This window comes from Miniopterus natalensis, chromosome 1 (assembly GCF_054644295.1).
Source record: "Miniopterus natalensis isolate mMinNat1 chromosome 1, mMinNat1.hap1, whole genome shotgun sequence".
Taxonomy (NCBI): Eukaryota; Metazoa; Chordata; class Mammalia; order Chiroptera; family Miniopteridae; genus Miniopterus; species Miniopterus natalensis.
Window position 1 is genome coordinate 160,560,528 of NC_142081.1, and position 144,179 is coordinate 160,704,706.

Consider the following 144,179-nt stretch of genomic DNA (forward strand, 5'->3'; position numbering starts at 1 on the left):
GAAAGGGAATGGCAGGGCTGCTCCCCAGGGGGAGAGCGTGCGCGGGGTCCTCTGTCTTGAGGCTTTCTCTCTCTCTTGTGGGCAGGAATCAGAATATTCATCTGTTTTCTAGGTGTGCTCCTTCAGGGTGGTGGTCTCCACTGATTGGTCAGTGTCGGGACAAGGACAAGTGGTCGTTAGTTCCTGCAGCTGGTCCTGGTGTCGCCCACCTGGTTTTGCGGCTTTTCTGGGCCTAGAGCTGAAATACAGCTGAGGCCTGCATGTTGTCTCTAGGGAGGTGACCTTCTGTATCTGCTATGAATTGCTCTGCCAATTTGTTCAGCTGTCTGTCTCAGTTTCCCTATTCCACTTGTCTGGCTTACTGGCCTGGCTCAGTATGAGTGGACCATGGCGACTGGGTTACATAGTGTTAGAATCAGGCAATTCCTTTTCTCCGTGTATTTTCTTCAAGTTACAATCATCTCTAAATATTTTTCAGGAGTGATTTAATGGTCTGTGGAGATAATCCCATCTTAAGATAACTTATATCTTGTTTTTTGTTTTATTTTCTCCGGCTTTTCTATTCTATTTCTATGAGTCATGGCATCCCTGCAGCAGAATTGTGGTACAAACACATTGTGATACAAGTATTTTTCTTTTTTCCAATTAACAGTACATTGGTGTGTATGCACATTTGTGTGTGTGCCCGCGCATCTGTGTGTGTGTGAGAAAAACCTATCAGATGTATTAGTTAGCCTGTGCTCTAAAACATAAATAAGAAAATTTAGTGGCTTAACACAACCATTGATGCAACTCATAGTTCTGTGGGTTGGCACTTTGGACTGGGCTCAGTTCTGCTGTTCTCAGCTGGACTCATTTATGGGCCTTCAGCCACTGCAGGTTAGCTTAGTGGCTCTGCTGTTAGTTGGGGTGATGGGGCAACTGGGCCAAGTTCTCATCACCCCACAAGCTAACCAGACTTGTTGATACAGTGGTTCAGGGTTCTCAGAGCAACAAGAGCCCCGGTATACAATTGATTTTCAAGCCTCTGCTTCTATCACTTGGTATTGACCCAAAGCAAGTCACATGGCCAAGCCCAGAACCAGTGGAGAAAAGTCCTTCCAAGGGATACAGGGAGGTGTCAACAAATCAGAGCCATTACTGCAGTCAATCCAGCATCCACTTCAATGCCCTAAAAGAAGTCACTAAACAAGAAAAATATCTATTTTTTAGGAGCCTTTCTACCCTGGACATGAAGTCATCAATTTCTGCTGGCCTAGGAGAAATTGCTAATGACAATCGTGAATGTTGAAAATACTAAATATAAACTAAATCCTCATGTTGTATATATAGTGAGCAGCTATCTATGGCATTACAAGACTAGAAAAATCAAGAAAAGTTTGTACTTAGAACTTGATAAAAGTGTTCTTTCAAATCAGAAAAAGTATAATCTGTATTTATTTACTCAGCACACATTTATTAAGCCACCATTATTTGTTCATGAATCAATGTTTCTTAAGCCTCTCTCATGGGCCTGGCATTGTTCTAGGCACTGAGAACAGAACAGAGAACTGAGAAGTCAAGGTGGCTCTTCTATTATGTGTCAGTGAGAGGAGGTGTAAAATAAATAGATCATCCAAAACAATATACATTCAATAATAAACAAAACAGTAAAATGCATTCAGATAGTGATAATTACCATTAGTACAATAAAATAGAGGACTGTGATAGAGAAAGATCAGAGATCTTATTTGGATCAGTCACAGAAGGCCTCTCTGAGGAGGTAATATTTGAGAAAAAACAAAAACAAAACAGAAAAATGAAAATAAACCAGCTGTGACAAGAGCAGAGCTCTCTTAGCAGAGAGAACCCTCGGTGCAAAGGCAGTGAAGCGGAAACCAACTGGGTCTGTTCCAGGAATAAGATTCCATCCAAGGCAGCAAGTACAGTCAGGCAGTGAGGTCGAAGAAGTAGGCAGGGCAAAGTCACGTGGACTCTGGAGGCCGCAGGAAGGAGTTTAGGTTTAGGCTTTATCCCAGATGGGCTGGGGGTGGGGGTGTGGCCACTCAGCAGTGAGGTTTTCGGCACAGGAAATCAGAGATGGCATTATCACCTGAGTTTTGTTTGTAGAGATTACACTGGCTATAGGTGAAGAATGGGCCGTAGTGGAGGAGAGTGGGGGCAGAGACCAATTAGGAGGCCATCCGTAATATCTGAGCAAGAGGTGCTGCTTTCTAACCCAGGGGGCAGAGATTAAGACTTGCCAGGAGTGGAAGGAGGCAGCGAAAGGAATCAAGAGTGACTATTCAAAGGGGGGCGGGGTGTGGGAGGTCAATGAGGAAAAAAGGGGGGGACATCTGTAATACTTTCAACAAAAAAGATAAATTTTTTAAAAAGAGTGTTCAACATTTGGCCTGAGCAACCATGAGCCTGCCAGTCACTATACTAAGCTTTGGGAATAAAATAGACAACACAGGACTAGTACTTACCTTGTGGAGTTTATAATCATAATTATTTTTAAAATGCTACTTGGTTAATGGACTAATAATAATTTAGAAAAATTAAGTTAATTTAAATATCCTAGTTTTTAACAGCATAAAGTACGGATAGGTTGAAATGCTAAATTTAATAAGTAATAACTAAATAAATAAATTAGAAGGAAAGGAAAATGTATATGTATATGTATGTCTTAAGAATGGGAAAACTTGTTTAACACTGAGGTGTAAGCAATAAAGAAAAATATTAATGGAGAAACATATCAAGATGGCACACAGGTAACAGCTGCACCCAGCGCCTCCACATCAAAATTACAACTAAATACAGAACCACCACCACTCAGAGCCTCCTGAGATCTGGCTGCACAGAAGCCCCACAACCAGGGAACTGAAGGAACATCGAGACCGGGAGGAGGGGCGGAGACGCAGCTTCGGGCCCACACCCGGTGCCGCGGTTGAAACCCGGGAGGGCATCGGCGGTGGGGGTTTCCCAGAGGAGTGTAAGGTCCCAGCCCCCCAGCAGGCCCCCAGCCCAGGGCCGGGAAGAGACGTCCCCACAACTCCGGGCTGTGAACCCAGCGGGGACTGTCCCTGAGGGTCGCGGAGGCCGCGGGAGCCCCAGCAGCTCCTCTAAAGGGCCCGGCACGGACTCACTCGGACGCTCCCTCTGAGCCCAGCGCCGGGCAGCAGCCTGAAAGGACCCGGGACACTCGGGGGGAACTAACCTGCCTGAGATCCGGGCAAGAGGCGGAGGGCGGCTTCCTCCTGGGCAGAAGGGCCGGCGGAGGCCATGGCTCCCTTGGCGAGTCCTCCCCGCACGCAGCCCGCAGGCAGGCGCCATGTTTGAGTCGCCAGCACCTGACTCCCACCTTCGGCCCCGCCCTGTGATTCCCGGAGGCCCCGCCCCTCCCCACCTGCAGCTCCTCCAGGCCATTTCCAGGGGCTTTTCTGTGCGAGTGGCCTCTCGAGCCTCATGCTTAAGACTTTCCTCAAATCTCTCAAACAAGCAGCAGCGGGCCCCATACGGCTTGATAAGCGGCCCCAGGCCTGGCACTAGCGGCAGCTGCACTGGCTCATAGCTGGGCCTCTCCTGGACACCGCCAAGCCCAGCACAAGGAGCAGCCAACTACTGTTTGCTGTGTAGCTCATGCTGGGGGGCCCTGGGCAAGGCACTGGCACAGGCTGACTTTGCGCCTCCCGGGAGGCCCCAGAGACAGTGCACCTGGTGGTCAGACTCGACCACGCTGGATTACAGCCCTACCACATCCAGGAGTGACACACTCAAGGGGCGCACTTGGTGAACACCAAAGCCCCACTGAAGTAAATCCTGCTCCATAGGGGTGTCTCCAGCACAGCAGCTCTTTGGCTGTAGTTGCAGCTGGTCCTCACAGCTGATTGGCCTGCGGGTCAGTTCCTTCCAGTGATACCAACAGCAACCAAGGCTCAACTACAACAGGACAGTGCACACAGCCCACACAGGGGAGCACCTAGAAGGCCCAGCTCAGGTCACTGGGGAGGCTGAGCCACTAGACCCTACAGGACACCTACTACACAAAGCCACTCTACAAATTCCAGGAGACATAGCAGCTCTACCTAATACATAGAAACAAACACCTGGAAGCAGCCAAAATGTGGAGGCAAAGAAACATGTCACAAAGGAAAGAACAGAAGAAATCTCTAGAAGAGGAGCTAAATGAAATAGATCCAAGCAAGCTTACAGATACAGAGTTCAGAATTTTGTTTATAAGGATGTTTAAGCAGACTATTAGGGAAATAACTGAGAAAATAGATAACATAATAAAGTACCAATTTGAAATGAAGGCTACACGAACTGAAATGAAGAATAATTTACAGGGAATCAACAGTAGAGTAGAGGACACTGAGAATCAAATCAGCAATTTAGAACATGAGGAAACAAAAAAACACCCAACCAGAAGAGCAAAAAGAAAAAAGAATCCAGAAATATGAAGATAGTATAAGAAGCCTCTGGGACAACTTTAAGAGGCCCAACATTCATATTATTGGGGTCCAGAAGGGGAAGAAAGAGAGCAAGAAATTGAAAACCTATTTGAAAAAATAATTACAGAAAACTTCCCCTACCTGGGGAAAGAAATAGACTTACAAGTCCATCAAGCACAGAGGGTCCCAAACAAGAGGAACCCGAAGAGGCCCACAGCAAGACACAGCATAATTAAAATGCCAAAGGTTAAAGACAAAGAGAGAATCTTAAAAGCAGCAAGAGAAAAGCAGTTAGTTACCTACAAGGGAGCACCCATACGACTGTCAGCTGATTTCTCAAAAGAAACCTTGCAGGCCAGAAGGGAGTGGGAAGAAATATTCAAAGTGATGAAAAACATGGAACTACAGCCAAGATAGCTCTACCCAGCAAAGCTATCATTTAGAACTGAAGGTCAGATAAAGAGCTTCACAGATAAGAAAAAGCTGAAGGAGTTCATCACCACCAGACCAGCACTACAGGAAACGTTGAAGGGTCTTCTTTAAGAAGAAGCTAATGAACAAAAGAACCTGATGTACTAAATAGATCCAGAGTCATTGACACAGGCAACAGATGATCACATTTCAGAGGAAAGAGGGAAGGGGGGTGGAGGGTGGGAAGAGATTAACCAAAGAAGTTATATGCATATAAACATAACCCATGGACATAGTCAATAACGGGGTGAAGGCCTGGGGAGGGGGTGGGAGCGAAGTGGAGGGGGTCAGTTGGGGGGGGGGAAATAGGACACCTGTAATACTCTCAACAATAAAAATAAATATTAAAAAGAAAAAGAAAAATACTAATGGTTGACTATTTAAATTTTTAAACCCTTGTATGTAAAAAAATTTGTCAAAAACAAAACCAACAGCCAAATAATACTGGAAAATATAATCACAGCATATATAACAAAGAGTTGATGTGTTTAATATATAAAGAGATCTTATAAATCAATACAGAAAAGTTGAACAAAGAGTACAATAAACAAAAAAGGAAAAGTACAGGATAAGTCTAAAGAAAGGGTTCAATTTTACAGATAATCAATAATATACATATTTAAAGTGGAATATGATTTTTTTACCTTTCAAATTTGTAAATATGTAAAAGAAGAATCCAGGAGTTACCCTAGGAGCATAAAATTGACACTTTTTTTTAAGAGAAATTCTTTTAAGAAGTCATTCTCTTTCATCTGGCAACTTTGTTTTGAAATGTAGCTAAAAGGCATGATCATGGTTGTAAATAGAGATCTAATTAAGTAAATAATAGGGATCTGTTTAAGTAAATAATATATATCCATATGGTATAATATAATGTAACTAGTTAAAATCACATTGCAGGAAAAGAAAACACTAACTGACAGACGGCAAATTGTTCATAATATGTTTTATGTGATAAAAAACAGGTTATAAAACAATAAGCCAAATGTAGCAACATTTTGGTAAACACCCCTGGAGGAACTATGTCAATAAAGATATTCACCATATTGTTTATAGAAGCTACATTTGAGAGATGGAATTGTAGGTGATTTTTTTCTACACATCTGTGTTTTCCAAAATTTCCACATTGCACAGGTGTAAGTACGTATTTTCATGCTACAAAATAAATATTTCACATACAAAAGGGTAAGCGCTCAAACACAAAAGGAGCCACTGAGCCTCAAACTGACGGAAACCAGGTGCAAATTAGTGATCAGAATAAAGGTTTCCAGGATGCTTGCACATAGAAATGCAAAAAAGGTTGCCCTGATACAGATAGTAAACAAATAATGTCCAGAGTGCAGACGTTGGGCGTGGAGCAGGGACTGAACAAAGACATCCTGGACCTGGGAGCTGTCGCCATTGCAGGTCTCGTTAATCATTATTCAAAGGTCACCTCACAGCAGTAGGAGTTTGTGCCAACATGGCACTCCAGCTAATACCCACAAGTGACACCCAGTCACACCGTCCTCATAAATGAGGTGGCAGAAGTTTTCATTGTGACTCAGTGAACACGTTGGCCTGATTCTATTAAAATAGCCCAAAGAATGAAAAATCCGATGGTTTCTGATCTCTACATCCCGTAAGTTAACTAGATAAACTGGCTGGCTTTTTGAAATACTGTATCTATGAAACATGTGACCTGAAAACCTTGAGGGACAATCAATGTGTGAATTGAATGTTTGAACATTCAGGACACCAGATATCAACGCTGCTTACTGAACTCCTTGCAGGAGTTATATTTAATTCCTTTGGAAGGCGCTAAGGTTTATGCTTGATACCAAAGAATGCTTGTGTAGATAAAGGCACTTTGTATTTCCACACCGTCTGTCATTTGAAGTTTTGGTGCTTCCCCCCTTTCTTTGGATTGATCTTATTTAATTTTAAATTTTTATAAAAAAGCTTTGGCATTTTGGTAGTTTTCGAAGAGGGGGCTCCTTTTTTTACTGTGTTAATGCCTTTATCCATTCTTTTTTTTAAAAATTGAGGTATAGTTGACGTAACATTAAATTAATTTCAGGCCTACAACATAATGATTGAATACGTGTGTATACTGAAAGATGATCACCACAGTAAGTCCAGTTACGAGCCTTTGGTGACCTTCTTGAAATTGGAGACACTGAGGGACCGTAAAAGTCCCAAATCCAATTCAATAAGTAGTGACTAAATCAATATTGATTTCCTCTTCTATACTTTATTAGTACAATAGTTTTCTAACTTTGGTGTCTACCTGATTCTTCTGAGGAACTTATAAAGAAAATACAGCTGCCTACAGCCCACCCCAGACCTCCGAGGTCAGAGTCTCACGGGTGCTGAGCCCTAACGGGATTCGGCAGGTTGCACTGGGGGCTCTGGTGCACCCGAGGTGTGAGGGGCATGCTCTGGGTGAAAAGGGGCTGGCGGGTACAGCGGGCAGCAAAGCAAAGACGAGTAAGAGGGAAAGGATGGCACTGCCAATAGAGAGAACACTGAAAACACACCAGTGCAGGTGGCCCTGGCCGGCGTCAGTGGGCGGGCGGTTGTGGGTTTGATGGCCCCTCAGGGCACAGGCCTGGCTTCTGGGCTTAACTTCCAGCAGGTGCGTGGTGGGCGGCAGCCCGGGGCCAGGCTGTTCCCCCCACCCCCCACCCAGGACGGGCGCGAGGGCCGCGGTGAGGGTCGGTGCCCCGCGGTTAACCCGCTGGCCAGGGCGTCGGTGCCCGTCGCGAACCCTCGGCGGGGCGGAGAGCGCGTCGGCCGGGCCGGGCCGGGCGGGGACACGCCCGTCGTGCCCGAGCGCGGGAGGGGCTCAGGTCGCCGAGCGCCCGCGGGGGGCAGGGCGCGTTCCCGACGGGGCGGGCGGCCCGCGCGGGCCCACAGAGCCCGGCCCGGCGGCGCGCTCCCCTCCGAGGCTCCGCGGGACGGCCCCAGGCGGACTCGCCGGCACCTAGGTAAAGGCCCCACCGCGGGCGCGACAGGTGGAGGGGGCTGGGCCGCCGGGGAGCAGCCGGCCGGGCGGCCGCGTCTTTCCCGGGCCCTGTGCGGGCCGGGAGGGGGCGCGGGGTTCGGGGCCGAGCCCTCCTCCCTCCGCTCCGGGGGATGCGGGCCGGGCCTGGGCTCGCGCGCCCCGCACACCCTGCGCTGCGGACGCGCCCGGCCGGCGCCCCGCGGCCACGCGCCCCTCGAACCAGCCCGCGGGAAAGTCTCTTTAGCTGCGGGTTCTGCTGAACTTTCATTTGTTTCCACAAAGCTCCAAAGGCCTCTCCCTCTCCCCCAAAAATCCCGAAAGGGCTTCTGATGTAATTTAAGACTGCGCCAGACCCTGAGGGACAGCCCTGACGCCTTACATGGGGCCCCGAGCGCGGGGCGAACTCCCGGGGCGGGGGGCCGAGCGCGGGGCGAAACCTGGGGCGGGGGCCCCGAGCGCAGGGTGAACTCCCGGGGCGGGGAACCTGAGCGCAGGGTGAATCCTGGGGGGGGGAACCTGAGCGCGGGGTGAACTCCCGGGGCGGGGGCCCTGAGCTCGGGGTGAAACCTGGGGCGGGGGGCCCCGAGCGCGGGGCGAAACCTGGGGCGGGGAACCTGAGCGCGGGGTGAACTCCCGGGGCGGGGGCCCTGAGCTCGGGGTGAAACCTGGGGCGGGGGGCCCCGAGCGCAGGGTGAACTCCCGGGGCGGGGAACCTGAGCGCAGGGTGAATCCTGGGGGGGGGAACCTGAGCGCGGGGTGAACTCCCGGGGCGGGGGCCCTGAGCTCGGGGTGAAACCTGGGGCGGGGGGCCCCGAGCGCGGGGCGAAACCTGGGGCGGGGAACCTGAGCGCGGGGTGAACTCCCGGGGCGGGGGCCCTGAGCTCGGGGTGAAACCTGGGGCGGGGGGCCCCGAGCGCAGGGTGAACTCCCGGGGCGGGGAACCTGAGCGCGGGGTGAATCCTGGGGGGGGAACCTGAGCGCGGGGTGAACTCCCGGGGCGGGGGGCCGAGCGCGGGGTGAAATCCCGGGGCGGGGGGCCCGAGCGTGGGGTGAACTCCCGGGAGGGGGGCCCTGAGCGCAGGGTGAACTCCCGGGACGGGGGCCCTGAGCGCAGGGTGAAATCCTGGGGGGGGGGGGGCCGAGCGCGGGGTGAATCCTGGGGCGGGGGCCCTGAGCGCGGGGTGAACTCCCGGGACGGGGGCCCTGAGCGCGGGGTGAAACCTGGGGGGGGCCCTGAGCGCGGGGTGAAATCCTGGGGGGGGGGGGGCCGAGCGCGGGGTGAATCCTGGGGCGGGGGCCCTGAGCGCGGGGTGAACTCCCGGGGCGGGGGGCCCCGAGCGCGGGGTGAAACCTGGGGGGGGCGTAGGGTTCCAGCCCCGCGCCGCCGTCGGTGTCTGGTCCCCTAGGAAGGACTTCGGTCCCCGCGCCTCGGCCCGTCACCCCGCGGGACCTGCGGTGCGGCTCCTGGGGCCCGGACGCCTGGCAGGCCCCGTTAGCCCGGGGCGGGCGGGCAGGAGGCGAGCGGCGCGCTGCCCCCAGGAGCGCGGCCTTGCGGGGCGCTCGCCATCTCTCAAGTAGAGCAGACGGCGGCAAACTCAGACTTATTTGCCACTCAATCAATAACTTACTTGGGAAAAGTCACATTTATATTCACCTGTGATTTCTAGAAGCAAACTATAGTTTTAGCAGGAGAGCCGCCCGCGGCCCGCGTGTGGAACCACGAGGCCTGAGTTGTCATGAGAAAGGCCGCCCGAGCCTGGAGACGCGGCGGAGCCCGCGCCCCGCCCGCCGCGCGTGGTATTGTTCGCGTCCAGCTGGCGGGACTTGCCTCGGGAGGGTGCTCAAGACACCTGAAAGATCGGGCACCTGCTCTCTGTTGGCTCGCGCATTATAGACGAGTGACCTTATTTTATAAAATTTTATTTGAAGGACGCTTTTGTTAACATTGCTGTTGGTTTTATTAATGGCGATAGCTTTAAGGAAGGGACAAACTCAGTATCTGTGATCAGCAAGAGTATTTCCATTGATGAAATGGTATTTTTTATTCCCTTAATATAAAACATTTAAGTGGTTTGCAGTCTATCCTAATTTAATATCATCAGGTTTTTTTGACTACTAATACTACCTGACTTTTTTAATTTTATTTTTTATTTAAGAATAGTTGTTATACAATCTTGTATTGGTTATATTAGTTTCAGGTGTACCATATAATGATCTGACATTTTCATACCTTACAGTGTGATCACCCCACTAATTCTAGTAATAATCTCTCACCACATAAACTTATCACAAAATGATTGACTATATTCCCCTTTCCTTTTTCACTCAACCCCCCACCCTCTCCCGTCTGGTAACTATCCCTTTGTTCTCTGTTTTTATGAGTCTGTTTTTGTTTTGTTTCAGATTCTACATATAAGTGAAACTATCCAGTATTTATCTTTCTTTGGCTTATTCCACTTAGCACAATACCCTCTAAATCCATTTATGTGTTGTAAATGGCAAGGTTTCCTTCTTTTTTATTGCTGCATAATATTCCATTATATATACAGAGGCAGGCCAAGGTAGGTTTACAGTTGTTTGTATGGGAAAAGACCTGGAGGCTCTGTTACAGCCGTGAGTAAACTCTGTGTCTCACACACTCACAACTGTGCGCCTCCTTTTCTGCATCACTGGATATACTATGTCTTTTTTATCCATTCTTCTATCAACAGACGCTATTCTTTTTTCAAATTATAGAGTTAAAGTTCTCCAGTGTACTTATAATTGAATATTGATGGAGAATTGCAGATAGAATTCTAAAGCCAACCAAACTGAACTTTACTACATTGTTATTCTCTAGGGCCTGGTTGCATTTAGTGTGGTTTAGCTAAAAACTTATGAAATAACCAAGTCCATTTAGAATAAACTATAGTACTGGTATTTACTAAACATTTTTCAAAGAAGAATTATGCTTATTGACTGAATAGATTTTGTTAGAGCTTTTTTAAAAATATGTTTTTATTGATTTGAGAGAGGAAAGGAGAGGGAGAAAGAGAGAGAAACGTCAGTTGGCTTCCCCCTGCACACCCTCTGCCAGGGATCAGGCCCGAAGCCGGCATGTGCCCTGACCTGGAACGGAACCAGCCACCTCTAGGTGTGTGGGGTGCACCTGAGCTATACAGGCAAGGGCTTGTTAGAACTTCTTAAACCAAGTTATTTGATTGTATTTCTTAATGTGCATATGCCTCAGCAATGTACAGTGACCGCAACTGAAATAAATCTACTTAACCATATTTGAGATTAATTTCTTTAACCGCATAATTGGGGGCAAATCTTTTTAGTTAAAGTCTGTTTTAGTATACATGTGTTTTTCTACTATCTCTATTACATTTCATGATAAAGTATTAAATTTGTTTTGGGATAGGGAGAGAGAGAGAGGGAGGGAGGGAGAGGGGAACAGCCAACAGTGATTAAAGAAAAATTAACTTTTCAAATATATTCAAAATAGCATAACATATATGTAACATGCCTTTTTAACATGTAATTCAAAGATTTATATCTGATATTTGTTTTAACTTCCTAAGACAAGAAGCATATTGTACTTGTAAATGAAATAGAAATCTAATTCTAACAGTTAATATACTTGTATAGATCCATTGGTTACAGTGCAGATAGGGAATTTAGGATTGTTAGAAATACATGGGCTTCATATAAAAGTTTAGATTTTAAAAAATATGTTCTTATTGATTTTTAGAGAGAGGGGAAGGGAAAGAGAGAGGGAGAGAAACATTGATGTGAGAGAGAAATATTGATCAGCTGCCTCCTGCACACCCTACACTTGGGATGGAGCCTGAAACCTGGGCATGTGCCTGGACTGTGAACAGGAAAGATGAGTCATGATGCCTGTGAAGTCCATCTGAGAAACTCCTCCTGGAAAGTTAGATGAAGTAGGAAATCCTTGAGCTGGACCACAGTAACAATTCCGGAAATGCGTTGGCAGACTGAGCAGCTCCCTTCTGGACTGTGGCTGGCGAGAGGCTTTGAGTCCTGAGGTGGCTTAAAGCTACCTTGCTTCTGCTCTTGCTTCCCTCAGTCCCTGAGGACACTCTGGGGGGAAAAAGCACAGGCCTTAGCACCCTTTAAATATGCAATAGAATATTAAAGGCTTGGAATTTCAAATTGGATTCGACTGGAACTGAGAGCAATGCTCCCATAGAATCTGCTGGATCCACGTCCTGTTTAGTCCTGTCTTAAATTCAGACACTATAATACATTTTTGTTTATTTTTTATCTCAAAACAAACATCTCCTAACTGCAATCAATATCACTTAGTAAAATGATAGTTTTAATAATCCAACTGTTGACTTTTAACCATCTCTGCAAATGAGACACATTCTTTAGAAAAAATTTGAAGACAAATGTTTCCCAGAAACTATACTTCTCTTGACTCTTTGGGTAATGGATAGAATTATAGTTCTTTTTTTCATTTCCTTGAAGTGAGATAATTTTATGTAGATCTTTTCTTCTCAAGCTCAAGATTCCAAGTCAGAGCTTAGAGAAAACTTTTATTTTCCTTAGAGCTTTATTTTGGAGCTGAATACATATTTGTAACTTTCCATTGCTTCTTCAAGCCAAAACAATAATTAAAGAAAAAAAACTCCATGTGTACAGCCTTGAATATAATCTTACTTAATAATTGAAATATACACTTGTTATTCCAATGTGTTACTTTCTGTTTTTTTAAGAAACTTTACAGTACATGTTATATATGTTCCTTATATATGATTTTAAAATGTGTATTAAATCAAAAAGAAAATAATTATCACTCAATTTCATAGCTCTCAATTTTACTGTTAATATTTTGGTATATCTCCCCATCTGTTGAATATATTTATTATTTTACATATGTTTTATCTATATGCTTGCATATATATATACTCACTCTAGGTAATACAAAACTGAAATAAGCAATAATCCTGCTCTAAAAGAACAAATAGTCAAATTAAGTAAAATAAAATATACTAGTTAGAAAGAGAAAACAGTAAGTACTTAGAAAGCTGCAGATATTTTCCTGTGAAAGGTCAGTAGCAGGAGAAATTCTCTTTGGCTCGGGAACCTAGGGAAGTTAACACCTGGATTTTATTTCTTTTCTTAGTTCATTGTAAAATTGTGCCCATCTTGACACCGTGTGAACCCACTGTCCTCCGGGATCAGGGGCTGCAGACGGAGATGCAGGCTCCACTTCCTGTGGTTAGCGCGGGAAGGTGTCCAGAGGAGGAACTCATGAAATATTTGTTGACTATACAGAGGAGCGAAGCAAATTTTCTATGTTTAAGCAAGTAAACATTTAATTAACCCATGCTTGGGCACAGGAAGGTACTCTCAATGACCGGCCCATCCGAGCTAATTGCAGTTTGGATTCCCCTTCGGTTTTCTGGCTGCCTTCTGGGAGCGGGCCAGTGAGGCCAAGCCCACGCCCAGGCGGGAGAGGAGCGGGGGCCGAGCCGCTGCGGCCTCCGGTGCGCTCAGGCCCCCGCTGCCCCCGCTCGGCGCTCCGTCTGCCTTCGCAGGCTCTGGCCCGTTCTGCCTACCTGGTCCCCTTCCTTCCCTTGGAGCCGCCTAGGCCTATGTGAGCTTAGACCGCCTAGTACTTTCAGAACTGTTTATTCCTCCAGAACTTAATTGCTGACCTATCTAATTACTATCTCTTGAGCTCCATTCTGTCTGGACAAAATGAAAAAGTAAATTACTACACTTATTAAATAAGTAATCTTATTTCGTACATGATCTAAGTCAATAAGCTCTGGCCCCAGGACTGAAGAGCCCTCCCAGTAAAGTGCATAGATTTATAACAACTGCTTCCTCCTCAAGTTAATTATGGCCTATCAGAATAATGGTGAACATCCAAAGTAAGAACTCTAGACTTCTATATCTGTAATTAAATCCTTTCCATCTCTGCTAATCATGACCTCTGTTCTCTTCTTAAGCCTTTTAAGGAAACTAGCACAGATGCTTAAATCTACCAAGTCTTTATGATTTAAAAGATATTCACAAGGACTGAACCAGGTTTTAATTTGCTGTGAATCAGGGTTAATGGGAATGGAGAAGGAAAACTCTGAATGAATAGATCTATTTATCACTTCAGCAATTAATAATAAAATGAGACTTACCAAATCACATTTTTACCTTTCAGGTATTTAGGCTGTTTGAATATTTTGCTTAGCCAATTTTTAGATTCAGCCATGGTCAATATTATTTCCTGTTCAATTAGTATATACTGTCTATGAACACAAATTTTATTCTGTTTTTATTTTCTTCCCTAAATTCCATTCAGTTGTCTTTCTTCCTAAGGTCAGAGAATAATGATAGAGCTTCTGAGATTCTTCTGAAATCTTCTGCTTTGGTTCAGCTAGGTGAGGAGTTTACAAGGCCATTGTTTGCCGTCTTTAATGATACCTTAGCTATTTTATGAATACAAATAGGAAGCAAGTCGGGAAGCCCCTGCAAAGACTCTCTAGCCCATCACTCTCAGTTTGCTCTTCATGACTGTAAGGGGCTTCCATCGATGGGTGGTTCTTCAGTTAAAAATATCTCCAACTTCTAGTCTCAGCTAAAATATCATTTTAACTGAGGTCTAGAAAAGTTTTATAAATAATTCTTAATCCTTTGGGCCATATTGGCAACTTTACATTTAGTCAGTCACTCAACAAATATTAATTGAATTCCTTTTATGCTCCATGCAAAATTCTAATAGCTGGATATACACATGTAAATTTTAAAAAGCCCTTATTGTAAGAAATTAATGTGGTAATTAGGGAAGATGGACAATGTGAATAAATAAGATCCTTTCAGATACTGATATGTAAGTAAATGAAAATAATGTAAGAGTGACTGAGACTTGCTTAGGGAAAGCCTCTGAGAGAAGAGACAGGGACTGAGATCCACTTGATGGGAAACTGGGAGTCATGTCACATTCTTTGAGCAAGAGGATATGAGTAGGAAAGACATAACTCAGTGTTAATAATGCCAGGTGGGATGCACAAGATGGCATCGCGATAGTGTAGATAATAGGCTATGGGAGGTTCGATAATGTCCCACTTGCACAGGGACTAGAAAGAAGCAGAAATCTGGACCTGCAGTGACAAGGGCCCTCTTGTGTGAAGGAACTGGTGAGAAGACTCGGGGGTTGAGATTCCTTTAGACTGGAAGTGTTAAAAAAAGCTCCGTTGAGTTTGAAAAGGTAGGCTTGAGTGGAACTGAAGAAAGCCTGAATGGCAGGCTAAGAGAATTGGACTGTATTTGCTAAGAATGGGATCCCAGCGGGGGTTGTGAGCAAGAAAATGATGTGAGATCACAATGGTAAAAGCATAATGAAAGGAGTCAAGCATTCAGCTTAGTGACTGTTACAGTAAGCCTGGTGCCTGGTGAGGTGTGCCCATAGCTTTCAAATAGATGAGAGAATTTCAAACTGATGATGTGCTATAAGGAAAAATATGCATCTGAAATTTTGTGAGAATAGCTTTTCTTTTTTTCTTTCTTTTGTTTTGTTTTATTTTATGTTGGACTGCTATTCTCCTGGAGAAAAAAAACAAACATGAAATGTATTCCACACACCCAACCCAACCAAAACAATCTGATTCAGAAGGGAAAGAAGAAAATCCCTCCCCTTCTTTTTTTAATTAAAAAATTGATTTTTCTCTCTCCAGCTTACCTTTTTATTCCAACTATATCCCTTGTGATTCTATAAGCTTGAAGCAATGGTAATTAAATATTCAATTTCTGCAAGGCGGAATGACTAGAAATTACTATACTTAAAATCTCTGGTTGTACCTTAATGCTGTTTATATGACAACCTAAAGGAGGATATTATTCATGTCTGACCACAGTTTCCAGAGCCTGAAGGAGGCTTCGGCGATGTTACCTCACACTTAATCAACCCTGTGAGTCTGAACTTGACTTCAGCTGCCTGAAAACCTAAAATCGTGTTTGCGGGAGTGGGCAGGGTGCAGCCAGTTTGGATTGAATTTCTGTAATAGAAGGAACATGTTTCCTCACACAGAATCTTACAGGAGAAAATTCTTTCTAGAAAGACTCCAAAACCAAACTTACCAAATTGGTACATCCTTCCTCGCCTTGGGCCACCTATTTTGTAGTGTTCAGTTTACCTAGTACAGTTTCTCTTTTCTTCACACCTCCGAACGCTGCCCTAGGATCTCCTCCCTACTATAGCTATCTTGTATTGCCATGTTGCCACAAAAATTTCAGCGACTGCAAAATGCCTCTTTTTGAATCCTAGAAGCCTTTGGGATTTAATATCTTCTTAAAATAACACTGAGCCTGCTAAGTAAGCAGAAATTCAAAACTGACTGATTTCCCCCCCACAAATCTCAGGAAATTTTAAAAAATAGAGTAACAGCAAGACATCTAAATTTTTTCATAAACTTCTGAAGATTTTATTATAAAATATAACCAACAAGGCTTCAGAAACATTATCCCAGCCAGGCAGAATTCTTCATGTGGCTTCTGTTTCTTCCTTTTTATACTTCTCAATAAAATGCAGGTTCTGTGGCAGTTTCAAACACCCCAAGCACACTTGTGCACTTATAGAGAGATGGAACAGGAGGGTAACTTTTAAATCACTAAAACCTGGTAGTATCAGAACTGTGGATAAATTGAAAAATGAAAAAAAATCATTAGAGTGTATTCCAAATAAAATACTAAAAATTCAGAAATAAGATTCTTTATAGTAGGAGTCATGCCCAATTTAGACCCACTGAATACATTCATTACCAGGAGTGTCGCTAGGACAGTAATCAAGTGTATGGTGATTAGCAGAATAACTTTGATCCGGGATTTCACTTATAAATTTGCAAATCATTAGCATTTGTCATGGGCCAACCCTGGGGCTTGTATTGCATGTTTGTAGAACTGTTTGCTCTGCCTTCTCTCTCTCTGCCTCTCTACCCCACAGCTGTCAGTTCCTCAGATTGATTCCCAAAGGGAAGAACATTTGTCAAGTTATATTTGTGGTTTATCTAATACTTCTTCATATGCCCTCTTTATCATCTTTCATTAGAGACTGTCAAAATTAAATTGTTCCCCTTCCTTTAATACTATCTTCCCTAAATTATATGAAGAATATAACATTCAATTTAAAATGGAAAATGATATCAAAAGAGACAAAATAGATTTGTCTCAGAAGCACATATCGAGTAATAAGAACAAAGGAAAACACTTAAGTCTTAAAGCCCAAATGATTTGGTGCTTGGGGGGGTGAAGGGGACAGAGAAAACAACACATTATTACTTGTTCCCAAATTATCTTATGAGCAATCACGCACAAGAGGTTAGGAGGAGACCATGTAGAAACTCACTCAAAGTGAGTTGTAGTTAAAACTCTGAACCCTACACTTACTTTCTTACAATTGAAGATTTTGGAGAACATCTCATTTTCCCTCAATAGTAACTCCCTTAGACATAGAAAAGATCCTTGAAAAGAATCTTAGCATGAACTGATTTATAGAAAATAAAAATTTTTTAATCTGTATAACCTTTTCCAAACTGTAAAAACCACATTGGTGAAAGGAAAAAGGTAGAGGCCTTGAGGATCTTCAGGCCGCACTTCGGATGATCTGCTCCACTATTACTAAGGACTTGAAGCGGAGGTAACCGCACGCGTGCCTGGGAGGGGTGGCCTCAGGGTTAAATGAGAGAACGTCTATAAAGTGGCTCACATGCAGAGTGCAAGCCCATAGCAGGCATATGGTGAGAAATATCTTCTCTTTCCTTCCCTCTCCAACCCAACCCTCAGGCCCATACATGAAACACTACTTAAACACTCCCCCCTAAATACTTCTACACACTAGGGACATAACAAGAAAATTCAACTTAAGTCAGAAACTGATTTGTGAATGCATTACAGGAACATGCCATTAATATTATTCTAATGTTTTAGGGTACCCTTAGATGATCTCAGAAAGGGAGAAAAGATGACCGTGATGCCCCACCAGTACTCTTCTTGGATCTTCGTCAATGAGAGGACATTCCTGACCGGGTAACTATGTATCTGTCTCATATGTTATTCTAGTCGCCAGTCATTTGTAGATTACACCCCAGCACTATGTCAACCTAAGCATGACAGGTGATCCATAAGATCAGTAATATGAATCACCAGTTGAGACATTAAGTAAGTTGAATGAAGATGTTCTTAGAAACTGCTAAACCATGCCTTTCATGGAGCAATCCCTCGTATTTCATAAAGGGCGGTCTAATTTCACTAAAGGCTAAATTTCTGTTAGTAGTTGGTACAGTTCTCAGGAGCAGCATTAAGTAAAGGATCTGAGGCTACTCATAAATGATTTATCCAAAGAATTAACCCAGGAACCCAACACAGAGCTTCCTGTCTTCTTCTCTCTTCTTTGTCCTCAGGACACACTTCGTTTTTGCTGTTTCCCTCCGAACATTAGGTTATGCAATGTGGCCAACAGCCCCAGCTGTTTCCTTATACACAGCAAATAGCATCCTATGTTGCTTTTGAGAATAATAAAGTAGGGACTTAAAGATTGTAAGAGAAAAGATGAGAAACTGAACTTTGCTGAGCTAGAGCAAAAGCTGAGTAAGGGAAAGATTAAATGCTAAGAAAAAACAAGTGGCGCTGGAACATGACCCATGTCTTACAAGGAAGACAAACAAAGCCAAATAGGAGAGAGAGAGGAGATGTAATGACGCAGGGCTGGGAAATAGGAAAGCACAGGGAACATATATGCTCAAAAATGGAACGAAAGCCACAGGTGCAGGAGAGCATGAAGTTCAAGAAGTAAGACGAAGACATAAAGTGAAAGTTAATGGAGTCGTTTATTCATTCCTCCAATACTAACTGCTCCCTGCGGAGAGGCCCTCTTCTTGATCCTCTTGATCACTATGAGCACTCAACAGGGAGCCACACAAAGCCTTTACCCTCATGGGTTTGCCTCCTACAGAGGAATAAGTAGTCCCCCCTTATCCATGGTTTCACTTTCTGCAATTTCAGTTACCTGCAGCCCGAAAATATTAAATGGAAACTTCCAGAAAGAAACAATTCATAAGTTTAAAATTGTGTGTCATCCTGAGCAGTGTGATAGAATCTCACCGTCCTACTCTATCCCACCTGAGGCAAGAATTATCCTTTTGTCCAGCACATCTAGGCCATATAGGTTCCCCACCCACAGGTCGCTTAGTAGCTGTCTCAGTTATCAGATAGACTGTCACGGTTTCTCAGCGCTTGTGTTCAAGTAACCCTTATTTTACTTAATAATGGCCCCAAAACACTAGATTAGTGATGCTGGCAGTTCAGATATGCCAAAGAGAAGCCATATGTGCTTTTATTAAATGTAAAGGTGAAAGTTCTCAACTTAATAAGGGAAGAAAAACATTTTTATGCTGAGGTTGCTAAGATCTGGTAAGAACAAATCTTCTATCCATGAAATTGCCTAACTTATAAATTAAACTTTACTATAAGTATGTATAGGAAAAACATAGTGTATATATAGGGTTTGGTACTATCCGCAGTTTCAGGCATCCAGTGGGGTCTACGAGTGTATCCCCACAGATAAGGGGGACCTACTGTACAGTCAATATGTTAAATAAGTGAGTAACTATATATGTTATTAGATGCTGAAAGGTTTGAAGAATAAAAATAAAGCAGGAAAGGGAGTATTGAGTGCTGGGAGTGGAGAGCAAGCCGGGTGAAACTCCGTATAAGAAGCCAGGGAAGTCCTCAGTGAGGAAGTAACATTAGAATAAAACCTGAAGGAGCTGAACCAGCCAACCGCAGGTATCCGGCTGGGAGCATCCAGGCAAAGGGACAGCAAGTTCACAGACCTGAGGCAGGGCAGAGGACGCCAGTGTGGAGAGGGGAAGGGGAAGGACCGCCCCAAGAAGGTCCCCCTGCCACATTTGCGTCCCCCCAAAGAAAATGACAGAAGGAAGAGCGCTGCCTCCAAGGCCGCAGCCGGGGTCTACACCAGTGTCCCCCTCTGCCGGTGTGCCTTCTGCGCAGGGAAAGTTTAACGCGCCAGGAGGGGGTCACGGGAGCAACAGTGCGGAGATAACGCATAAACCCATGTCCGCGTTTTCCTGTTGCTCACCCCTGCCTGCCTCGGGTCGGCCGTGAAGTCATGACTCCCACCTGCCCCAAGGGCTTTGCTAAGCTACTCCTGGGCCACCCCTCAGCCTCCAACCTCTGAGGTCACGGCCATTGTCCCTTAGCTGGCTGCAGCTGTGACGCCGAAGCTGCACCGCCCGAATTCCTGAGGAAAGCAAGGACCTTTCTCACTCAGACCTTTAGATTTGCTCTTGTGATCGGATTAAAATATACTCGAGACAGGTACTAGGTAACTTCAATCCACAGCCCCTGTCTGCACAGCCTGGCACCAACCTCTCCTCCCAGACCAAACCTCAGGACAAATGTCACAGAGAAGCTCCTGTGCCCTCCCTGTCTCCTGTCTGCCTTAGGCGTATTTCTAGTCTGGTTAATTCCCATTTGTATGCATGCCTTTCTCTTTATTCTTCTGGTCTTTTCTCGGGAACAATTTTCTTCCACCTTTACCGAGCTCCTAGTTTGGTTCTGAGATTGGTGTGAATCTCACTGTGGCCATGGCCAGCCAATGGTAACTCCTGTCCTGGATCACCACATTCCCTTCTTTTGATCATCTGTGTAGTCACAGAGTGAAAATCATGAATTTTCGCTGACATGACACCCATTCCATACACTGATAGTAGCCAAGTCAATTTCTGTTTCTTTTGTAATATTTTATTGTTTCCCATTCTCAGCTATTCACTTTCCCCAAGAAATTGTCCCTGAACTGCTCTGCAGTAAGATTTTAATTAGCTTGTTAATTACTTGTTCTTTTAAAATATTTTTTGTTCAAAAAGTATTTGTTCTTTTAAAATATTTTTCCAAATTATGAAGTATGATTATTTTGAGAAATTATTATATTTTACATATTTATATAATTATAAAACTGAGAAAATATGGAAACATAGAGATTGAAAAAGTGAAGATTACCCATAATCTCACTACCAGGGAAAAACACACACTGCGTAATTTTGGCTTACTCCCGTCTCCTAAGGATTTTATTTGCCACAGTTGAGATCATATTGTATCTTGTTTTACACACCTGGCATTATATTAGAAATACTTGTATTTACCATTTAAAAATCTTTCTAAAGATGATTTTAATGACACTGTAGCACTCAGTGATCTAGAAGTATCATAATATAATCATTTCTTTAATTTTGACCTTCAAGATGGCTCCAATTTTTTGAATACACAAGGGCTAGTTCACAGAAGTGAAATTACTGGATCAAAGAGTACAAATAAACCTAATGTGATTGCTACAATAATTAGCTTTCTAAAAATGTTTGATGAGTGTTCTCCCTCACCGACATCTTACGTCTCCCGGCTTGTCTTCATTGTCTCCCACCAGCTGGTTTCCTGAGGCAGAATGTAAACACTCTGCGGGTAAGCTCTCAGCATCTTTTGCACCCTGTTTCCCAAGGTGCGGGACCTGGATGATTTTAGATAAAACATAGATCATTGATTTTTATTTGAAAACTTATGGAAAATCTCAGAAAAATATAACTAGCATATGAAATTTTTGATTTCACAAACATTATTGCTCATGACAAATAAAAACTTACTTAAAAGAGGGGTCAATTAGAAAAACATTGACAACAGATGATACTTGGGGTTAGCCAAAATCATGAAAGCGGTACATGAATAATTAGTTTGAATAGCAGGGACACAGCTCTCAGCCAGAATATATTCATTACTTTCCTTCAGAATAGCCTTAAAGTCAATACTCTAATTAATTTTTTACCTCTGAAAATATTTTTTTATAAATACTTTCTAATATAATCAGGAATATAAGAGGAGAAAGGAAACTAACAAAATTTGAAAACCTCTATGCCTTCCCATTTTATAATTGGTTTGCAGGAAACTATGTCATAGTGAAACTGCATATTTTGGGGGAGGGTATTTCCAAAGAAAGATCTGTGATTCTAGTGACTCTTATTTTGTGTCACTAGAATTGATTGAATTGAAGGATTTATAGTTTATCTTCTATAACCCAAAGCCCCTTTCAGGCCCTACTATCCATGTATTAATTGCAACTCCAGATGGTAAAGTAAAATATTACAGCATTTATACCAACACCTGACTTGATAGCTTTTCTCAGAATGTGGTCCCTGAGTCACCTGCCTCCAATCAGATGCTTGTTAAAAATGCAGATCTGAGCCCTGGCCAGTGTGGTTCAGTTGATTGGAGCCTCCCCTTCCTGCACCAAAATGTCTTGGGTTCGATTCCAGTCAGAGAACATACCCAGGTTGCGGTTGGATCCGGGTCAGGGCGCACCTATGGGCGCAGCAGAGCAATGATTCTCTCTCACATTGATGTTTCTCTATCTCGCCCTCTCCCCTCTTCTCTCTCTAAAAAATCAATTTAAAAATTAAATTAAAATTTTTTAAAATGCAGATCCTGGATTCTACCCCAGAACTATTTAGATGATTCTGATGCATAGTGAAGTCCACTGCTCAGAGTAGGAAAGGATTAATGTCTGAGGACTGAGGACCACCTGGATAAACAAAATTCCTGGTGTGTGGGGAAATCTTTACAAAATAGTAGCCAGAAATGATAATACCACTGACCGCCTGTGATATCCAACATGTCACAAATCTGGCAAACACCTCCATTCGTTTATTCACTTAACAAGTAGTGATTCAGCTCCCATTCTGTATTGGTCATTGTTCTAGCAAACAAGACAGAATTACCAACTATTGAGGGGTTTTTCTTTTTCTGCGCAGAAATACACAAAAATAATGGAAATTAATAGGAAAATAGAACCTGCTTGATGGAAATTTTGGTTAATTTAGCAAATTTCATGAGAACTACATGTGAACAATAAAATGAGAGATTTTAATATTAATAGCACAGTAATCAGTATAAAATTTATGTCTTACTACTGGGTGAGAATTCTTTGAGTTTAGAAACTTTCCTGGGTGAAGGGTGTTGGTATAAGTTAGCTCATGCTCAGATGACTAAGGTTCCAGGTGCTGTTTCATTGCCTGGGGTCATCACTTTGGTTGCTTCACACGGTAAATATTCTAAGTGAGCTGAGTTTAAAAAAAAAAAAAAATTTCCACATGGTTGCTTTTGAAGTACTTTCATTTTAGGTCCTAGGCTGAAATCAGGGCACTTTAGAGGTGAGTAAATGCCAACCAACCCTGTGCTTAAAAAAGGTGCGAATTCAGTTTTCGAATGCTGATCAGGTTTCACTCTGGGAACCTGTTAGACTTTCTCCTACTTAGGAACCTAATACAAACCCTTGCAGGCTGCAGCTCTTCCAACAGCAGCCCGCAAGGCACGTGTGCATTCCTGTCCTTAGTAAATAACGTTAATTAGCATGATGTAATAAATTTTAGCAGAAAGTGCATTATTCCAAACAGTTTCTTTTTTCAAGCGTGTTGGCCTGCGCCCTTTGCTGGAACAAAGGAACCAGCCACCTGCACCTCTGAGCACAAATTCAACACAAAGAACCAGTGTTCAGAGGCTTCACCTACCTGGCTGGTAGAGCCAGAGGGCAATATTTGCCCAAGTTCACGGCCAGGGCCTTCTTTTGAGCAAAAGAACTGGAGCAAACACTGCGTGCCCCAGCGTGCCCTGCAGGTAGGTTTGTGAAGAGAGGGTGCCACTTTGCTGAAGTCCACTGCCTCTTGTCTTTGAGAAAGGATAAGGGAGAGAGCCAGTTCCCTCAGACGTATTTTTATACAAGTCAGGATTCTAAATTAGCCAGGAGCAAAATGTTTGAGGGATGTTTAGGACCAATGTTTTAAGAATGAGAATTTGTTTCTATGTGGGGATTGTTTTTAAAAATTTATTTTAAAATTCTTATTATTTATGTTTAATGACCTAGCGAAACAAAAGAAATTTTCATTAGGAGAAATCGGATGTCACATCTATTACTGTCACAAAAAGGTCAATAATGTCCCCCCTGATATGTGAAAAGGGTCATTTTTAAGCTTTCTTTATATCAGATATTTTTCAATGAGCATATATTGTCAACAGTCATTAAGCATATCAATATGACTGTTATTCCCAATAAAATGAATTTACTCCACATTTACCTCTTTCATTACTTCAGTCTGTTGATAAATAATAAGATCATCTATCTGTTTAAGATACTCTGAAAATATTTCAATAGAAAGTCTGATAAAATAAAAATTCAAAGACTCTAGATATATGTTAACTTGTGGAGTTTACTTGAATTTCTGGATATGTTAGCAACACCGGTGAAAGATATTTTTCCCTGTATAAATAGGTTAAGATTTAATTTGCTACATTTTATCCCCTAAACAAATAATTACTGAGAGCATACTATAAGCCGGAAGCTGTACTAGAAGCTGGGGTGCAGAATTTTGAGCAAAAACAGACAAGGGCAGCCTCAAGCTGCAGATCTCCAACGTGAGCCGCCGTCAGAACCGCTGGGATTGCGTCGCAGGCTGAGGACTGCTGGGGCCTATTCCCAGGGCTTCCGACCCAGCAGGTCTGGGTTGGCGTCATCATTTGCTTGCAGGCGGTACGGATGCTCCTGGTCTGGGAATCACACTTTGAGAACCACAGGTCTGAAGGCCTGATAACAAACTGAGGTTAAGTGTTCCAAAGGAAAGGAGCCCAGTTTTAGGGAAGAAAAAGGACCTCGCCTAAGCAGGGGGGCGGTTCCAGAAATCTGAAGGAGGGGGAGCTAACAAGCTTGAGGGGGTGAGCAGGAGAGAGTCCCTGACACCGGGTGTCAGCCCCAAATCTTTATGGCCAGAGGGAGCACGGGTCCAGCAAGTGCAAGGTACCCAGTGGGGCCAAGGTGCAGGACACAGGGAAAAGCATCTTCCGAAAGGAGGCTGAAGAAGAGAGACCAAGCAGAACTCACCTGCTGCGATGACGATTAGGGGTTTTTACCCCAAGAGCAATGGGAAACATTGCAGGACGTTAAACAAAGCAGATGATGTGGTATGTTCTGGATGCTCTGCACAGAGTGTGGAGAATAGTTGGAGGATGCCCAGAAGCGAAACAAGGAGTTTGCTTAATATGCATTTTTTCAAATGTAAGGAACTCAGCGGTCACGGTCCTGGTAGCATCACAGAAGAGGGAGGTGAGGGAAGCTCCTGGCTTGAGCTCTCGCTCGCAGGATGGCCTCGAGGATCACTGGCCACCTGCCGTGTTTCAGACACTCCTGTAACAGTCCCAATAGTCCAAGAAGCTGAAAGGCAAATCAGTAAAATAACTGAAAGACTTAATGAACAGAATAGACAGATATCGTTTCTCCACCCCAAAGGAGCAGGGGGCAGCAGACTGCAGTCCAGGCAGCCACCCTTAGCAAGCACGCGACGCCCAGCTGCTCATACACAAAGGGTGTTACTTTGCAGCCGGCCTGCGTCTGTTCCAGTAATGACTGGTGCTGCGTGGCTTAACTGTGTTTACTTTTCAACTAGCTTTAAAAAAAAATCTATAAGGCGTGTATTAGAAAAACCTGAAGTGAAAGTTTAACTCATGGAAATATGAGAAGCAAGATCTCAGTAGAAGTTAGAGCTCAGTCTCCCTGCTCCAGTCCCTCGTCTCTCCACCCAGCCCCGAAGCTAGTCCAGTCAGCTCCACTCCCAAAGCCCAGCCACTTCTCTCCACCAGCCCAAGCCCACCACTACCTCTTTCCTGGACAACTGTGTCACCTGCTTCCATTCCCTGTCCCCACGGTCCATTCTCCCCCAGCAGCCAGAAGCTTCTTTACAACGTAAGTCACAGCATCTTGCTTGAATCCGTAGAGTTTTCTATTGCAGAATCCTCACTGTAAGGAGTCTCGAGGGCCCAGCGTGAGCTGGCTGGAGGATGTTTAGAGCCTCATCTTGGACGACTTTTATCGTCTTTCTCACCTTCAACCATGCCAGGCTTTCATAAACATCTTTAGAAGCCAGACCACAGAGGAAAGAGAATACATAAGTGTCTGCCTTCATCTGAGGTAGTTGGAAAACATGCTAGTGTGTTAAAATATCAAATACTGATATTTACCCTCATAAAGGATTCTCTTAAAAATCAGATGTCAGATCTAGAGCACATTCCTGTTTTCTTTAAAAAAATAGCATTTTAATAACTGATACAATCCTCCTTTGTCTCTCCCTTTTAATCCCCTTTTCCATGTCTTAGCAACATCTAGGGACATTGTTCTGAGTAGCTAAAGCCTCTCCCTTAAACAGTGGAGTTTGCATAATCAATAACATTCTGGGCGTTTTTCTTTGCATTATATCTACTGACTAGCCATCACTTCATCGCTTCAGGTTTCTTCTCTTTTTTTGTTGTTGTTGTTAATCCTCACAAGAGGGTATTTTTTCCATTACTTTTCAGAGAGAGTGGCAGGGAAGGAGGGGGGGAGAGGGAAACATGAATGTGAGAGAGACACAGGGACTGGTTGCCTCCCACCTGTGCCCCGATCTGGGGCAGGGAGCGAACTGCAACCCAGGTACCTGGCCCTGCCCGGAATCAAACAGAACCTGCCGCCCTTCAGTGCACAGGCAGGCACTCTAACCACTGAGCCATAGTGGCCACAGCAAATTTCTTCTTAATCCTGTGAAATTAGCCTGGCCGACTGTGGCTCAGTGGTTGAGCATCGGCCTAGGATCCAGATCTCGGTTTGATCCCTGGTCAGGGCACATGCCCAGGTTGCGGGCTCCACCCCCGGTTGGGGCCAAGCAGGAGGCAGCTGATCAATGACTCTCTCATCAGTGATTTTTTTTTCCTCTCCCTCTCCCTTCCTCTCTCTAATACTAATAAAGATATATATTTTTTAAAATTATCAGCTGTCAGTACTAAAGAGGGAGCTAGGGTCTTAAGCTAGAACTGTTTGGAAGAACGGAGCCAACAGTCACAGGCACCCTCGCTCCAACCAGCAGCAGTAATTAATGGTACCTTAGCAAAATTGCCAGAAATGTTAGAAACCCTTACTTTTCAAAAAGGGCAGCCCCTTCCAAGGAAGCCGGAAGAGAGAGGCAAATTTAGAGCTCCCTGGTACTTGAGGGTTGGCATTTTTACTTCAATCAAGATAGCCCTCCCCTTTCCAGCTTCTCAGTTTTCAAGCTGTTGACCCGATCCCTTCATTTGCAATGGAAATGTAAGTAACCTACTTGGCTAGCTGGGGAAGGCCTTCAGGCACGTGTTGAAAGGCCTTCTTTCCTCTCCCTTTGAGCCAGGAGGTGAGGCCAAGGGCAAAAAAATACCTGGGGCTGCGGCTGCTGCTGGAAAAGGGCTGCCTCAGTTTGCAGTTTCTATCCCAGGCCTCAAGTTGGCGGTGATGAGGGGTGCAGTGGGCTGAGAGGATTCTGCTGCTGCTTGCAGACGTCAGGAATATGGAGTGATGGTCTTTCTCGGCAAACTTCTTACCGATAAGCCTGTACTTACTCTCTGTTCTCCTACTTCCTGGTTCCACCTTTCCCCAGACATAGAGGTGTTTATATGATGTTTTTATGGAAGTAAAATTATGAAAACATTTTGAATGCATTGCACACTTATTATATAGAATTTGGGAGGTATACAGAACTACAACACAAAATTAAAAATCACAACCTTAATTCCCAGTAAATGATCAATTTGTTACTGTGACATGTTTAATTTATAGTTATTTTATAAAAACACACAGTAAGTTTAAGTTGTTTTTTTAAAACTTTTTAATAGGAAAAACAGCAACTGTAAGAGCATTTCTTTTCCGCCTCGGTTTTTCGCCTCTATGAAGAGACTCTGAAATGCTTTAGGTCCTGCTGTGAAACAAGGCAACACACACAGGGGAACTTTGTTCCTAATGCTGCCGTCCGGATGCAGTCCCATGGCTGCCCGATTTGGAGCCTGAACATTTTTCAGCACGACTCTGAGAGGCAGAAGTAACACAGACTCGGGAAGCACGGCCAAGGCCAAATATGCCTGTGGCGGCCGCGTAGGGCTGTGTTTTCCCCTGAAGTTGATCTCGTGTCGTGTAGTGGTCCCTGAAGCCTGCGTTGGAATGCAGCGTGCAACACTATTTCTGGCTTGCCTTCAGTGAGTCCAGACTAAGAGTCGCTTAGTGAAGAATGGGACAGGGTTTTTGTTTTCCAGGAAAGGGACCCAATATCCACTTAATTATGCCATGAATCACTAGTGAAACAAGAGAGGGAACTCTTAGTACAACTAGTATTTAACATCCATTCTGTCTGTACAGGGCGTAACTCACTCCTGCACGCCATGCTGTCCAATATCCACGCCTATTACAGTTTTATAAAATCGGATACAGTTGTTTCATCCAGGCAGCTAAGTAGCGTGATAAGATTGAGGAACTCCTTGTTGCTAAGTCTGTTGGTGGTGGCGAAAGTCAGAATGTGGGTAATTCCCATCTGCTGAGCAGCTGCAATGCAGGCCACAAAGTGCAAAGTACACCTAAGCATTTTACAGTTGACCACTATTACTCATTGAAACAAGCCGGGAGCCTTAAAGGAGCAGGAGCCCGGGGCTCGCTCTGCGGGCCTCCTCTCTGTCTGTCACCCCGTGTTAGGCCTCTCCCTGGCCAGCACTCTTCCAGGAGCTGTAATGGATGATTCCGGGTGCCCGTCAGCATCTGCCAGCATCCTCTGTCTGCACCGCCAGCGCACAGTGCCAGCTTCGGTCCTGGGGAAGCTTATGAGTCCGTGTTCATTTAGTTAGATGTTCAATTTGCCATTCCTTAGTTTTGTAAAAACACTATCCAGATTATATACTGTGATGTTTTCTAAAACAAATCCAGATCTTAGAAAATCAATTTCTTATGTATTGCACATAAAGTATACAGCCTGTTTAAGCCTTGCATCTACTTCTTGAGTATCCCTGTTGCTTCTATACACTGGAGATTTAAAAACTGAGAAGACTGGATATGGAATCCATTTCTTATCTCCTGTGTTATAGCTTTGTTGGGGCAATTGGACAGTTGCTAAGCAGTTTCATTTGGTTGGGTGAATTCTTTGGGGGCTCAGAGGGAAGGGTGCTCTTCTTTTTGGGGATCCTTATGTAACATTTAAGTGTACCCTAAAAATCTATTTACAATTACCATTGACAAGTCACTGTATATATTAAATCAGTGTCCCTTTTCTTGACTAGGGACTGCGTAGACAACACTTGGGTGGTTACCTTTGGGTTTCCTAAACTTTATACTTATTCCAGGTCTCTTTAGTGCTGTAGCTCCTCCCGTCTACGTGGAACCTCTGATCACCTTTCCATGGAACACGGTCTTGCTCCTGCACCTCTGCCCAATCCTGTTACAATGGCCCCACTCATCTTGCTGCGTCTTGTCCTGTCCTGAAATCTGTTTTCCATAAGTTCCCTAGTGGCCCTCACCATCATCATGTCTTTTTTTTTTTTTGGCCAAGAATCCCCAGTAGCAGCCCATTACCTGCAGGGTGAACTCTAAGCTTCTTAAAATGGTTGACAGTGTTCCTGTCTGCTCCGCAGTTCATTGCTCACCACTCCCCATTTGACAGGTTACACTCTTAGAATCCCAACTCTGAGCTTTCTCCGCAATAACTATAGAAAGAGCTACCTGTCCTTGCTAATGTGTACTTTGCCCGGCGAGAGTGTAAGCTCCTCACACTCTTCAGGTTCCATTCTCACCCTCCAAAGTTTGCTGCAAATCTATTCCTCTAAGCTCTCATCCACCCTCAGAATATGATCCAGGAGGTCAGGGTTCGATTGCCAGTCAGGGCACATGCCCGGATTGCAGGTTTGAACCCCATTATGGGGCATGCAAGAGGCAGCTGATCCATGACTGTCATCATCGATGTTCCTGTCTCTCTCTCTCCCCCTCTCCCTTTCTCTCTCTGAAATCAGTAAAGACACATAAGAAAAAAAAGTGCCTCTGGTTATGTACATACAGTTAAAATGTGATGATCTTTTAATATTTGGAATGCACTCACTGTTGCTATAGTTCACTTCTGAATTTTCTTTGCTAATTCCTCACTTTATTGCACCATTAACTTACCTAATTTTATCTCAGCACTATTCTACTGACAATCCAATATCTTTCAAAGTGTCATTAGTAGTCAGAAAGACCTTGCCTTTGGTGAAAAAGTATGGAAGACTCCTGTGGTATTCAGTTACCCGTGTTACACATGGTTGATAGCTGGCTGACTTTCTCTGTATAAACCAGATAATACATATTTCAGGCTTTGTGGGCCATCTGGTTTCTGTCACAATACTCAGCTCTGCAGTTATAGCAGGAAAGCAGCCATAGACAACAAGCCAACAAATTAGTGTGGCTCTATTCCAATAAAACTTTATTTACAAAAAACAGATGGCCCAGGACCACAATTTGCCAATCCCCTGGGTCATTTGGAGGCTTATTTCTGTGGAGGAAGATTGAGTGAGGTTTTGTTCAGATACAGAAACATTTTCCAAACAGCTTGTTCCCAGAGAATAACCTTTCTAATTATACATAATCCTGAGGTAAACACTTTGAAGGATGCTCGTACTATACCTTATTGTGCAGTTTTATCAGAAACAGAGGCTGAGGGAATAAATTATGTGAGCATTCATTTGCTTTAATAACAACTCTCACAGCTCAGCACATCAGGAGTTGCATCCCAAGTGAGCCAGGACTTTCTGCACGGTGCCCTGGCCCTCAGTAATGAGAGCTGTAAAAGTGCTCACCATCTTCACCAGTCCTGTAATTTTTAGAAAATATCCCATAGCAATGACTTGGAGGGAACACAATCAGTGTGCTCGGTGACATTTAGAACAGAAATACTTATGAACACTAAAATTCTCAAGCAGCCCAGCTGGGAAGTGGGTAGCATGCAGGAATTCTGCAGACGGTTTTCATGTGACCGTGTGGCATGTGTTCTGATCCTTGGAAATGTGCACATGAGAAACGACAAGGGAGAAAAGTCAAATGGAAAAAGAATGTTTACATGATCTCAAACATGTAAAAATTAACGTACACGGATCCTGTCGTTCGATATTCAGTATTTATTGAATAAGAGCCTACTCTGAGCGAGTCTCTGTTCTGCACACTTGGAAGGCAGCAGCGAATGAGACAGACCAACGCCTGCCCTCGCGCAGCCGAGGTTCTTATGGGACAGAGACCTGTTGGGGCTCAGGGGGCTATTAGTGATTGATGTATTTGGAAACTGAGTATCATGATATTTGTCCTCTATAAAACTGCTTATACTTTTAAAAAAGCCTTTCCCTTTCTTTGGTATGTTTTGGTTTTTCTTTTTAGGAATAAAAATTTCTCTGATCGCTTCATTCAACCAGCATTTGCTGAGTTCTTACTATGTGCCGGGCTCTCTTCCAGGCTCATGAACAAAACGTACAGTGTGAACAAAACATACAGACTTACCCGTTCTCGGGGAGCTATAGCCTAGTGGGGCAGACAGAATAGAGGAAAATATTACAAATATTTTAATACATAAGAATGTATAATTATATACTGTAAGAATGTAAGTAAAATATAGACAAGGTTAGATGGTGACTAAGGGGCAGAAGCAAGGAGGAAAGCAGGATACGAGTGTTGGAGAAGACAGTTTCTAGACTGGGTAGTCAAGGAGGGATCCTCGAGAAGATGGCTTTTGAGTAAATGCTTTTTAACACTGAGCATGCTAACATTGTGATGGTGTGGGGGAAGAGCATTCTGGGCACAGGGATTCTGAGGTGACCATGTGCCTGGAGTGTTTGAGGAGCAGCAAGGTGGCCAGTGACCAGAGTGTCGTGAGTGAAGGAAAGAGAGGGAGGAAATGAGATCTAAGCTTAACGGCAGACCAGTCACTGGAAGGGTATTGGCATTTATTCTAACAATGAGAAGTTTTGAAGAAAAAAGAGATATGATCAAGCGGGCATTAAAATAACTCCTGCTGTTGAGAATAGACAGCAGATGCAGGGGTTTTTAGGAGACTGTTGCAACAGCCTAAGTGAGCCACGACAGCTGGGACGAGCGGAGCAGGTGCGGTGAGCGCCTTGGCTGTGGCAGCCCTGAGAGGTGGAGGGGAGGCAGGAAGGCGGTCCCCTTGTCGGGGCCCATCTGCCGCCAAGGGGCGGGTACGGGAAGCGCAATGTCAGGCACATTCTAGGTGCTTCTCTCAGGCTGGTTAAATGTTCAAAACTAGGAAGGAATGTAAAGCCAAATTTCTATTTCATGGCTGCCTTCTACTATAGAACACTCTCTTCACCATTTTTGTCGTTTTCCCTTCTTTGGTTATTTATTTATGAATTATCACCTTTAAGATTTATTTGTGTCCTAAGAAGCCTTCATTTTTCAATGACCTACATTAAGTTAAAATGACAGAACAGCAAAGATTCAGTTGAACCATTTTTTTCTGTCTCATACTTTTAGGACCTGGAAGCACCATTATTGCCTTTTACTGTTAAAGAGCCCAAGACTGATTGTAACTGAATGTAATTTTTTTTTTAGGGAACAACTTAATTCTTTATTGAAGAACTATAACATTTTTTATGCGAACCAGGAAAATCTGCATATTTCATGTGGACAGGTAAGTCCATAAATGAAATACAGTTGATTCACAGAAAAAAATTCCATAGAGGTACAGAGGAGTCAGGATGAGTTGGACTTCATAAGCCAGCAGCACAAATGGTCTGTGAAAACAGGTTAATCTTTAAGTTGATCTCAATTTTTTTTAAGTATATCACAAAAATCCCACTCCTGGGACATCAGTAATTTACCAAGCATTTTTGGAGAGATAGAAAAACATTTAAAAATAACTTTAATGACATATTTGCTTTCTACTTTAAAATAAATGAATATTTTTTGAACAGCAATCCTACTAGAAATCTATCCTAATACCTTCTTACAAATGTACCGGGATGTATACAGAAGGCTGTTCACGGTGATATTATTTGTAATAGAAAAAATCCCAAGCTACTTTAAGTCTCTACCAATGGAGAATTGCTCAAATAAATCATTACTATATGACATATCTGCAACATAGTTTGATTTTGTTGTTAAAATGCATGAACAGTAAAATGAATGTGTACCATGTCGTAAAAATACATTTTAAAATGTTAGACAATTCAAGAAAGTCCTGAAGCTAGAAAGCATTTTCAGGGGTGCAATTGGTAGACTACTGTAAACGCTGGCCTTAAATCTTTCCTTCCTTCCTTCCTTCCTTCCTTCCTTCCTTCCTTCCTTCCTTCCTTCCTTCCTTCCTTCCTTCTTTGTTCATTTGAATGCCTCATTTGCCACAGCCCTCTCCACTCAGTCTTGTATTCTAATGCTGCTTGCTTCCCATTTTTATATCTTCCTGGTCCTAGGGAACATTATAATTTTCTAACATTCTATTTAAAATCTTCAAATTTGATGGTAGAGCATTGACTTTAGGCCACTGTGATTTGGCTTAACTCTGCACTTGGGACAGAAGGATATTTGCAAACCACTCTGATGTTTTAGTGAGCTTAAAAAATGTACTTAAATTGCATATTTCAGTTACCATCCCAAATGTAATCATATACAGAAGAATAATCTCTTTAAAAAGAAATGGGCCAAATTTTAAATAATTTCAGTATTGACCTGTCTGTTTGATCTGTAATATCTATAATTATAAAAATATAAAATTTAAGAAAAGATCAAAACTTTAAGAGAATGATGATTTATATTTTAATTCAATAGTTTCCACAAAATTAATGATGTTAAGAAGTTTGTTTTCTTTAGGAACATGTTTGAATTTTGATGTTATGAATGTAAAAGTTGAGGCAGGCCCTTTCCAAATCTGTGAATAAGCACTCAGTTTACAATATTCAACTTACAATTTAATTTTTTTTTAAAGTCTCATGGCTTATATAATTTTTTAACTTATATGAACGGAAATTTACAGTGAGAATATCAGATTTCTTAGTCTTTTCATCTTTACTCACTGGTCAAATCTGACAGACCTACAATAATGGACACTGTTAAAAGGGGCGATCCATGGAGAATAACATGTAGTTTTCTTAATCTCTGATTGATTAACTAATAAGACAAATATTTGTTGTCTGTCACGTGCCAGACACTGTTCTATAGGCTGGAGATACAGTAATGGGAAAACTAGACAGAATGTGCGTGCTTCGTGCTGCTTACGTTCCGGGAGGCAGACAAGAAGCGAAGTCAGACGGGCGGTGTGGCAGGTGGTGGCAGTGGCCGTGGAGCACCTGGAGAAGGGGAGCAGGCTCGGGCTCCGCGGGGGGGGGGATTCGGCCAAAGGCCCTGGAGGAGGCGAGCAGCGCTGCAGAGCCTGCGGGACCCCTTTCAGGAGAAGGAACCGTCCGAGAAGGGCCGAGCCGGCGGTGCAGCCGAGGCCCAGGAGCCGGGCGGGGGAAGCTTGGGGACAACGGGAGGCAGGGGACAGCGCAGCCAGAGGCGCAGCCCAGGGGGAGGCAGGAGTGTGGAGGGTCCCGCAGGTCACTGTGGGGACTTGAGCTTCCACTTGGAATGAGATGGAAGCCGCTGGGGAGTCACGAGTAGAACGGTGACATTATCTAAAAAGGTTCGTTTTAAAAGGCTCTCTCAGGCTACTGAGCATATATGAGGGGCGAGGGAAGAATGAAGTAGACAGAAAGCAGCTTGAAATAATCCAGGTCATCAGTGACAGTGGCACGGACCAGGGTCACGGCCCTGGACGCGGTGGCTGTGGCCATACTAGGAATATGTTTGTAAGGTAGAGTTAAGAGGATTTGCATTGAGTAGTGAGGACGAAAAAAAGAAATGGTGACTGTAAAATTCTTGGCCTGAGCAACTGGAAGGATGGGGGTGCTATTTGCCACATGGGGGAGACCGGGAAAAGAAAATGTTCGTGAACTAAGAGTTAGGAACAGATGAAGTTTGATGTCGGTGGACAGTGTTACAGCTGGAACCCAGGGTGGAGGTTTGGCTGGAAATACAAAGCTGGCAGTTATTTGTTTAGAGGCCACCCAGATCCTTGAAATCACCAAGGATATTTGTGTAGATGAAGAAGAGAAGCCACCTAAGAATCAGACAGGGAAATTTCGTAAGTGTAAATAAGCCTTCAGGGAAAATTATTTAGATAATCTGAAAAAAGATGTTTTCTGAGATTAGGAAATATTCTGATATTCCTTACATGATGGCTGGAATATTTCTTCTTAAAAGCAAGAATTCTATAACCTCATACAAGCAGTTCCCTTTGAATGTTTGCGGTAAGGGATTAACTGAATTATAATTAGGCAAAGAAAGGACGCTATACATCGCTGCTGAAATGCAGTGTCTTTATCATGTACTTCCACTTCAAAGAACAAATTATGTTTTGTTGTTAAAAACAACTTTGTGATCACCTGACCTCTCAGTTATCTGAAATGTGAACTTGAAAGTGAGGAAAAGAACAAGACTTTGTTTCTGAAGTGGCTCCAAAGTAGGTTTATCAGCCAAGGAAATGATAAGTATGAATATTCATTGGGCATGTAGTAAATACCGGGCCCTGTTAGTTAGCACCACTGCGATGTTCCTTCTTCAAACGGAGCAACCGGGTTGAAAGGCTTCAGCAACTTGCCCAGGCCACACAGCAGGAAGCGGCAGGGCCAGAGTTTGAACACAGGTCTGATTCCAGAGTCTGGAGTTTCCTTACACTCTCGAATAAGAATTGAGTAATTTATGTTTTGTAATAACTGATTTTTCATAATAACAGTAGTTATTGGATAGTTAGAATATGACTCTTCTTAGTTCTATATTTTCCAAATTGCCTATAGTGCTAACACATTGCTTTAATAACACAAAGACTTACATATACAAGAGAAAAATAGATTAGAAAATAAGTTCTATGAGAATGTGCTTTGGTATTGATATTTACATCCACTAAATAAGTAAATATTCGATAGATGTTTGCTAATTTTTGTTTGTTTGCATGGAGTATCCTTCTTTTGTTATAATATTTCCAACTTAAAATAAATTCTTCAAATGCTTTTGATTTTTTTTAAATATAATTTTGTTTTACATTTTACACTGTTTTCACATACATTATTTTATTCATTGCGCATAACTTTGTAAGTTAAAATTTTCCTGTTCAGAATGAGGAAAGAGCCACTAAATCTCTCAACAGTTGCTCTTCTGATTCTTAGCTTTGTACAGTTTTTAATTCTACTTGAATTTTAAGTTAAACAGAATTAGAGAATTAAACTTCCACTTAATTGAAGAACCATAGAGCTCAGAAAGCATTTTAACATACTGTGCCCTCTGATGGGCATGTCATCACCATTATGACTTACTTCGCTAGTTATAGCTGTTTTCAAAAATAAAACAATGTTTCAAAAATAGAATTATTTTGTAGGTAAGTTGAAAAGCCAAACAATCACACTTGGGAATTCATGTTTTCATTTATTAAGATGTTTTACATAATTTCCCCGTCTTCAGTTAAAACAATTACTCTTTATAAATAATACAAAAACACTGTTTGAGAATATTGGTTTCTTCCCTAGACTGAAGATGGTAAACTAATTGTTGAAGGAATGCTGGACATTTTCTGGGGAGTAAAACAGCCTATACAGCTGAAAATTCAAGATGAGAAGCACATGCCTTCTTTTACTGGGAAGTCACCAGATGTCTTTTCCAAAATGTAAGCTACCACTCATGGTTTCAATTCTTTAGATAATCTTCATATTTACTTTTATTGCATGCACTCTTAAAGATGGGAGCTCTTCTAAATGCTTATATACAGTTTCGTGTAATCCCTCAGCACCTCTGTGAAGTAGGTGTTCAGAAACCAGAGCCCCGAGAGGTTAGGCAGTTATGCAAGATCTCCAATAAGCACGTAGCAGAACTGGACTGAGCCTCAGGTTACAGGTTCGAGAACCCGTGCTCTCGGCCTCGCTGCTGTATTGCTTCTCTCCTGGAAGACTGCATTCCTTCGTTGGAAAAGACAAAATGTGAGGACAGTATTTCATTAGCCACACACACACACAGGGAATAAAATTTAAATTTCTCTTGAAGCAAAGGGCTCTTTCTGCTTTCTGGAAAGGAGACTTACTTATGCCCCACCTGACTGTCCTGATCCTGTTCAACAAGGCACAGCAAAGTGTATTTGAAGCGCAGTAAAATGCACAAAACAGTCATCTCTGTGGGTTTATGCAACTGTATCTTGAATAAATATGTTGGGCTGATTTTTTCATTACCTTTTATAATTTTTAGAAAAGCTAATAAATATACCTCCTTGCTTCAGAAGGAATCATATGTATATTTTTTCTGTTTTCTTCCTCCCTCTTTCCCTACCTTTCTTTTTTTTATTTTAATTTTTTTATTAAAGCATAGTTGGTATACAATATTATATTAGTTTCAAATGTACAACACAGTGATTGAACATTTATGTATCTTACTATGTAAACACCACAGTAAGTCTAGTAACCATCTGTCACTGTGCAAACTTTTAACACTATTACTAACTATATTCCCCTTCACCTTTTTCACCCATCCCTCTACCCCCTTGCCCTCTGGCAATCATCAGTTTGTTCTTTGTTTCTGAGTCTGTTTTTGTTTTGTTTGTTTGTTTCTTTTGATATTTTTTTAAAATTCCACATAGAAGCGAAATCATGTAACATTTGTCTTCACCTATCTGACTTATTTCACTTAGTATAATACCCTCAGGGTTCATCGGTGCTGTCTCAAATGGCAGGATTTCATTCCTTTTTTTTTAATTTTTATTGCTGAGTAATGTTTCAGTGTGTGTGTGTGTCTTTTATTTAATTCTCTCTGGATGGATACCTGGTTGCTTTCATATCTTGGCTACTGTAAGTAATGCTGCAACAAACGTAGGGGTGCATTTACCCCTTTAAATTAGTGTTTTGTTTCCTCCGAATGAGCATCCAGAAGCAGAATTGCTGGGTTGTATGGTAACCATAAAATTCTTAGAAGAAACATAGGTGGAAAACTACTTGATATAATTCTGAATAATGCCATTTGAATATAACCCCTTGAGCAAAGGAAACAAAAGCAAAACTAGACAAATGGGAGTTTATCAAACTAAAATGCTTCTGCACAGCGAAGGAAACCATCAATAAAGTGAGAAGACAGGTAAAAAATGGGGGAAAATATTTGCAAATAATATAGCTGGTCAGGAATTATCCAAAATATATAAGAAACTCATACAACTCAATAACAAAAAAATAAACAATCTGATCAAAAAATGGGCAGAGGACAGCCATATCTCCAAAGAAGACATACAAACGGCCAAGAGACGGGAAAGGCCTGCGCGCGGCGCAGCCCGGGGACCCGCCCCACGGCAGCGGGCAGCTCCGCCGCTGCCAGTCAGCAAGAGCGGGCGCTGGGGGGCTGCGGAGGGCGCCTGTGAGAGCCCTGGGGGCCGTGTGGCGACCGAGAGCGCCAGAAATGGGCCTGTCACACGCCCCCCTTCTGGTCCTCGAGGCCGCAGCTCGTGCCCCTGGTGTGCATGTGAAGGCGCGGCCCTCCACCGCAGCCACCCCGGGCGGCCGGGCGGGAGCGCCGCGGGAGCAGGGAGCTGCCGAGGCCTCCTCCCAGCCGGCCTGTGCCCCCCGGGCGAGCCGGGCCCGCCCCCAGGGCCGCTCTGCTTTGCCTGCCGAGGAAACGCGCCCACCGGGACGTGCGCCTTGCGGACCTTTCTCCGACGTGGTGCTCGGGCGGCCTGGCCTGTCGTCCGTCCCCGCGGCCTCTGGCCCCCGGCTCTGCCTGGAGCCCCGCCGGCTTCCCCACCCCCGCCTGCCCGTCTCCCCGCCGATGCCTGAAGCCTCGGGGCTCGGGCTGGAAGCCACCGAAAGCCTGCTCTGGCCCTCGGCGTGCGCTGGGGGCCCGGCAGCCTTCCATCCACAGCCAGAGCCCCCGACGACACGGCCGCGCCCCCCGCCCCACTCGCCTGCGGGCCCCGAGCACGGAGCGTGTCCCGCCCATTCCCGCCGGCCCGGCGCTCCGCAGGGCGCGCGGCGCAGAAGGGGCTCGAAACGCAGGACCCGCTGAAGCCCCGGGAGCTGAATGCGCTCCGCTGCGGGAACTGTCCGTACATACGCACTCCTGACTAGTCCTCCGTCCACGCTAAGGGTTGCCAGTAGGCAAGGGGCCCCGAGTGGGAAAAAGGCCAGAGGCTTGGGCGCCGACAAGGCCCTGACCCCTCACCTGCAGGTACTCTGTGACGGATGGGCCGATGATTTCAAATGGGCAGGAGCATCACTGAACAGGAAAAATCACCCGTGGGCCCTGTTTTAGAAAACCGTGCAAGATAATTTGGCAAAATTAGCTATCATATTACCTAAGAACTCATTACCAAGTTCTCTGAGCAGCCAGCTCCGTGTGATGCATTTTAATGATTTGATTCGTGAAAACTTGATGAGTCTGGAACATTACGGGAAGATGTCAAGGGGATGCAGTAAGGTATTGGATTATCACATTAAGCATCATTATTTTGAATGTTTCAAGATATTTTTTAATGTCTCAATCTAAAATACAAGAAACCTGTTCCTAGAAATCCTCAGTGTTTTAAGGACCCAGGGAGAGACGGCAGTAACGATGCCTCTCCACATCCTGTGGCAGATTATAAATTAATATCCTCATGATGTACTTCGTGGACTCCATTTCCATTTTCCATTGTTTATCAGAACATTGTTGTGAACTAGACAGGAATTATCTCCTTTAGTTTGAGATTAAGAAAGAATTCCCTAGAAAACTTTGCCTGATTTTTACCACAACAGTGAGACTTATGGGAGAACATCTGAGCGCACACTTGCAGCGGATCAGATCTTTCTGGCGGGTGAGAATTGTCAGGAAAAGACCTCTCTCCTCTCCTTCACCCTCCAAGACTAGATTCAGTTGTGGCTAATTAGCCGCGACTCCTTCCTGGGAACCAGCTGAACACTCGGCGGGAAGGCGCAGCATCATTTGAGGTGTCTGCTCCCCGGCCTCTGGTTTCCCAGTGGGCTGCGCAGTCACCTAAGGTACTAGTTTTTGTTTCCGCCTAATCTTAGACACCGTCGTTCATTCAAACACCGAGCTCGGATGAAATGGACTGGCCGGCCTCTCTAAAGCTGCTCTCGTGCCCCCTTCCCCGTCCCAGGTTCCCAAGGGCAGAGCCTGCATCTCTGCTGCCACCGGGTCACGGGTCTGGCATCTCCAGGGGGCGGGGTAAGGGAGTGGAGGCTGTGTACTCGGCTGGGCTGCCGTCTTCTCCTTCAGTTCCCCCTTTGAGAGAATCGTCGGCTAGTTATGATAGTTTGTTTTAATTACGTTAGACATGAGTCACACCGAGTCAGCTTAATGGGAGGGCAGAAGCTTAAAGTAAGTTTGTTTGAGCTGTGAGCACTTGTAATCCTTTATGGAATGAATTCCACAGACCGTACTTTGATCTCTCATATCTGGTCCAAGTATTTTCTTTTGGAAATTTTTTATTTAAAAACAAACACAAAAAGACAGCCTTATTCTGTTTGCTTGTATCAGTTTTTATTTCCGCTTTTCATATCTTTCCAAAGTCAGCTTTGGCACATTTTGGACAAGTCATAGTGGAATGAAATAAAGAGCAGAAACTGGACAGGTGTACATTTGAATAATACCAATAGTGTTTTTTCCTTTCTTACGATATGGGCAGAGGAGTGACCGAACTCTATTTGTCTATCAAATTTCAACCTCCTTTTGCTCTTGCAACTCATTGGGAAGCCTCCCCGCAGTTTGAATTAGCTAATGGTGTACATCCTCAAGCTTGGTCAGAGCGATGCAAATAGTCTTGTACTGGGGCAAGTTAAACTATTTGATATTACATAAAATTCCAATCAGTTTTCTTTGGAAAACTTTGGGTAATTGCCCTCAAACTTGGCCATGTGCACTGTTGTATATGGTGATACTTCAGGTTACACAATCCAGAGCTAAACTTGGTGTAGTCTCCTAAGATGGTAGGAAGGAACGGGTGAAACACTGCTTATATGGAGCCATGCCTGTCTCCCTATAGTAGGGGGACACCACTAAGCTATAAGAAAGTGAGAAGAGGTGTCAAGTCTGCCAGGGTTTCCAAGAATTTATAGTTCACCACTGGTTGGGCATTCTTGCGCCTCTCATCTGCCCCTCATGAAAGAGCACCAGGTGGCTTCGCCTTTTTAGTTCCTGCTCTTCTTTGGTGTTCTGTCTTTTCAGTTGCTACCCCTTTTTATGATAATTATATCTGCTTCCTTCATTTATTCATCTTGTATACATTGGGGGAAATGGATAATTTCATCTATCATAAGAATAACCAGATTCATATGAGTCAGGACCTGAATACTTCTTTGAGTTAAAGTTATTACCTATAGTTTTTGGACATTACAACCTTTGTTTTGACTAGCTCTATGCTGGATAGTAGAGTTCACTGGGAAATTAAATAACAAATATATTATGATTCCCTTATCTCCTTCCTAAAGCTATTGTGAGGTTCAAATGATGTGAAAGTTGTAAAAAGGCCTCAAAACAACTCAAAGATCAAGGGGAAAAAAGAATCACATTTATTCATATTCATCACCATTAGTATTTTTTTTTAATTTTTATTGAATTTATTGGAGTGACATTGGTTAATAGTTACACAGGTTTCGGGCATACAATATTATAATACATCATCTGTATATTGCACTGTGCACTTACCATCTAAAGTCAAGACTCCTTCCGTCACCATTTGCCCCCCCTTACCCTCTCCTACCTCCCCCCACCCCTTTCCCTCTGGTAACCATCATACAGTTGTCTGTGTCTATGAGTTTGTTTGTTTGTTTGTTTGCTTAATCCCTTCACCTTTTTCACTCAACCCCCCTCAGCCCCCACCCTCCCCTCTAACTGCTGTCAGTCTATTTTCTATATCTATGAGTCTGTTTCTATTTTGTTTATTTTGTTTGTTAGTTTCCACATATAAGAAAAATCATATGGTATTTGTCTTTCTCTGACTGGCTTATTTCACTTAGAATAATACTCTCCAGGGCCATCCATGCTGTTGCAAAAGGTTAAGATTTCCTTCTTTTTTATGGCCGAGTAGTATTCCATCATGTAAAGGTAATACAACTTTTTTATCCACTCATCTACTGATGGGCACTTGGGCTGCTTCCAAATCTTGGCAATTGTAAATAACTGGAACGAATATGGGGTGCATATATTCTTTCTAATCAGTGGTTTGTGTTTCTTTGGATATATTCCCAGAAGACGAATCTCTGGGTCATAAGGCAGTTCCTTTTTTAATTTTTTTGAGGAAACTCTGTCCTGTTTTTCATAGTGGCCGCACCAGTCTGCATCCCCACAAGGAGTACCCCAGAGTTCCCTTTTCTATGCATCCTTGCCAACTTGTTTGTTGATTTTTTGAAGACAGCCATTCTGACAAGTGTGAAGTGATACCTCATTGTGGTTTTAATTTGCATTTCTCTAATGATTAGTGATGTGAGCATCTTTTCATATGTCTGTGGCTTCTGAATGTCCTCTTTGGAGAAGTTCAGGTTCTTTGCCTATTTTTTAAATTGGATTGTTTGTTTATTGGTGTTGAGTTGTATACGTTCTTATACATTTTGGATATTAACCCCTTTTCAGATGTATCATGGGCAAATATGTTCTCCCATTCAGTGGGTTGTCTTCATTTTGTTGATGATTTCCTTTGCTGTGCAAAAACTTTTTAGTTTGATGTAGTCTATTTGTTTAATTTCTCTTTTGTTTCCCTTGCCCAAGGAGACATATCAGAAAAAATAAGCAAATGTTCAAGATTTTGCTGCCTATGTTTTCTTCTAGGATTTTTATGGCTTTGAGTCTTACATGTAAGTCTTTAATCCATTTTGAGTTTATTCTTGGATTTGATGTAAGAAGGTTTTATATTTTTGTGAGTATATGTTCAATTTTTCTAACACCATTTGTTGAATAGACTGTCTTTATCCCATTGTATGTTTCTACCTCCTTTGTCAAATATTAATGGACCATAAATGTGAAGGTTAATTTCCGGAATCTCTATTCTGTTCCATTGATTTCTATGTCTGTTTTTATGCTAGTACCATGCTGTTTTGATTACTATGATCTCATAGTGTAGTTTGATATGAAGTAGTGTGATTCCTCCAACTTTGTTCTTTTTTCCCAAGGTTGCTATTTGGGATGTTTTGTGGTTCCATATAAATTTTTGGAATCTTTGTTCTAGCTTTGTGAAATACGCCATTGGTACCTTGCTAGAAATTGTGCTGAATCTGTAGATTGTTTTGGGCAGTATGAACACAGTATTTGTTTCCACTTACTTGTATCTTCTTCAGTTTCTTTCTTCTTTCTGTGTCTTATCATTTTCCAAGTACATCCTTGGTTAAATTTATTCCAAGGTATTTTTTTTAATTCAATTGTAAATGGGTTTGTTTTCTTAGTTCCACTTTCTGATAGTTCATTATTGGTATATAAAAATGCAACTGATTTCTGGATATTTCTTTTGTATCCTGCTACTTTATTGAATTTATTTATCAGGTCTAGTAGTTTTTGGTGGAATCTTTAGGATTCTCTATATACAGTATCATGTCATCTTTAAATAATGACAATTTTACTTCTTCCTTTCCAATTTGGATGCCTTTTCTTTCTTATTCTCATCTGATTTCTGTGGCCAGGACTTCTAGTACTATGTTGAATAAGAGTGGTGAAGGCAGACATCCCTGTCTTGTTCCTGATGTTAAGGGAGACACGTGTAGCTTTTGCCCATTGAGTATGATGTTGGCTGTGGGTTTGTATATGGCCTTTATTATGTTGAGCTATGATCCCTCTATTCCCACTTTGCTGAGAGTTTTTATCATAAATCAGTGCTGGATTTTATCACGTTTTTTCTGCATCTATTGATATGATCATGTGACTTCTGTCCTTCATTTTATGTGGTGTATCACATTTATTGATCTGCAGATATTGACCACTAGTATTAATAAGCATTTTTTGTTTCCACCAGAGTTAATGTCACAAATACCATAGAGGTGAATATTTTTTGGTGTTAAGGAAAACAGACATTATGAAAGAGATTCATAGTAGGACTAAGACTGGTTCTATTAATAATAGTATCCATTAACCAACCTAGAGAGATCCAGGGATATCTTAGGTCTCTAATGGTTCCTGGACCATCATGAAGTAGATTCAGATAATGATGATTATGAGGAGGATGACAGTGAGGATGAAGACAGTTATGATCATTTAATACACTGTTGGGCACTGTTTTAAGAATTTTATGCAAATCACTCAACCTTCTCAACCATCTTATCTTAGCTGATCCTGTTATCATCCCCATTTTATAGAAAAGACACAGAGAAGATAAGTAACTTATCTAAGGCCAGATAAACAAAATAAAGATGAGTGTTGGCCCACCTGGAAAAAATAAGTAGTTGCCCAGCTTTATTTATTCTGGGCATTAGAATGCATTGGCAATTGTTAGCAATTGTTAGCATCTGATGTAAATCATAATTTTCTAGGAAAGAAATTTCCATACACTTTCCTCCCTTGTAAACTGCATTCTTCATAGTAGTCAAGGCCTTAAAGACAGGCACTGTATCTTATTATTTGGGAGCCACTTTACCTAACAGTGCTTTGGAAAAAAATTAACAAGTAACTCAATGTGGGTTGGTGGAATGAACACTTTTTTATCTAAACTCTCTTGAGAACATTATAAGATCTTTGTATAATAATGGATTATGTTGGTTTCTACTAATTCTTTTTGCACATACGTTTTACAGAATCTATATAACCTTGTGTTTCAGTGTGCAATTGAATTATTGTGTCAAGATATGTTCAAAATAAGTTAGGGAAGTATTGAAAACACATGCTGACCACTCTGGTATAAATATTATTTTAATAATGTAAAATTGTTATAAATTAGGGTGATATTTCTACCTATAGAGGCCCAGAGGCCCACAGTACTAATATAAATACTGTAAGTCTGAAAACCAGCAGAGACCTCATCTTGAATGGAGTTGATGTCACTTATAAGATTTATTGTTTTTCAGGGGAATGACACGCTGGGGAGAATTTGATGATCTTTATCATATTAGTGAACTGGACAGGACCCAGATTCCAGTGTCTGAAGTGATGAATTCCCAGGAAGGTCAGTGTCAAACTGTTATTAATGAGACTTTAAAGTATGAATCATAAATGTTTCTCTGAAATTTAACATTTTACATACTGCTACATAATAAATTCCTTTTTTTTTTTTTTTTTAAAGGCTTGTAGGAGCACACTAACTTAAATCACTACAGTTCTGGTATGATGCTTAGTAAGGTTACTTGGCTATATAAAAATATGATGGTTTTTAAAAATTACATCAAATCACTTAGATTTATTAGATTAGGGAGAGCTAATGGTTTGAATAAAATTTGTGTTCATAAAATTGTTCAATATTTTCCCCAAGGATTAGGATTGTTTATTATTTTCAGTAGCTTTTTATGTTAGGCTATGCCTTTCAGACTGAACTTCACATCTTTTTAGAAGTTAAACGTTTTAGTTGGGTAGATATTTACATAACATTGCTTCTCAGAAAGAGGTGGATATACTGAGTTTACTATTTATATTTGATAGTTATTTCAAGCATTTGTTTTACAAAGAGAGAAATCTATTTGAATATCAAATGAGTTCATATCAATTTGCCAAAGCAATGGAAAATGCCAGCTCCTATAAGACGTGGCATCAGCAGTCATAGCAATAATAATCGTGATAGTAATGATATTAATGCCTATCATTTACTGAGACTACTAAGTGTCAGGTGTGATATCTTATATTTTACATGGATTTTTGTTTTTTGTATAATATGTAGAGATCCAAGAAGGAGGCTGGCTGAGGCTGGGGGTGGGTTTATGTTCCTGGTGGTGATATTACCAAGCTGGCTTTGGACTGAACAAAGGTTCCTGTTGGCATTACCTTCCTGAGTCTACCAACAACTTCCAACGCTTAGTTGTTGTTTTTTTAAACCATTCTTAATTCAGCTTCCATTCCTGTCACTGTAACAATCCATATTCTATAACAAACATGATGTTCCTTCCAGGATTCCCTTATCTGTGTCTTATGGCCTCTTGACATCTTTTAGTTAAGGATCTTTCCAATTAGCCCCTTGGGGGGAAAAATACTCATCTAAACCCAGGGAAATTTCAAAGACACAATAGAAATCTATTTGTATTTGGCAGCCAGTGCTAGAGAAAGATGAAATATCTCATGCCTCTTTCATGATACGCTAATTACAATAGGAAATTATTGAAAATCTCAGGGTCAAATAGAACACAGATGCCACCAGCAGGCCTATTCTTACACAGAGCGTTGCTAGTTCCTCACTGTTTGAAAGCACTAGAGTCCATTGCTTAGCTCATATTATTAAATACACACACAGGTCCCCCAGGATGCAGAGGTGGGCAGCTCAATGATATGCGCTTATCATCTTTATTCTTCCCAGACGATCTGTCTTATCACAGCCGCACTCTGAGGCCTCATGCCGATGACCAGGTAGAATCTCCATTTCTCTACAGAACCGTGAGCGACGCGACCCTGGTGAGACAAAGGACCAAGCCTCCCGTGGGGGGCAGAAGAGACAGGCAGAGACATAGAGCCTCTATTGCCGGGCACTTTTACAGCCATGAAGTGAGTTCGTCCTGTTGCTGTCATTTAAAAGTGTTGTCTCTGCCGCCGATACTATTCAATTCACCTTACAATTAACATAGTAATAGCAATAGTAGTAGTGTATCTAATATTTATTGGGCGCTCTGTGTGCGTTATGGATCAGCCTATTTTAAATAGATTTTTTAAAAATATATCTTTATTGATTTCAGAGAGAGGAAAGGAGAGGGAGGGAGAGAGAAACATCAGTGATGAGAGCCACTGATCGGCTGCCCCCTGCACGCCCCCCACTGGGGATCGGGCCTGGAACCCAGGCCTGTGCCCTGACCGGGAATCAAACCCCAATCGCCTGGATCCTAGGTTGACCCTCAACCGCTGAGCCACACCCGGCCGGGCTAAGTAGATTTTTGATGAATTATCTCATTAATCACTGTAACAATGCTATGAAGTAGGTCCCACGATTCTCCCTACTTTACATATGAGTTAATTGAGGTTCAAGCAATTTGTCTTGGGTCACACTGGTTTTAAGTGGTAATTTTGAACTTGAACCCAGCCTTGTCTGACTCCAGAACCCAAATTGTTAGCCGCCACGATGGATGAACCCTAACTAAGTGGCAGGTACTGTGCCAAGCACTGGAAATATAAAGATGAATCAGTTGATGTCTGTGCCAGAAAGGAGCTCAGGACGCGGGCAAAGAAACCAATACATTGACAAATGGCATTAGAATAATGTAAGTGCTACAACAGAGTTTGATTTAAAATGCACCAAACATTAGCATTGAAATAACGTTAAAAAAATTTTTTTAAGTCCTATTTACTCCAATAAATCAAATTTCTCATTTTTCATGGTCCCTTCCAGGTTTTGTACAAACACACATGTCATTTTCTATACAAGTATAGCTGTAGTTTCAATATCATTTGTATTCTGATTTTCCACTTACTATGTGTTACATTTACATGTGCCTTTCCATACTATTTGTAAGACATTTCACTTTACTAAAGGTGGAAAATATGTTATTTTTCTAAAACAAATATTTTTCATGTCATGTATTTTAGCAATCCTTCATCCATTCATTGAATGAATACTTCTAAAGCACTTACCCTGTGCCAGGCACCACTCTTAGCCCTTTAAAGCAAAATATTAACTCATTTATGAAACTTTTTCCTGTTGGGCTTTTTATCCTATCCCTTCTTCTTCCACCCCTGTGAGAGTATCAGCATCGTGCCTTTGGAGACTGGCAGGAGCAAAACTCTCTTCTGAATTCGTTGTTCAAATTAGATACTTTTTTGGTTCAAGGATTATCCTCCTGCCACAAAGGAACACTGACAGTCTCCACCAGATGTGCAACTACAGATCGCCCTGTTCTCCTCAGAATTATGCTGTGTGTGGGCATCTTGTGGGGTGATTTATGTTTTAAAAGGCTGTGAAAGCCACATTGTACCAAATAATTGGCTTTCAGATGGATCCTGTGCTAAGAACGAAATTGGCACTAAGTGGGCCGCATGGTATCGTGGTTAAACGATTTAGTGCGAGGGTGCTATAGCTTGATGACCTGATTTCAAATTCTTGCTAAGCGAAGTTAAAAATTTACTCAACTTCTAAGCCTTAGTTCCTTCATTCTTCCTACATTACAGAGTTGTTGATGTGGTTAAATGAAATAAGGTGAGTTAAGCACAGTGCCTAACGCAAAGGAAGAATTCAGTTTACATTAGCTTTATTGTTGTGAATTGAAAGAGATCAAGCTGGGACTACGAGTATTTCATACAAATGTCATCCACTGCAATTTAATAACTAGCGGGGGGAAAAAGATTAAAGAAAACCCCAAAACCCAAAGCATTCTATCAGTGGGTATGCAGTTATAAGCATTCATTAACTTAAATTGATATAGTCTTTAAATGTGTTTTTTATACCATGAAATCTCTTGGTAATGCCAGTATTGTTAGGCTGGGGATAACACCCACATTAGAGGCTTACATTGTGATATTTGTGACTCATTCATGCCTTACATATCATTTGTATCATAGAATTTAAATTTAATTTAGCCTATTTTTAGTTGTTATAAAGATTAAATTTGTATTTATAAAGGGCTTAGAATAGATCTTGGGACATGATTACAACTGTATTAAATTAATAATTATTTGATTGGAAAAAATAAAATAAAGGAAAAAACAATTATTTAAGAATTCTATGTCATTCTTTGGAATAATACCATTACTTTCAGGAATTACATATTCTGCCTAAGAACCACTAATTTGCTTATATGTGGACTTCCCGAGTAGACAGATCAGCCCTTGCCTAAGTACCAACACGTCTTAACCCCTGTGCACATATGTAGCCATGAAACATGTGCAAGTTAAGGAAATCCTAGCTAAGCAGATATTATTGACCAGCTTTTTCCGAAGTATGCTCCATTGGCTATTAACAGGCATATCTAAAAGGGATAGTATTTATATTAAAATGGGAATCATGATCAAACTAAGAGTGAACAATTCGGAGCCCTGGCCGGGTGGCTCAGTGGGTCAGAGCATCGTCCCAGAAACGCCAAGGCTGTGGGTTCAATCCCCAGGCAGGGCACATACAAGAAGCAACCATGATGCATAAATAAATGGTACAATAAGTCAATCTCTCTCTCTCCCCCTCTCTCCCCCCCTTCCTTTCTCTCTCTCAAATCAATAAATAAAATTTTTAAAAAGAGTGAACAATTCATGGTTATATGTTTTTTATTACATTTTTTTATGATGCATCACTAACTCCAAGAGGGATATCTCACTTATCTGACCACTTTTATCAAGTATTATCTGGGAGACAGGCTCTTGATTAGAGCAAGCTGTGGGAAATACTGTTCTAGAGCTTCAATTGGTAGAACTTTTACTTCAACCCTTAGTTGAGATATAGGCTGAACCATATGAAATTGCCAACATCGGATCGTTTCTGACCAACCAAAAATGAGTGATTTCATATGGTGCAAACTAAAAACAATTTCAAACAATTATTTCTAAGCAGGAGGAAGGTGCTGCATGTGAGCTTGAAAAAGCCTATTCATGTTCATTTTTATTTGCGTTTAGTTATAATAATTAACTTATTTGGAAATCCTAAATTATACTAAAGAATGGTGTGATTACCTAGTGAAACTATTTTGAACAATGTAAGTCTGCTTAAAAGGAGACATAATGTACAACAACAAAGAAAGCAAGAACAAGAAAATAAGTTTTTTATACTGGTGACCTTGGATTTTTTCCCCCCAAAGAAAGCCAGTTTCAAAATATTGGCTGTTGTTACTTTGATGTAATTTAAAGACTTATATGACAATCTTTTTTTCAGACATCAATTTTCACTCCAGCCTTTGGATCAGAAACTAAGGTCAGAATAAACAGTAACATGAACACTGAAGAAGTAATAAAGCAACTTTTTAAAAAATTTAAGGTAATTTTTATGACTGAACTGAGGTATAAATACTGTGTGTATAATTTGTAGATATGTGAATGCTCTCGTCTGAAAAAGACCTATGAATATGCAAATCTAAGATAAATGTTCAGTGTGCAATCTAATGAACAAAATAGATCCAGAGACATGGAAGCATGGGACAGACTGAGGGCTCTCAGAGGGAAGGGGGAGGGAGGGGGAAGGGAGGGATTAACAAGAGAATTTACATGCATATTTGCATAGCCCCTGGACACTGACGATAGTGCTGCAAAGGCCGGGGGGGGGGGGGGGGGGGGGGGAGCAGGGGGGAGGGTGTCAATGGGGGGAAAGAAGGGGGCACAGAAAGATAAATTTAAAAATAATAAAAAATAAAATAAAACCAATGTCCAGTTCTGAAGAATCCTTTCCTATGTATGACACTTTTTATTAATTGTGCCCTGAGAAATTACATTATTCTCAGGGAGCAGGGAAGGTTTTATGTCTAAAAGTGAAGAAATGGATACATAATTTGGGTCTGGTTGGTTTAGAAAACATATGACAGCAAAGAATTCACATTGGTTTCTTTTTTTCCACTGACAGGTTGAAAACAGTGCCCAGGATTTTTCACTTTACATTATTTTTGCAACGGGAGGTGAGAAAGCTTGTTCACTCTTTTTACATGGCCCCGTGTGTTACAGTTTTCGGCCCACGGGGCAGGCAGAAGAGCAGTTAACCTCATTCTGTGGAAGGAAGGGAGAGCAGGGAGGAAGGAGGGGAGGGTGTTTTAGAACCGAAGAATAAGGTGTCCTGGAAGAGCGTATCATACAGCAGAACTGGCTTGTTGGCCAAACATTCACTTATCTGAACGGTGATCAGAATCCGTGAGGCTTCCCAGGAACTGGACCAGGACTGGCGCGCGTTTGTCATCGTTGATCTCCGCGCCTTCCTTTCTGCCTTCCCCTCCTCGGGGAAGCTCTTACTGGGCCATCACTGAATGTCGTTTTTCTCCCATCTTGCTGTCATCTCTGACCTAGCCGAGGGCCCGACGGGCAGGCGCGCGTCCTCGGGAGAAGCGCTCAGAGCTGGCGGCAGGGCCTGGCTGACACGGCAGAGCCGGGCGTTGGGAGGTGCCGTGCGGGACGCGAGCAGCAGCCAGTGGGAGGTCAGGGAAAGCCCACGGTGAAACTCAGAATTTTGAAAAACCTCAGAATTGAAAAAGCTCAGTGTTAAATTATAGAAATATCCCAGGTTATAATTTAAATGACGGAATGTTTAAGCCAGAAATGAATAAAATAAAATAATACATTTTGATGACGGGATAACTACAAGAAAATCAGAGCTGAATGGATGAAGCTCACAGGTGACCCTTGACTGCGTCGGTTCTTGTTTTTTGCAGAAAGGAGGCGGCTAAAGAAGACAGACATCCCCCTCCTGCACAGGCTCCTGCAGGGACCCTCCAAAAAGAATGCTCGCATTTTCCTCATGGATAAAGGCACAGAGGAAATCAGCAGTGATGTACGGTCCCCTCACCCTGAATCTGCTTTGCCTCCTCCTGACCCGGCACCTCTCACATAAATGCTCTGCTTTCTTTTGTGTGTGTGTGTTTTTCAGGTGGCTCAGTACATTAACTTTCATTTTTCTCTCCTGGAATCCATCCTTCAAAGATTAAATGAAGAAGAGAAAAGAGAGATTCAAAGAACAATAACAAAGTAAGTCAAGAGATGCATGCTGGGTGCTTGCTCTTTTAATGGGTTCAGTGCACAAAATGTGTCCAAATTTTAATACTCTTTTTCCCCTTTTCATTTTCAGATTCAGTGCAGAAAAGGCTATTATACTGAAATGTCTTCAAAGGAAACAGGTAGTAAAAACAGAGACGACAGTTTAGTGGCTGCTGTTGCCGAAACACTTCAACAAGACCAGAGAGCTATTCCTGCTTGATGAGCGCATCCATCCTGCACTCGCATTCATGCTCATACATATGGGCTCGAGTCTGTAGAAAAGGGAATATTGAAAAAGACTCTCTCTCTCTGAGGTGCTAAGGTTCACCAGGGTTCACAGTCGGACTGAAATGAGCTTGAATTTAGTTTCAGTAATTGAAATAAGCTTGGATACTGTGTATTCCAAATATAGTTTTTATAGTGAGACACTCGACAAACTGGAATTTAAATGGCATCTTCAGTGTCATGCAGTTCAAACGTCTATTAGCTTGAACTGTCAAGAGAACTGGAATATCAGCAACCAAACTCTCAGAAATGATTCAGAAGTAAAAGCTGCCAGCCTGTGAAATAAAACAGAAGCATATTCTTACCCCCCCCAAGAAACCTGATGGCGACAGGTGTCTATAACTCCTTGAAAACTCTAGTATTTTCATAAGATCTACGGTCTTTGTGTGGGTAGGTGGCTCTTGGCTACCTGTAACATCAGAGCTGTCAGTCCTTTGGGAAGGAAAGGACTGTGGACTCTGCTGAGAAATACAAATGGCAATTTTCTCAACCTGAGCCCTCTTTTTGCTCTGTTTTACTGATGACTTTTTAAAATATTCTAAAAGATTTCTTTTAGGTCAGTTGAACTAGTTTTCCTTATTTTTCCGAGCATATGTACCATGGAGACTTAATGTATTTAATCGGCGAGGCCAGGGCTTGGCCGGCAATGACCACTGTTACTGAATGAACATAAAGGACCACGCAAAGCTCCGCAGCTGCAGCTGTGCGGGGAACCTCGGGCGCCGCTCTTCTCCCCGAGACGTCTCGCCCACAACACGACGCTCACGGTATTTACAAGTTAAACAATTTGAAAAAGCAGACGAGACGCTGAGAAAGCCACAAGTCTCGCCTGTGCTTTTCTTTATGGACTCTATTGAAAGGGAGTCGTGTGCAGGTTTTTTCCATCCTGGAAACTACTTCCATTTGCATTTCTCATGCACATTGTATTAAACTGCTCGATTTTATTACGTGCACTATGGGATAAGGGTGTCTGTGCTAACCCCCGGTGGCTTATGAAACACTTTTAAGACAAAGTCTTACTTCTCATTGTCACCAAAATCCAAACTGGATGAAAGGAAAAGTGTGCTCTGCCCTTTGCAGTCCTCTAGGTCTCTTTTCTTGAGGAAAACAGTTTTGCACTGTTAACCCTTCATCTATCAATTAATAAGAAAGAAGGTAAATGTAACAGTTTAAAAGGGTACTTTAAAAAAACTTAAAGTAGCATTGAGTACCTGCCATAAACATGACAAAAGATTTATCTTTAATATATTGGAAGTCTGCAGAATGCATACAAAAAATACCAAGTGTTGGATAGAAAAGGGGAAAAAAGTCAGATGACTTGTAAAGTAAAATCACAGCAGAGGAAATGCAAAAAGCTACTAAGTAGGTGAAAAAAGTTGTATCTTAACAGTGATCAACTGTACTAGTCTGTGTCCAGTCAGGGGGCAGAAACCACAGGATAATTTAAACAGGATGTTTAGTATAAAGAATTATTAAGCTGTGAGGGGAGGGTAACTAAAGGATGGAAAGAGAACCCCGAAGGGGACCCTAACGCTGGGTAACAGTGCTCCAGAAAGGAAGAGCTTGGCACGAGGGGTCAGAATTCAGCCGAGAAGCTGCGGGTGCAGCCCGCTGGGTAAGAAGTTGGTTGGTTGCCTATGGAAGGGCAGGGCCACAGCCGTAGGGCAGGCGGGAAACAGCCTCCGGGAGGTGGGGCAGCTGGGGCGGGAGGGCAGGTGGGCAGAGAGACTCGGGACTTCGCCGCAGGTGCAAGGCTCAGATCACACAGGGTGTGTGTCTGGAGGTCCCCAGGAATCAGTTTGGAAGAACAGGTGAGCCAAGGATGCAGGGCAGGCACAGAGAAAGAGTCAGGGGGCTGCTAGGACTGGGCACTGGACGGGCCTCTTTTGAAGGAGCCCAGTACAGCTCTGTGCATGACTTGGTTCTCTGGCATCTTTAAAGCTACATGGGACAAAGGTTGGGCAAGTGGCTCCCTAGGGGTCAGCCCCACGGTGCCCTCTTGGGGAGCACACACCAAGGTGAGGAGAAGGTGCAGAGAACAATGATTTGAGCTAGGGCACAGGCCTGCTCTAGGGCTCCAGGCAGTGACACCTCAAACCCAATCAAAAACTGGAGAAGGGGTTGGGGGAATAAATGCTAGAGAAAGCTGCACCCCACCTGCAGCTAGCACTGCAGGCAAATTCTGGGCAGAGCAGTGGAGAAAGAAGGTCAGCTTCCCAGAAGCCTGGCCCGGAGCCACTAGGCAGCAGGAGACGGGCTTCCTCCTGCAGTGCTTCTCCAGTGCCCTCTGCTGACAACGCGTGGCGTGCAAGCTGCGAAGGGAACATTTAAGGGGTCCGTATTCATTTCACAAAGCTGACAGCAAAGAATGAATTTTGAGCAGAGGCAATAAAATAACTGGCATGTCAACAAAACACAAAGTAAAGAAAAGTGAAATATACTTTTTGGTCTATTAAATTAGTAAAGATTAAGAAATGATATTAAATAGTCAAAAATTACAATGAGATGGACTCTGAATCTACAGGTAAAAATACAAATGTACTGTAAATAACTGTTTTGAAAGCAACTGAGCAGTAATTTTATAATTCTATTTTTAGAAACTTATGTTGAAATAATCAGACATATAAAGACTTTATGCAAATATACTTACTATATTCCTATTTATTGTGGTCAAGGGAAGTAAATAGCCTAAATGTCAAAAACAGAAAAACAATGAAAGAAGGAAAGAAATATTTACCCATAGATTGTTATTCAGCTACTATAATTGTTTCCAAATAAATTTTAATTATGGGGGTAAGTTCTCCTTATGTATCTAAATAAGAATATACACACAAATATTCCAAAATACTTACTGTCCATAAAATCTGTGTTTATATGTGTGTGTGAACACTAGTATTTGTACATACAACTCAACTCACAAACCAAAGACATATTAAATGTGGTTGTGTCTGGATTATAGAATCATGATTCACTTTAGAAAATGTTTCTATGCTTATTAAATATTCTATAATGAACATGTGTTACTTTTTAAATCAGGAAATAGAAAAGCTATGATTAAAAAGTTACCAACAAAGAGTAGCAAGTACATGCAGAGTTCTACTAGATGCAAAAAAGTTCAAATAAATTATTTAAGTGAGACGTTAACATCACTTCTGTGGTAATTCTAAAATATATCCACAGTGTCTTTGACACTCCTTCTTGCAGGAGGTACAGCCTAATCTTCCTCACCCTGCCAATGGGCGGGACTCAGTGACTCAGTTCTAAGGAACAGAGGAAAGCGGAGCGGACAGCACGTAACTTTGGAGACTAGGTCCTCAGGTCACTGCGGCATCCTCCTTGCTCACCCTCAGGGATCACTGGCTCTGGGGGAGGCCAGCTGCCACACTCAGAGAAGTCCTGGGGGAGGCCTACGTGATGGGAACAGAGACCTTTTCCCAACAGCCAGCGAGGAATTGAGGCCTTCCCTCCATGGCCATTTGCTCAGGCCTTCAGATGATTACATCCCTAACAGCCATAGCCTCCTGAGAGACCGTGACTCAGAAAACCGGCTAAACCACTCCTGGGTTCCCGATCCTCAGAAACTGGGAGATAAAAAACGTGTGTTATAGTACGCTGCTACATTTTAGAATAATTTGTTGCTTCACAATAGATAACTAATACAATTTCTGAGACAAATATCTGTTCACTTCAGTCACCTTTGCAAAATAGAAGACTATCAATGTCTGAAAACCATTTATTCTTGTCTTAATGGTCCAAATATTTCACCACCAGTTACACAGTAGTTCAAATTCAATTCCAGGTGTTATACTTATTAATGGCAGAGGACCTGTCACATTTATCTTTGTATACTTTGCTGTACTTAATGTTGTGTCTTGTGTATAGTATGTGTTCAAATAAAAAAACTACTGAATAAAGGACTGAATGAATTAGTGAATGAGTGAATAAATGATCTGAAATATGCTTTGTAAAATCCCCTGTATGTATGTCTCCTTCTCCACAAATATGATCCAGCTGCTGAAGAAGTACATATAGAATCTTTTCTATATGACTTTCCCTAATATGACGGTAGAGTTAATTATCTCATGGCTGTATGAAATACTCAGATATTTCAGTGTTTCCATTCAGTGTTACTATGGCATTTTGTTTGGGGCTGTTGAGACTGGTTTCAGGAACTGAAGGCGGAAAGAATCCACTTGCAAGGCAGTTGATGAGGTGGAAAACTGGCAGGCGTACTATTATGTTGATGTATCTACATGTGAAAGGGAAAAAAGGAACAGATGCAATTAGAGGCCTGCGATGGCCTCCATTTGTCTTCCAAATTAAGAATAATAGCTAACACCTATTAGATTGAGCCGGTTTGTCAATATTTGACCTACAAAAGCAGCAGCTTCATATTGTTCAGCCCAATAGCACTTACCATTCGCCAAGCACTATTTTAAATCCTTTACATATATCAACTCATTTATAATTCATTACAATCCCATGAGAAAATTACTCCTTCAACCCCATTTTATAGGTGAGGAAAGTAAGCCACACAGCAGTTAAGGGATTTGCTAAAGAGCTAGGTAGGAATCGAATCTACAGCTCCAGAATTCACAGTTTTAAGCCCCCATAGTCTATGGCTTCACCCTAAATCACACTCCCTCAATCTGGCATCTTTATTGTCCCCTTTCGTAAAATGGAAATAGTATCTACCTCATGGGATGGTTGTAGGAGTTACAGGAATAATATGTGTAATAATATGATCAAAATCCACGGTTGGCACTTTGCACAGCAGTGTGTGATAAATATTAGCTGGTACAATTTAACTATGATATGTCCCCACCCATCACTGCAGCCCTGTCTTCCACTAAATCCTATGCCCACAGCCACTGTGTTCTTGTCTTAAAATTAGCCAGACTGACAGACTCATCATCGCTTGAAACAATTCACACTCTACCACCTCTCTCTCTGGAATATGTGCCCATTTTCTAATCCTGCCCTTTCCTATCTCAGTGGTAACGTGTGATCCAAGACTCCTGAGCATCACCCCGACCAGGAGCTCAGGCGATTAGAGCGTCGTCCTGATACACCAAGGCTGTGGGTCCCATCCCCAGTCAGGGCACATACAAATCGACCGAGTGCACAAATCAGTGGGACAGCAAATTGATGTTTCTCTCGCTCCCTCTCTCCCTGAAAAGTCAACAAATAGTAATTCAAAAATAAATAGATAAATAAATAAACATATTAGGACCATTTGGTTCTAATGTCAGCATCCTGTATACAGGGTAAAGATGACAAGTAAAATAATTATGAAGGTAACTTTATTATAAAGCACATTTCATTCAGTTCTTCAATGGTCATTTTTAGAAGTAGTATAGACAGAAACTCCAGTTGCATCTGGGGTCTTTTTTATTCTAAAACCCCAGCAGCCAGTTTCCAGTGCATGTGGCAGCCCATTACATCTACCTGGGGCTTTTCAAAGGCCTCCTGGCTTCATATTTCTGTTGCTGCTTCTAAGAAGCAGAAAGCTTACAGGGAAGGGAGAACAAAAGCGGGGTGTCTAGGGGTTACAATAAGTAGATTTCTCTGCCGAGCAGGAAAGGAGAATTCAGTGTAGACTGGCTAGTGCTCTTGAGCAACATTCTGAGCAGCTGAAAAATAACTGTTGAGTCTTGCATTATTTTTAATATTAGACATGGGTTTTATTATTCATAAAAATAAAATGCAGATCTCAGCGAAGTTCCTACATTGACATTTTCTGGAACCACTTAGCCTCCCAAGAGAGTCTGGCACTTTCCAATCAGTTTGGACTCCTAAGGAAGAAAGCAAATAAGCACATCCGTGAGAAGGAAAAACACACAGACAAACACAGCGCTGGCCCCGTACAGAAAATCTTTACGACCGAGTGCCTGCTTCTCCCTGTCTTAAAGCCTCTCACAGGCCTAGTCAGTCCCTTAGCTTAAGGATTTAATTAACTACAATGCCTCTCCCACTTTCAGGGCCCCAGACTTGTAATAAATAAAAATTTGCTGTCTCCTCACAAAAAATACGAGAAGCTTTTGCTGGGAAAAAATGAACCATCAACATCAGCTTCTCACTGAATTTTAAAACTGCTCTAGGCTAAGTTCATGCTAAATCATCACATAGTGAAGTTCAGGAATTCAAAAGGAACGAACCACTAAAACAGATCAGAGTATCTCTACCCCTTCATGTACACTGCTGTGGATCTCTATATAAACCCCAGCAGTCTTCCCCAATTTTTAGCTGTCTAGTCGTTATTCTAATAAAAATCACTTTTGGAAGCCCAGATAGATAAAAGCGAGATATTTAGCAAAGTGGGATGGGACCCCCAGAACTTCACTGCTAAGATATGCACCCCCACACCCCACACACATCCTGGGGGACAGATGACTCACACTCCTCAGAGCCCCTAGGATCCTGTGGAAAATGGCTAGAAGTCTATTCATTGCGCCCTCCTTCCTACCTCAAACAGTACCACGCCCAACTTATCTAGAGAGATTGGAATCTACTTGGGCTCAATTTTAAAAATGCCACTGGAGTTTAAGTATCGTCATTTCTTTGGTAATTCATAACTTTTAAAACCATCATCATAAGATTTTCCCATGAGCAACCTCAAGACTCTCATATTTAATCTTGTTCATTTTCTCTGAATCTAACAATACTGGGGAAATTCACATTTCTCCACGTCAGTCTTTCCTGGCCTTATTTATTGCATAGTTTCTTAGTGATGGTAGCTCCACATTTGAGGTAAGGCCCAAGCAAGGTTTTGAAATACAAAACAGGGACTTATTTGATGGAATGTAGTTAACGGAGAAAGAAGAAACATCTTCCTTTGGCTGAGACCAAATCAGCCACTTTTTGATTTCCCATAATCCTGGACATGTTGGAAGATGGCTAACATGTCACCCTTCTGAAGACTTTGGGAACATTGCCAGTTTATTTCTCCTATCCTTTGGGACATGCTTTTCAATCCCTTTTCTATTCTAGATACTCTTTGGGCATAATTTGCCAATGTCCTTTTAAAATGTGTTATCTCTCATCTCTTCCAAAATTCCAATTCAATAACAGTAAAAATACACCAAAAAAATTTTAAAAGAATAAAGCACTATAAATGCAAAAATACACACACACCACATCAATGTAAGAGATGTTGATAAACTTCCGAAAAACAAAAGGAAAGCCTTTGGTATGACATTAACCGATATACCGAAGTGCAGAAATAGGGGCCCGGAAGAGCAGTATAAAGAGGTGTCCCAGCTCTGAAAGACCAGAGCCATTGATCCTGAGCTGCTTTGGTTCCTGTGTGCTGCCTCGCCTGTTTTTCAAAGTACCCAAAGACTCCTGAAGCCACCACTATCCTTTAAGTAAACTAATTTTTACTTAGATTCCCTAGAATTTGATCCTATTTACAATTAAAGAATCCCAACTGACATAGCAGCAAAAACATTGTGCAAATACATGAACAAAACATTTAAAAATACAAGGACCCAGAAAGTTTATCTCCCATGTGACCATTTGAAAAAACATACATATATACACACAATACATTCATACACACACACACGAATGCAGCCCACCAAAACTTAAAAGAATCCAAGGGAAAAAACAAAACACACAACTGGGATTTCAGAAATAATCAAATTTACCCAGGATTACACTGGAAAGAAACCTCATGTGGACAGCCGTGAATCAGGCTTAGAAAAAACTACTCAAACTGAAAGGTTAAGTCAGAGGATTTTTTGAAATACAGCTTTAAGAGGATAGGATATCCTATTATGAAAACTGTGAGATTAAGAACATGACATATTTTAGTGGTGAGATGAAAGTAGGTGTTTTATTTGTCAATTTAGAAAAAGGAAGGCAAGTAAAAACTCTCAAAAGAAAAGCATATACTGGAAAATCACTGTTCAAATACGCAAATTAAGTAAATGTGGCACAATTTTCTGCAGCTGACAGTAGGTAAGGAAAGAGACTTCATTTAATCCTGACACCTTGTAGGGGATACAGAATAAGTCATTAACCTGTTGGTCAATTCATTCACTGGGCTGCTGTAAATAATGTTCCAAGTAAGCACACTACTGACTATACTATTTAATGGCTTCCAGTTTTTAGTATTAACCTATTAATATAATATATAAACCTTATATTTACAAAGCAGGATAAATAAATTCAGACAATGTAGAAGTAATGGTATAGCTTTAAAATGGAAAACTGGCAAAGAAATCAAAGGAAATTTAGACATGTTAATCATGTTTTAGAGAACTATCAGATGTTGAATGAAGTTGAGAAACTAATAAATAGAATATAAACAATATAAGAACTAAAAATACTTTAAAAAAAATAAGTGAGAGTCTGCAGGAAGAGTTGGTGAAGATAGTGTAAGTACACTATATTCTTTAATATTGAATATTTTACAAAACTATTAAAGTGATGATGGTTATCACTAGAAAAACTAAAAGTGAATATTTTAACTTGGGAAATGGGAAATGTACCCTGCTCTTCTCTTTGAACTTTTACCATGTTCGTGTATTACTTACATAATATTCAAAACTTGTGTAATACATCATAAGAAACTAAACATAGTAGCCCAGGATGATCTGATCCATATGGGGTGGGATTATCACATTGCAACTGATACTTGTATTTTTCCTCCAGAAGTGCATCTCAAGATTGCAGTTGTTTTGATAGTAGGCCCACTGAGTTGTAAGTATAGGCTACTTAAACCAACAGGTCTTTTCACATGAACTTGTAACTCACATCTAAAAGCAGAACTTTGTCTTTTTTTATTGTTGGATTTCATGCGTTACTTTCAAACCATCACTTCAACCTGCCCAAATTTCTTCTAATTCATGTTAACTTTACTCTATATTATATTCTCTCAGTTGCTAGATAAATATCTCAGGCGATAATTACCATTCCCCACTGAACTGGAAGAGAGAATTTTCTCCTTGTACCTGCTGATGTCTACAGTTCACATTATTATTTCATGAAATGTGAGATGCCTTTCCTTTGGAGGATCCAAATTCACTCTATATAGCTGAGTCTCTTATTTTATTTCTTCCTTATGGTTCATTCTTACTCTTGCCAATGACTTTGGTTCACTTTTTTTCTCGTTAGAAGTGTCCATTCTGGCTTGTTTCTCAAAATACAGCTTTCATCTTATCTAAAACGGCTTCACCCTCCCAATAGCCACAGCTAGAAAGGCAGTCTTCAAACTTGCTCCCTTTCTCATTTAGCAGGCAGAACAGGTTTACATAACTGACTTCTAATCTCAGAGAAGAAAACAGTGAAAATGCCGGTAGGTCCCTGGAGCTGTTAGTCTTTTAACCGGACTTGGAACTTCTACAGACTGACAATTGGTTGCTTTGCTCCTGAGATCATGGATCCATGGACACTCCCGAAGCCATGAGGTATTATTCCTTATACTAGTCAAACCCAGACTCCTTTCACAGCAGAAGCACAAAGATTTACACAAACTCTTGACGATAAGATTCCAAAATATTTTGATCATCTATTCCCACATTTTTTTCTAAGCCTATTTCTTTATTAAAAAGTTATTTTTTAAATATTCCAGCCTAATCTTTACATTTAACATCCCAGAATTTTTTCACTTTTTTATAAACCTGTTATTTTTCCAATTGTTTTATTATTTCTGTTATTGTCCTTGGTTCCAACTTCTCACATATGAAAATATTGGGAGGGGCAGGGGAACAGTTTATGATTATCTGCTTTCACCTTAGAAAAGTGGTTCTTAAAGTGGTCCCCACACCAGCAGCATCAGCAGCACCTGGGAACTTGTTAGAAATGCAAATTATCAGACCCTGCCCCAGATCTACTGAATCAGATATCCTGTGGGTGAAAACATTTATTTTGGTTTAACAAGCCCTATACATGATTCTGATGCACATTCAAATTTCAGAACCACTGCCTTAGAAAAATCATACATAAATGAACTTGACCAAACTTTAGAGATGATGCATAATTACTTACAATAAGCATTTTTATCTGAAGAAGAAATTCTAACAAATTTTAATTAACATGATATATTTTTCAGATAACTTCTATTATCTCCTTTAGTTTGGGAAGAAACCCTAAAAGAAAATAGAAAAGGAAGGAGAGGAAAGGTAAAAAATATTTGGGTTCTTCAACCATTTAGTTGAAGATCGCTATTAGGCAAAAAGTATGGCAGAAAGAACACAAAAATCTTCCTATCATGCTACTGATGAAATAGGTTGAGCAAGCAGTATTCATATTTAGGAGCAAGAAAACCTTCTTGGTAATTCCAAGGCACATGCCCTTCTGCAAAAGTGTCTATTTCTGTGGCTATGGGGGTTGTTATTCAGGTAGAGACATGTTTTTCTACGAAAAAGTAAAAAGGCTTTAAAATAAATAAATAAATTCTAATATAGGTCATTATTTTTATTTTGTGTATCAGCTAGTCTTGGAGTCAGCAAATTTTTTTTGTAAACAGCCAGATAGTAAATACTGGAGGCTTTGCAGTTAATACAATCTCTGTCATGACTTAATTCTGCAACTAGTCAAGCCTATCATCGCAGGCAGAAAGCAGTGGTGGGCACTATGTAAATAAGTGGGTGTGCTGGGTTCCAGTACAGCTGCATTTACGTAAACACGAAGTGAACCTGATTTAGCCCGAGAGCTCTAATTTGCCTGCTCTTTACTAGACTAGAGATACATGGCTTTTAATATAACCCACGTGTACAATCTAGCCGAATAGGTGGAAAAGAGCACTGAAGGTAACTACGGCCTTCATGAAAACTGTTACCTGGAAAAACATTTTCCTGGGCCATTGCTAAACATAGCCCCAGTTCTAACCAGTCCCTGACTGTTTTGACTGTAAAGGCTGCTTTATTAATTGTTTTTTTAACTTTACCCTTGCATTTCCCTGCTTAGATAATATTAGCTACTGTGTCTGAGTTTCTGTTCCTCAAATCATGTCCCTGTGAGAGCAGTCCAGCAGTCTGTCCCAACTCCTCTCCGTTAATTTACATGAATATTCTGGGCCACCATGACATTTTTTGAAATTTAAGTCACACAACTTTACATCTTATGAAAAATCACTTCCTTGTTAACTATATCTATTAGATTAATTACAGAAAACAGTCTCCTGGTAGTCACTTAGGTGTATATGCACAGATAAGATACTTTTTTCTGGCCACTATTCTTTCCTCTATTCTCTAACCCCTAACTTAGTGATCATCTGGCTACCAAGAAAATAAAATCTTTACATTCCCTAGTTAGGCCCCAAATTACATTTGGTGATTCCTCCTGATTGTGTCCTTGAAAATTTCTAGAACAAAACTACATTTTGCTCAGACAGGCCTTTAAACTGTCATTTCTTTAAAATTTCTCTGTGTTTCCAAAGACACCATTTCTCTACCATTTCCAGTATATCCTGTGGCATGACTCTTGTATTCATCTTTAATCATGTTTAACACTCCTAGTTTCCTCAAATAAACATAAATGTTAACATATCCTAAACGCAAATATAGTCAATTACACCAATTAATCTAGACCATCAATTTTCAACCAGTATGCTGCAAGAATTTTTAAAACATGAAATACTTGACTATTTAGTCAGGAGCACTGCTTTTCCCTTAGATTGTCAAATAAAAAAGTGACAATGGCCAATAGAATAATAGTCCTGTGGTGTGAATGCCCTGTCTTGAACCATAAATACATAGGTCATATAATAGAGTCACATCCTATTGGTCACATCACATAATAAGGTTGCATCTGATGGGTTAATTCTTGGTACCAGGAATCCTTATATACAAGTATAAGTACCTGATTTTTTTTTTAAAGTCGCTTTGGAGCAAAAAGGGTAATTACTCTTTTAAATCAATTAAAATTATACCTATTTTTTTTGTCACATTGGCAAAGAATATGTTTTCTTGGTGTGCTGCAGAATTTTAGTAATTACTTTATATGTGCCATGGGGTGAAACAGGTTGAATATTGCTGACCTAGACTGTGATTTTCTCCTAATCTACTCTGGATTGGGATAAGGAAAAGAGGTGTGTTGTTGTTGTTTTTTAATTTTAATAACTCCTAAGAGTGCAAAGAGAATAGACAAGGAAGCAGAAGTACCTCTTCTTGGAAACACGTTCCAGGCTTTCCTGCTTGGCAGCACGTCTTCACCAGGTGAGTGAAATGCGCCACGACTGGCTGGAACTGCATCTCTGTTGCATTCGGTTTCCGTTTCACAAGGTTGCTGAGGAGCCTGGATCAGAAATGAGTGGCAAAAATAAAAGCACCCCTGAGTCCCAGAAGGCCAGCTTGCAAACCTGCCTTACTTGCTTATCTGCGGAATCTAACGAACAAAATAAATAAACAAAATTGAAACACACTCATAGGCACAGAGAGCAGACTTACAGTTGCCAGAGTGGGGGACTGAGCGAAAGAGGTGAAGGGGTGAGGTGCAAACTGGCAGAGCAAAATAGTCAAGGGGACGTAAAGCACAGGGGGAGCAGAGCCAACGACACCGTAATAACCCCGCGCGGTGCCAGGTGCGCACCGGAAATATTGGGGGACCACTTTGTAAATTAAATGATTGTCTAACCACGATGCTGTACACCTGAAACTAATACAAATTAATATTGAATGCAAACTGTAATTGAAGGTTAAAATTTAAAGTTATTTTTTAAAAGAAAGAAAAATGATACATACTTATAACTAAAGAATTATCTTAAGTATAATTTCATAAAATAATAAAGGAATCTATTTACCATGGAAAAAAATAAAATGAAAAAGTCACAAGCCAAACATTCAAGAACTCCAATTATCTACAGGCACTAAATAATTTAAATGCCTTTTTTTCTAAAAAAAAAGAAGGAGAAGAAGAAGGCAGCAGCAGGTCTGGGAGTGAGGCTCAGAGCACGGGCCTCAGGATGGCATGTTAGCTCTCCTTGGCACTCCAGACATAAAGGCTGCCACTTCTACGGCTGGGGACTCCGCGCCATGCGGAAGCGGGGTGCCCGCCCCTGCCAACAACTATGTTTCACACTTGTCATGGGCTTGCAGTTGACCTACCTCTCCTGCCCTTTTCAGCCCTTCTCCACTCTGGTCTCTCTACCCACCAATCAGAGTGCTTTTATTTAGAAATATTTCCTCTAATCCTTTCTGTTATTTTAGTTTAAAAGTTTTAAATTTACCTTTTTAAATCTTACATTTTATTTTTAATTCTCAATGCCATCAGCTTGTTTTCAGTTTTTCATTTCTATGGCATTAATCTTATTTTCATCAAGTGTATACACCCTTTCATTTAAAGCACATTCTAGTCTTTAGATACTGTCTTAAATCATCACATTTCAATTCAATATTTGTCATTATTGGGTTTGAAATTCTTTTACTTGGAACTTCCATGTCCTTGTTATTTTCTGTCTTATTCCACGACTTCACCTTCCACCTTCCCTTTATTATCCTGCTGAATATTTTCTTTCCCATGTGTGTGTGTGTGTCTGGGCACCTGCATTTATGCTGTGAGAACCGGCCAGTTACACAGGGTGGGTGCCATGGAGAAACCCCTGACACTGCACCAGGAAGGTCGGGGTTTCCAGCCTGGCCGGGGACTCCGTATATGGGTCTACCCAGACCCCCACCCGGTTCTCTTTACTGCCTCCAGCACGTCTCTCCTACGTGCTCTTTTAAAAGCCGTAGTTCCTCTGGAGTCGATGCCATCCCCCCTTATTCCTGTCGCGTAAGAAGCTTGGTCATGCGGCCTCCTTTTTGATGGCTCGAGACCCAGTTAATTGCCTCAGTTTCCATCATATCTTGACATTCATCCTTGTCTGTAGTTTCATTTTTTAAAAATGTATCTTATTGTTGAAAGTATTACAGATGTCCCCCTCTTCCCCGTTGGCCCCGTCCCGACTCCCACCCCACCCCCAGGCCCTCACTGCACCACCGCCCATGTCCATGGGTTATGCGTATGGATTCACATGTGGCAGGCTGATTACAAAAATGGACCCATTGTCCACCTTTCTCTGTATCCGTGTCTTTACAATGTGGCATTTCAACTCTTGCTGTCGAGAAGTGAAGCCTGTTTCCCCAGCCCTTTAGTCTGGACTGGCCCATGGCCTTCCCTGCAGCAGACCTGGCGTCGCGCGGCTCCCAACCGGCCCTCACGAGGCCCCACACTCCCTCCTGTCCCCAGCCCCTGCGCAGGAGCCCAGGCTGGCTTCCCGGCGAAGGCCACCGCAGCGGACACAAGCGTCCCAGCGAGGCCACCAGCTCCCCGGCGATCTGGCGGCTCAGTGGATGCTCGAGGAAGCCCTGCTGAGGCTGGCGACGGCCGGCCCCGGGAACACACACCAATCACATCCATCCCTGAGCAGTAATGACCGATTCCATGTTAAGCCACTACATTTTGGTGTGATTTGTTTTGCAGCAAAACTAACACATCGTATGAGGAAAGGGTGAGGGAAAAGAGGTTTGACAAGGGGCTGCGACAGCGGGACAAGAGGGTGAACAACAGTAGGATGACAAATACTCTAACAGGTGCTGTGAAGGCAGGAGCCGAAAGAGCACTGCGGTGAATCCTCTTGCTGACTTCGAGCAGAAACCCTTTTTGAATAGAACGCACATTGGGAAACCCTGACCAAGGGTAAAGACATTGTATCCTGCTGGCGATATTTCTGATCAGTAGGCTTCTGTATCGGTAACAGCCCCCAAATCAAAACAGCACTTAGTAACAATAATAACTTATATTGATAAAATTTTATAATTTATAAATGTTTTATATACATTGTATATATTTATATCATACACATCATGTACAAACACACATACGTGCATTTCCATGGTCATATATAAGTTCAGAAAGCTTTGCACACCGCTCCCCTCACCTTCCCCTAGAGGCCCACCTTCAGATTAAGCGGGTAACAGCCCTGCCCTGACCGGTGACTCTGCTGGCTGAGTGTTGCCGTGCACCGAGAGGTCGCCAGTTTGATTCCCCATCAGGGCACATCCGGGGCTGCGGGCTCGATCCCCCGTAGGGGGAGGGCAGGAGGGGGCCCATCCATGTTTCTCTCTCTCATCGGTGATTGTCTCTCTCTCCCCCTCTCCCTTCCTCTCTCTCAAAAAAGAAAAAGAAAAAAAAAATAACTACCCTACCTCATTCTCAGTTGGTAGTCAAATAATAAGGATCTATCTTTAGTCAGCAACGCAGAGTAACTGGAGAGTATTTCTCTATATAGTTTCAGAAGCAGAAATTTGGTTGCCAGTGACAAAAAAAATAGATTTCTACTTAATAAAAAAAGATGAGCTTTTTAGTTAAGCATATCTAAAGATAAATAGGCTGCTTTAAGCAAATGGTCTTCCCATCACTGTAAATATTCATGGAGGAACTGCACAATGTGTTTTAGAAGGGTTTCCTAAACTTGGGGTGCAGGCAATGGGTTAATATCTGTTTCTTTCCATTTCAGTATTCTTTGGTATTACATGCTCAAAGATATATATGGCATTTAAACATTTATTTCCAGTATTGTGAGTTTCTAGTGATATCCTATTTTCCTATATTCTGAGAGGTTATTACAAAGCCTTATTTAGTACAAGAAACTGCATTACAGGGGTGGGGGAGTGGGAGAAGAAGGGGATTAAGGATTTAAGGGGTTGAATTCACAGGCATTTCTACATGATCACCCAGCTGCCACCCACTAGTAATCATCCAAAACCACTGTTCCGGACATATACGACAGCCATCCCTAGCACCTGCGGGAGAAGGGGCAGTGAAAGTAATGACACACTGCGAGGTGATACACATCACTCTAAGGGACTGTCCCAAAGCACTTCCAGCATGCTGGTCCTGCAGAGCCTTCGTAGGTCCTATGGCCTGGATGATGCTAAGTCAGAACAAGCTAAATAGACTATTGCAGGGCTTCTCCAACTTCCACTGTTAATGGGAGGTATACATTTCTGAGAAAAGCAAGGAAATAAGTACTCCCAAACTTATTTGATCATGGGACCATATCTGCATGAGACTCCTTGTAAAACTAACATCTGAAGTTCACATTTTAGGAAAAATACATTAATGTACTTCTATGTCAATATTTTCTGATCAACAGACTTCAGTCTCGTTAACTGATCGAGTTGGGGAAGTACCCGTGACAGCCACAATTGCAAAGTTGCGTAATATTCTCAGTTCTACTTGACCTCCGACGTAACATTTAACTGCCCCATTCGTCATGTGGTACTTACATCTGCACCCACTTTATGGTTCTCTGCACCTGCTCCTTTGTTGGTAAAGAAAAAATTCAACAAAGATTCTTACTTTCGCTTTTCAGTTTGGAATTCCTCCTCCTGAGCTTTGCACAAGTCCTCTCTAAGGCTGATAAGTTGGTCACAGGATAAAGGTGGAGAAATGTAAGTTCCATCGACTTGCAGATCATCAAAGCACAGCTTCCTGAAGGCGTAAGAGTGACCACAACAGTGACTCACGCCAGCATTGATAGGCTCTGCCTCATGTCTTCTGCATAAAGCTCCAAGAATTAGCTTAGCCTTTCCCAGAAGAGAATTAAAATAAGTGTCATTAAGTTTGTCATCGTTATTGTCTTACCCATAGAAAATAAGATTATATTTACATATTCTCAAATTCCAGTTTCTGCTAGGTCAGCCTGGATTTCACTGTTTGGGAAAAAGGAAGAGTGTCAGGTGCAGCCTGGTTCTTAGACTTGTCCTTTCTCTTCTGATCATCCTGAAGTTGAGTTCCCCCTATGTATCGCTTTATCTGGCTGTTCATCTGTATCCTTTATAATACCCTTTATCAACTGGTAAACATAAGTGTTTCCCTGAGTTCTGTGAGTCACTCTAACAAATTAATCAAACCCTAGAAGGGAATAGTGGAAACCTCTGCATATAGCTAACCGGTCAGAAGCACAGATAACAACCTAGACTTGCAATTGTCATCTGAAGGGAGTAGGGAGCAATCTTGTAGAACTGAACCCTTAACCTGTGGGATCTGAGGCTATCTCCAGGTAGACAGTGCCAGGACTGATGTAAATTGTAGGACGCCCAGCTGGTGTCACAGAGGATTGCTTGTTGTGGGGAAAAACGCACATACAGCTGGTGTCAGCAGCGTTGTGAGAGTGCTAGTACTGTGAGAGTGAAGAACACAGGAAGAAGACTGGGTATTTTTTTCCTATACATTTGATTAGGATGAGTTAGTCAAAAGTCAGCATTGTCTTTGAAGCTGCTGGCAAACTTGGGGTGGCAGAGACAATACAATATGAAGGTGATGTATTGTAGAATTATGTACCTGTAACCTGTATAATTTTATTAACCAATGTCACCCCAATAAATGTAAATAAATAAATAAACAAACAAATAAATAAATAAGTAAATAAGTAAAATCACTTTTGTTGGCTTGAAAATCCAAGAAATAGACCCGGGGTATGATCCAGGCAAAGGCCTGTTGAATCTGACATCCCTAAGGTCAGGGAAGTGATAGTCTTAACCTTGTTGCTAATCAAAGCCAATTGGTGTGAGCTGACCTGAAAGAATTTCTCGAGGGCAGAATTATTAAGCTCTATTGACAGTTCACAGATGTGCCCACTGACATGCGATTGATTGCTGAGGGTTAGAAAGTAGAACTTTCAAAAACAAGCAAAGGTGAAGCCACTGGTGTGCTTACTGCATCCTCCACGCAGGCGAACTGCTGCTGGTCACTCAGAGGGCAACACTTGGTGGCGGCGGCAGCCATGTCCTTCGTGAACATCACCAACTCTTGAGCAGACAGTTGTGGGGCTTTCTGAGTATAAAGGACCAGGAGCCTGAAAGAATGATTTCCTCTTACTCGTGACAGTGACTAAAATGAAGAATTCCACAGAGTTTTTCTCAATATCTGACATTGTCTCTGACTGAGGTTAACTAAGGCATTAAACTGCGTTTAATTCTGCCCTTTCAGTCCTTGCGCCAGTGGCCCACTGGCTTATTCAATTACCCGTCCTGCCTTCCAGCCTCACACATTATAATGCTGTGTTGCCTAGAGAAGGGTTTTTCAAAGAAACACAAACAATGCAACAGTGGGTGTTCCCTCTCTTGCTCCCATGTGACCGTATTTATGTGAAGACTAATACTGTACCCCTAATTACACCAGTACTTAGTAAAATCCTATTTCTCTGGTTCTGCTTACTGGGAAGATTCAGCTGTTAAGATTTTTCCTTTGCTTCCAATTGGGAACATTTGGAAAAATATCAATCTCTTTCATGTACAATGTAGAAATGTGAATATTCATAACAGTTTTCCACTTGTTTCTGTTAAAACTGTATCTGTAGAAATATAATTTGAATAACTTGGTCTTGTCAGACTCTGAAGACTTTAGAAATTATTGTCTTCAGGGAAAAATAAACTATAAAAAAATTTGCTCGACTCTGATTCATCTTTTTCTACTTATCAAGGATAACTATGAGAGCTAATTTGGATGGCTGCAAATCCAGGCTTAAACAGGTCCTCAAATAAATATATGTATAGGCCATTAAAGCTGTTATTAGTTGCCTACAATGTAAAGGAACAGGCACTACAGCAATAATCAGGAAACAATTCCTACTTTGATAGGACTCAAACCCTAGTCGGGGAGATAGGTGTACAGAGTGCTGTGGGTGCTCGTAGAACAGTATCAAATCCCATCCCAGGGAAATGAGGCAGGACTCCTGGAGGAAATGACATGTGAGCTGAGATCTGACAATAACTAAAAATGAGCTGGGTAGAGGGAAAGGAAAGTGGGAGAGGAGCATTTGGGAAGTCATTGAATGTGATTTTTGTTTTCTTGATTGGGGGGTGGTTGTAGAGAGGAGAGGAAAGATAGCTTAGTTACAGAATTAGATTTACATTGTTTTTAAGATAATTATGGTTGGTGTATAAAGAATGGATTGGAGGTGGGCACAAGAAAACATGATTGAAGAAAAAATTTGTAGACCATTCCAAAAATGCAGCTGAGAAATTATTGTAGCCTGAACTAGAAGAGTGTTGGTGGGAATTGAGGGCTATAAAGAGAGATTTTTAAAGAGAAAGACTCTACAGACTTGGATTTGAGGGGGTGGAGGGAGTCAGAGTCAATTCTTGCATTTATATTATAATGGAGTTGGAGGAAGGATTTAGCTAGAACATCCAGTGAAACCATAAACTTAATCCAGTGGTTCTCAAATTGTGACTCCTGGACCAGCAGTATCAGCATTCCTGGCAACCTGTTAGAAGTGAAAATCTTCAGGCCCCATCCCAGACTTTGGAATCAGAAACTTTTAACAAGTCCTCCAGGTAATTATAAAGTTTGGGAACCACAGATCTAATCCTTAAACTAGACATTAGCAGCTGAATACAACATAAAAGAAAAGTAATAAACCAAATATTCTCTCTGGAACAAGAATACTTTTTCTGGATCCATTATTCTGGACATTTAATTTAAGATCAATAATGCAGGACACTATATCAAACTGAACTTTTCCTCAATACTCTGTTTCTAAATAGACTATCTCAGTGTGATCCTAAAGATTCCTAAATTTTGGCTTTTGTTTTTTTGATATATTAACCTATGAAATAGAGTGGGATATACCAATCTCTCTGCATATAAGTTGTTATGTGTTCCTCTGGCAAATAACTAAGGTATCTGTTTCATCTCTACTCTCAGTGGTGAAAATGCTAAATTTGCTTTATGGACCTGATTGGAAATGGACAAAGGGACCCTACAATAGATCTCTGTTGCAGCTTTGATTCAAAATCGCAGGCAAAGCCCTAAACTAACTGTCCAGGTGTGAGGGAAGGGCCCCTGTGAGACTGCAGGAAGGCAGCCAGGGTCTGCTTGGCTCCCTGACCTCTGGGCATTGACTGGAATCTGGAATCTGGAATCTGGCCTGGAAAACAGTAAAAGCACCCAAAGTTATGTGGACATCTATCGTATGCAGACAAAGATAGCTAGGTTAATTCTGAACTAACTTTTTCCTTGGCCTCTGAGATTTTAAAGTTGAATGTAAACTCTTTGCAAAGCTTAGCATCAGGAGTTAACAAAAACTCACTAAACAAGTATAAATCTGGACAATATCTTACAAGCATACCTGTCATGGAAGTTACTATCTCCTAATTTCTCACGTAAATCACAATGATTTTTAACATGTTCATGGCTTTCACGAACCACTCTTTGGAACATCCCTTCCTGAAAAATAAAGATAATCAGTGTTTATCTATCATTGCAACAATATATCTTCAGGTAAGATTGCAAAACCATCTTCTGTAAGAGTTTAATGTAGCTGTTTCCCTAAACCCAGGGCTTTATGTACTTACTGAGTGAACAAAACTTGAAAAACACGTTTTGCTAAAACAGGAATGGCTTGTACTTTGTGGAGAAAAAAATGGGACAGTGAGATTGATACTCAGTTTCCCGTGATAAAAACTCATTTGTGATCAAATGACATATGTTACAAGCATAAGGCAAATCATTTATTCATCAAGACAAAAAAAGATCATTAAAGGTAGTTTATAAATGTAAGGTTAATTGGTCAGCGTGTGTGTATGTGTGTGTGTGTGTTTATTGTTTATTTTTAACAATGCCACCTTTTTACATAAATAGCAAATATAGAGATAAAGATATAGGTATAGAAATATAGATATGTACTAAGAAGTCGTGGTGTAATAAAAACATGTACCAGCCTTGAATAGGGTAAAATACTGCATAAATACACATTAATAAATCAAAGGAATTCTCAGAGATAACTGCAAATTCAAAGAGTTCTTGAACCACAAAAATAAATCCCGGTGGGAAGGTACACGTGACCTTGCAGGCTTGGCACTTTGGTAGGAGAACCAAACCCAGTCCCTGATCCTAGTAAGTAGTGTTTATTATAGGGGGAATGTTGCCAGACACATAAACTATTGCCTGGACTTAACCCTTAGCCCTGTCCTTCCTGCCCATGTGGCACCGGGCAGTCCTCGGAGCCTTCTGAAACATAATTTCCCCCCATCTATAAAATGTTGCTAGCACTTCTGGCGTCACCTATGTTACCAAGCTGTTATGAGGGCCAAATGGAACACGGTTATAAAGTCGCCGTGTTAATCTAACACCCTGCTCCTGTGAGGCCCTATTATCACAGTGATTCTAGCGGAGGTCTGCTGGCCGTGCCACCAGGGGGTGCTAACCTACAGGAGGCTCAGTCCCTTTCGTTTCTCCTTGTCTCTGGGAACGGGAGGATGCTAAGGGTACCTCCCTGTGCCTAGACCGGTCAAGAGAGTCCCTTCACCCTCCACCCCCACCCCACACTCTATAAATATGTAAGCCATTGGTTAGAGTAACACGAGCCAGGGCAACCTGTTTCCTGGTAACCCGTGAAAACCAGTCGTCACCCAGTCAGATCTGTAAGGCCACCTGCATTTTTCATGTCAAATGCATAACAGGAGCTGCTGCCTGTGAGCAATATGATTTCTGGCCTGAAATAAGGACAGTTTCCAGGCCTGCTTAGTAGAAACAGTCAGCCTTCCCTAAGAGTCCGCGGTGTCCTGCTACCTGCTACTGTGCCAAGCAGACCTTCACTCTGAAGAGGAGAGTGCACAGTGACGCTTCCACAAAGCACAGACTCTAAGAGAATAACCTGCACAGAGTCGCGCTATGATGATGCGGCCTTTGGCCCAGGCGGCAATGATGTCCCATGAACTGTGCTTGCGTTTAGCAAGAACATGCATAATCTTACAAAAGTATGGCACTAACAGCACTGTACGTTTTTCTGTTTGTAATCCCTCACAAGTAACAGGTTAAACAATAAAAAGGCATTTACCCCATGTCTATAGCATTCCAGAGGATTTTCTAATTTACAGCATTTTTCCAATAAATTTTGATATACTGTATCCACTCTTAAAATCACTGGAACTGCCAACTCTGGATGTCTTCTTGAATATTCATAAAGAAACCTGTATCCATATGAAACATATTCGAAAGTAAACAGTAAAATTCAAAGGCTACGAGTTTTCTTTCAAAAGCCAATTATAATTATGAAACTTATTTAATATTTTAACTGACCTTAAGACATTTGGAAACCTTGGGAGGTTGGCAAGGTGGTTTTATTGACTACATTTTGAGACCAGGAAACCAAATCAATAAAATTATATGATTTCTCTAAAGTTCTTGGCTCAGGGTCCCTACTTACTTTCACGAGAAATTAATTTCAAGTATTTGGGTAAGAACACATTTTTCTCAATGACCTTTGAGGTGAGATTTCATAAGTATTACAATTCTTTTTTAAAGAAAGTGCTGGCTAGGTATTAAATCAGAATCTTCCCCTCTTTTCCATATATACCTTCAAGTGTAAGTAGGTCATGCATAGTCTACACATTTTGGGGGGTTATAAGAAAAGAAATTTAGACTCTAGAATATTTTCAAAGGAATCATGGAATCACAGGAGACATCTTAAAAGTCATCTTATCAACCACCTCAGTTTATAGTTGGAACTCAAAAGCCTGGAGAAATTTATTGGCTTGACCTACATTCCAAAACTCATGTATGACAAAGCTAGACTGGAACTCAAGTCTCCCAACTCACAATCTGATGTGAATTCCACTAGAAAGCTATGCCTATCAAATTGTTCAGTACCAAATGCAAGTTTAGGAATAAGTGGGTTCAGGAAGTAACATTTACTTTTTAAGCCAGTATCAAATGCAATTTCAGAAATACAGCTATGGACATTCTACAAAAACTTTAAAGAAATCTCAGAATCTTATACTTTGTTAGAATGTAGTTGCTCCAAATAACACTACACAAAGTGACTCTGGAACTATTTCAGCCATACAGCAATATTGCCTTAATATTACATATTAAAATCAGTTTGTCTTATGCACAAAATAACACATACTTCTGAATGGACACCAGAGATATAAATACTCCATTCATATCTCTAATCTTTAAAAGCCACACCATGGCTTTGGTAGCAGGTATTAAATTAATAGCTGACCAGGTATATCAATCTGAATCTCTTACTTAGACAGGACTCTAAGTCTGTTAGAGCAAGGGTTGCAAACAAATGCCCTCCACTACATTTTTTAAAAATTTCTGTATTAGTTGTGAACATTTAAAAATCAAAAGGCTTTCAGCATCTCCCAGTAGACCTTGCAGTAGACCTAACCACCCAGAACCTGCCAACTTTGGACTCCACAAAACATCTCCTGTTGATCACATTTCCCACTTAATCACTCATTTACATCATTGGCTAAACTCTGTCATCATTTAAGTTTACAACTCGATACAATATTCCAAAGAATCCATAAATATAATATCCCATCATTAAGACAGATTTTACAAAACTCTATATTACTCTTGTAGGAAATCATCTTGCTTGTCAGTGAATTGTTTGCATACAAATCGGTCTTCCGTAAACCTGCTGAGCGGCAGGGATGAAAGATCAGGTTTATTGTCATTTTCGGAGTTGATAATGCACTCCCCTCTAAATGGCACCGGCAGCGCACAGCATGGAGTGATCTTGCTGGATAGGACAGCCTGTTTAGAGCAGGTGTAGTTCATAAGCTGGCTCTGCAACATAAAAGGGAGCAGTTATTTTTGATGACTTGATTCTAAGCTTATTTATTTACTGTAATTAGAAGAAAACCAGAGAAAAAACTTTGCAACTTACATTGCTCTATCCTTGGCAAACTGAGGGGCCCCAAAACTCATTTGTAGTGATTCATTCTAATAAGAAAATCTTCTCTATTTGACCTTACTCAAGTGTCACAGTCTCTTTTAACATCTCTTAAAGAAGTTAATGGGAAACAGATCATATTATAGTTTCCATGTTTAGCTCAAAAAAATGCAAATAAAGAGTTTTATTGTCTTGCTATTGTTGCTATTGTTGTAAGATCTCAATTTAAGAAATATTTGTCATTTGCTATATATATTACAGTAATATTACTATCATACTTACATACTTAACATGTAACTATACATAAATACATACACACAAATAATTGTGTGTGTGTGTGTGTGTGTGTATGAATAAGCTAGTCTCTACACTTAAGCTACTCACAATCTAGTTGGAGCGCCAAATAATTAAACAGTAATAATGCATTATAACAGAAGTTGTAAGAAACGTGTATATATGATGCTTTGGAAGAAAAAAAAAAGATTTGCATTCCAGACCAGATGGAGGTCAGAGCAAAGATCTTGAACAATTTGAATCTTGAAGGACAAATAGAAGTTATTTAGAAACAAATGAAGAGGAGGAGCATTCTATAACCATTCATCTTTACATGTAAAGGATCTTAGAGGTAAGAGAAAGCTGTCACACCAGTTTGTCTTCATCCCTGCTCATTGCACAGACAAGTTCTTTCAAACCTTCACAGAAAGGTAAGTCTCAATACTATTCAATTTATGTCAGAAAATTAAAAGGAAAAAAATTCTAATTCATTATTTAGAAGTTAGCATAACTGAATACCAAAACCTGATGAATGATAATTACTTTTTAGACACACTGTATACCACTATCACCTTTATTTAAGAATTACAAGTTTTTTAAGTTAAATGTATTCGGGTGATATTGGTTAATAACATTATACAGGTTTTAAGTGTACAATTCTATGATACACCGTTGCCTTGCATGCTTGCCACCCGAAGTCTAGTGTCCTTCTGCCACCATATATTTGACCCCTTTAGGCTCTTCACCCTCCCCCAATTCCTCTTCCCCTCTGGTAAGAATTACAAGTATTTTAAAGGCCGAAGTGAGTTTTAAGAAACCAGATGATCTTACCCTGCCAAGCACACATGCTACTGCATTTCCTTCACAACAAGTCTGATGCAGATTTTTAACATCAGCAGCCAGTCTGGCAATTTCAGAAAAGCTGGCTTTAGGTTGTTTTTTAGTCAACAGAACCAGTTCCCTGAAAAAAGAAAATATTTTAAACAATATTGTGAATTAGATAATTTCTAAAATTAGTTCTAGTTCACTGAGTAACCAAAAGGATAGAAACACATTTGCAAATGTAGGGTGAAGGGAGTGTATTCTAAATTATTTCTATTTCTTCTATGATGGCACCCAGAGCCATATAAGATCTAAGTCACAAAATAAACTTGATATAACATTCCAAAGAATCCATGATTCAACTCATAATCATGGATACTATAGTCATTTTAATCATTTAAATTGTTGTTAAGGAGTTGAGTTGCTTAGAAAGGTAATTGGATATTTATCTGATCTGACTTTCCAAATAAAATTCTTCCTCATCAAGACAATAAGGCATCAAGACAGGAGGCCTTGGTCTCCCTTGCCCCTCTCTGTTGACAACTGAGCAACATCCCTGAAATTTCTTGGGAAATAGGGAAAGCAGCCTGCCTTATAAGGAGAACTGAGCTTCCAGGCTGCCCAATGTTATCTTCAGTTGGGAAAGGAGGTGATATAAGGTAGATGCATATCTTCAGGGGTCAACTTGGACAGAAACACAATCTGAGCCAGGAAAGAGACATAGTGAAGAACATCAAATTCTTCTCCCGCCTCATTCCCCTCCATCCCCACCCCCCAAAACGCCTCTGGCTTTCTGTTCTATGTAACACTGGAGCCAGAATTTTTCCTATCTTCCCCAAGAGCAGAATAGCTCTTGTCTTCCAGGCTTTCCCATGCAGAACAATTGCATGCCTGCTTCGGAGCACATGGAATCGTTTGTGCCCTGAGGAAGAGGCTGAGGGGTCTGAGCAGATGGAAGAAGCTGCGGGAGGAGATGAAGGGTGGGCTTGAGGACTGTGCGACTTCATGCACAGCCCTGTGTGTGGAGAAAGGAACCAGGTTTGTGCCGAGAGATATTATTAGATGATTTTTCTAATGAGTTTAAATCAGCAGGGGTGATCCAGCAGCAACAAATCCACAAATCTAAATAGGTAACTTACACTGCTTTTGCTACTTTGTGGTTGAATTGAATCCCAATTTCACATAAATGGTGATGCCTCAAAGATATTCCTCTAATGTATTTTCTGATGGGTTGTAGCTGTAATTAGAGAAACAACTCATCAAAGAAATATGGTAGTATGGAAAAAGTTAACTTCATCATTAGTAAAGAAGAAAGAAGGGTAAAAAATTATGTATCTCTCCAAAATCACAAAGTTTTTAGTGTCTTATTTAAAAGAGGCCAAATACAACAGCATACTTTGGGGGCTTTTTGTGTGTGTTTCATAAAATAGCATCTTTCTTCCCCAGACATCACTTGTTCCAGTGATCAAACATCTGGAAAATAAATGAGAGCAAGAAGCAGTGAAGGAAAGTCCAAAGAGGCCCCAGAATATATTCAATATGTCTTACATTGTACTTTGGTTTTATTCAAGTTACTAACTACCACCTCAGACATGCCTCCTGGTATTACCTATAATAATAGATATGTCTATAATGCTTCAGTTTCACAACATATATTAATGAAGTTCCCCAAAAATATATTCATATTATTTAACTCAGGATTTTACTTTTGAAACTACTGCAAATAAACTTTTCTAAATAAATAAAAACTTAATTACTCAAAAACTCATGTATGTTTTATGATAGCAAAAATACAGAGACAAATAAAATGTCTCAACAGAGAGAGGGTTAACTAAGTCATAGCACAGTATTTTTGAAAAATGTGTATTTCTAATAAAAAGTAAGATGTTTAAACCTCTCATCAAAAATCTATATTCAGTGTGACCACAACAACCTACAAAATAAAGTCTGTAAATAAAAATAAATAAAAGGAAATATACCAACTTTGATAGCGCTGAGTGGTAGGAATATAAGTAATAGTTTAAAATTTCAGAAAAGCTCTATATTTTCACTGAAAACATTATACTGACCAAATAATATTTTTGCTTTGGCTAACTGCACCTTACAGAACTATTTTTTAATATGTTTTTATTGATGTCAGAGAGAGGAAGGGAGAGGGAGAGAGAGAGAGAAACATCAATGATGAGGGGGTCATTGATCGGCTGCAGCCTGCAACCCGGGCATGTGCCCTGACAGGGAATCGAACCCCGATTGCCTGGATCCTAGGTCGACGCTCAACCGCTGAGCCACGCCCGGCCGGGCTATAGTATTATTTTTAAGAACAAGTTAGAAAATGTATACAAAGGGAATATTCAAACCACAAAATTGGCACAATAATCATAATAATATTTTTATAATTAATTATAATTATTTTTATCCTTATTTTGTTGTATTATACTCATTTGAAATTAAATACCAACAAGCTTCCTTATTTCTTCATAAGAGAGTTTTTGAGTACTTAGTTCATAAAGTTGTGTCTGATCATAGACACAATTTTTGCACAATTGGTTATGTAATTTTTTCTGTCAGGTAATGAGACGTAAGTCTGCATGATCATTCATGATCATTTCTTTTTAGCTTTTGATTAATATGAAACCAAAAGCAAAAAAAAAAAGAAAAGAAAAAGACTGTCCTGCCAGGAATTCAGAATTGGTTTCTGAAGGAATCGGAGTTCACCAAGAGAAAGAATGCAGAGGGAGGTAAAAATATAGATTTAAATAGCTTTAACGATAATAACTACAATTATTGCATATTTAGCGTATGCCAGAAACTCTTTAGAAATATTAATATCTTATGCAAGGTAGATAATGAGGAGCTCGATAGGAGAAATAGATGCCAACAAACAGAGAAATAGCAGTTTAGAGGAATAAGAGATAAAATCTCTCTGAAGAGATAGAAGCAGACAGCGAGGAAGAAGGGGCTGCACTTAGCCTGAGGAATTCATCCACCCGCTTATCAAACGGCTACTCATTTCAGCACAACCTTTCGAAAATCCATCTGGTGCCCCCTCTAGTAAAAATGGTTATTTTATTTGATATTTAGACCCTTTAATGAGCACAGATAAAATGTACTTTAATCATGAAACTAATCACTTTTACAGCTATTTACATCTATTTAATGACAGAGAAAAGGCCACATGGTTAAAATTTAGTGTGGCAGGCTGTATATTCCAAAGATGGCTACAACAATATCTTCTATCCCATGCTCTTCTTACAATGAGATGTTAACAGTTCTCCTATCAAGAGGTATAATGTACTGTCCACTTCAAACAGGTGAGGTTTCGCGGTGTTTCCACCATAGAATATGGCAGAAGTAACTTCTGCGTCTGGGTCACGAAAGGCCATGCAGTTTCTGCTTTATCCACTAGAATATTCATTCTTGAAGACTTTGGCCACAGGTAAGCAATCCAACTGCCCGAGGCTGCCATGCTGTAAGGAAGCCCAAACTAGTCAGGGCAGTGTGGACAAAGAAGGGGCGCTGTAATAAATCTCACCAAGGGTAACCTCACAGAGTGATCTGATCATAAATTCTTAACTGGGCATGATATGGTGAGCAGCTTTTTGCTAAAAGGCATATAACTTTTTTAGCAAACTGTTTATTTTTTCCTTAAGCAAGCCCTGCCCATGGTTTCTGGGCATCTCTGTTAACACCTTTGAAATGCTTCTTTTTCAGAGCCCTTGGAAGCGCTCAAGAATCTAGTCACAGAACCTTGTCGACTATCTTGTAATCCCATCCTGCCTTGCTTTCTCCCACTTTCATGTAATCTTTACATTCCCTCCTTAATTTCAAATGTATTAAAGAAACTGCAAAACTGCCGTTCTCCTGAGCATTTGAGATTTTGTTTCCTAGCATTGTCATCAGGTTGGCTCAAATAAATTATTTTAAAAATTCTCTACAGGTTTTTACATTCTTAAGTCAACAGCAGAGAGACTGCTTGGAGAGGCCCTGAGATTTTATGAGAAGAAAGAGATGTTGAATCAGCCCCCTGGTGCTTCAGTGTTGAGAATTCCAGATCCAACCATTGTCTGACTATAACTGCATGAAAGACCCTGAGGTAGAACCACCCACGAGTCCTTCCTGAATTCCTGACCCACAGAAATCATGAGAGATAATAAAATGATTGCTGTTTTGAGTCACTCAATTTTGGGGTGTTCTGTTATATAGCTACGGTAACTGAAATATTAAATATTTATTATAAAGTAATATGTATGCTCGATTGTGCTCCTCAAATATAAGTGACTATACAAATTGCCTTGGTAGCTTGTTAAAATAAAGTCTTGTCTAGTAGGTCTAAAGGAGAGCTTCAGATTCTGCTTTTCTAACAAGCTCCCAGGTGATGGTTACGCTGCTGGTCCACAGTCCACACTTTGCATAGCAAGACTCGAAATGACAGTTGACATAAGAGTATCTTACCTTTATCTGGAAGCATTCAGTCCTATTTTCTTCTTGGCAACATGACTGAACAGCTGTTTCATAGCAAGTAGACATGGTCAGAATAGTGGGTCCATATAAGAATGGATGCTTTCTTGAAGTTTCATAAATGTACCTATAATTTGACAAACCCAAAGTTGTGTAATTTGGAGTTCAAGAAAATGTGTTGATGCTGTTTCTTAAAAACTTAAAGCTCATTTAGTTTTGTTGACCTGTAACATTTAGAATATCATGGTGAAAGAGATGAGATAGCACTATACTTAAATGAATCAAATGTTCACAATAGATAGATCACTGTGAGGTTAGTCAGACATTCCAAGTGCCCATGAGGTAACCAAAGGTACCTCCGGGCCTGTGGGGAAGAAAATCAGTAATCAAAACTTTTCATTCTTGTATAAGTAGTAGACAGCAGAAAGTTCAATCGTCTAAAGTGAGTTGTAAATGCAGGATTGTACACAAGTGCAGAGGAATTGAATTTAGAAGCTATTCATGGGTGAAGAAAAGTCTCTCAAGATCATCCGAAAGTTCTTTCTAGACTAAGAAAGTTGCTATGCTATCTTTTTAGTCCGAAATAGCTGACTTTTTATCCAGATTTGATATAAATTACTGTTTCCTTCATTGAGAATTAAATAAAGTTCTTGGCTTATAATTATGAGGCAAGCAGTTAGAAAGTTGTTTGTCCCTTGAAGATTTATAGTTGTATGCACTTAAGTTAAAACTAGCATATAAAATAACTCCTTAATTACTGACTTTTTTGTAAATATTCAAAAAGAGGTTAAATGCACTGCCTGAGTATTGGTTAGATTTTTTAATCTCTGAATATTCAGTCCAAATCTGATTCTACAGTTCTCACCTATGGTGGATGGCACTACAGCTAGGTAGCCAAGCTCATATTTCGGTTCCCATTTGGTTGCTCCTAATGTCAGACAAGTTGGGAACCTGCTCAATCCCTGTCCCTTAGTCCTTCCTCCTTAAGTGGCTGAGGCCATTTAATTTTTTCTTGAAGGCTCGGTAATTGCTGGGGCAATTCTTCCCTTTTATGGCTGAATTGAAAGAATTCCGTTATTCAGCACTGTCATCCTGTCCACCCGTCATCTGGTGCAGAGTTGAATCAGAGTTCTTGAGTACAAAACTTGTCTCTGACATCTACACTTGTTACTTATTCTTAGGGTCCCAGTGACAGACTCTGTCCATGCCTTTCAGATACACGTCCCAAATGCCAGCCCCGTGCCTGAGCTGCTATGTGCTCTCTGTCTCCAGTACTCTGCTTTACCTACTTGACTGAACATTTCAACATCATTTGCTCCTGGTCTGACTGATCTAACCCTTAAGGAGATGGGCCCATTACAGGCCCTGATCACTTTTAATGTTTCATGGCACAGACATTTTCATACCCTGTTGAGTTCACTGAGACGATAATTATCATTCAGAGGAAGAAAAAAGATATTGTAGCTCAAATTTTCCCTTTAATTCCATGTAATAAAGCATTGTGTTCTCAGAGGCTGTTATGTAAAAAAAGACCTGATTTCAAAATTTGAAAATACCTTTCTTCAAAGACAAAGGCAAGGGGAAATGACATACCTCTTCTTCACTGACACTTGATGGTCTTTGTTCATGTCACAGATCTGCTCAGGATTTGGAATTTGCTCTATTTCCCAAAAATCTGCATGATCTTTTTTGTTTAACAGGAAGCACTTGTGTCTTGCTGTGTTATTTATGTTGCAACAGTCAGAAAACACATGTTTGTCAGCCATTCCTTGGTTATTACAAATATGTTCTAAGAAGGTGGCCATCTGTAGGAGGAAATAATAACTTAAAGGGGAAGCATGTGTGCTCTACATTCTTAACCACAGGAAGGGTAAGGAATTATTATTTTTTTTAAAGGCAATTGAGTGCAGAATGTTACACTTTGTATCTAATAGTCCCTGGACATAGTTCTTTTGAGCAAAAGCCTTTTAGGTTTTTAAGTCTAAATTCCCACATATGGGACATTGACCAAATAGAATTTATTATTTCCTCCTTTCCTATGTAATTGCTTCATCCTCCTACAGCTCACAGGTATTAAAATAAACATAAACCAGAATGTCTAGGGCCTAAAGAAATCAAGGTATTTTTAATGAGAATTATCTACCAATAAATATATAGTAGCTTGCTTTCCTTGCTTCCTAGTTTTGTTTCCACGGCAACTTATTTTAAAAATTGAACTCTAAAGAAATGTGTAATCAGTGTCAAATATTCTAATGAAAATGTAATAATTCAATTAGTTTTAAGTATCTTTCAATGGCAGTAAATACGTGGAATGCTGTAAGCCTCAAATGACATGTTTTATATTTGGGGGATAGGGGCATAAAATTTCCATCTTTTGAAATGGAAATAGGAAAAAAATCACTACAAAACATGTAAGACTAGCCACTGATAGAAGTACTTCATTTAAAATCTGTTTCTCATAAGACCATATTAGACTATATTTACATAGTCTAATAAAATGTAGGTTTTAGCCCCAAGAAGATGGAGTAAAACTATTACAAATAAAGAAGAAAATTACTCATTTGTATTTTAAATTATTTGTCAAGAGAATAATTGACCAAATAGATAGATACATACATAGATAGATACATGATAGATGATAGATAGATAGATAGATAGATAGATGATAGATAGATAGATAGATAGATGATAGATAGATAGATAGATAGATAGATAGATAGATAGATAGATAGATAGATAGATGATAGATAGATAATAGATAGATATAGATAGATGATAGAATGTTAGTGTTTATCAAGAATTTGTTAACCACAAGGTAGACATACTTTAAAGATACTATAGTAATTCCCAAGATTATCTACTAAGTGGGAAAAGAACCCATAATGCTATTCACTTCTTTCTTCTTTTACTTACACTCTAACAAAAATTTTAAAATTAGTACTTCAATTTCCCAGGAACCTTTATACAAGGATTTCAGACAATAGTATTTTAGTGACAGAGGCAGAGCAACCAACTTAAGTTAACAAATTGACATTCTAGGCTATAATTCATTCTCTTGAATGTTTGGTTCAAAGAGTCCCAGAGATGAACTGATAAACTGTAAGTTTATAAGCCTACAAAGATTATATCTTGAGTATGAACCATGTGCCTATTGCTCCCTTACAATCCCCAACCAATTTATTCAATGAGCCCTCCTTATAATGACATTTTTTGGTTGCAATTTAGTTTTAAGAGAGGGAGAGAGGGAGAAAGAGAGGCAGAAGATGACTCACATACCAGCTGATAAGAGCATTCTGAAGGTGACTGGTGTAGCTTGAAGCTCTTGCATTTCTCTGCAAAATCTAGTAGCTCTTTAACTATGGTTTGTACTTCTTCATAAGTGGATTTCTGAAGAAACTGAGCAACCATAATGCTAATGCTGAAACATGACACTCAGTGTTAAAGATAGAACTGAACCCATTTCCTCCATCATTCTTGTTACCTCATTGTCTCACTCCCCTCCCCCCAAATAATTAATGTGATTTAAGTTTCAGACAAAATAATTTTGATAATAAAACTCACATGTCTCTCAAGTTCTCCTTCAGATAATTCTGGCTATTAGTGTGCTGCATGGCTAGAAAGAAAAAGAAGAGAGAGACTTTATATGCATAAGAGGAAATTTTCCAAATTGAAATCCCCCTTTATAATTCTGAAATCTTTATTTATTCACTCATAAATTTCCAGATATATTTTTTATTATCATAATAAATTAGAAAAATTACCAGAATATATCTCCATTTGTATTTAAACTATATTCTGTGAATGACTTATTTCTGTTCAAATATATTATGCAGTTGAAATCTATAATTGGCCTCAAGTAAGTTAGGTATACTTATGTTGCAATCGCTGAATTAATTAAACTTGACAATTTGGTTATTTAATTCTTTATATTACAAGAGTTAAATACCACACCAAAAAATGTTAAGAAAATTAGAGTTTGCTTAATTTGGCAGAAGCAGTATCTCACGCATCTTGGATTTTCTCTTCATCTTCATCTTCATCTCCCCGCTCACTACATACACATACACGTTTTCTATTGAAAGCAATGGCTTCCTTCTTATACTAATTGCTTCTAGAATGCTTAGCAGCTATCAATTAAAGAAACCATTATTATTTGCTATATTAACATATGGAAAGGCTTTAGAGACAGCTATTCTGAGTTCAACTTTGAGCTCTGGTGCTTAATGTGGCCTTGGGAAAATAAGATCTCAAAATTTGTGTTTCTCTATCTTTAAAATGTAAATAAGTTCTATTACACTGGATGGTTGTTCAGATTAAATGAAAACATATGTGTGAAGCACTGAGCACAGTGCCTGGTTCTTAATAGCTACTAAATAATGTAGCTCTAATATTATTCTTGCTACTATGAACACTTTTGCTTTATCTAAAACCATTTATCGAATTTTAAATACAAGTTTAAATGCATCACTCTCTCGAGTGAAAGTAAGGCTAAAATGAGGTCTTCCTGTGGGTTGCTTCAATATATTAGCTCTCTTTCTTTATTCACTCCATAAGTTAATTTCCAGCAGTTTTCAATAGCCCTATTGACAGTGATAAGCACTGAGAAAGAAAAGTCTCTCCATAGCATTTCAGTAGCCATTACATCTTACTCCTGGCACAAGGAATGTATAGATTGTAAATAGGATTCCCTACCTGCATCTAGTAAACTTCTCTGAAGAGTTTGACATTTAACGTAGCTGAAGAAAACAAGAAAAGATATGAGTCTAACAGTCTTCATTATTTCAGATGAACTTTTATAGAAGGTGTTCTATCATTTGAGAGAACTGAAGAATCCTTTTTTCGCCTTTTCAAGTAATTAATATTAATAATTAAACTTTCTCTGGTGAATATTTTTTCCAGGCCACTATGACCCTGATCAAATCGAAGAATTCAGGCAATGAAGAAATGCTGTTGATGGATAGTCATTCGTTAATGAATATTGGATTTTAAAATGAGTCATGTCAATGTACTTTGTTTTTTCAAGATTAAGCCATGTAGGCCTTGTAATGAAGTAATCAATAACACTCTGGGTAAATATCTCATTTTCTGGAAGTGTCTGTTGACAAGTTCAAAGTTCTAAAGTGGCAGGCGAGAAGACAAACATGTACTACCCCAGGTTCAAATAAATGGTTAAGCCCCCAGTTCCGGTGCTAGGTGCATTTTCAAGCCCTGTGAAAGGGTAGAGAGCACAGGCCTTTGGAGGAAACCCAAGGGATTGGGATCGAATTTACTGAGTGGTTACTGTGAGTCTCGCACTTTGTATGCCTGTATAACAGCTATACTCTTTTTCTTTAATAAGGAATTAATACTTGGGGTCATATTATTTGCTCATGGACTCACAGATAGAAATTTTGGTTTGTCTGATTTTAGAGCCCATACCAGCCAAGAGTTAGTATCGAAAGCTGAGGTTCCAACACTCCTCAGCTACTGTCTGCTTCCCTGTCATTTAGTTCTTGGATCTAAGGCAGGAAACAGATATTGACTGATTACATTAAAAAGTCGAAAATAAATGTCAAGTTTAAAATGTTAGGAAATGGGAGATCACAGCTTACTACTTTAACCATTCCCATTCTCAGTCTCCTCATTTACAGCAGGGGGGTTTGCACCAGGTCATCTCCAAGGCTAGCAGTCCATTGCTTGATTTCTGCTACCCACATATTCTCCTTTCTGGTCTTCTTGGCAAAGAACTATCACAACTAAGAGAGTTATATTTGCCTGAAAAACAACAACAGCGCTGTCATTATTTAAATTTGGGACTCATTGGTTAATGTAAAGAATACCGATGGCCACGTGTGATAGAAAGCCGGGGTCAGCAAATGGAAGAGTATCTTCAGCAGGTTTTCTTCATCCTTTGCATGGTCCTCTAAACAGTCCTGGTGCATCCTCAGAGCTGCTCCCTTGAGATCCTACTCAAAGCCTCTGGGAACTGTCAGAAATGGACCTATTACTCAGTGAGCGCCGTCACTGTCACCCCTTGCAGACATTAGTAATTGGCGACTGCACTCTTTCTCTCTGAACCGAGACTCAGCCTTAACACCACTCACAGCACAATGCCATAGGACAGCCACTATTAACAGACTGGAGTTGGCACTTAAGGAAAGAAAACTGTTGTATGTCCTCTCAGAGTAAGGCTCTTGAAAACACAAAAAGAGATTAAGTCCTCTATGGGCGCCTAATGGTGGAATTTCAGACCAGAGGGAAGACGAGTAGTGGGGAACAGCAAAGGCAGGGCATGGGTTTGGGGATAGGACTCAAAAGGCAGCAAAGAATATTTTCTCTCCGAGAAGAAGGTCTCTGTGCTCACTTTCAATATGAACAATGGGAGGTATATAAGTACAAGGCACACTGATAATTTTTAACAAATACTATTTGCAAAGCAAACGTAATTCTGTTATGTCCAAGAATCAGATCCCCTATGCGGCGGAAAGACAATCACTCCAGAGCTGATAATGTAACAGCAAAAGGGACTTTTAGTCCAGCTAGCTGGTGTTTGGTCGTATCCAACGCAGTGGAATTCTGACTCGAACCCCGATCTAACTTTCCCACAAGCTTATATAGGGCTACAGTGAGCAAGCAATCATTGTCAGTTACAAAGTTACATGGGTTATAAATTCTTTAGGAAGGGTGGGCTCAGGATGTTTCTCAACCACAGGCGCCTGAAGCTTGAGTGCACCTGGTATTTGTCAAACCCACCAATTTAAGTTAATTCCTGGAACTGCCTCCACCCTCTGCAGTTTACTGAGTCACTCATGGATGCCTTTTGTCCTGCCCCGGGGCCTAGGGGCCTGCCTCTGTCTTGGTGGGTCCTCACAATTCTTGTCCAATTCACAGAAGCAGAGTTAAAAGGAACTTCAGGAAAACCACGACTGGATGCCTAGATCCACCAGGAACCTGGGTGGTGACTGCTCATGGACTCATGAGTGCACCGTGAGGCTTATCACAGCCACAAGCATCTCTAGAACTAGAAAGTTCTTCCTGCATCAAGTCTACATATGTTTCATTCACTGGTATGAGTTTTGTCTGAGCAATACAGAGCAAGTTCTTCTGAATCCTCTCTTCTCCATGCAAAATATGTGTTTTGAATAAACCATTCTTCTTCCCTCTCACACCGCAACAGTTAATGTTAGTTTGTTCTCTGGCACATCAATAGAGAGTTGTATGGCAGTTTCCTCTGTGATAGAAAGTCTTGTGAGGACAGCAGGCTCCTGGGGCTCAGGTTTTATATCTGCTGCTCTTAGCAAGGTATTGCACACACAATAGGATCCACTGTTCGATACAAAATGGAATCAGCTAATTGTGCTCTGCTTCACTTCTGTGCGCTGAATTTACAAGCTATTATTTAAGTAAAACTTTCTTGTTATCCTCACTAGTAGATGATAGTATTTAGAAAAATGGCAAAAGGACGAAATAGCTTCATGAATGAATTACCTGTAATTTGCTGCCCATTGTATTGGGTACTTTACAGGATAGTAACCTGTTACTCTGAAACCTTTGAGATGTGGAGGTCACTCTCCCATCCTACACAAAGAAATGAAGGCCTTAGGTTGTAGGCAGCTTGTCTGAAGCCACACAGCAGGTCAATGGCAGTAGGAATTTGAAACTCCCCACCCTTTCTCACCCTGCATCTTCAGCTTAGACCATGTGCCTGTGCTGTGTGCACCCATAGGTCCATCCGTGCACCTAAGGCATCATGTGTGATTGCTTGCTTATGGTCCATCTCCCCTTCCCAACAACACACAAGAACCATGTCTAATTGGCTCACATTTGTATCCACAATATCTGACACACAGTAAGAGCCTAATAAATATTTGTTGAATAAATGAGTTAGAATCCCAAACGATATGCCCTAAATGCTATACCAAAAGAACTCTGTGAATATTCTCAAGTTTTATTCATTAAGCGATCATCATCTTCAATTTCAGACACTGAAACACTAAACGCCTTAAAAGTTTAGAGATTGGTAAGGATGGTCAGTCCCTGAGCCCACGACTAACCTTCATTTCCTGGCTTCCCAGTTCCTACCCCTCCCTCTCCTTAGACATCATTGCAAAGCACTTACAGCTCCAACATCACAGCAATTTTGGCTTGGAATGGAGGGAGAGATGAGTCACTGTCACTCTTCTTTCTCTCTAAATAACACATTTTATAAGGCCTACAACATGGCCATACCTGAGAGGTAGTGTGTACAGGGGCTAAGAATATTCTTCTGGAATTAGAAGATCAAACCTTGGTTCTGCCAATTACTACTCATATGACACTGAACAAATCAGTTTATCTCCCCAAGCCTCAGATTCCCTGTTTGTAAAATGGGAATAGAAATGATGTCTACTTTATAGAGCTGTTAGGATTAAATGAGAGTGTTTGGTACATGGAAAACATTCACTGCCAGCTGGTGATCGTAGTAGTAACAGTGGCAGCAGTGCTGGATGCCCTCAACTCCCCTTTTCCTTCCCAGCAGCAGCATTACAGGATCTGTGAGGATCCTGTCCACACAACTGTTATTTCAAGTCCTGCCTGCCATGCAGTAGATTTAGCCAGTGAGCCAAAGATACTGATGGAATAAACGAATCTTGAGTGTTTAATTTTGTTATTGGTTTGACACAACATCAGTTTTTGAGAAGCAACTTTATATTTTGTTGTTTATTGCTTGAGGCAATAACATGATTTCAGGAGAGGGTCTTTTTACTGTGTTCTTCTCAGAAAATGAAATTCACCACAGGACAGCTGGGAGTAGGTAATTTGGTCTTCCTTTCTTTCCTCTACAACCTGGGAAGAAAAAAAATCTTATGCAGCAAAAGAATATGAAACATTATAACTTAGGTGATGGAAACTCATGTATAAAAAAGAGCTAATGGTAACTGTTTTGCCTCTTCTAGACACAAGCCTACTCTCTGTGGTGGTCCAGGTCTCTCTTCCCAGGCACTGAACAACTTTGTTCTATCTGCACTACATTTTGTTCCTAAAGTTTGTGTATGAGTCTTACCTAAACTGCAGAAGAAAGGGCATCCTTTATATATCTTTTTAAAATAGCAGACATTGCTTTTTGTTTCTGTAAATGCTGCTACAAGACTCTTGGAACCAGTTGACTGAGGCCCGTGTGCCATCCCAACCCCTCCTCACTCTGTCTACATTCTGATATCCGATTGCCTCCCCTTTCTGGTCCAGAGAGCTGAGTGCAACAGCCGAGAGGCTCTTTAGGAAACTGCTTGAACAGTAAGAAGAAGTGCTGGCTGAAACGCAACAGCACTAGCCTACAAGGAGTGGTAGATGCCCAGAGAAACATCACAGACCAATACTGAGGTCTGTTAGGAACAAGACATGTGGGATGCACCAGAAATCAAAAGTGAAGCATGAGAGGGGAAGAGCCAGGGTGACCAGAGAAGCTACAGATGCAACTGGATTTAAGTGAGATAGAAAGTATTACCTTTGATGGTTTTTTATGTTTCTCAAGAAGCCTGGCTTTTGGCTGCCAATTTTGGACCCTAAGAGGGGGAAATTAAATAATAAATAAATAAATAAATAAATAAATAAATAAATAAATAAATAAATAAATAAATAAATAAATAAATAAATAAATAAAATATAGGAATTAAAATTAAGACATTATTTAAATTTAGAAAAGCATGTTGCCTCAAATTTTGGAAAGAAAAATTAAATTACTCCTATATTGTACAGGGAGACAGTGAACACTCTTTCTTCAAGTGAACTTGAGTTCAGACATGCCAAGCCTTTTATGAACTGCCAGTGGATCTATCCCTCCCTTTACATGGCCTCAGATATACAGTCGGGTAGATGCTAGATATTGATTCATGCCTCTAATTATGTTAAGCATTTTTTTTTTTTAAACTAATGATTTGTTCCAAAAAATTTCTCACAGACTAAGCACTCAATAGAAAAGTAGAGGGCTTTCAACCAGAATGAAAGCAGAGTGTGAGTGTGTGTGCCTGTGAGTGTGCACGAAGTACATGTGTGTACCTGAATTGTGAGGGAGTGTGGAGTGGGGAAAAAAGTGAGAAAGAATGTTGGAAAACAGTGAAAAGGCACTGCCACGGAGCCATCACTGGGGCTGACATTCGCAGGTACTGAGGATCCTAGGACATTACAGCGAGAGGGTCAGACTCCAGTCACTGGAGTGAGAGCCAGCAGAACACGTCCTCTCTTCCCTCTCACTTCCTTACTCTATGCACATGTACTCTCGACCTAGGGACGTGGGAACAAGGCCAGGAAGGTAAGAAAGCCGTATCTTGAAAGACTCCACATACTACTGCCCTCCCTTCTCCTCTCCCTGTGGAGCTGACTCATCTCCCTCCCAAGTCAGTTTGACTATTTGTTTTACTACAATACTGGGTGATTCAAAACAGAAAAGGCCAATGGTATAATTCAGGGACAGTGACCACCAACCATTCTCATTTACAGGTAGTGAACTGCAGTTCAGTTTAAGTTAATGTCCAACACTGGTGACATCAGAACGCAGGTTTTCCTGACATCTTTTCTTATACCATGTTGTCACCAAGGAGACAGTGCCAAAACCCTATCACAAACAGGCTGTATATTAGTTGTGTAGCAACTGTGCTCATAAACATCAGCCTCAGAGACACTGTGGGGAGGAAGCAGGATCTTATGGGGAGTTCTGTTGTATTTGATTTGACCAGGAATACTGGTAGGGTTTCAGTGGAAAATAAAGAGACCTACCTCTTCATTAAAGCAGGCTTCAGGCCCCTCTGCTTTGCAGCATTTGTCCACTAGATTAGTAAACTCAGTAAGTGAGGACCGCAGCTCATTATCTGTAAGTTCAGGCTTTAGCTTCACTAAGTTCACAAGAAACCTGTGACCCAAAGACGTCAAATAGAATGAGTTAAAGATATTTCTTTCTTAAGCTCTGTTCTCCAAAATGTTTGATATAGTATCACAAAATCAGGGAGGGGGGGTAGGGCTCAATTTGGGTGAGTATAAAAAGTTAAAATATTCTACTTTTGAAAGGGTCTCCTGAAATTTTCCTATTAAATATGGGATGGATTTTCATGGGAACATTCTTTACAGGCTTATGTAACTATAGACAAGATAGTATAAAAAAAATGAACATGTATCATTATCACAATATTGTAGAATATGTGACTACATTTGATCTTTCTAGAAATTTTATTTCCACTGCACTTGATACAGACACTGCCTAAATCCAAAAATAGGTCCTATTTCTCAGCATTTATAGCATTTCCCCAAAAAATAAAAATAAAATTCTTGTCTCTTTTGGGCCTTTCCTTTTTCTCAAACACTAAGTGAGATTCTCAGGGCAAACATCTAGGACATGCTCTCAAGAAAACCTGATTCAGTATAATCCCATGAGTCTCTGCTGGCCACGTTAACTCACCTTTCCAAGTCACAGTCTGCTGGACACTCCATGTCCATAGCAAAGGTAAACGCTAGCTAGGTTTTGACATATAAACAATGCAATCAATATGCTCTGGTGTTTTCCTGAGTTACAGAGACAGGATAATTTGATGGAAGGAACAAGATTGTAACCCCAAAATCACATATCCATTACAATAAAGCTTCTCGTTAATACACGATGTGTCTTCAGGCTGAAGAAAAGATGAGTGGAAGGGACTGTTGGTACCTGTCTTTCTTTCTCTGGAGCTCCTCACTATGCACCTGACACAAGTCCGTGTGAAAGGTGAATAAACCTTGAGAGGCAGATGGAGGTGCATATGTTTTATCAGCTTCCAAGGCCTCAAAGCAGTGCCTCCTGAAGGCAAAGTTGGTTTTACAACAGTGGTCCACAGCAGGGTTGATGGTTCGATTTTCATTTACTCCACACATCTCTCCAAGAACTAAATCGACCTGTACCAATGAAAGTTGGAACTCAGATAGGACTTTAAAACTTGAATGGAGCTTTGAAATAGGTTAAATGAGCAGTTAGATTATTGTAAGTTCACTGTTAACTTTACTCAGAAAAACCCATGCACTCATAACACAACACTATGTACAAAGGAAAGTAGAAGCTGGAGTCCTAAGTGGCATTACATATAACACAATTTCAAGCCATAGCAATTTAAATGCCTCGAGATTAATTTTTTGTTACCATATGTACAATTTGTGATTGTTAACTGCAAACAGCTAAGTCAAAGTGGCACCCAAACACTACAGCCCTTAGATTTATTTCTCTCCTGGGATATCTTCCAGGGTGCTGTTCAGCTCAGCTCTAAAGAAATACACCCAACTTGCAATTGGATGGGAAGCAGCAATTCCCTGACTGGCCTGGTGGAACAAGAGGAAGAACTTGTAACATTACTGAACATTATAAAGTTTCCTGTGTCATTCTGAAACATTATTGCGGTTCTTAAAACAAATTTGCCCTAATAAATTACTTCTATATAAATAAGAAGTAAGAAAGATGATTTGGAGAACTCCAAGAAAATATTTAAGACATTCTCTTTTGCTACTTAAGATTTTGATTCAGTGAGCCAAAAAGAAAACCTGACATTCCTTTTTTAACAATGTTGAAAACAATGAAGAGGGGAAGAGACAGATAATTGCTATAAAGCATGAGGACAGATAAATAGGTATAAATACAGATATAGATATATAGATATATAGATAATAGATATAGATATAGATGATATATAGATATATAGATATACATAATAGATACAAATATAGATGATCATAGATATAGATGATATAGATTATATAGATTATATAGATGATATAGATATATATGATATAGATATAGATTATATAGATAGATATAGATGATATAGATAGAGGTATAGATGGAGATATATTTTGTTTTTGTTTTTTAAGAATAGTCAAGTGCATGCACCATGCTCACCAAATTATCAACACAGGCAAACTCTTCACTCAGTGTGCAGCAGGTGGTCAAAGCTGTCACCATTTCCTCGCCAAGAAAGGTCAGTTCGTCAGTGGAGATCTGAGGGGCTATCTTTGAGAATTTGACCAAGTAGCTGAAAGAACATTTGTCTGTTTGGTTCTGAATGAAGCAGATACCCATTTCCTCTTGTCTGGCTACCTGAACCCTGACCCTTCAAGGCTACGAACAGTGTAAGGACAATGTGAGCCTCAGCTCTCTCATAAAAAGGTAGAGAACTCTGTTTTCTTGCACACTGCTTCCTAGGTCTCTGAATTTTGGCTTCCTTCTAATTTCACAGTAATCTCAGAAACACTCTGATTTGTCCTTCTTATTTTACCTGTGAGTTGAAGAGTTCCTTGGCAGCAAATACCTTGGCTAGTATGTAAAATCCTGCTTGAAATCCCTTGCATAGGTAATAAATATTTTAAAGGGAGAATTTAATTTAATTAATTTAATTTAATAAATACATGTTGGGAAAGGATAATCTGAAATGAAAGAAACTAAGATCATTAATGGACTGAGTGGCTTCCCAGCAAACAGCCAGATTGCAGAAATAGTTTAATCATATTTTTTAAACCATGTTGTTTTTATTTTAAGATGTTTGGTTTCAACACCAGAATAAACTGCATGTTATTCATGAATGTTCACAAGAGCACTAGCAAATAAATATTAAAGTGTTAAGCAGATCCAAAATTATTTCTACAAACTCAGTATGATGGGCTTAAATCCTGGGCAAACCACCTATTCCTTGGGGAAACTGTAACAACCTCAAGTTTGCTTCACTCCATCCCACACCCTCAAATGGGGAGGAGTCCAGAAGTTCTGGGCTGAGAGTGAGAAAGGCAAGTCCAAACAAAAACAAAAGCATTATAGGATCAGTTTTTCCAAAATCCTGCATTTCTTTAATTTCTAGCCTCCTTCCTGGCAAAGGCTTAATAGGACAGCTCAATGTCCATTCTTGGCTCTTGTGGTTTTGTTCTCTCCCAGAGTTCATGGATTCACCATAACTAAATGACCGAGCTAAAATTTTCACACTTGGTGGCTCTATTTTATCCTGGTCACAAGTGTTAACCTACTTGTACAAACCACTTACTGGTATTTCAAGTCATCTACCCCCAAATTCTGGAAATGTTCACATTCTCGTTGTACTATCTTGAGGCTTTTCTCAGTTGTCTCATTGAATTTGTTTTCCTGAAAATAAGAAAAATTATGTTTATGAATATTTTATCTGCAATTTAATCATAAACTTCATGTCAACTTGTCCAATAGCTTTTTTATTTATGTGGTATTTTTGAACCATCACTAGCTTACATTACTCACTAAATCAAGGGTAGTTTTCTGTATATGTGTATAAAAAATTTGAATCTCATCAATTATAGTTATAAATATGGTTTTTGCTTAAATATGAAAGTCCAAATTTTTCATCATTGTTTTGTACTTTTATTGGAGCTTTCCATCTAGCAAAGTATAATTCAAATCTGATGGTGGCGAGGATCATATTTGATTCTCACTTTGAAGTACACAGAGCAGTCTATCTGTTTTACGTAATGGAAACTGGCCTTGTGAACTAGTGACTTGCCTAGAATGACGCAGCTAGTAAGTATTGCTACAGAATATTTTAAATCCCATTTACCTTTATTTTATACCTTCTCTTTCATCATTCAGAATTGGGAATTAAAACCTCCAATTACTGTCTTCAAATATTTGACAAACTCTCTCTCATGAGACATAAAATTGTACACACTTGCTGAGTGGACACCAGAGAGAAAACTATACACCAGTGGGTGGATGCTGTGGGACAAATTGTGTCTCCATGTAAAAAAAAATTTTTTTATAGCAGTATGTTTTACTTAAGGATCAGAAAAAGACCTCCTCACTAGAGACAGTGGCAGAGCTGTACCAAAACTCAAGTCTTCTTACTTCATTCCTCAAATACGAATAGGTATAAACTGGCTTTTATAGCAAGTGGAAGAAATTTTTTAAATAGCTCAAAAGCAGCATATATCAAATGAATGTGAAACAAACCAGAAATGCCAAATAATTTTTATAATTCAAAAGGAGTGCATATGAGTTGATATTAAAAACACTAATTTCAATAGGAACATGGGTAACTTTTGTACTTTTCAAATCATCTTTAATAATCATTTATTACTTTTACAATCATAAAAATATCTAATATGGCTCAATAAGATACAGAGTACATAAATAAAAATATGTAAATGTAACATGTTTAATGGGAAGAGTTTCTTGCATCAACACACAGGATTAGTAGTTCAAAACTTTATGCATAACCCAAACTGATGATTTTGGTCTCCCCAATGGTCAGTTCGCACTGAATTCAAAGTAGACTCAGATTGGTCAGTCACATTTCCTGCCCCCTAGACCAAAGTAAAACTTTGGTATGAATTTTGAAGTGTCTGTTGTTTTGATTCGTTTGGTTTGTTTATTTCTCTGGGCCTACACCGTGGAACCTACCGCATTGCCGTAACAGTCTGGAGGGTTTTCTGCATTGCAGCACTCTTTCAGGAGGTCATCGTACACTTTAGCAATTCTTAAAAGCTCTGGTATAGACAGTTCTTGATGTCTCCTCGAGTATTCATAAAGAAACCTGTGATGTGTAAAATATTTTGTATATTAGAACGTAGAGAAAGAACAAAACACCAAATCCTGCTGTCTTTTAGTATAGTCAGATCCAATACTGAGTATGCGCTCAATGCTGTGTCTCCTCTGGTTTGGTCAGGGGATGATTTAACAGGGCATTCTGACTACAGGCGATCATTTTACCTAGATTCTCTTTTATATTATGATTTAAACTAACAATGCTTTTACTTAGAGGATAGAATCGTTAGAGTTATTTAGAATTAATTATTAAGATGATTTAATCCATAAAGCATCAGAAATATTATATCATAATACCAATACCTTAGAAAATACATATTGAGTATAATTCTGCTGGAAAATATATTTAGACTTTCAACTTGAGATGGTGGAAGTATGGCTTTCTTCCCACTCCCAGTGCTGATTTGGTGAGATTGTGGAGCCACCTTTGTCCATTACTTCATCCTGTCACTTGTCAAATATAGAAGTCACCACAACAGCAGCTCTAAATTATTGGCAGTGGTTTCCGTGGCCTCAGTGAGAGGACCCAAGGGTATAGGTGGGTGTGATTTGGGGAGAAAGTGGGAAAAGGAGAGCAAAGAGGCTAACACTTACTAAGCTCTTAGCAGGTGCTAGGCACTGGATCAACATTTGGGTGTAAGAGAGAAAGATATGCTTCCTGGCCTCTATAAACACTTTCTCACTTAGATTTAGTTAGTCCTCAAATAAGTACTACATTATAGCTGAGGGAACTAAGCCTCTGACCAGTTAAGCACCTTGCTATTAATGGAAGCATAGAATTTGAACCTAGGTTCCATGCGATGCCTACTTCATTCTTTTTTAAACTATAAAACTCCCTTCTTAAGAGTCTTCCCCAAAGAGAAGTGTCTCAATTGAGCTCCTTACAATCTTCTCCATAAGAGAATTTTACTGACTCAAAATAAACTGGTCTTCCATGCTTGGTGAGAGCAATACCGCACAAGAATTTTTGAAGTTCAGTGAACCCTTTTGTTTTGCAGCCTTTGACTGTCTTGATTCATCTTGGTCTTTCTGACATCATTTCTCCCCCTCCATCTGCCTTCTCAGTCCCTTTGTGGGATATAGTCCCATGCCCTAAAGCAGTGGCGTTTAACCTTCAGAAAATTAAGGGTTCCTCTTAATATCTGACATAAGTCATGGGCCTTTCCCCAAGAATAAAATTACACCTGAAAACACACCACCAAATGTTGCAAACAAAAATCCTTGGAAGCTTACCCTAGCTTGGCAGATCCATTGAGGTCTTGTGTCAAACATTCCCATCCAGAAAGGCTGCACCTAAAATCACTGTTTTGCCTCCTCTTAACATGCTCATTGTTGCTCTATCATTTCTCCCCACTATCTGTGTTGTACTAGTGATTATGACCATAAAAATTGCTTTCATTTAGCAAGCGGCTGTGGAAGGCTCAAGTGAAATGCATTACATCTATCATTTGGTTTACTTTAATTTGACTTAGTACCATGACTTGTGAGGAGCAATAGATCACAGTGGTTATAACAACAGGCATCTGGAGTCAGATGGCTTGCATTTGAATCCTGGTTCTACCACATATCAGCTGTGTGACTTTGGAGCAAGTTATTTAACCTCTGTGCTTCAGTGTCCTTGCTTGTAAAATGAGAATAATAAAAGTGTTCTAACCTCAGAAGGTTGTTTGAAAATTAAATTTGATAGTAGGTAAGAAGCACTTAAAACTTGGTAAGAATTCAATAGCTTGTATCTCCTGTCCAGGCCTCCTTCCAGAGCTCCAGGTTGTCATATAAAATTGTCTTGTGACCATCCCAATTAGTTATTCCACAGGCACCTCCAAGCCAGAGTACTTAGATCCAAATGGACTCTCTCACCCCCAAAACCTGCTTCTTCAGCCATACTTCCCATCTCATTGAATCTGAAAACTACTTACCCAACCACCTAAGCCCCAAACTGGGATTCATTCCAGATGAAGTTTCTAAAAAACAAAAGTGATTTTTTCCTTCCTTATTCTTTAGTTAAAACCCTTCAGCGGCACCTTGTTACTTAGCACGCCTGCATGATCGGATCCCTTTTACCTCTCTCTACCGTGTCCCTCACTGCAGACACCCTACCCACAGCCACACGCACACCAACTGGTTTTATACTTCCATCACGCTCTACCCCCTCTGTCTAGATCACCAAGATTTCCTCAAGAACTTCCTTCCAATCAAGCCTTTCCAGTGGCCCCAGGTAGAGTTGACCACTTCTTTCTCTGCCCTCACATTACTTAGCATACAGTGCTATCAGAAATAAAAGAAATTTTCTTGCACTCATTTATTTATGTCTGTCTCTTCTCACATTACACTCCCTACTGATGAAAGCTTACTGGGGATATAGAAACCTGAGAGCAAATCTAGTAAAGTTCTTGGATTATATTTCATTACCAATAAACTTTGAATGAATGCATGAATGAATGAATATTCCATGAATTTTATATATGATGAATTAAAGTGCAGAAAGGTTCACTTGTCCCAGTCACTCAACCAGGACTCAATCTTGTCCCTTTGGTTCAAAGTCCACTAGTTTTCCCTGAACAGCTTTGGGGTGACATCGCATGGCAGTTAAACCTACAATTTCTCAGGTCAGAACTTCTGGAGTCAAATCCTTACTCTGTCACTGTTTTTTAGCTATGAACTTTGAGCAAGTTACTTAGGTTTTCTGTCCCTCGGTTTGCTCATCTGAAAAATTGAGGGAAGTCATTTATTTTACCTGACCTTGTAAGAATTAAAATAGATAATATATATAAAGTACTTAGCCCATTGTCTGGCACATATTAAGTACTCAAAAAATGTTAGCCATCAATACAGTAACACAGTTGCATTTTCTTAAAATTGTGAAAATACTGTAATCTATAACCATGATTTTTTAAAGTTATGTAATACCCAATGATTTAAATAGTTCCCAAATTAGCCAAATAAGTCAAATCCTAAATTTGTTTGCCTTATAAATTTCAGTATAGAATTATATTACTTAGCCATGAAGGTTTCTCGGTCAGCATCTCGTTCTTCACACACATTTTTATTTTCAGTAAATTTTTCTTCTCTTAGAGATAAATCCTTTGGTTTGTCATCTTTATTTGCCTGAATTATGCAGTTGTCATGCTCTGGTATTTTCTTTTCACAACATTCTTTAATTTTACTGGAGATGGAATCTTGTTTTGAACAAATATGGCTCATAACTTTGCTCTGTACCAAGTAAGAATCAGAAATGAATTTATTTTCACAACTTTATCAGGGCTAGATTTTCCTTCATAGTGGAATGCAAAGCCAACCATGAGCATAACATCTGAAATTGCATTTTGATGGATAAAATATATTTAAATTTTGTATTAATTTAATACACATGAAGTTTTATATAAAAACAAGTTTTATTAACTCAAGGTTTTAGATGATATAACTATGAAAAATAGACTATTACAAATTCACATTTATTGTTAAATGTTAATGTGTTAAATACTTTACCCTTACTTCTCTGATATATTGGCATTTTAAGTTCTACGTGTTGCTTTTTTCCCCATAAAGTTTACCTGTGCTTCAATGAGGGCCACCAAAGATATGTTACTTTAATACCTACAACCCTAGATTTCTTCTTTTGTGGCCTGAAACTACAAGCACATAGTAGAAACTCAATAAATATTTGATAAGTAAAAGGAAGAATGGTAAACAAATGAACCACTACAGTAACTACCAGATGAACTTCTGAAACACAAGAAGCTGTTCTACTCATTGTTGTCATTTTCCAATGGATATTATTTATTTGAAGCTGTTCAATTTATCAAATAATGTACAAAATTTTAAAAACCTTACTGTAGTCCCTCTCCCTACCCCTCGTCCCAATTCTGATCTCCACATAAAGTTGTGGAAATAGGACAGAGGGTAAAGTTATCTTATTTACACATTAGTTGGATACTTTTTTAGGAGCTGATTGGCCCCTAGTTCCTTCTCCAGTCTCTCCATAATGAGGCTGCACATTCTTTCTACTCTCTGTTCTAGCTTCACATGAACTACATTGAGTTCCATCAGAACAGCAGGCCATTCCAGGCCTCTGTGACTTTTCTCAAGCTGTTTCTTCTGCCTAGAACCTTTTTCTGGTCCACACTGTAGGTGAAGAATGAGATGAAGCTCTGGGTTGAGGTGAGAAATGGAATGGGAATTGGAACCATGTTTTCAATAAACCACATAGAACCAAAGAGCCAATCTTTGCAAACTTATACACATCTCACCTAAGGCTATCATCGCTCTAGCAACACATATTTAATTGTCTGGAATTCATTACTATTTTGAATGAAATGCCATTTAATTCTCCTTCTTTCTCCATAAGGGCATCAAAGAAGATATTAAGAATATAATATGATCCCTTTGTCGCAGCTCCAAACTTCACAGAAAAATCTTCAAATATATCTTAATTCAGTACATTATATTTAATATTATAAAACCCAAATCCCCATAAACAAACAATACAAAAATAAATAGTTAATGAGATTGTTTTTAATTGGCGTATGATTCAGAACAAAATAATTCTTAGGGACATCTGTTGTCCACTGCTTGAAATAAAATATACATATCCTTATATTCTAAAATTCAGGTTATTTAACATAATCTTTCACTATAAATTTAAAACAATAAAACTAATTAAAAGTCACTAAGAAAAAGTCTAATATCAACTAAGAAGCCAGAAAACTTAATGAAATTGGTTACCCTTGTGTGCATAAACAGCTTAAACTAGGTCAGTATATTTACCAGTATACACCCTTACAGAAAAAATTTAAAGACTAGAGTAGGAGTTATTTTAAATTAACATATTCATTTATTCAGAAAGACTGTTGCTAAATAACTAGGGAAACTCAGAGAAAGCAGTTCTTAGAAACAGAATGGTAACAAATCATTCTCTGAGCTTTACTATTGATTTTGGGTATCTCTAAAAGAGGACTTGCAATGTTTTGTATCCTCACCTGAGGATATGTTTGGTTTTTTATTGATTTTAGAGGGAGGAAGGGTGCAGGGAGAGAGAGAGAGAAACATTGATGTGAGGGGGAAACATCCGTTGGTTGCCTCCCATATGCACCCCAACCAGGGATCAAATCTGCAACCCAGGTATGTTCCCTGACTGGGGATGGAGCCCACAACCTTTTGGTGTATGGGACGATGCCCCAACCAACTGAGCCACCCCCCTGGCCAGGGCAGGATTTGCAATATTAAAAAATACTTCAATCCAGCCTAAATGAATGTTCATGGATTCTAAATTTATGAAGTTTCATGTCAAAAGCATTTAGCCATATGAAATAGAATCTGCTGAATAATCTAACAATAATCCCATGTATTAAGCCCAATGTTTTATTGGGGAATTTTTGTAAACATTTTACTTTTTATTATATTTATTTTATGTTATTATTTAACAATCTATTAACATTCTCTTTTCACTGTGGTAAGGTAGCCTTGCATTAGTGCAACTTCAGAATGAAAAATGGCTGTAGAAATCACTATCTTTACTTGGTTTTAGAGAATATTTACCCTGCCACGGATGCACTGCACAACATCCCCTTCACAGCAGCCATCAAACTTGGTAGAAACATCTTGTAGAAGGGAGGTCAGTTCCTTAAATTCAATCTTGGGGAATTTTTGACTAAGTATAGCAGTGTATCTAGAAAGAGAATTGATAAGCCACTAAAACAACTTGGACAGCAAGTAAGCCAAGAGGGAGTTATTTGATGATATAGTATAAGTAGCTGCAGAAAGCATTGGTGAACTTGTTTCTTCACAAATGTCTTCACCAAATAGCTGTTTATACATTGCATGACCTGCATGATAAGTTTGAAAATCCTAGGCTGATAGTTGAGTTCTAAATCAGGACTAGGGGTAAAAGGCCTGAGAGATGTGCTCTCTTCCAAAATTTGTATAACAAAGCACATCTTGTAAGGACTACCACTTCCCCTTGTGAGCCCATGGCCAGCATGGGTAATCCACCACAGAGCCCCATCCTGCTGATCTATTTGAAATCTCAGAATTTTTCTCAAAATATTGCACTAGCACCATTATTAATTGGTTCAGGTGAGCAATTGAGATAAAATTTATCCATATAAAGTAGCCTCTTAGTCCTTGAGGTCAAAGATGGGCAAATATGTCATAGTAAAGCGCGTGGAGGATTTGACTTCTAGTTGGGAACTCCTAGACCAATTCATATTACCAACCAACCAAAAACCGTCTCAGAGATAGCCCTCCTGCTCTCTGGACTCTCCCCGCCCTCCAAGGCTTTTTTCATCCCAACATAATGTCCTTGTTCTGAGCTATCCACAGTCTGAAGAACTAGGAAGACTATAAATAAAAAGTCATCAACGATTTACCAAAAATGGAACACAGACAGGAAAATACAAGTAGGACAAGACATGTATTATAAAACTCACATAGATTTTAATACTTGTGGTCCAAATTTCCAAAATGCCCCACACACAGTTTTTTCATAAGAAGACACTGCTCTTAAATGTTTTATGACAAATAGTGCCTGAAGGAGAAAGAGAAAAATTCTGTTAAAGCAAGAGCAAAATCCCACTATTCTCTTAATTCTTAACTACATGTCAACCAAGCTATTCCAAAGCTGGCTCAGAAATAATTTTTTTTTAATTATGCAATTTTTATTGTAGTAATTTTACATATCAGAAGAAATATGCATTTGTGGTGCATTATGAAGGTGAGGCTAGTCCTTCTGGTAACTGAATCACACTTGGTGGGAAGCTGCATCGTGCGGTGTGTTGTGAGCTTCTTCTCTACTGGGATGATTCCATTTTAGGGTTAGCTAGAAGAAGGCTTGTCAATGGTAGAAGATAAAATGTCAAATTTTACCCTGAATATTTATTTTTTGGAAATGTATATTTCTAAATATATATATATTACAGAAAATATATATTTCCCTGTAAATATTCCAATTTACAAGGAAGAAAAAGCCAGAAGAGAGTCCCTGGAAATGGGTGATTGTCTTTCAAGGATCTCAGGTAATAAGAACTTTTAGATCAGCAGCAGGTAGCCAAAGGGTTGCAAAACCAGTAAAAGTAGAAGAGAATGCTTATAAATGGCAAAAAACTCGTTTGCTATAATTTAGTTTTCAATAAGGATCTGCTGTGTGGGTGACTTATCCTATCCATGAAACAAATGGAATACCCACCTTTATCTGAAAGCAGTTAGCTTTGTCCTGTTCTTCACAACATGTTTTAGTCATCTCCTCAATATCAGCAGTGACTCTTAGAAGTGTAGGGGCGAAAACAAAGGGGTTCCTTCTGGACACTTCATAGATATAACTATAAAAGAAAAAAGTAGAGAAGGAGGGAGAGGAAAGAAATGAAGGAATGGTAGACAGGGAGGAGAAAATTGAAGGGAAGGGAAATAGAGGAAAAGGCAAGGAGATCAAGTTGTGAAAATGAAAGTACAAGGAAGAAGGATTTCCCATTAGAGAAGTCTTCAATATAAGACGGCATTATCCAGTCTCCAATAAAAGTCTTTTAGCATCTTATCATTGAATTGCCAACTCAAAAATGAGATTGATGATTGCAGTTTTAATCCCGAACACTGAGATATGGCTGTTGTCCTTCCCTCCCCATGCTACCAGATGGTCAGCAGTTCTCTCTTCCATGTTTAAAGAACAAGATACCTAGACACATTCCATCTGAGATTCAGGGACAATATTCACTTATGTTTGAATAGACTAGTGATTTAGGTTCAATGAGTACAGCAGTTTTCAGAAAAAGTCTCTGCTTCTGCAATTACTGCACTGTTGAAAACAGATTTTTGCTAAACATTTATTGATTTCACGTTTACCTTCGGTAAAAGCTACACCTTCCTTTTGGGAAGGCAATATTATTTCCTCCACTAGCAATTTTTCACCATGCATATACTCTGTTCTAGAGCTTTTCACATTAGAAATTATACATCATTAAAGAAAGGATCTTGAAAGCAGATTTCATATCTTATTTATGTTTATATTCTCAACACTGAACACAGAATCTGACACACAATAAACGAGTGAATTAATTGTTTAATGAACACTGCTATGTTCCTTTGAAATAGGTATTAGGTATTCTTTAGACTAAGAATATTTCTTCAATTAGATCATTTTTCTATTAAAATTAAACTTACTTGTTTAAAAAAGATTCACTGTTATTTTTGTAAGCCTGGCATTTCACTTCAGGATCCAGAGTAGGGAGAGGAAGCAGAAATCCTACATCAGCTTTCTTATGATGGAAGAAGCAGAGTCTTCTTTCAAAGTCAACCTTATTGCAGCAGTGTGAAAAATTGTGCTTTTGTGGCAGCCCCTCCATAGCACATATTGCTTCTAGTAGAACATCATTCTGGACAATAGAGACATAAAAGACACTTTTCATTCATTGTATAATTTCTCAGCTTTTTGAGATGATACGATTAGTGAGCATCACTCTTTAAGGAAAACATTGCAATTTTCCCATTATTGGTAGCAGAGCATCTTGATCCACACCCTTGACAACCATCCCACTCTTCTGGAAACTTTCTCTATCCTATCCTGAGGCTCTCTAACCTCTTTATTTTCCTTTGCTGCTTATATTTCCCTTGCCTAACAGCATTTTTTCTCCTCTCCTAAGGTGACAAGGTCACTGTGAATGTGTTGGTAAAGTATTTAGTAGTGGTGTTTAGTAATACTTTTCTAGAGATGCAGATGGTGATTCTATGTGGGAAAGGCCAAGAAAAGAAGGTGTAATATTAGAGTACATTTGAAAGAGGCAGCTAAGGAGGGTACCTCTGTAGTTCTGTGAGTTTTGCCAGGCTCTTGGCTACCCTATACCTGCATATGTAAGGCACGGACTGCAAGCTCATGGCCAAGTCCTCCTGTGCATCATAATAAAGAATTGCATCTCTCCTAAGAAACTATTTTATCTTAAATACCAAAGCCGAGCAAAATAAAAATGACAGCACATAGTATCTCTTTTTAGATTTTCAAGCCAAAAATTCTCTGTGTTGACAAATAAACGTATTTGTTTAAAAAATGCAAATAATTTACTCACAGGCAATTTTGAACACTGAGGGAGTTTCACGTTGGCCAAGCATTGATCTCTGTATTCTGTCATGGTTTTTACCAACATTTCTACTTCTTCAAAGGATGCCTCCTGAACATATTGAGCAAATGTAATGATGGTGCTGCAATAGTCCATACAGAGTGCACAATGATTACCTGCAGAATTTCCATGTACATCCAACAAACTCATAGGAACATCCACTTGTTGACTAACCTCAGGAAATTACCAAAGTGTGAGGTTATAAACTGTACTTGTTGACAACTCAATTACCTCACCTGAATTTTATGATTAATACTGTATTTACTTTTTTGATATGGTTTCTATTTAATTAAATTACTTTTGAGAAGCATTAACAGTTCTGGAATATGTCAGATAAGAATATGATAAACACCATCATCATCAAAACAACTTTAGAGAAACTCACATATATCCAACATTGTCCTCTATAAATTTCTGGGTAGTATTAAAATAATCTGAAAAGCAAAGATATTTAAGTTATTATATATCCTGGTATTTTAACATTTTCCCAATAAATAACTATACAGGATAATTAAATTTACAAAGTATAAAATAGAGAACTAATGGTAGAAAATAATTTGGTATATTCAACAAGAAGAAAAAAAGCCATATGAACCAAATATAGGATCTTATAATCACTGATCACTGATTATGAGCTCAAGATAAATTCATTAAATTGAATTGACTTGAATTAATCTCAAACTAACCAGACTTTAGATTTGTCACTGATAGTTCCCCAACCACAAACATCAAATACAAACACCACTTCCATGTTAAGTGTTTATCATGTATGACTATAAAAGTAATAGGAAGGTAAACTGATAGGTGATGTAACGTTACAACAGAGTCAAACAAGAGCTACCATAACATGCTGGTGGTTAGTATAGTTTACAGTGCTAGCAAGACACTCATATTTAGGTGATCTCTGTAATAGTCTCAGATCATTGATTCCCTCCCAATAAGCATAAACCAAGTACATTTACAGTTGTCCACATAGACGCTTTTATGGAGTTGTTACTTCTGCAAAGTATTGAGTTGTACATTATGAGGCAAGTACTCTCACAGTGCAAGTGACTCATGAACATGACTGTGTATAATCCAATTTAAAATGTGTATGACAGCATACCGGTTAGACAATCATATACTTTACAAAGTGTTCCCCTGATAGTTCCAGTACCCACCTGGCACCATACATAGTTGTTACAATATTATTGATTATATTTCCTATGCTGTACTTTACATCCCTATGACTATTTTGTAACTACCAATTTGTACTCCCTAATCCCACTCTGCTGTACACCTGAAACTAACATAAAATAATATTGAATGTAAACTGTAATTGAAAACTAAAAAATTAAATGTATGTGACATTCTAACATAAGGAGGGTAAGTATCTGACAGGCATGCTTTATGATCCCTGAGTGAAGAACTAGAAATGGATTATGGTTGGAGAGACATATGAGTTGAATCTGAAAAAAATGTACAAGATTTCAGCTAACAAAAAAAAAAAATGAGCCTCATCTTTCTGTATGGATAGAATAATATGAGTAAAAGCACAAAGGTGAGAGATCTTGGGATGTTTTTAGGGAAAGTCAATTAATCCATTTTGATGAGCACATGGGTCATAAAAGAGAATAATGGAATCTAAGGTAGAAAGGACATGGGTCCAGATTTTGGGGATCTTACATAGAAAGCTGGGAGTTTGGGCTTCAACTGGAAACTGTAAAGAGCCATTGAAATGCTTATATAAAATAATTGTTTCTATATGCTAAGAAATTCCAGCCAGGTAGTAGTATATCTAATACACTGCGATCTCCCACAGTGCCTCATGAATAGAAAGTGACAAGAACTATTTGTCAAATAGATGGGTGGAAGAATGAACGGATGGATAGAAAAAAGGGAAAAAAAGGCAGGAGACTTTTGCAATTGTCTTATTGAGAAATCAGCAGGACACAAATTTTAGTAGGATAATGGGAATGCAAGGGAAAACATAGATGCAAAAGATATCAGAGCCAAAAATCAACAGAATTTTTGAACAGGTTGTTACAAGGGGCAGATGAGAAGGAAAATTCAAGAACGACCACTCTTGTTCAAGCCCTGTGACTGGGTCTCACTACCAGGCACTGTGGGGGGGTAGCAAACTAAGTAAGACACAGCCCTCATCTTCAGGGCATTTTGTTCATTATGCAGTAATCAATACACTTATAGCACCTTTGTGCAAGTTACAAACAGATGCTTCTTCCAAGCCAGAAGGATGACAAAAAGACACGTCCTCTGATCAGATGAAGTTCAGAATGTTCCCCCTTTAGGTAGAAGAAATATAAAAGTCACCCTTTCCTCCAAACAGACATTGTCTTGCCAGGCTTGCGGACAAGGGGTACACAGGTTTGGGGAGATTTATAAACTGTACAGTTGGAAGAAGCAGGGTCCTGCATACCCTAAAGGTGTTTTCTACCCAGTTAGGAGATATGTTAAGCAACTAAAGGTTCCAAAAAACTCCCAGCTCAAATCTACTATTCACTGTTACCATACACTATACACATTTGCAAGAAATACAAGTATTTCAAATCCAAATTATATCTCCCAGCAATACTTTCTATACTGGCATAAGACTCATGACCATTTGCTGGGTGTGATAACTGCCTCTGTCTATAGGTTGGGTAATATGACCACCAAAATACAAAATCTGGAATAGTTCAGCATATCTGATCAGTATATATAAACTAAGAGGGACAGAGGAGAGAAAAATTACATTAATTAATTAAAATTAAGTTAAAAGAATACAAGTTAAAAAAATAGAAATTACCCCCAACTTAGTCATTCCTTAGCTGATATACAAGTAAATTTCTTACCAACATCTTGAGGCTTTGTGGGCAGGTTTAGGGATTCAGTCAAAAAGAACAAGAAAATAACAAAAACTGCAAGCTTTAACTGTTTCATTTCTTTAGAAATCACATTCACAAAGGAAAGTAATGCTATTGAAGAAAATCAAGTTTTTATATTATTATTTGACACTGCTAGTAAAAAAGTAACCTGTTTAACCTATTCCTCACATACATCATATTTGATTGTTATTTAATCACATTGCAGAATTTTTGCTAATTATTAACTAGGAAAAAATTATCTCTGTGTTTCATTGGAGAAATCCATTAAGTTAGAAAAAAGTCCAAAGGTTAAGCATGCACAATACCTAATCAAATAGACAACCAAAAAATGTAAAATATTGCAAATGTGAAGAGAAAAAGAATTAAAATAAATAATTCAACAAAGAGAAAACAGAAATAGAAAAATGTTAAGTTTTGCTGATAATCAAATGAAGTTAAATTTAAAAATAAATAATAATTTTTATACCTGATAGAATTAGGAAAAAGAAAAAAATTAAGATATCTTATTCTGTAAACACATAGCGAAACAGGTACCCATACATTGAAAGCTTTTGGAACACATGTTTATAATCAGAATCAATAGTCTTAAAAATATTTATGTTATTTGAACCAATCACTCAAATTTTTGAATCCATACTGAGAACATGATCTTAAATATGGAAATATATTTAAGGACATGAGAAAGAAGAAGAAATGCTAATAAAGCAGGTGTTAATGAGAAGAGTAACAGTGTAGGCAACTGGGTGTAATCTAACTGGGAAGTGTCCAAGAAGTGGAAGATTTCCTAGCACTGTCCAACCAGAGGACTGGGCAGCTGGGGCATCTACCCACTGGCTGAAGAATACATGAGCAAAAGGGACAATCCAGAAAGCCCTGCGAGAAGAAAAAAGTTCCTGGGGTGAGGGCTTGTGCAAAGCAGCACTACTAGATAGTAAAACAAATTCTAAGACATTATAATAATTAAAATACTGTGGCATTGGCAATTAAGAGAGAAAGAGAGAGATATACAACAAACTAAAATTATAAAATTATATTCAAATGCCTATTCATACACTAGAATGATCCCAAAGAGATCAGAGATCCAAATGTAAAAAGGAAAAAAATCACACAAAAGTACTGCAAGAAACCCAAGTAATTGGGAGATTTTTTTTTTAACTATGGTATAAGACCCAGAAAGAGTAATAAATTCAACTACACAAAAATTGTTTTTCTAAGGCTTTACATGGAAAAATACTATAGGCAAAGTAAAACCCCCAGAGGAAAAACTGAGAAAAGATAGCTTCAGTCTATATCATACTATGCAAAGCGCTCCTGGAAATTGGAGGGAAAAAGAAAAAGACCAACAATCTGATGGAAAAGTAGTAAAATAATATAGGCAGATAGTACACAAGAATAAAAAACTAATGAGCCTTAACCACTAAAAAAAAGATGCTTATAATAACAGAAACGCAAATCTAAACAACCATTTCTCACCTATTGGATTGGCAAAAATCTAAAAGTTTGATAACATATTTTGAGGATAAACTATTGGGAAATAAATCCTCTCATCCATTGCTGATTTGAATGCAAAATGGTGCTGCAATGTCTATAAAGGTGAATTTGGCAGTATCTAAAGATGTATATATATGCATTTGTCCTTTGAGCCAACAAATTTTCTAACAGGGACGCATCCTAAAAATACACTGCCACTATTCCTAAGCGACTAAAGCACGACGTTACTCATTGTGGCATTATTTGCAGTCGTAGAAGACTGGAAATAATCCAAATGCCCATCACTAGGAGGCTGGTTAACAAACTATAGATATACACACAAAGAAATTCTAGGGAGCTGTTTTTAAAATTTTAGAAAAAAAATTATGCGTAATATCGAGTCATTTCCAGGATTACATTTTTAAGGGAAAAACGCAAGGTATAGACCAACATTTATAATAGGTAACCCCCGTGTAATGAAGATAGAATGGTGCAGTAGGAACATACTTATGTACATATTTACCTAGAGACGTAAAGTAAAGGACAGCGGGGTAAAACAGAAAGCTATTACCTGTAGGAGAAAGGCAGACAGGATAGCGGGGATAATGTCCTAGCCGAGGGCGGTGGCTCCTGACGCGCGGAACCCGTTTCTCGCAGCCTGGGAGGGACGCCGGGCGGGTCCGGGGAGGCCTTCCGGCCGCGGGCTTCCGGCCGCGGGCTCCTGGCCTCCAGCTGCAGCCCCAGGCGCCAGGGAGCTTCCGGCCTCGCAAAACGAGCTGGGAAGCGTTTCCCTGTCCTCAGGTCTTTGGAAGCGTGTGTGTATAATCAGTCCTCTTTCTTCCGTAATGTTCAGTAGAATTCACCAGCTGTGCCGGGAGCATTCTTTCTGGAAAGGGCCTTAACTAAAATTTCCATTTCTTCAAGAGACTCGGAAGTCGTCGGATTACCTATTGTTTCTGGAGTGAGCTGTGGTAGTTTGTCTTTCAAGGCAGTTGTCCATTTCATCGAAGCTGTCAAACTTATTGGGAAAATGTTTCCTTATTATTGTTTTAGTATCTAGAGTGATGCCGCCTGTCTCATTCCTAATACTGGCCAACTGCCTTCCCCCCATTGATACATCCGGCTGGAGGTTTATCAATATTACTGATCTCAGAGAACAGCGTTTGGATTTATCAGTTTTTATCTGTGGCAGTTTCCGCCTTTACCTTCACTCTTCTCTCCCTGGGCTGCTTCCGCTCCCTCTTTTCCTCGGCCTTTCCGGGTCCGAGGCGGGCGCGGGCCGCGGGTCGGGCCCCGCCCTTCACCGCGTCCGTCCGCGGGCGAGCTCCTCACGCGCCTCCCGGCGCCTCCGCGGGCCCTCAGGGCCGCAGGGCCGCGCCTCACGGCCCCGTGCGCGGCCCTCACGCTCAGTGGGCGCGGCCCTCACGGTCACTGGGCGCAGGCCTCACGCTCAGTGGGAGCGGCCCTCACGGCCCCGTGCGCGGCCCTCACGCTCAGTGGGCGCGGGCCTCCACTCACTGGGAGCGACCCTCACGGTCACTGGGCGCGGGCCTCACGGTCACTGGGCGCAGGCCTCACGCTCAGTGGGCGCGGCCCTCACGGCCCCGTGCGCGGCCCTCACGCTCAGTGGGCGCGACCCTCACGGTCACTGGGCGCGGCCCTCCACTCACTGGGCGCGGCCCTCACGCTCAGTGGGCGCGGCCCTCACGGTCACTGGGCGCGGGCCTCACGGTCACTGGGCGCGGCCCTCACGCTCAGTGGGCGCGGCCCTCACGCTCAGTGGGCGCGGCCCTCACGGTCACTGGGCGCGGGCCTCACGCTCAGTGGGCGCGGCCCTCACGCTCAGTGGGCGCGGGCCTCACGGTCACTGGGCGCGGCCCTCACGCTCAGTGGGCGCGGCCCTCACGCTCAGTGGGCGCGGGCCTCACGGTCACTGGGCGCGGCCCTCACGCTCAGTGGGCGCGGCCCTCACGCTCACTGGGCGCGGCCCTCACGCTCAGTGGGCCCGGCCCTCACGCTCAGTGGCCCGCAGGCCGTCACGCGCACCCGGCTCACGTGTTGTAAACGCCCTGTGCTTCTTTGATTCGTGGGTTCTTTGGAAATGAGTGATTTGGTTCGTGAACAGTTTGTGATTTCCAGAGACCCCACTAGTCATTTATTAGCAACTTAACTTCACGCTGTCAAGCAGTTCTCTAGAACCCCCTTAACCTTGGGGGACAGACTCCCTACGTGGTAGTTCGCGGTGGCGGGGCTCGTTCCTGAGCGTCCCCGCCCGCCTAGTTTCCTACAGTCTGTCGCCGACGGGACTTTTCTTTTCACCGGCGTCAGGGGCGAGGTGACCTCACCGTAGGCATTAACATGATAAAGGGGTATTCTGAAAAATGTTTTGCGAATACAATTGACAACTGAGATGAAAGGGGCCGGTGCATCCAAAGACACTGCCAGAGCTCACGCGGGAAAGGCCGTCCGGCCCGCGGCCTTCCCGGCGGGGCGTCACCTCCGGTCCCCGCGACCCGCGCGTCCCCTGAGAGCCAGCTACCGGGGCCGCCGCCCCCACCCAGCCCTCTCCCCCACACCCCACTCCGGCTGCCTCAGGAAGAGAAACGCGCTCTCGAGCCATGTTCATTGCGGGACCCGCTCTCCCTCCCCCGGCGGCCTTCAGGGGCCAAGTGAGCGCCACCCTAAGGAGCCGCCGCCCCGAGGAGCCCGCCCCCGGCCCGCCCGCGGGGCTCAGCGTCCTCCGGGAGCCAGGCGAGCCGGCTCGATCCCCGGAGAGCACGTGCCCGGGCCGCGGCTCCATCCCAGCACAGGCGCGGAGGCGCCGGTCAGTGGCTGTCATGGCTGAGGTTTCTCTCCTTCCCTCCCTCTGAAATCAATAACGATACACACATACCAGAAGTTTTAAAGAGGTGCCCGGCTGGTCACCCACATGCCCGGCAGGCATGTGCGCAGTGCCCGCTGGGCCCCAGGCCGGCCGGGAGCACAGAGGACGGCGGGAAGCCCGCGGCTGAGGCCCCGCCCCGCGCCGAGGACGGCGGGAAGCCCGCGGCTGAGGCCCCGCCCCGCGCCGAGGACGGCGGGAAGCCAGCAGCTGAGGCCCCGCCCCGCGCCGAGGACGGCGGGAAGCCCAGAGGCTGAGGCCCCGCCCCGCGCCGAGGACGGCGGGAAGCCTTCTCCACGCAGGAGGGGAGGGCGCGCCCCGGCGGCTTTCCGGGCAACAGGAATCCCACAGGCAAACCGGGCAGGAAGTTGGCGGTGACTTGAAGAGCAGCGGGAGGCCACGGGCCTGAGCCGAGGGGCGCAGCGGGAAGGGCGAAGAGGAGACCGCCCTGCGGGACGCGCAGGCCTCGCGTGCTGCTCGAGGCGGGAGCCGCTGGGCTCTGGCGTGACCTAGCGGCGCCGCGTCCGTGCTGCCGATCCGGCCCGCGCCCCGCGCGAGCGCCCCGCCCCGCCCTCGGCCCGCTGGGCGCCGAGGCTCAGCCCGCAGCTGCGCTCACGGAGTCGCCGTGGCACATCAGGTCTCCTCTTCCCCCGCTGCCTTCTGTTTCCCCACATTCCTGTCTCCGCAGGAACCCTGCCTTCCCTGCCAAGAACCCTGTGCGCAGGGAGAGCTTCAGTTTTGTCTTCTATGCCTCCAGGGACCCTCTTGCCCATCTTTCCGGCGGTCCAGGGTCTCCATAAACTTCTCCTACGACACTGTCTTTCAAATGAATCAAATTCGAGGGTGTGTGTGACCATAGTCGTGGTCCCTAGTGGAGTCTCTTTACTCTCGCTGACCTTCAGCTCTCCCGAGGTGGACCCTGAGTCTGCCTTCTCTCGAGTTTCGGCGCAGGCAGTGTGCTTGGACGTGAAGAGTCGCTGCCGTCAGCCTGTGGAAACCAGAGCTGGGCGGAGCGAGAGGACCTGAGAGGAGACCAGTTAAGAAGCTGTTGCCCTAGTCCACGTGCGGTAGGATTGTGGCTCGCATTCTATGTATTAAGAGTCAAATTCTGGATATATTTTGAAGATAAAGCCAACAGGCTTTTCCCACAGGTTAAATGTAGGGGTGATACGGAAGAGAAGAGCCAGAGGTGACTAAGGCTTGTGGCTTGAGAAACCAGAAGTTTGGGACAGGGACAATTCAGTGTAGCAGGTGCTAAATTTGAGTTCTTTCTGCATGATGGACATGGAGAGGTGAGGAAGGAAGCCGACACATGGGCCTGGAAAGGAAGGAAGTTCAGGCTGGAGATGCAAACAGGGGTGTCAACATCTAGCTGGTATTAAGGCACTGTATCCACGAGGTCATCTGGAGAGCGAGCCGGGTTCAGGAAAGCTGCTCTGAGACACCCCAGCATTTAGAGGTCAAAGAGCTGCAGAAATTGCAGAGAAGAAGACTCAATAGATGCAGCCGTAAGACCGGAGGAAAATCCAAAAGCCAAGTACAAAAATGTCCCAAGGGAAAGGGAGTTATGAATTGTGTCAGATTCTACTGAGAGAAATCAAGTAAGCAAAAGACTGAGAAGTGACTACTGGATTATGCAGCATGAAGGTCATTGGTAACTTTGACTAGAGGTTACCTGAATCTGTCTAATTTGTTTTTTCAAAGAAGTAAAAATCATTTAAAATCCCTAATTTACTATTGTATTGATGTCAATTTTTCCTTATGTTTCCAATTATTTATTTTCTTTATGTATTTCAATGAAACATCATTTGGCTCATAAATTTTTTCAACAGTTTTATCTTCACTGAACTTTGCTCTTAACAAAAAATAATAATTTTTCCTGTTTAATGCTTTCATGTTGAATTCTACTGTATCTTATTGTGATCTCTAAGTTAATACCTTTCAGAATTACAACAAAATCAGGTAAAGTCCGTGATGTTGCAACAGAATGGTAAGAAAAATGTACTATTTAAAGAGGTCATCTTTAGGTTTTCATAAATAACCAGATAGGAAAAGGGAAACATTTGAAGATACTTTATTTCTATAATAAGGAAATTTCACATAAAAGTCTTCATCATTTTATTAATTCATTAAAAGTTCTAAAGTCATTTAGAATTAAAGGGAAAAGTTCACACCAACCCATAAAGATACATTTTGTCGTCTTCTCTTCACCCTGGAATATGAACAAAAACATATTAAGTACTAATTAAATGAGTAGGTGCAGAAGGCAACTGATTCTATTATATCAGAGAAATATTAGATAGGAAGTTCTGAAGGCATTCTGTGAAGCCTTTAAAACAACTTTAAATACTTTTGAGTTAATGAGTCATTAACATTGTGGGCATAATTTTGTTTTAGTATCTTTAAAATAAAGTGTTTTATTGGCTTGTCTTTCTTTATAAGAAAAGCACTTAATGGTAGTTTTTAGGATGTATTTCACTATAGGTTGATATTTGGAGAGAATCAACATTATTTAGGCTTGTCTCAATTTTTTGTTACCTGAAGAAATTTAAACTCCCAAAGCAGCACGAGTTTTTGAAATCAGTTTTGGACCCTGCAAATTAAGAATAAATAGGGATCATTATGTAAAGAAATGGGTGACTGTGCCAGTCATACAGTTAATTCTCCACTATCCAAGGGTGAATTAACAGGTTTATAGATTAACCACGTTAAAAATAAAGATACACATTTCTAATGCCAACAAGCTGAGACAATCGAAGCCAGGGAGAGAGAAAAATCCACTCATCTCAATAGTAGATTTTGTTTTTCCTAGACTAATCTCTGAAACACAGCCACATACTAATGAGTGTGCACACACAAGCACACTTATTATATAATCTATTGAAAACTTCAACATTTCTAAATATATCTATCTTTGGAATTTATATTAAAAAATCTAAACTTTTATATTAGAAAATAGATTAAATTGGTAAAAAGGCTAAATTATAGAATATATATTTAAAATATAGTGATGCTACATTTAAATGTTTAATAATATAAACTAAAAGCTTACAAAATGTAGTCAGTTACAAATACAGCTAAAATTGCTAAATAATTAGATTAAGATAATTCCTAATTATTACTCTGCTGATATTCAAAGCCATGCTTCCAAATGAGTTCAAATATATTTCCTATAAATATTCCCCCAGTATCCTGTTTGCACGATTCATTTGCTAATAATCTTTTTAACCCATTTAGCTGAACTGATCAGTTTTAGGTCAGAAACTATCTAAATTATCATCAATTAATTATATATTCACTTTATTGTTTTTTCTACCAAGAAATCTAAATTACTAATTTCTCTGAATATATTTTTAAATGAGACTACTTCTTAATATTTGGTGAGAAAACTGATTATTTTTCAAATGTCATATAATTCTAAGTGAAATTTAAACCTCTCTGGCATTATTTTAAAGTTATAGATTAGTGGGGTGTTCTTTTCATTATTCATTGCAGAAAATGCTGTACCAAGGGTGAAAATGAGCTGCACATACCTCTTCTGCAAAGCAGACTTCCTGTTCTTCACCTTGGCAGCACTTCTCCAGTAGGCCAGAGAAATCTGCAATGACAGCCTCAAGTTGTTCCTCTGATATTTGTGGCTTTTGCTTCACAAGGTTAATGAGAAACCTATGATTTAAAACAAAACAAAATACAAGAGAAGTCTGTTATCTAATGATATTTTTCTAAAGCCTTCCTAGTAGAGAGTTTTCAGAGCCTTAGCAACCCTCCCCATAAACCCCTTTCCATCAATTCATAACCAGACTTAGCTCCTACGCCTTGTCTAATACTCTCATCAGAAAGTCTAGAATCATGCCAAGTGCTCCACTGGTCTGCACTTGTGCAGATTATAGAGGAAACATTATTTCACAGTTCCACCATACTTATATGTAGTAAAATACAGTCTTTTTCTTATTTCCCTAGAATATTCTTTCCAATTTTCTCTTCTAAATTGTCTTACCCATACTCAAAGGTCCAGATTTCCCAACATCTAACGTTCATAATTATGACACCCTTACCTGAAGAAGCACTGGCAATACTAATTGTCTGCTCTACTTATTTAGCAACACTTTCATTGAAATTAATGCTGAATGGAACAACAGGAAAGGCTTGCCAGAAGAGGTAGCATTCTTACTGTACTTTGAAACATGCCCCGGATTTTAACAGAGAAAAAAGGGAAGACCAAGTTTTCCAAAATGAAGAAGGACCATTTACAAAGCAAGCAAGTATTAGAATGCATGGGAATTTGGAGACCACACATTTCATTGACTTGCGTTACCACCACCATTACAGAATGCCTCCCACAATGAATTGAAATGTGCATTCCAATTTCTTAACACTCACACTTCATGGCTGAATCAAATATTATAGTTATTCTCTTTAAAGAGTAAATTATGTGAAAAAAGATTCAGTGGCATTTTGGAATGAAAGTACCCAGACTTGCTGTAAAAATATATCCTAATTCCCCCAAATAGATTGCCCATTTTCCTCAATCCCAAAATAACACTCCCACAATAGTTACAGCGGAGACTGTTTTTACAAACAGGAAATTGTCTGCCTTACTGAATTTTTCCAGACCTATGTCCCAGTGAGGCGGTAAAGACACTGAGAGAAAACTATTTTGAAAGCCACTTCAAGTGCTTTGGAGTAAGAATGTTCTCCCAATGAGCCCAAGAGTGCTGAGTGTGGAGCATAGAAATCTCAACTGCTATTTGGTATTGCCAGTCTCCATGCTAGCAAATAACCACTTCTTACTGTTGCTTCATTGCTTGCAGAGCTACCCCCTGAGCTTGGCACAGCTCCTTATGGAAGATGAACTTGTCATCAGAGAAGGGTGGAGGGACATAGGCTTCATCCACCACCAGGCTGCTGAAGCACGGCCTCCTGTTGGCGTAGGAAGAAGTGCAGCACTGGCCGACCGCGGGGTTGATAGGGGTCTCTCCATGCCTGATGCATAACTGTCCAATAATAAGGTCAGCCTGTTAGGAGAGTGAGAATAACAAAAGCGGGGGGATTGAGTATTAGCCATAGAATTGATTCCGGTTTCCAGAAAATTGTTGCAATAATTTTTTTTAAAATAATTTTTAATGTGTGGTAATTTTTAATATTACAAGAAAATTTGCTGTCCATGTAGGATCGTGTGTTGCCACATTGTAGATTCTCTCTTACCCGCTGGTTTGGGATGAACCTCAGCACTTAGTGACGGATGTTCTATAGGTGATGTTGAAGATAGTCCCTTCAGCTATTCGTTTCAGCTATTTGAAACATGCTTCCAAAGGGGAAAAAAGAATCTGCCCTGACCTAGGAAATCAATATGTGGCTTACATTTTCCATGTTTATCAGGTTGAGTTTTCTATTTTACCTTCGGGATCCAGAAAATCACTTTCTGAAGGTAAGAATAGCACAGACTTAGTCATATTGTATATGTGTGTGTGTGTAACAACACATATAGTCCTAATTGAAAAGAAATAGGGCGGGCGTGTGTGTGTGTGTGTGTGTGTAAGGCTTTCCTAGTGTAGAATCCTCCTGCCTTCCACACTTCAGAGACATTTTTAAGTGCCTACTAATAACTTGTAATAAGGGCCAGCATATTCTGTGTGCACACTATGTATTACACTAGTCCTGAGTGAACAGGGCTCTCTACCTCGTGACAGCCATCTCATGAGGTGGCACAATGCTTATTCTCAAATGCCAGGTGAAAAAGCTCAAGCTTAGTGAGATAACTAGCTTCCCCAGTGTGACATGACTGACAGGTGTTGAGAGTGGGAAGGGACTGTAGGCAGGAGCCCTCCAGAACACACTCCTGAGCTGCTACTCCATCCTGCGTCTCTGAATTCTCTCAGCATGCGGCATTCACTAAATGTCAGTGATGCTTAATCACAGGAGATTCTCCCGTTCCTTTTAACCTCTGGTGAAGAGTTCTAAGACATGAAGATTAACTCAGCAGATCACTCCCCATCATCAGAAAGAGGAAAAGGGGAAAATTTGTGTACAGTTTTGGTCACAACTGTGACTTTAAGGGGAAAGAAAATGAAAAAACAACAACAAAAACCCTGTAATCACATGTAGGACACTAATGACAGTCATTTTGCCATTGAGAACATGGGACTCACCCTGTTCCTGTGCCCTATACCCCGTCAAAGGGAACAAATTATTCCTAAGATCATAATAAGATTATACTACAAAGGGTAAAAATGTAATGTATGGCTAAAAATAAAATGACGAATTTTAATCCATCGAAGATGAAGCTTTTCTTTTTCATTAAAGTAGGTATTTGGTGAACAAAACAAGGACCCATGAAGTGAAAGATGTGTTGGTTACTCTCCTCCCTGGACGTAAAGTTTGCATCACTGTTGAATAAACCGGATGCACTTCCACCAGCCATTCTAGAAGGACGGGAAGCCTGGCCAATGCTAACCGTTCAGGGCCGAGTTGTCACACCCATCCCCTCAGCTGAAACTAGCCGAACAAGTCTAATAAAGCCACCTGCACATTGGTTTTTACCCTTTCCCCTAAATGGGAATTCTGAGGCCATTTCAATCAGACGGGGCAGAAACAAGATGGGATTTGACAAAACACTCACCGCTCCCTCACCGCAGGCCAGCTGTTTCTCCTCACTGAGCCGGCAACAGGTGGCGGCTGCCACTGCCATTTTCCTGGTGTAGGCCATCAGCTCAGGTGGGCTCAGCTGAGGGGCTTTCTTTGTGTAAGCAACAAGAAACCTGAAAGGCATTTTTCACCAAATCCTGCTGAGTCATTCACCAGTTTTTGGACTCACTTCTTCTCAAAGACCCTCTTTTGGCATCAGAAGACATGAACTCAGCTCATTTTATCATCCACATGGTATCTGGACTAACTTCTGAGATGCCATTACTCTAACAACCACTCCTTGGGCTCCTATTACAGCGACATATCCCAATGGGACAAGCTCTGGGCAGAAGGTTGACTCATTCCCAACCTCAGAAGCTTCACTGATTTTCACTCTGATCTTTTGGTGTTTGAACGAAGACAGACTATGATAGAATGGATATCTCTACTGCAAAAATCTGCATGATTTGAGGGAACCCAAAGCCAGTGCCACAGATCAGACGTCACAGGCCATTCATGTTTCCTAAACTAGAGGGATGGAGAGGGCTGCCTTCTCTCAGCGGACTTTGGGTGATCACATTATAACGACTTCCAATCTGAAACAGGAGCGGAAATTGGAGTCGCCATGGGGGACTAATGTAGATGTCTACTTCCCTCGCCGGTTCATAATTTTAAATCACTAAAAATACTGCTTTAAAAAAACATACGCATTTTGTAAGTAATATTCTCCTAGTTTCTGGAAGAGGCTGCAGCTTCGCTTTGCCAACGCTTGGCTCTCCTGGACATATTTCTCTAATTCTTCTTCCTGAAATCACAAGCATTATTACACACATTTTTCTCTTCCTGGACACAAAACTTTGTGTGTAAAAATCTACCAATAATATTTTATTCCATGATAATACCAATCTTAGAGAAAGCAATTTTAGAGGAATTTAAAATATATATATATTAAAGATGGCAAAGTTTGAATTGTGAGAATTAAAGCAAATGGACTTCAGGTAGATCGAGTTTAAAATTTTGTGAATCACCGAGTTATTTGATGACAGAATTCAACCTTTGGATAAAAGATTACAGTTCTTTCTATACAAATTCTTGCCTTTCTGGAGATGTTAGAAATTAATATTATTTTTATTCTGTGCATCAAAGAATTTTTGGGTAACATTTTTATTTCCAAAGTAAGCCACTAGTTGTTGACAGCTAGTTAATAACTGGTTTAATATCTAGGTGACTAGTTAGTACATATAACTAGCTAACCATTAGTTAATAACCAGATACTTTCAAACTAACAACATTTTTTAATGGAAGATATCAACCCAACATTTCATATTCTCCCTAAAAAAAGCTAGAGCAATTTACCCCTTTATCTTGGCATTCAAGAGGGTTTTGAGACTGGGAACACTTCTCCAATAAGTCCTGATATCCTTTAGCAACTCTTAGAATTACTGGGACAGCAAACTTAGTATGTCTTCTTGAATATTCATAAGTAAATCTGAAATATGTGTGGAAAAAATCATGTTATTAGAATTAAGAGAAAAATTCTTCCTTTGTTATATGGAAAGCAGAAGTTTAAATTCAAGTAAATAACCCTGGAAACCAAATATGATTTAAACTATCTGCATGGTAAAACTATTAGTACAAATTATACTTCAAATTGTTTTAAAATGGTGCATTTTGTCTTCTTTTGCACCCTTCATTTGGATTTTTAATTGTGGGCTTTACATTCATTTATTCAACAAATGTTTTTCCAGTGCTGACTCTAAAGCATTTCTTTAAGCAGCAAATTTTCAATAATGTATAAGATAAAATGCCTGACCTCTCAAAAGCATACATTATAGGGAGGCAGAAACAAATAAACAAGAACTAGGTCATCTGGTTTTCAGTGCTGATAAATCAATGAGGAGAAATAAAGGAAGTTAGGAGAAAGGAAAAGAGGTGACACCTAAGTTAGTGTATATGGTCAAGAAAATTCCCTTTGGGCTTAAGGGAGCCACACAAGTATCTGGGGGAAGATCATTTTCAGCTGAGAAAATTTCTACTGCAAAGAACCTTTCTAGTTGAAGAACTGCTTCTGTTACATAAACAATAAGCTGTGGATGTGTATGGATGTGTAAATACAAAGATAATTCTTGAATTTACTAATTGTATTCCCAGGTTATAGAAATAGGTATGTTAGTTCTGCCACCAATAAATTGTCAATATGGGTTCTTAAATCTTGACTTTGTTCTTATTTGCATAATTTTATTTAGCTGTGCAAACAATGTATGAATGTCTAATTTTAATGTAACAATAGAGTAATATCCTCAGGGAATATTAAAGAGAAAATTGGGCCATTATTCTTATTGCTACATTAGAAGCAGTCTCTTAAATTTAGAAAGACCTCTGGAGATCATTAAGTATAATGTCCTAAGAGCTGCACAAATCCTTCTTCTAATAGAGTCCATAGATATACACTCCACAATAAAGGAAAATGTATTAACTGTTTGCTCCCTTAAAGGCAAACAGAATGAGAACATGTCATATCAATTACATTACAACAAACTGCTATACTGCAAATGTCTCTCAACCTTATTTTCTTACAAAAATAAAGCATGAATTCAATAAATAACAAACTGTTCCAATAAAAGCCCTCTCATCTAGCATTATCTATTGCATTATATTTGGGGGGGGGGGGTTAAAACATGCACAGTGGAAAAGCACATTCTTAATCATGAGCCCTTCTTATTACAAAAATATTCACATCCTGTGTGGAAATTCAATGATCTTCCTATGAGTAACCCATACAGGGAGGCAATGCTTCGGATTCCAGAGAAACATATACAAATAAAATACAGCCTAAAAAGCGAGCCAGTTAATAATAGTAATGGTGAAATCTCATCAATATAACATAGATTTCATTCCTTATTCCCTAGGTATCCGCTTAAATATATTTTGGCTCAGGACATTTTAGCATTATTCTCACATACTGAGCTCAAAAACCACAGTCTTCACTCCCCATTTCAACAACATAAAGCTGCCAGCCACATAATCTTTACTAGTGTGGACGTACATTTACAGAGTGTGTTTACCTTGCCATGAAGAGATCTTTTTCCCTTGAAGAAAACTGGTTGAAATCTCTCTCTCCTAAGAACCTATTTAGAGTTGGAGATAAACCTTCAGGTTCGTCATCATTTTCTGCATGAATTATGCAGTGACCAAGTTCAAGTATGGGCAGTTTGCAGCATTCTGCTATTTTGCTTGACAGAGTATCTTGATGAGAACATATGTAGGACATAATTTTTTCCTGTAATCAGAAAAATAAAGTATACATTTTTAAGGTTTATTCTTTAAGGCAGGACCTCAGGGCCAGTTCCAGGAAGAACGGAAAGAAGGAAAGAAGAGGGGGAGGGGGGAAGGGAGAAAGGGAAGGATAATAAAAGGAAGGAAAGAAGAAAGAAGACATTTTACCTTGTCTCTTATTTTAGTGCTTTCTGCTGATTCTGCCTTTCCTCACTTCTTTCCACCTGTTACTCAGCTCTTCTTTTGATAATTGTCTGCTAAAACCTCATTTTTTATTAAGCAGCTTTTAAAAACAAGAGAAAAATGTACTCCTCAAACCAAATGACATGCCCATTTATGTATATCTTTCTATTAATATTGAAATTTGCTGCTAGACACATTTGCTGTTGATGTCATAACACGGAGAGCAAACTTTCTGCTCCGTCTTAAACAGAACGATCTGCAGTGACCCACCATGGCCTCCAGAGGGCAGTCTACAGGCGGCCAGAAAGCAGCAGCATTTACACATTCCTGTGGCAGGGCTGAACATTCTGCGCATGCTCAGTAGCGACCATTAGGCCCCATTCTTTAGTCATTAAAGTCCAACTTACCTACCATATTGAAATTAATGTTTCCACTTTAGAAGAAAAAGTGGTTATGAGCTCCAAAAACTGAAAAATTAATTTTGAAAAAACTAACTATACAAATTAATAAAATTATCAATTAAAACTGAGAAAACGGCCCAGCCAGTGTGGCTCAGAGATTGAGCATCGACCTATGATCCAGGAGTTCGTGGTTCGATTCCTGGCCAGGGCACATGCCCAGGTTGTGGGCTCAATCCCCAGGAGGGGGCGTGCAGGAGGCAGCTGATCAATGACTCTCATCGATGTTTCTCTCTCTCTCTCTCTCCCTCTCCCTTCCTCTCTCTGAAGTCAATAAAAAAACTATATATATTTTTTTTAAAAAAACTGAAAGACAAAATATTATTACTGTCCCTTATATGCAGGTAAATATTTCTAAAAGGAAAAATAAAATAAAACGTGTCTCTTGTGGCAGCCTCCTCTCCGTTCATCTTGCCCAACTCCTTACACCAAGATCTTGGCCTGTGCTCAAGACTGTCACTCTCAGGCCTCCCTGTAGCCTTGGCTTCTTGCTGACTTTCAAGACTATCTCAGCAAAATTGTCGCCGAAATGAACATTTTATCTTCACTTCAACCTTCTGGAAACTATGTTTAAGCCTCCTTGGAAAGAAGGTGTATCACAGTGAACAGAGAGGGAGTAATGTGGGGATAAGCCGGCCTCTCGCACAAAATCTAGGAAGCCTGGGGTTGGCCAAAACAGACCAACGCCACACAGCTTAAATTGTGACTCACTATTGGCATGCTCAAAGGATGCCCAGAACATTTACCTGCACCTCTTTATGAGATGGCTGGCTTTACCTTGAAGAATAGTTTTTTGAGTTATTTCTGTTGTTTCTTGTGTTACTTTATTGTATTTGTATACTAACTATATGAGTATATAATAAAGGGTCTCCCAGGTGCCAGGCATTGTGCTGGCAACCTACAGAGATAACAATAAACAAAAGACAACCCCTACCCCAAGGAGGTCACCTGTCTTATCTCTCCTAACAGTCTATAAATGGAGGTTAGCTTGTGCCTTGATAACAAATGTCCCTCACAGTGGCTATTGAATATGAATTGTTTAATATACATTTGTCAGATGAAAGAACAGACTCTTTACATTCAAAGTAAAGAGTCTGCCCCCCAAAATTCCACGTGGAAGCCTTCTGAGATGGTACCGTCTCCTTTAGAAGTAAGAATGAATGGATGCTGGTCTCGCAAGAGGATAGCATCCCTCAGGTGAAAGGCAGGGTCAACAGAAGAGGGTTTGCTCCGCCAGCATGAAGCCTGTCACTTCACCGAGTCGGCCAGTTACGATGACCTGTGACCAACCCAAGTCAGGTAGCCTTCTCCCATTTAGAAGGAGAGCAAAAGGAAGGAAAGGGGGTGGCAATAGCTCCTTTTTAGGAAGCAGGAGTCCTCACCCCATCCTGCAGGCACTCCAGCACATTTCCTCGGCAGCATTCCTCATGTGTGTGGGCCACGTCCAGGACCAGTTTCTGGATCTCAGTAAAATTAGCCTTGGGAAACTTTTGGCTCAGCTTTGTAACGGTTCTAGAGGGAGAGAAAGAATTAGAAATCAATCTTGATTATAAAAATTAAATAACATTTATAGAGTAATAACATGGTTGCAGCTCCGAGACAAAGACCTGGAATGTTCTCGTTGTTTAAAAAGAAAAGGCAAAGCGTTCTGAGCCTCGTCAGGGCAGCGCGGCCTCTGGAGGCAGAGCCCCGCGGGCTGCCACCCGGCCCCACAGCGGGTTGGGAGTGACCTGTCTTTCCTTGCGGCCCTTCCTGGGAGCTTTCGCGGTTCATGCCTGATGCTGAGCACATAGGACCAGCAGAGTGGGTGGGTGAAAACTAAAAAGGAGAAACAATTAAGAACTGGAAAATTCCACTAGAATGATAACCATTGTATACTTGGGAGGCAGAAAAATACTTCTGAGAATACAGGGAGAGGTGCATGTGTGTAAATCAATAAAATGGGACAAAGTGGAGCAGGCTACACATTCAGATGTGTCATCATGTCAAGAAGTGTAGTGTGGTGGCCCAAAAAGAAGGTAAGAAATAGAAATTCTTGTTCTTTGTGCGTATTTCATTAAATTTCAGAAATGTCTAGGTTCAACCCCTGTTCCCTATTGCTACTACTGATGAAGATGGATTTTCTTCCTAGATTCACAACATTTAAGTTTAATCACTTATGGATATCATAAAATAAAGTCATTACAATAACATCTAATTTATATTGATTACAAAGATGAATTTAAATAAACCAGTTCATGAATCAATCTTTAAGTTTCTAAGAGAGTAAGCGGGTAAAACATACATCTGACCTCTCCCAAGAAGAAATTTCAGTCAGTCTTGGATCTAACTCCATAACTAAAAACTTTAATCTAGGCTTCCACTGTGTACAATATTCTCAAATGTCATTTAACAAACAAATAAACAAAAAAATAAAATGTGAATGCATATAATTAATACTCCTTGATTAGCAGCTCAAATGTTTTCTTATACTAGAAATATTTCATCATAAAATTTGAAGAGTATTTTAACTAGTTGTGTAATTTAAAATGTTCTAGTAGTCACATTAAAAAGTAAAATAAAACAGGTTAAGTTCACTTTAATAATATATTTTAACACCACATATCAAAAATATCATTTTACTACAGAGAACAGATTGATAGTTGCCAGGGGGTGCTGGAGGCTGGGTGAAAAAGGTGAAGGGATTAAGAAGTACAAATTGGTAGTTACAAAATAGTCATAGGGATGTAAAGGACAGCATAGGAATATAGTCAATAATATGTAATAACTATGTAGGGTGCCAGGTGGGTACTTGAAATATCCAGGGAATCACTTTGTAAAGTATCTGATTGTCTAACCACTATGCTGTATACCTGAAACTAATACAAAATAATATTAAATAGAAACTGTAATTAAAAAATAAAATTTTAAATATATATATTATTTTAATACGCAATCCACATGAAAACCTACTAATGAGATATTGTGCATTCTCTTCTTCATAGTAAGTCTTTGAAATCTGGTGGGTGCATGTTTTACACTTAGAGCACAGTGCCTCATTTGCTCCAGTGACTGTTCAAATGCTCAGGAGCTATATGTGGCTAGTGGTTGCTAGTGGCTAGTGCTTTAGAGCACAGCTCTAAACCATTGGTAGTTCTGATTTTTATATCTGATTTTAATGTCTCATTGTCAGGATACATAAAATTAAAAATCAATGACATAGTAGACAAATAGGTATAATGAAAGTAAATCATGACAAGGACCTAGGATAACTGGCTTCTGATGTCCAGCAGTGTGGTCTTGGGTAAAGTAATTTCTCCGACTTCAGGTTACTCATGTGTAAAAATGAAGAGGTTGGACTAGATGATTTAACTGCATTTATATTATATTCTTCTTCATTGTAACAACAAAGATAGAAGAGATGAAATCGAGATAGGGTGGATAGATGAAAAGATAGAAAATAGATGATAGATATAGATGATAGATATAGATAGATAGATAGATGATAGATAGATAATAGATGATAGATATAGATAGATGATAGATAGATAAATAGATAAGACTGATAAACAAAAACACTAAAAAAGGGAGAAGGCAAATATGCTAAGTTTAAGAGTTAATATGGGAAATTGAAAAATTCTTAATTTGCCTTTGAGCTTTTTAGCAGCTGGAACAAACAACACAAACTTCAGTGAGTCACGTTACTTTCATCAGCTAAAAGAATACATCCTAGTTCTTTAAACACATGACAGTTGTTTTTCTCCTGACACTAGATTCTAATAATACTGACTCAAGTGAATCTTTTCATAGACAGCAACAATTGACATAATGGACTTTATAGCAGACTAAGAAGCAGAATTAATATAAAGAATTTGTTCTTAAGCCAAAAATATTGAATGATACATCAGTGAAGACTAATGTATTTTGAAGAGAATCTAGGAAAACATAGCCTAACTATGAGGAATAATTTGATTGCAGTCCAGGAACTTAAGAGTATCTAGAATAGATCACTAGTATAAATCTCAGAAGTCTTCTCTAGTCTAGGTTAATAAATGTGAAACAGCAGATTGATCTGTTAGCTTCCTTCCAATCCTAAGATTTCATGATTCTTAATCACATTAGCTCTCATCAGAGGAAACTTCATTCCCTACAACACTGACAAAGAGAAAATGAACTAATACTGCAAAACGGGAGCTCTGCAGACCTCACCTTGTGCCCTAGATAGAACTTAAACTTACATGGCTCCGAAGGTTCGGGGTCCAAAACTTCTCATTACTGCGCATCCATGTTGATTTAACAAGCTGCTCTCTCTTAATTCTTTTGTAGTTGACGCTGCCTAAAATTTGAAGAAACAAGGCATCAGGAAAGCGTGCATTTTCTCTAATAATCACCAAAACAACAGATAAAGGTAAAATGTGAAACTCTATAAAATGAAGGTTTGACTAAAAATTTTAAATGCAATTCATTTTTGTAGAACTGTATTCATTTATTCATTTTTTTAGGTTGGTTTATATGCATCTATGCCGGATAGATTTTTTAAAATACCTTAAAACAAAAAGCTTATAATTTTCATATTTGGGATAATGACTGAATCTATCAGATTGAAGCCTGGTAATTTATTGAATGTCTGCTCAGTCACAAAAATAAGATTGTATCACAGCCTGAAATTCTGGAAATAGTCCTAATTCTTTGAAAATTTTTGTTGGAGGACTTCTGGTGGCAAGTGATTAATTGTGGATATTATTCTAGCTCTCTGAGCCTAAGAAAGCTATTTGCTGCTCTCAACCTAAGTTGTCTTGATTGTGAAATGACAATAACATAGTAGCCCCTTGAATAACATGAGTTTGAACTGTGCAGGTCCATTTATATGCAGATTTTGTCAATAAATACCTGTACGCTTTTGGCCTGTGGTTAGGAGTCAGCGGATGTGGAGGGCTGATAGCACACACTGATCTATGCCATTTTACATGGGGGACTTCAGCACCCATGGATTTTGGTATCCTGGGCACCCTGGAACCTATCTACCCCTCATGGATAACAATAGTAGTTAAGTTCTGGGGGAAGTCGAAAGTTATAGGCAGATTTTTGAAGGCATGGGAGTTAACACTCCTAACCCTTGCATTGCTCAAGGGTCACCTGTACTTACACCTCGAATTTGTTCTAAGGATTAAAAGAAATAATGAATACAAAGCATTTATGATCATTTTCTTCTCACTATTTTCTCTCTTCTTCAGCTCTTCCTCTCTTCTCCTCTGACTCCATCTTCTTTCACTGCCTTCTTTTACCTCCTACTCCTCTCTTTCACTTATCACCTCCACACTTGTCTGTCTTTATTCTCACCAGACTCACTTCCTTAGTAATAAAGTAACTTTGGCTGAATGAAAGAATAAGTGAATGAATGAATGAAAACAAAGTAAATCCAGGTTTTTTAACCCAAAGAGTATCAGACTGCTGAAATATGCTCTATTCTGGAAATGATATTCCACACCCAAAGTGTATTTCCATTTTTAACTTTGTTTGGTTTTGATGAGTCACAGCCAGGTGAAAATATTGGTTCAATATTCGCACGAATGTAATACCTTCGTTTGGAAGCATTCTACTGCATTTTCAGCTTTGCAACAAAGTGGAATTATTTTGTCATAGTGAGCAGCCAAAGAAAGGAGTATAGGTGCATACAGGAAGGGGTGCCTCCTTGCTATCTCATAGATGTACCTGTGAAATGAAACACAACTGTGAGATTTACAATCACATGAAATAAGACTGCCACCGCTTGGAACTGACTCTGGGATGTGTTTACAGATTCAGGAAACCATCATATTTTCCCGAGTGCTATCAAAAATTTTCCTCACTAAAAATCCCCAGGGGGGAAAATCTGACAAATGATACTGTATTTTAATTTGAGAACAAAATGGGCAGAGATGCTGACTATGGGTTTTATTAGTGTCCTTTTCAAGAAGCCTACTCAGAGATGTTTCAAGGGCCAGCAAGGCCAGAGCACCACTAAGTAAGACAGAATCGTAGACCCCCCCCCCCCCCCATCAATGCAGAATGGAATTATCCACCTTGGCAGCCTCCAGAGAGGAAATAGAAACCCTAAGGGCAGGCTCCCCGGTTTTCTGGTTTAGGCAGCGACACAGGAGACACAGGCGACTGAGAGTTAGCTACGGGACCCTGGGTGCACACCCCAGCTTGGGGGTGCCGGCAGGGTGCCCTCGCCCGCCTGTTCTAACCGCTGAGCTTCAGTCTCCACTCTGCGAGTGGAAAGAGGAGGGAGAGTGAAGGGGGCGAGTGAGGGGGGAGAGTGAGGGGGGAGAGTGAGGGGGGAGGGAGCAGGGGGAGAGAGCGGAAGGGGGAGCGCGGAAGGGGGAGCGCGGAGGGGGGAGCGGAAGGGGGAGCGCGGAAGGGGGAGCGCGGAGGGGGGAGCGGAAGGGGGAGCGCGGAAGGGGGAGCGCGGGGAAGGGGGAGCGCGAGGGGGGAGCGGAAGGGGGAGAGCGAGGGGGAGCGCGAGGGCAGAGCGGAAGGGGGAGAGCGAGGGGGAGCGCGAGGGGGGAGAGCGAGGGGGAGCGCGAGGGGGGAGTGGAAGGGGGAGCGCGAGGGGGAGCGCGAGGGGGGAGCGCGAGGGGGGAGCGCGGGGAAGGGGGAGCGCGAGGGGGGAGCGGAAGGGGGAGCGCGAGGGGGAGCGCGAGGGGGGAGCGCGAGGGGGGAGCGCGAGGGGGGAGCGGAAGGGGGAGCGCGAGGGGGGAGCGCGGGGAAGGGGGAGCGCGAGGGGGGAGCGGAAGGGGGAGAGCGAGGGGGAGCGCGAGGGGGGAGAGCGAGGGGGGAGAGCGAGGGGGAGCGCGAGGGCGGAGCGGAAGGGGGGAGAGCGAGGGGGAGCGCGAGGGGGGAGAGCGAGGGGGAGCGCGAGGGGGGAGTGGAAGGGGGAGCGCGAGGGGGAGCGCGAGGGGGAGCGCGAGGGGGGAGCGCGAGGGGGGGAGCGCGGGGAAGGGGGAGCGCGAGGGGGGAGCGGAAGGGGGAGCGCGAGGGGGAGCGCGAGGGGGGAGCGCGAGGGGGGAGCGCGAGGGGGGAGCGGAAGGGGGAGAGCGAAGGGGGAGAGCGAAGGGGGAGCGCGAGGGGGAGCGCGAGGGGGGAGCGGAAGGGGGAGAGCGAGGGGGAGAGCGAGGGGGAGCGCGAGGGGGGAGCAGAAGGGGGAGAGCGAGGGGGGAGGGAGCAGGGGAAGAGCGAGGGGGGAGGGAGCAGGGGGGAGGGAGCAGGGGGAGAGCGAGGGGGAGGGAGCAGGAGGCCACAGGTCACTCCGAGCCGCCATCTGATCCTGCGAGTCAAGCACACGCGTCCTTGTCACGCCCTCAGTGCACGGAACTGTTGACCGCGTCTGTGAATCCTAAACATTCCTGGATCACTGTGTTTTTTTTCAAATTTCAGGGAAATGTGTTCAACACAAACCACCAAATATCTGGCTCCGAAGGCATCATCTTGTGAAGCAGGAATACATCCTTGGGCAGACTAAAACCGGGACATCGGAAGGGGAGGCCACGGCATGTCCGCAGGCAGCGGGCAGGGGCGGCTCTGCGGCGTCGCCCGAGGGTGCCTGCCGACCGGGCGCCTGCAGGGGGCCCGCCCGCCGCCCGCGGGCCCGGAGGTCCACGCGGGGCCTTTCCCTTTGCCCGTGTCCCGGGCCCGCCGGTAGTTCGCAGAAGCACCAGGTGCCGCTCGGCACCGCTCCCTTTCCCGGGCTTTCATGGCCTCCAGGCCCGGCCCTCACCGGTTCATGAACGTGCGCCGGCTCTCCGCGTGCTCCCTGCAGCTCGCGCCGGGCTCCGGAAGCTGGAAGGGCGGGACGGCCGCGGGCGCGGCGCGCCTGCGCGCCAGGAGGCAGCCGAGCCGGTCGTCCGCGCGCAGGCCGCAGCAGCCCGCCAGGCCGCGCGCCTCCGCGACCGCCCCCTCGCGGCAGAGCCCCTCCAGGAACGCGGGGAGCTGCAAGGAGAGTTGCTGCTGAGGAAGGACAGCCGACCTCTCCAAAAACCTGGAGGGCACAGCAAACACTTCCTGGTACCCAGATCAGTTCTACAGATTAGGAAAAGAATTCCCCATCAAAATCCCAACGTATTTCATTTTAGCCAGATGAAATAGTGCTATTTACTTATTTATTTATTCATCCATTCATTCATTCATTCATTCATTTTTTTGCCTTTTGGGAAATGGAATTTTAATTTTCAACTTAAGTAATACACATGATTATTAAACAAAATTCTTTATTATAAAAGAAAAAAAGGCCATGCAGTATTTGTTTCCCCCAAAATAATTCTGAAATATTTTATTTTTCCCTTTTATGTTATCAACAATTTGGGCCATGATATATATATATATATATATATATATATATATATATATATATATATATATGCCACTCTTCAGACATAGATACTCATTCTACATGGAATTTTTAGCATGAGACATTGATCTAAAATTGGATTATTTTTCTTTCTTTTTTTAAAATTTTTTTCCATCACCATTTATCTCTCTTATACCCTCTTCCATCTCCACCCATGCACTCTCTCCCCTCCCCGCTAATCACCACACTGGATATTAATTTTAGATTAAAAATAATTTGAAATAGAACAAAAATAACATCAAACATTTTTCATGGGTCATAATTGCAGGTTTAGCTAAAATGTTTTAAAATGTACATTTTAAATATTTAAAATCTTTTTTGTTGCCTTAACTTTTCCAACGTCAGATGATGACACCAATATTCTCAAGAATGACTGTGAAGAATATTGTGTTTCATTCATTTCAGTAAACTTCAATTTAGCTTTTACAACTGCTAATATTTAGAGAGTCTTGGATATCTTAAGTAAGTCTTCCAGTTCCTAATCTACATAAAAATCATGCCTTTAAGTTTATAAAGATAAATCACCACTCTGTAAAATTACCTTGAATCTCTCCTCTGAGGTAAAGTTGCAATATGGAATGTATGCTGTTTAATTTATACACATCTTTAGAAGATTATCAGGACAAGCCAAAAACAGAGATGCAAAATAGGGGTTTTAATTAAATCATCAAATTCATGGTTGGAAAGTACTTTGTAACTTTAAACGGGCATCTCCTCTACAATATTCCAGACACGTTGTCTTTTGGCCACTTCATCAACCCACCATGGCAAAGGATTCTCTGGCATTTTGTTCCATAATTAGGGTGCTCTAACCACTGAAAAGTTCTTTTCCATATTGAGATAAAGTAACGATAACTATATTTATTGATCTTCTACATTAGAATATCCTTATACTAGACAAAGTATTCATTGTTTATCTGAAATTCAAATTAAAGTGGGCTTCATGTTTTGTTACTGTTGTTTTTTTGCTAAATCTGGTAACCCTATGTGCTATGCATCTCACATTCTCTACAGTGCAGGGTATAAGTAATGAAGCCTCCAAGGGTGTTAGTTCTGGAGCCACATGGCCTAGTTTAAATCCTGGTTGGGTCTGGGCTCCCTTAAGCAAGTTACTTAACCTCCCTAATGACTCAGCTTCCTCAACTGGAAGATTAGCATCTATCTTTGGATTGTTATAAAAATTTAATAAGTTTATATTTGTAAGCAAAGCTGATATTCTGCCAATAAGCCCCAGGCAGGGTCCCTTCGCTCACTGGACATCCATTCTGAGTCATCAGTACTATGCTTTACATAAAATATTTTGATTATCGATGTGTATAGAACACTCCCTACAATAATGCCTGTCATTGTGTGCTTAAGAAAAATTAATTTATATTACTATTATTATACCAGTTTCCATAACAATCCTGAAATGGAAGCTATTATTATTCCTTATTTTATAGATAATGAAACTGAAGCTCAGAGAAGTTAAGAAATACGCCTATGGCCACTCGGGTACTCGTATTTCAGAACTTTAGCTCTTAATCGCCGTGTCTCTTTACAGTAGGCACTCGTTTTCTCTTCTACCTTCTTTGCAATTCAGAATTCATCTGATGCCTTTTTCATACAACAATTCTTCAAACATTTAAATTTATTTCTTGTGCTACCCCTGTATCTTCCCTTCTGCATGTTAAATTTTGGTCAAATATCACAGTATCATCATCATTATTATTGTCCACCCACCTGGTTTTCTAGACACCCTGCAGGCTGTTCATTGCCAGAGGGCTTCCCAATTACAGGCAATACATCTTTTACCATTTTGTTTACTTCCTGATAAGTGGCTTCTTGAACAAACTGGGCAAAAAATATGGTGGCCCTGAAACAAAAATACATATGAACGCTTAAGAAGCCAACTTAATCAATCTTTTTCTCAAGTTTAGTTTTTAGTTTCTGTTACGTTGTGACCAATTTAGGTGGTGATCTTTGTTAAAAATGCATGTGAAATTAGGTTCTGGCCATCCAGGAAAAATATCATTCTTCTTCTCATCCTTATAAATATACATATATCTGTTGAACATCAAAATAAGTGAATTTCCTCTAAGAGTGGTTCCTCCTTTTTGCAATGCAACTTTAATCAAGGGTATCTGTATTCTTTACAGTTTCCTATAAATGTAAGCAAAGAATTGGTCACCAGAGCTCAGCCTGTGTCTACCCTCAGCATAATCAAGGTCTGATCCAAGACTGCAGTGCTCATGGATTGACCCAAAGCATTGCTTTAGCAGGTTTCTGTGTGCAAACAGTGGTAGTAACACATCCCTTTAAATTCATTATCTGAAACTTCAGAATGTGGAACCAAAAGATAGCATTAAAAGAAACAACAGACCCTCTAAAATAACAGAAATTTGAATATCTTACCTCTTCTTTTTTGTTACTAGGATTTATATAGTATTCAGAATAGAGAATATTGCAATATCATCTTACCAGTGTTGATGAGAAAAGCTCCTGAATTCTTTTTGGTTGCCACTGATCAGATACTAATCTTCAGTTTATAAAATTTGATTTGATTTGTCCCATGGAATTGCAAAGAATCTAGAGGTTAACATCTAAGGCATAGGCCAACAGCTCAACATCTTTGATATCAGCCTGATATTAAATATAAATAACTTTTCTTGACATTAACCAATTTGCTTCTATACTTTAAAAAACTCATAGGGCTACACAATTTCATTTACTTACTTAACTAAATTACCATTGCTTTACATGTTTAAGGTGGATTGATACAAGCAAAACTTACAGGTCAGCTAAATTCACCTCTGCAGAGCATTGGGAAGAATCCAGTATGGAAGCTGAAAAGCAAAATAAACTCAATGAAAAACTGTGTTTCCAATTGCAACCAGGAAAGTTATCATTATTACATGTAAATGTTTGTATTTAAGTTAAAAGTATAGTTTTAGAAATGAGAAGGCATTAGGGATTATCTATGCAAACATATTAATTTTGTACTTGAGAACACTAGAAAACTAAGGAATAAAGTTAAGAATAATAGTAGACTTAGCACTAAACTCCAGATTTTATATCTTCCAATTGTTTGTTTCTCCCCTGTACTGTGATGCTCCAATAGGATTGGAAATCAAATGATTAAAACTATTAATTTTAGCCTCCTTTAAACATGTTTACACCACAGTTTGCTTGCTCATTTGCATCCCAGTCACACTGTTTCTTCTTTAGACAGTCAAATAATGACCTGTTTTTTTCTAAAATAAAGAACAAAGATGTTACTTATATTACTTATTTTACCAGTCTGAGAGTGTTTTGCATGTAAAGGAACCAGGATTTTATGGTCTGATATATATATATATGTCAAAGTAAATAGGTATATCAATTAAATAAATACTGTACAAAAAAATTAATTCAACTTGAAGAACACAAACATTCATAGATAATGTAAAGCACTGCCATAATTCTGTAACCTTCTTGCAAAGTTACAGGTTCATCATGCATTTAAAGATATTCACTAAATTAAGTATTTTTCCCCTGTGTAGAACAGTAAAGGTGATAACGAATAAATGCAAACTTAAGAATTTTGATATAGAGAAAAGACATAAAAGAAAAACACAAAATATCTTACCTATTCCATATGCATTGTTATGCATGGTTCTGGATTCCATAATATTTAGTAAGAAAATTAAAAAAATTGATACCACCCACTTCATGGTTATTAGTTGTTTCATTGTTGTTGGCAAGGGTCAGGACAGAATATAGAAAATCATGCTGAAATTCTTTTATACCTTTTTCAAGCAATGCCTGTTAACTAGTAATCTTTTATTAGTATATCTGTTACTTTATTTCCTTAGGTTGAAATGGACAACTTGCCAATAATTAACAGCACAGGGATTATTTGTATTTAATGTTCAAGGACACAAGCCTCTTTTGGGTGGGAAAAGAAAAAAAAAAGAAACTTGCAAATTCATCCCATGTTGCATATATAACAAGTATTCTTCTCAAACTACAGAGTATTCGAAGATATTGTTCCCTGAATTGTACAATAATTAATTCCTTTCCAATTACAAAGTTAATGAGGTTATAAAGAAAAGAAACTAGACTTTGTATGAAATTCAACTAAATCCACTAATTCATTAAGCAGCATTAATTGAATGTCTCTCGCATGCCATGCTCTGGCCACGTTGGCCAACCCAGGTTTTCACTGGGTAATGCGTTGCTTGATTATTCTGTTGCTGGTTAGCTCAGAAACCCTTTTCACCTGATTTGTATGCCAATAAGGCCCATTCTTGAGTACTTAGTACACAGTGTATGGCTTAAGATAGAACGCTTAGGGAAAAACCCTGACAAACCAAGTCCTAAATCATGTTATTTGTTACAAATAATTCTGCATGTGTGTCAAACTTCGAAGTGGGTCAGCTGCACTGTTCATTTAGCAACTCAAGATGATTATGTTAATACTAAATAAAGGGCCCTTACAAATGCCACCTGATTGTAGGAGCTCACCTCCCATCTTCCCTCTCTATGAAGGTTCTCAGTCTTGGCTGCACATTAAAATCACTAGAGGCACTTTTAAAATTCTCAGTGCCTAGACTGCACCCCAGACAAATTAAATCAGAATCCTTTGGAGTTGGGACCTACACATTAGTGTTTTCTAAAGCTTCACAGGAAATTCACTATTCTACAGTTAATATTTAAAAATCAAATGAGCTATGGTAGGAAATAAGTAGGATACATTCATAAAATAGAATAATATGCAGCCCTCAATATAACTTTGTGGAAGAATATTTAACAATATGGAAATATGCTCAAGGCTAAACAATTCGGTCTTATCATTTCATCAAAAGATTAGAGGGGACATAAGTAAAAAGCCAGGCAAATAACAGGGATTTACAAAAGTGTGATTATTTTAATATAGATATAAATAGACACATAACTATAAATAATATGTGCACATCAAGCTAGAAGTGTGTTGTGACAGTCACCAGCCTCGTTCATCGGGACCCTGATGAGACTAAACCAAGAGTAACAACTTTACTGTCAGTCTGGGTCCTTTTTGGATCTTTCCTCTGATATTGTGCTAGTTTCATGTTTTCCTTTAATCTCCTTTCATATTCTCCCTCACCAAGCAGACCTTGGCCATTTTCTGCCATATGATCAGCAAGAGGGTGCAGCATTATGGTTAAGCATGTGGGCTTGGGACCGGTCTGAATTTTTGCCCAGCCACTCATTTGCCACATGACTTTGGTTGAGTCATTTAATTTCCCTAGGCTTTATTTTCATCATCTATAAATATGGATAGTGATGGACCTCCTTCATGAGTGAGTGAAGATTAAATAAACTAATCAGCCTAAGTGGCTCGGAATAGAGCCTTGCACAGAGTGGAGCTCCGTAGAAGGGAGTTTTATTTATTCATTCAACAAAAACGTGAAGTCTGCGTACCGGGCACTGCAGTTTGACAGGAATATTCAGTAACCAGACGCAGGCGCCATCCCGCTCTTGCTGCATTTAGCATCTCGTGGGAGAGGCAGGCAGTTATGTCAGCAATCGCAAAACAGAGGTGTAATGGGTGCAGTGATAAGGAGAGAGAAATGACAGACACCTGACATCTTTGGAGTGTGTCAGGTTAGCTTTCCTGCAATAAGTAGAATCTTACTGGAGATCAGAGGAAAAACTGGAGGTGAGCCAAATACAGAGGGAGGGACAAGTGTCCGGGCCAATGTTGAAAATCATGGAAATATCCCCTGGTGAGGGCGAGCATGGCATATATAAAGAAATGGAAGAAATGCATTTTCAATAAAATACAAAATTTAAAGATGAGGGAACTTACTCCCTAAAGGAGATTTTCTGCAAAGTTGGCAGGGGCCACATCTCAAAGACCGTTTAAATCAAGTTTACACTGCATCCTAAGATAGTGGTGTAAAGCTAATAAAAGAAAGCGAATAAAAAAATCACATTGGTGCTTTGAAACCATCTCTCTTGGCATAGAGGGGCACAGGACTGTGAGAAGGAAATAACTTAGGAAGTTTTCGCAATAATATGATTCAGCAACTGGCTAATGGGAAATGAGAGCTGTGGATGAAGTTAAGTGGTATGAATGACATAATATGAAAAGCACTTACTGAATACCTGCTCAGCTTTGGATCTACCAAGCTCAAGACAGTGACCAGTTTACTCAAACAGGCCTGCTTTACGCTTGTTGACTTAGAATAATCATTAATCAGAACACCCTGGTCTGTGTGTTGAAGTATCTTTAAGACCTTGAAGTCAAGAAGTTGACCCCCAGTTGAATAGTGATTCTTATCCTCTGGAACAAGATTGAGGCCAGAGATGGAGATTCAGAAATCATCATCTTATAAAGGGTTATTGTAGCCATGTGATTGGAGGAGAGGAACTGTAGAGAAAATAGGTACCCAGAGGAACACCAAATTTTAAGAGACAGCAATAAAGATAAGCTTTGAACCAGAGTTTACCTACTAACTGCAAACAACCCTTGATCTATATGTCATTGCTTGAAGTTTGGTCTAAGTACATAGTTCACATCAAATGCTTTTCCATTGCTCAAATTCTGACTCTGTTTAATTTTTCATAAATCTGTGAAACTGCTCAGAAGCAACAAAGCACAGTAAACTGGACTTCGGTATCAGACAGATTCTAATCTTGGCTGTGTCAATTATTAGCCATATGACATTAGGCAAATAATTTAATCTCTCTGATTCTTAGTTTTCTCATATATATAATGAAAATGATATTTCCCCTGAAGTTTTTTTTAATGTATAGATGGAATAATGTTATTTAAAGTATCTGATTCCTAGGAGACAATTTTAAAAGGTAACAATCGCTTTCATGATTAGCACTGCTATCTGTGACAAATATTACATGTACTATTCTTCACAGCAGGTAAGCTATGCATGAAAATGCCTTCTCTTCAAACAGTGCTGGACTACTTATTCTTTCTGGGATCCATTTCGTTATTTGTTTTTTGGCTTGAGTGGTTGGTTGCTTTTTCATGGTACTTCCCATTTGGCCTTATATCAGTCATTTGCAAGCTTATGCAATTCTTCCTAGATAGGTGACTTCTTGGATTCAAGGATTCATCCTTGTGAGTCCTGTGGTGCCTATAGCACAATGTCTGGCACAAAGCAGAACCTTTATAATAGAAAATGAATGGCCTGAATCAGATTGTGGTCAGGATTACTAATTGTCCCCACTCATTCATGTTACACAAATATGCTTCTTACCACAGAGCATTACTGAAATCTTTTTCCCTGCATTTATATTTTCTCTGACATTTAGAGTCTAGAGGCCATGGAACAGATCTGAAAAGAAGACAGTGCCTTGGAGGAAGCTGATGAGTATTTTCACAAGGCGTAGGACTTAAAACAAACTCCATAGAATAGATATAATTCACATTCTAGTAGGGTGAAAGTATCCAGAGTCCAGTAGCCCAGTAGGGTCTTCTTGTTCCTTTAGATTTAGTACCCTTTCCTCCATGCTGATCCCATCTATGGAGAGCAATCAGAATTACCACCACCACCTTCCCCAGATTTCTAAGAATTCAGGAGTCAGGGAGGACTGCTTGCATTTATTCTTGACACCTCGGGTTCTTATTTCCTGGTGCTGCTAAAGTCTATCTTTACCTATGCTTTACACTCTCTCCTATACATACTCTCTCTTTTCTTAACTCTACATTGGTTACCTCTCAATCATTTTTCCAAAGAACCCCAACACTGTTCGTATCAAGAAACTTGAAATCAAACATTAAAAGGCCTTTCATCTTGTATCAACCTTTACAGTAAAAAATGAATGGCCCTGACTCTTCTCATGTTGAGCCCTAACAGCCTCCTCTCTTGATCTCTCCCCCTTCTTTCTTACCTCTCCTCATCTAGACCTGGCTACCACATTCCCCTTCCGCATTAATGACGTATGCAACACCAGCATGGGCCAATGGGAATTAGATTAATTTTTCAATTGAGATTTTGAATAATGAGTAAAGAAGCAACAATCACATACCTGTTTATTGTCAATCTGTGCACATGAAGATTCTTCCTAATGTCCAGGCACCACATCTTCTGGTTCAGGTTCAGGTACCATCTCTTTGTTGGTGCTACCTTCTTCATTATCAAGTATATCTCATTTCTGGCTAATTTTATATTTGCTATCTCCAGAAAAAGGTAGCAATGCTGTTATTACTCACAATACAATGGTCCCATGGAGACTACTGAAAAAAATAAGTCTACTTGTCGTGATAGTTCTCTATTACCACATGTTTATTTTAATACGTGTTTTATCATTATTTATGATGATGCTTCCTACATCATGTCACCATGAATTCTAGCTCCAAATGACTCTCTTAAATTATCACTGTGTTTCATCAATGATAACAACAAAGGCAAGTCTCTGGACATCTTAAATTTACTATTATGCCCTTCTTAGAATAAATACATCTTCAACACTGGTTTTTCCTGAACTCTTAGACCATAATCACTTCATTTTTAGAATATGATCTCTCTCAATGTTAACTGCATCCCAGACTTCCACACACAGCAACCAACGGGGAAGATAGATAAGGGGCCTGTGGTGAAGAAAGAAGAGTGACCCATTCCTGTGAGGCAGGTTTGGAAGGGCTCAAGATCAACCCAGGGGAGAACAAAACCACCACACTGATAGAGGCAAGAGAGGACATCAACTGGAAGGGCCCAAACATGCCCACCCCTGAAGACTGCATGACACTTGATGTGATTTAAGGGTACCCACCATGGTTACCAGTGGCCGGGAGCACACTGGGTAAAGGATACCTGCCACCTTTGTGTACTGTCAACAAAGGCCGCACTATTGGAACACAGACAGGAAAGAGCTGCCCATGCATGCAGATCGTCCCAAAGTTGGGTCAACAGCCCAGACCCCAAACTCACCTTGTGTCCAATATGAGTGAGTCACTGAAAACTCACCAGTCATAATCTCACTGAAGAAGGGGAAAAATGGAGCTGACTGACCCAAGTAACTTTGGGAAATGATGTTTTGACTGAAACTTATAATGCTAAAGACAAAAGAAAGTATACATAAACATTGCACTCTAGTTGTAAGTTTATTTCACATGGAGGTATGAGCCAACAATTCTGAAACTCCTTCAGGTGTATTCTGGGGTGGAACAATAAGTAAATCGATGGTAAACAGTGGGAGCCAAGTTTTTACTGCCAAAGAGGTAAGTTACAAATAAGCAAACAGGGAAGACTTGAATAAACTCTGTGGTTATGGAACAGAGTCAGAGACATCAGTATGAGCTCTTATTTAGCCAGATGATGGATGGATGGATGGATGGATGGATGGATGGATGGATGGATGGATGGATGGATAGATGGATGGACAGATAGAGATAGATAGATGATGATGGATAGATAGATGATAGATGATGATAGGTAGATTAGATAGATGATAGATGATAGATAGATGATAGATAGATGATAGATAGATAGATAGATAGATAGATAGATAGATAGATGATAGATAGATATAGATAGATAGATGATAGATATAGATAGATAAATAGATAGATATAGATAGATAGATGATAGATAGATAGATAGATAGATAGATAGATAGATAGATAGATAGATAGATGATAGATAGATAGATAGATGATAGATAGATAGATAGATAGATGATAGATAGATAGATGATAGATAGATAGATAGATAGATGATAGATAGATAGATAGATAGATAGATAGATAGATAGATAGATAGATAGATAGATAGATGATAGATAGATAGATAGATAGATAGATAGATAGATAGATACATGATCGACAGATAATAGATACATGATACAGAAATAATGACAGGCATGTGCCTATTCATGGGTGAGTATACAAACCTACATTTTTCAGTTGTTCCCTGAAACAGTCTAGAAGCAGTGATACCCCATTAGCAAAGAGCACACCCAGTGCTCAGAACTTTGTTTCTAATAACACTGTATTAAACAGAACCAGAGCTCCTTGAAGAAATGGCAGTTTCCAGGTCTGGGGAAGGGAAAGGACAAGATGAGCCAGAACTTTTTTAGTGCTAGAAAGTTAAGATGTGTTCAAAAAAACAAAGTTTAGGGGCACATCAAGGGACACAAGGAGCCAACTTGAGACCCCCAGAAACCAAAGCTGGAATAATTTAAGTAAAAAAAAATCAATAATATATCATCAAATTATAACCCAAAGTATAAAACAAATATAAATGAGTTCATAGTGGTATAAATAAGTGAATAAGTAAATAAGTAAAGTGACAAATCATTTTTACCAAAACAATCTGAATATATATGTCAGTACTCATCCTTCCAGGAGCTTCATCTCCTCCCTCACTCTCTTTGACTGTGAGCTAGAGTTAGTGACTTGCCTCCAAAAATAGTGACTATACAGTAGAGAAATCTGGCAAACACTAGCTTAACCAAGTGCTCAATCTAAACATTCTTGGTGATAAATCGTGTGGCTATCGGGTACCTCCTGATGGGAAATGAGAACAGTTCACACACACACACCTGGGTATCCGCACCATCTGGTGGCCCAGTCTCCCACACTGTGCAGCAAAAGACATGCAGTGAGAACCATCCAGCAGAACGATGCACTTTCCATGCCGCTGTCTCAGAACCAGAGAGGACACTGGGCTCCTGGATCGCTCTTAGGCTCAAATGTCCAGGCAACTTCAAGAATCTGCTTCACTCACAGAAAGCGGGGAAAGCTGGGCTCCACGAGTCCCACATTTTGGAATGTCTTCTTCCAAAAGTTTTAAGTCCCCATCTGCTGCCTGGACTGCAAGACCTTCCAGGCAAGGGTGCTCAGACCTAGTCCCGTGTAGGTCCAGTTATGTGGAAACACCTGACTCAAAATTTTCTAGGTCTGCCCTTGGGACCCTCAACAAGCCATTCCATCTCCATTTCTCCCCTCACGGGCTCTCTTCCATCTTTGTGATGATTGCAACAAATGTGGGAAAGTATTTGATATATTCAAGATGCAGCCAAAGTGGGGGTTGGGTGAGGATAGGGGGAGAGTGTGGGACGTAACATTCCAGATACAAAAGGAGCCTATTTATTTCAACTTGGAACAAAAGCTTTTGCAAGCATCTTACTTAAAATAAAACTATAAAGTATTATTATTAAGGACAAAATAAAGCTGTGGAATAGCATGTATAGTGTGAAATCAATTCTATCATATTATAAAATAAAAAATACACAAGATAACAGTGCTATAAATGACTTTTAGGTATGTAAATTCATAGACAATGGTCTGATACCAGTGACTACCTCTGGAAACAGGGGGAAAAGGCCCAATATTGAATATAACATCTAATTTTTACAGGAAAATTTTACCCTCCAACTCTTGCACTTCCTCAATTCAGTAACCTTAATCATGCCTTACTGTGCTTTTGTCCCGACCTCCTAATTCCCGCTTCCACTTATGTTTCTCCACACTTGTTAAATTTCTTAACACTCTTCATCTATTGTCCTCCTAGACTGTGAAATTTCTTCCAGGACCAGTGGTTTTTCCCCATTAAATTAGTTATCCTCACAATCATCTCTATCTTCCTGTCCCTCACATTTCTTCGAGAGTTTAGTTTCCTTAGAGTTCTAAGGAAAAGCTACATTTTATATACCCTACCTATACCGCATGTTTATTCTTTTATTAAGAATTATCATAATGCTAAAATGGATCTTTAAATGTTTATAATCCACAACTCAGAAGAGTATTAATGTTTCTATTAATAAATTAGCCCATTAGGAATGAGAAGTCCTCCACTGAAGTGGGGGAAAGAGAACAGTGAGACTTTCACAGAACCTACAAAATTTTCAGGATGGCAACTATTCTTGAAAAATAACAGTCCTGAACAATAATATTAGTTTTTTAATTTTTTTTATTAATTGCAGCACAGAGAAAGGAGGCAAAATATTTAAAGAAATGTATGTTTTTTTAGATAGGCTGTTGGTTTTACACCAAACGAAAGGAAAAACAGACAAATAGGCATTGGGTCTTCATTTCTTCTTTCTCTCAGTGTAAGCTGAAAAATAAAAGTACCAATATAAGTACCGTTTGTAAAATGGCATGTGTTCGTCAAATCTATTTAAATGAATGTCAAATTGCTTAGACTGTCTGGCAATACCCAATTTTCACCAATGAAAATAATTCAAGCTTGCCCTAGACTCATGGCAGCTGAATTCTTGGCTGAGCTAGGGAAGAGGACCCCCCACTAAGTACTGTAAAGTCCTCTCTTTATCACTGATGTCTTCATACTTCTCAGGCTTCAAAGTCACAGGCTTCCATCATCACTCCTCAGGGTCATTTACTTAACACCTATTCCTTACCTACGTTAATTACAAAAAAAACAAGGTGTCTTCTCCAAGTTAGTTGCCATTTAGGACTGAAACAAACTATATTTGAAACAACCAAGTTTGCAGAGA

General features: G+C 40.5%; 4 protein-coding genes across 4 annotated transcripts; 1 reads left to right on the top strand and 3 right to left on the bottom strand.

Annotated features, from left to right (window-relative positions):
* Positions 1–17,734: 17,734 nt before the first annotated feature.
* On the top strand, positions 17,735–53,175 carry RASSF6 (Ras association domain family member 6). Its single transcript, XM_016209626.2, has 10 exons — positions 17,735–17,922; positions 32,348–32,426; positions 36,352–36,488; positions 44,833–44,930; positions 46,266–46,450; positions 49,749–49,850; positions 50,430–50,481; positions 51,226–51,344; positions 51,441–51,538; positions 51,639–53,175. Exons 1-10 carry the CDS (start codon positions 17,858–17,860, stop codon positions 51,712–51,714), a joined length of 1,011 nt encoding a protein of 336 aa, XP_016065112.2. The 5' UTR covers positions 17,735–17,857; the 3' UTR covers positions 51,715–53,175.
* A 4,306-nt stretch (positions 53,176–57,481) lies between these two features.
* On the bottom strand, positions 57,482–85,858 carry LOC107534485 (alpha-fetoprotein-like). Its single transcript, XM_016209605.2, has 14 exons — positions 85,704–85,858; positions 84,573–84,624; positions 84,288–84,429; positions 82,605–82,816; positions 81,006–81,138; positions 77,693–77,790; positions 76,563–76,692; positions 75,138–75,352; positions 73,608–73,740; positions 71,898–71,995; positions 69,482–69,620; positions 68,123–68,349; positions 63,943–64,075; positions 57,482–57,627 (listed from the first exon to the last, which is right to left on the bottom strand). Exons 1-14 carry the CDS (start codon positions 85,786–85,788, stop codon positions 57,583–57,585), a joined length of 1,842 nt encoding a protein of 613 aa, XP_016065091.2. The 5' UTR covers positions 85,789–85,858; the 3' UTR covers positions 57,482–57,582.
* A 3,625-nt stretch (positions 85,859–89,483) lies between these two features.
* Positions 89,484–108,563, bottom strand: AFM (afamin). The gene is made up of 15 exons (XM_016209614.2): positions 108,467–108,563; positions 106,021–106,069; positions 105,585–105,717; positions 104,686–104,897; positions 103,718–103,850; positions 102,963–103,060; positions 102,073–102,202; positions 99,533–99,747; positions 96,394–96,526; positions 95,012–95,109; positions 93,880–94,012; positions 92,665–92,888; positions 91,743–91,875; positions 90,475–90,532; positions 89,484–89,816 (listed from the first exon to the last, which is right to left on the bottom strand). Exons 1-14 carry the CDS (start codon positions 108,552–108,554, stop codon positions 90,497–90,499), a joined length of 1,815 nt encoding a protein of 604 aa, XP_016065100.2. The 5' UTR covers positions 108,555–108,563; the 3' UTR covers positions 89,484–89,816; positions 90,475–90,496.
* A 6,835-nt stretch (positions 108,564–115,398) lies between these two features.
* On the bottom strand, positions 115,399–135,451 carry AFP (alpha fetoprotein). Its single transcript, XM_087816489.1, has 14 exons — positions 135,367–135,451; positions 134,533–134,584; positions 133,482–133,614; positions 131,130–131,341; positions 128,950–129,082; positions 127,609–127,706; positions 124,774–124,903; positions 122,540–122,754; positions 120,831–120,963; positions 120,182–120,279; positions 119,470–119,608; positions 117,642–117,865; positions 116,384–116,516; positions 115,399–115,443 (listed from the first exon to the last, which is right to left on the bottom strand). The coding sequence occupies exons 1-14, from the start codon at positions 135,449–135,451 to the stop codon at positions 115,399–115,401; spliced, it is 1,830 nt and encodes a 609-aa protein (XP_087672615.1).
* Between the last annotated feature and the right edge of the window lie 8,728 nt (positions 135,452–144,179).

Coding starts and splice junctions, on each gene's coding strand:
- RASSF6 (XM_016209626.2), top strand. CDS start 17,858: ATGACCGTGATGCCCCACCAGTACTCTTCTTGGATCTTCGTCAATGAG. Junction 50,482..51,225: donor CATTATTTTTGCAACGGGAG/GTGAGAAAGCTT, acceptor TGTTTTTTGCAG/AAAGGAGGCGGCTAAAGAAG. Junction 51,345..51,440: donor CAGAGGAAATCAGCAGTGAT/GTACGGTCCCCT, acceptor TGTGTTTTTCAG/GTGGCTCAGTACATTAACTT.
- LOC107534485 (XM_016209605.2), bottom strand. CDS start 85,788: ATGAAGACTGTTAGACTCATATCTTTTCTTGTTTTCTTCAGCTACGTT. Junction 69,621..71,897: donor GATAGTAACTTCCATGACAG/GTATGCTTGTAA, acceptor TCATTCTTTCAG/GCTCCTGGTCCTTTATACTC. Junction 68,350..69,481: donor TCGCCTGCGTGGAGGATGCA/GTAAGCACACCA, acceptor CTTCTGGGAAAG/GCTAAGCTAATTCTTGGAGC.
- AFM (XM_016209614.2), bottom strand. CDS start 108,554: ATGAAACAGTTAAAGCTTGCAGTTTTTGTTATTTTCTTGTTCTTTTTG. Junction 102,203..102,962: donor CCACAAGTATTAAAATCTAT/GTGAGTTTTATA, acceptor TTCTCTTTCTAG/ATACACTGCTATACTTAGTC. Junction 94,013..95,011: donor GTAGATGACTTGAAATACCA/GTAAGTGGTTTG, acceptor ATGTTCTTTCAG/CTACTTGGTCAAATTCTCAA.
- AFP (XM_087816489.1), bottom strand. CDS start 135,451: ATGAAGTGGGTGGTATCAATTTTTTTAATTTTCTTACTAAATATTATG. Junction 129,083..131,129: donor CGGCGCACGTTCATGAACCG/GTGAGGGCCGGG, acceptor TTCATTTCACAG/GTACATCTATGAGATAGCAA. Junction 115,444..116,383: donor AAGTCTGCTTTGCAGAAGAG/GTATGTGCAGCT, acceptor CTTAATTTGCAG/GGTCCAAAACTGATTTCAAA.